Raw genomic sequence first — 112,687 nt, 5'->3', positions numbered from 1 at the left:
TTTTAAAGCAAATGGATCTCTCATAAAACTTTTATCAGAACTTAAGAATCTAGCCATATGGCCTGCACTTTTATAAGTAATAGTGGACAAGTTACGCTAAAATTAATTTTTTTTAAATATTAAGACATTAATTTTGCTACCGTCTGAAAAGAAGATTTCTGAAACTACGGAAATTCCGTAGCAGTTGGAGGGTATGTACTCCTATCTTATTGCTTAATTATCGTTTTTATTTAACATGTAATACGCTAGCGTACTCGCTCTAACCCCTTTTCCATACCTTATTGTTTTTAATTATTCGATGGAAGTGTAGATAGCCCTACAGGCTGAACAACAACACTGAAACACATTGTGTAACACGTTCACGCCCGGGTGACCCACTGGTGGGTCACGCTAGATAGTCTCATTGGGCGGAGCACCCGAGTAAAAACTGGTAACAAATAAATTTCCTTTTTTAGTTTTTTTCCGGGAATAATAAAATTCCATAACTACCAATTGTTTTTAATGGATGCCATTTTTATATCGACATGCTTCTTCGCCGTGATAAATTTCCTTACAGTGAATTGTTATTGTTCAGAATAGATTAACTCCTCCCGAATATAATCTAATATTGAAATAGTTCTTCTACCAGTATTTTCTCTTTTTCCGGCGTGAACGTGTTAAATCGGTAAATCGGATTGGATGTGTTAGATTTAAATTGAAAGAAAATAAGTCTGTAAAATTAGCAATACCCAAACATCAGTTACCGCTTTTTATTTTTTACTATGCTGATTCTGGTGACGTACGAAAATATTTATGATTCGCCCATCCAGAAAGGTTAAGAGACTCTACCAAGAAATTGCAATATTCTGTCGTTCTCTACTAAGAATTACTACTTAACTAAAATAAAATTACTCAAAACAATCTTTTGGTTTCAAAGTCAGATTGGTTTAAAATTGTTTTGAAGAGGAGAAAGAAAGATTACGATTTCTTAAAAAGGGTTTATGTTTAGAAGCAAAATTCAAACTTGTGGTTTTCAACTTATCTCCCCTATATTAAAATATTTTTTCCCTAAAAAAATTAAAATAGCTATAATAATTACTGTTTCAGCTAAAAGTTCCCTACATGCAAGAAGATATTGATATTGGAAAGATGTCTCGTCAGTTGTGGTAAGAATTCCACTAAGTTTTTTTTTCGAATCAAAAATTTTTGGACAATTTCTAAGCTATTCTGTAATCGCACCCAACATATTTTCCATTTATTCCAAATAAGAGTCCTGATCTCTCAGACTTTTTTATAACCAGCACTAACACTCCACTCGGATGTTATACCGTTACCCAGATGTCAAGCGACAATGTTCTGGTGATCGCTACTCTCGGTAAGTTCTAAAATATCTACCCATCATTTGCAAGAAAAAAAATGAGACCTTTTCACTAAAATTGTCCTACAAAATGAAAATTTTTATCCAATTCGCAGCACTAACGACATAAAGACTGCTATTGGCTCTTTAACAAAAGACATTTAAAATGCTCACTCAGAGACCCCTTAAATAACCATTAATAAAAGCAAAATTATGGCCTTACCTCAAGATCTCAGAGAAGAAATCGGATATAAAAATTACATCAGGAAAAGATGGCACAGAAATAGATATCCAACAGACAAACAAGAGCTTAATAGATTCAAGAAGCAAATTAGAAGAAAATGCCAACGGCATAGAGAGAATAAATGGAATGGCAAAGCAGAAGGACTCTTAACAGAAGACCAACCGATTTGGAAGATTACCAGGGCACTAAAATCTACTAAGACCACCTGTAACCCCATCATCCATAACAATCAATTTCAACTAGTTTAAAACTCTAAAAACGATAAAGAAGATGAGAACATAAATAAGATTTAGGATAATTATTTCAACAAAAGTGGCGCTGATGCTATAGATGGGGTCGATCAGACCGATATCATCATTATTATTAATAAATTAATAAATAGAAAAGCGCCAGGAGAAGACAATGCAAACAATGCCTTGATGAAAATTTACCCATAAATCAAATAAATATTCTATGTATCATTTTTAATGCCTTTATTAACTATAATATATATCTCGATGGTTGGGATAGTTGGAAAAATGCGACTATAATCTTTTTCCTGAAGCCAAGAAAAAAAAGAAAGTCGCTGCGAATTTTAGACCTATAAACTTACTGCCAACTTTCGGGAAGATCTTTGAACGAATCATACTGCGGAGACTTCAACCTCATATTAATTTCCTACCAAAGCAGAAATATGGATTTAGTAAGGACTTATCAACCACAAAACAACTTATCCGACTTGTAGACATCGTCAGTGATGGCATCTATAAAAACGAAACCATACCACCCCTTATGCTAGACGTGTTCAAAGCCTTTGACCACGTCTGGCATGTGACACTACTGACCAAATTAATAATCCTAAATCTAGGTTCCCACAGGTTTCAGACTGTTCAGAATTTTACTTACCTTGGTTCAATAGTTACTGCCGACAATAACATAGACAATGAGATTCGGAGTCGTCTAATTTGCTCAAATAAAGCTTTTTATGGTTTAAAACGTTTTTTCAAATCCTCTCTTTTATCAAAAAATACAAAACTTTTACTCTATAAAACATTAGTTAGGCCAATACTTACCTATGGCTCTGAGACCTGGAACCTAACTCAAGCTGGTGAAAATAAAATTGCCATTTTTGAGAGAAAAGTTTTGAGGGCCATCCTTGGTGGGATAAAAATAAATAATTCCTGGAGAAGACGATATAATACTGAACTGTATAAAATCTACAGAGAGCCAGATATTGCGAAATTTATTAAAATAAATCGAATGAACTGGGCAGCTCACATTTTCAGAAGGAATGATGACTCAAATTTAAAGAAAATTCTATTACTCAAACCCCTAACGAACAGGAAAAGAGGTAGACCCAGGCTGAGATGGCTGGATTTAGTTGAGACTGATTTCCTCACTCTAAAGGAGAAAAACTGGCAAACAAGTGTCAAAAGGAGAGAGAAGTGGATTCGAATTCAAAGGAAGGCACAGACCCACCCTGGGCTGTCTAGCCAGATATGATGATGATGAAATCTACCCCCAGCTATTTTTCGAATCATTGACTCGTACCTAAAGGAAAGGACTTTCCAAATCAGATTCAATAGTAAATTGTCGAAAGGAAAACCCTTAAACGCCGGCGTCCTTAGGCCTTTATTATATCTCATATATACTAGCGATTTCCCAATCGCTGCAAATAATCCTAATTATATTATTGCCTTTTATACCAACGATACGGCGATTGCTTTCAGATCTATAAATCCGAATCCGGCGAAAAAGTTAAAAGAACATATTCCAGCAATTGTATTATATTGTTAATAGGAGTGTAGAAGAAATATTTAATGTTACACTGAGTGCCAACTCGTCAGAAGATATTTCTGTTAATCCAAAAAAGAAAAAAAGGTGTATATACAAAAGTAACGCCTAGATTTTATTATAAGTTTTACTCTGAGGAAGAAACAGTTTGCACATATTAATGATTATCTTAAAGGTCAATGCGCGAATATGAATAAAATTTCTAACTTAAAATTTTATCGAAATCAACATGATAAAAATTGTTAAATCTTAAAATAATTTTAAAAACAATTAAGATAATTATAGCAGTTTTAAGTTTTCGTGACTTCCGACTAAAAGGATATTATAAAATGAAGAAGTTTTGACAAGTTCTATACCGTGTTCTATCAGGGCCGCCTCGAAAGGCTCGAAAGGCTCAGGGCTCGCTTCTATACAGTGCAAGTTCTATACCGTGAAACAGAAGATATCCGTGTCTCTTCCCGCGTTGCCTTTCATAAATTCAGAAGGAAAATAAGTTATTTAAGGTGGCCATGGTAACTCATGATTATTATTTTGAAAAACCGCAATTTAAAATAGAATAACTTAAGTATCATGTAAGTGGTTTTAAAATATATACTCGAAATCGGTGCTTTTACAAACTATAAAAAAATTTCTTCTTAATACTAATATTTCCTTTATGGGCGCAGGATCATTGCACGTTAGGAGTTATTAGGAATCGTTAGGAGTTTGTGGAAGGAATCAACCACAAATGGAGGAAGATGGAAAGCAATGCTAAGCTCTGATTGAGAGTAAAGAGGAATATTCAGGGATGCATTTTTTATGCACTAGTCATTTTCTTAACACTAGGTTCACGGGACACGTCATTTTGACGGATTTCGACTTTCGTAAGGAAAATTATAAAACCCGTTTGAATTTTTATTTTATCTCTTGTAATGACTTTTAACCATTGATCGAAGTAATTAAATGGTATTTACCTCAAAAGCGTTGAAATATTGAAATTCTCTACGTGGTATACCTATTTCTACCGATATACGTCAATTTGACGTGATCATAATTTAGACAAAAGTTTAAGTAAACTAGCAATTATCACATCAATAATAAATAGGAATGTTCCGACAATACTTCGATTCGTTATCTCAAATAAAACAAGCGATAAACAACTGTTGCTGATAAACAATAATAGAAAGAACAAACGCAGAATGTCAATTGATGTCAGATTTTGAAGGTTTCAGTTGCTTAGTTCGAGTATTGAAACATAAAATACTAGAATATTTCATAAATATATATCTCATATCTTCATTTTTTTCTTATAGTATACACTACACATACATTGGTCTGATCTGATTTATATTGTCAGAACCTTCCATTATCATTTTTCCCGGTGGTATTAAAACGGAATTAAAACTTCAATTTTAAGCAAACAAATACGTTGTATTTAAAAAAAATTAAGTTGTCAACCATGACTGGATCGTGTAATTTTGGCAAGGTACCTGCCCGCGCAAGCGGGCACTAGACCTCTGATCTGTGTTATGCCCTAGGGCGACTGAGACTAATGGCATTGGAAGTAATGAGGACGAGGGAAATTTGGAGGAGTACGAGGCAGTAACGGCTCGAGATGTCTGCATATGCAGTTCAAATCATGATAACATATAAAATCAACTATGATTGATTGATTGATTGATATGAGTGGAATCTCGGTGTTAAGTGCGAAGCGCTTCTAACCGATTCATCTATACTGTTTGGCATTTAGTCCAGAGGTCATATACAGTTCATAGTTCTAAGTTAGGATCAGATAATAAGTCTATGATGAGGTGAGGCATGAGTTGATTCAGTAGTACATCAGTTGTATGGGGAATTCCCCTGGATTAAAGTTGTGAGAAGATGCAGTACGTCTTGGTCCTTCAGCAAGTCTTTAAGTTCACTGATGAGGCTAACAAGTCTGTGGGCTGTAGAAGTAGTCGTGTCCTTGGTCGTTTTTCTCTTTCGACTGGGACGGGCCTCGCACCCAGTGAAATTTGAGGTGTGGTTTTGCATGCAGTTGCAGCATTTAGCTGGGGAGTCTCGGCTCTTTCTGCACTGGAATTAGTAGTGCCCTTCGGCACATTTCATGCATCTTGGGCTGGAGGAGCAGGAACGTTGGGTGTGGCCGAAACTCTGACATCGAAAACACTGCAGCGGCCGCCGGCCGCCGTGGTATTTCTCTATGCTGATCGGGATCTGCTTGATGCTCTCAATATGGTAGATCATCTCGTGATTGGCTAGCATTGGCATAACGATGAGGTACAGGGGGAGGGGCCTAAAGGCTTCACCCACTTTCTTCTTAAGGGGGGTCAGGACCCTTTAACGCCTTAAACGATACAATGAAATACCATATTTTCGACACACTGTAACTATCTTTGAATTTATCCTAAAGCTATGAAATTTTTTTTATCATTTACTAGCACTATTATCAATATAATTAAATAGCTAAATTCAAAAAAAATCATTCATAAAAAAAATACAGACTTTTTTTAATATAGTGAAATTTTTTTATTTTCGAAAAAGTGAGTTTCATTGCGCGCAAAGCGTACGAGTCAAATATCATCAAAATAATGTCAAACTAATTTTAAATTAAAGTTATAATTACCCTAAACCTGTGTTACCTAATATTATTTTGATATACATATATTTTAATTTTCTAAAAATTAAAAAAGTTTAAGTTTTTCAAATTTCTATATTTTTGGCACATTACACAATTATTTAAAAAAATTTTAAGAGAGTAATGGTTTTTATAGTAGGTACCAGTTGTAGCAAACCATATCATAAAACTTTTCCTAAAGTTTCGTACAATTCTATCAATTAGTTCTTTGTACGCAGTGCGCACAAGTTCAACATATCACATTTTGAGAAAAATGACTTTAAAGTTAAAAATTTGTTTTTTTCGAATACCACTCAATATATTTTTCTAAAAATGCCTAAATAAATAAAATAAATCATTTTACAATACCTACATACAACTTAAACAGTAATACATTAACTAAATTTGACTTATAAACAAAATAAAGTAACATTTCACAACGACTTGTCACATAACGAGCATCGAGTCAAATAGTAATCAACTTTTCAAACATTAGAAATGATTGATACAAAAACCAAACCAACCTAAATGATAGATTTTTGAGATTTATAAAAATCTAAAAGATGATGTTTTAAAATAAATTTTCAAAAGCAAACAAAAGATTTTCAAATTAGTAACTTTTAAAAAATTGTTTATAAAAATGACCACAAAGTTAAAATTTTGATTATTATAACAATATCCATTTTTATGTTTATCTAGAAATCCTAAGTAACCTCAAAGACATAGATATAAAGGAATAAATTTCTTACATTTTATTATTTTATAATAAAATCAATATAAAAAAAAACATTTAAAAATTAAAAGCCACCAGAAATATACATATCCCCCCCTTCACTTTTTTTCATTCTCTCATTTTCACAAATCTTTTTTTGTCGTTTCACTCTACGAGCTACAATAGACTGTTCACTAGCTCGCTTTTCAGCTTTTGTTACGCGGAGTTTATCTTGAGCATGAAAGTTTTGCTTTGCTTTTTTGTTGATTTGTAGCTCCAACAGTTTCATAATAGACATCAAAGACTTTTTTCCATCGTTAAAAACACAAACACCCATACATGCAGCTATTTCGGCAACATTTTTGCCAGCACTAGCAAATTTAGGGCAAAACTTCCATATGAGTGAGTTCAACGACTCATTTGGGTTTTGGGTCTTACCCCCCAAACATCTTTTCAAAAGAGACGGATGAGACAGATCCTTAAATATTGGCTTTATTGCCTCCATAACAACTTTAGCAACCAGCATTGGGTGCTTATACTCATGCACTTTGTTGTTATGCACAGCTTTATTATAGCTGCACCAACTATTTTCGCCTTTCGGACAAAACCAGTGCATCGGCTCTTTATCCGTGCTGCAAGTATGAGCCCATATGGCCCAAATCGCTGTTCGCATGTTGACTGAGTTATTGCTGTTTTGGCGAATTGCATTGCCATAATAACTTGTAATTCTATTTATTGTTACGTCTGTCAGTCTTCCCCGACCACCTATCGTCTTACCATCTGAAAGCCTTTTTTTGCCATATGAAGTTTTGAGTTTTCGCAAACGAGTGCCCATTCTCTTCTGTATGTGTCCCACACACTCCACTTTGGTTATCGAAACATCTTTTCCATATGGCTTTGCCTCACAAATAGCCTGGAAAGTTTTACAATCACCATCGCCAATGTATGTTTCATACTTGACGTCATATTTTTCTTCAGATCTTTGGAAAATCCTCTTCATGCCGTCAACCTCCATTTTTCCAGAAGAGCCGGCATGATTTTTCTGGCACACTGTTTTATGAGAAGATAGCCACTTATGATATCTCAAGCCAAACTTTGGACCCTTGTACGAAGCACAACCTTTGCAGAATGTCGACATTACTTCTATGTCAACAGCTTTTCCTGTCTCGCCGCCTACCAGGGTACATACGCCTATTAAAGACGTATGACCTCTGGTTTTCCAGGTGCCGTCTCCACTGACGGTTAGACTGTTTGGATTATCTGATAGACACTTTTCCTCGTTAACTGCCTGTTCCATGGATGACAAAGCAACTTCTTTTGATACTTCCAATATTTTAGAATTAATTTTATCATAAGATTTCTGAGTTATGGGCTTGGGCAAGCACATCACAGAACAAAATGTCTGCAGACTTGAAAGTCCACCACCAATGCACCGCATTGCAAAAACAGATCTTCTGTTTACTTCTGGAATGTTCTTATTCACTCCTATCAGTTTGCAGCTTTTAAAAACATCCCTTTTCTGACATGCTTGACATGTTATTTCAAAAGAAGACAACAATCCACACTGGGATTTCTCAGTCATTTTCAAGGAAGCATGACAAATTCCACAAGCAGCTACATTATTGAAAAAACTTATCAAGGAAGCAACATCAATAAGGCGATAACCATCAAAAGTCTCTTTAGTTTCAGTTTCGATATCCTTGAAACTGGAACATGACATCGAAAGCTTTTTCTTAGAAGCACTTTTAAAATCCTCTTTTTCAATAAAAACATTGCAACTGCCCACATTTACACTTTGCCGAAATTGATTTCCACGAAATCTTCTCTTTTTTGGTCTCTGACCAGATCTACGAGGATTATTCATGATTATTTATAATAAATAAATCAAACCGAAACTAGATTTTTGACTAAAATGAAAGCTAATAGACGAATGTACAAATATTAATCTAAGATTAAAAAACGCATGCAATTCGAATATAAACAAATAAAATCTGCAAAGGGTTGGAGCAGAGTTGAGTTGTAGACACTTTAAATCTCAGATTATTATTAGAAACTATAAGATAAGCCCGAAATGAAGCAATTCGCGACCACGCCCACTAAAGCAATTGTTGGTGAGTGACTTGTCTTCTAACCCTTATAACTTTTGAACCAATTGAAAGATTTCGAAATGTAAGATATGAAAATGCGCAGAATAATGCAAGGAATAAAAAAAATGATTCTTGAAAAATCGATTTTTTGAGAGTTTTAAGGGTCCTGACCCCCCTTAAACTGGACTATTTTCAGGATTTCAATGTTCCGCTTCCCTAATTCTAGGGATATTTCATCGGTACTAAAATCATCAGGAAGGCCACGGATGAGGACTTTAGCATTTTTAACTGGCTGAGCTTTTTCTACTGAAGTGGAAGGCTCTGTGGCTTTGTTGGTAGTCTCCTCCGTAGGTTCTGATGCAGTAATAGGGGTGGGCTCCGGCATGAAAAGAGATTCCGGAGGAGTGCAGCTTTTCTGGGTCTTGGATGGGTCAACATTTTCTGTAGCTGCGGCAGACTTTTTCTTCCTCTTCTTTCTCTTTTTAGCTGGTGGCTCTTTGTTTCTATTTTGGATCTCAGGTTCAGAGGCTGATGTCTCTTCGTCTATATCCATATTCAAATCTTTACTGGAAGGAGTTGTGATATTATTCGGAACACTGTGCTCGGAAACGGGCTCAGTCTCTATTTCATTAGTAACACTACTTTCTGGGATGGTCACAGGGATTTCCGCTGTCTCAGTGATAGTTGTCTTCATTGTAGTTGAGGCAGTTGGCTTCTTTTGACTCGACTCAACAGTTTGAATTGCGGACACCGCTGCGTTAAAGAGTTCGTTGTAATATCTACTTGGTGTTGAGGTAGAAATCTCTCCAATGGAATCTCGCAGCTTACGAAGTTCCACGATATCAGTAGTTTGTTCTAGAAGAAACTTTGAGTAAAGTGCGTAGTTCATAGATCTGGCCGGTAAAAACCTTTTGACGATCGAAGATGTCTCATATAAGTCTGATGCTGGCATGCGGCCGGAAGGGAAAACAATCAACTATGATAGTAACGCATATTATTATATATGCTTAATTTTTGTAAGAATAGTGGTGATCAACGCATATTATTATATATGCTTAATTTTTGTAAGAATAGTGATGATCAATATCATTTAAAAATTTAATTTATAAAAGAAAAAATAGTATATATTTACTACCACTTTAAATATGAAAATAAAATCTCCCGCAAAATCCGGGAGAGTTGGCAGGTATGCAGATTGTCGGTCGTATTGTTAATGCTATGCTAATTTAATTAATACCTGGACTGGAATAGTAACAGTAATGTCAGTTTAAATCCGACATTATTGTTTGTAATCATTCTTTATCTGCTAAAAAAGTACCGCCTACTTTTCTCTTATTCAGGATTACAAGCATTTTTCCAACGTTTTTATACATAATAATAATTATATACGGGTCATTCTCACGAAAACTGTCATTTTTCAGTTCATAAAATCCCCAAAAAGTAAAGTGAATAAAAAGCTCTGAAACTTTTTATATTAATAGAAATATGCAATGGCATTATAAAGAAAGTATATATCCTATAAATTATACTTAATATTTAAATAAATTAATTAATTTCACTATTTAAAAAGTGAGGGAATGACACTAATAGTGAGGGAATGATATTTTATTTTAATGCATGTTTTTCTATACTGTAGTAAAGAGGAATAATGCTATAAGTAACTTTTAAAAGAATCTCTTTTTCATTTACAACTCTTTTTGGGTAATTAAAATTGTTTTCAATGTTTGCATACATTGAACAAAACAATTTAAAGACAAATTCTTGAGTTCTGACTGCTTATGTGCACCAAGAAGGTGACGCTTAAGTGAGGATAGGTTTTAACATTGATATATACTGATATTCATTAATATATAGTGATATTAATTGATATACTGATTCAGTTACATTGACATTCACATTGCTTTGATATTTTTTCCTGCTGACTGTACAGTAAAAAGCAGTATTCGTTAATGTGTTCATCATACGTCTATGAAATAAATTTAAAATAATCGAAATAATTTTCGTCTTTTAAGAGATTTAAAACTACTGAAAAAAAAAAGACTTTAACTGCTCCTAAAATTATCAGAACATTTGACCATGCAACTCACCGATTTATCGTTAATCCTATGACAGTACGTACTACATAGATGGCTGATCGCGGTTTTCTTTATTCCAAAACTGCAATAGGAAGGTGCGGTGCCCACCATCGCCTAAATTGAAAATCGCAGAGTAAACATTTCCTTTCATGCCGCGCTGCCCATCCGAGAGTGATTACTCTAAAGATATGTTTGGAATAAGTTTATAATTAATAATAAGGAATAAATTAGAAATATTATAAATATAGATAAGCAAATACAAGTGGTAGAAAGAAATTATTTGAAACAAGTTATTTTTTTGTTAGATATTAATGGCCATTATACACTGGTTATCATAAATTAAGGAAAAATCACAAAAATAGCGATAACTCTTTCAAAAGTAAGCCAAACCGTGCAAAATTTGCATATGTTGTCCACTAAGAGTAGCTGAGTAAAATTGCAATATGCAAATTAGTGGCGCTGCACTCGGCTTACGTCATCTGCCTGGAGCATAAAAGTCCAAGTTTGAGAGAAAGCACACAAATTTTACTGTGATTGCGACATTGAAAATCTGAGATAGCCAATTCGTAATAATGACCTCTAGGCATCATTTGCCTGAAGAACTACGATGGAGAGCCATCGGGAGACTAGAGGCAGGGCAGAGTCAATCAGAAGTGGCCAGATGGCTAAATGTGAGTCCATCTGTGGTTCATAGACTTTGGAGGCAATTTCAAACCACAGATTCGGCATCTAGGAGGTTCAGTCAAGGACGGCCAACTGTTACGACCAGTGCCGATGACCGATATTTGACATTAAGTGCACGCAGGAATAGAACCGCTACTCCGACACATCTTAGATCCTCTCTTGCTGCAGCCACCGGAAGGTTGGTGTCAACGTCAACTGTGCGCAGAAGGCTCCACGAAGGTGGTCTGTATGCGAGACGACCAGCCATTTGCGTGCCGCTCACATCACGCCATAGGAGAGACCGTTTGCAGTGGGCCCGACAACATGTCCACTGGACGTCAGATCAATGGAGGCCTGTTCTCTTTACGGATGAGTCCAGGTTTAGTCTAGAAAGTGACAGTAGACGTTATTTGATATGGAGAGAACCTGGGACCCGTTATCATCCATCAAACATCCGTGAAAGAGATGCATACGGAAGAGGCAGTGTCTGTGTTTGGGGAGGCATATCCTTAGGAGGGCGCACATACCTCCATGTCTTTCCAAGGGGAACCGTGAATGCTCAGGTTTATCGAGACAACATCCTTGATGCTTATGTGCGCCCATATGCCGGGGCAATTGGTGATTGCTTCCTGTTACAGGACGATAATGCAAGACCACACAGAGCTCGCATTGTTGATGATTATCTTCAACAGGAAACAATTACTCGCATGGAGTGGCCAGCTCGATCCCCGGACTTGAATCCTATCGAGCACGTTTGGGATGCTCTAGGGAGGCGTGTATCTGCCATCAATCCGCCCCCTCAGACCCTTGCCACGCTTGCAACTGCTTTACAAGAGCAATGGCTCTCACTTCCTATTGAACTGATAGACCGCATAATTGAAAGCATCACACATCGCTGTTTGTGCTGTATTGCTTCTAGAGGCAATCATATTCCATATTAAAGGTACTTTTTCTATTGCAAACCGATACTTCCAATTTGTTTATTTTATACATGTGCTAATTTCTATACTACTATTAATGTCTGATAATTTCTTTTTATGTTGTTTAATACCTTACTATGTGTTGTATATTGTGGGTAAGTTTCATAAAATTCCATGCGTAATTTCTTGAGTTATCGCGATTTTTGTGAATTTTCCTTAATTTATGATAACCAGTGTAGTTTCGCAAATAGCTCTATTTCCAGTGGCTATTATAAGTGCAAACATTGCTATTTTCTGATACTGGGAACTTGAAAAATTAATTAACTTCTTTGTTTTGCTGAGGAGGAAATCTTTTAATCTATAATATTTTAGTAGGGGCATAAAATATTGGAACAGCAAATTGGATTGAAAATGAAATTACTGAGAGAAACGTTACTTAACTAGTTTTGGACTAATAATTTTCAGATATAGTACGGCTTTCAGGAGAACAGCTCCAGACACCTGTCTCGCGTCGTGGCAGGAACTATGGTTACGAGGGTAAGTCACTTCTAATAGGGGTGCGGAGTGAAAGTGATTAGTTATGTAATGATCTTAGCTTGGTACAAGTGGGCGAATCTTTACTCCCCTTCCCTAGTATTAGTGGCAGTCCTAGAGAACTCGTCTTTCTTTTATTCTTTCGTTTTCTGACAGAGCAGCTTAGTTATTAAACGATTTTTTTTCGTGATTATTTTAATCGCGAATTATTTAATCGTTGTTAGTTTCATGCTTGTTTTAGGTATTGTTGTTTTCTTTTAATCGTTGTTAATTTTATCTTGTTTGCTTTAATTTTTCTTAGTTTCTTAACAAAATTAAATATTTTTTAGAAAGACCAAAACTCGCTGCCCCACTCACTTTTTTATACTCGCTGCCTGTCGACGCTCAGGTAAATATAAACTCGCTCAATAAACAGAAAGTAGCGGACTGTAAATTCACAATATTTATTTATTATTATTTGGAAGAGAGCTTTTTTGTAGCTCGTTACAGCTCTCCTTCCACACACACTCTCTTTCTCTCAATGTTACAAATTATTCTAGGTGGCGCTACAAATCCGTGCGGATACATACCGCCGGGCGTTGCATTGTTTTAACAATCAACAATATTAATACAACTATTAACAATATTACTACTATTACACAAATATTACTATACTAAACAATTGCTATTACACGATAAATTTCACATTTTACATGATTATGAAAAGTAATATAAAGTTTTTTTTAAAAAATATTCATTCAATTGGCAATAAACAAATCTTGGAAATGGGCCTTTTAAAGATCCCTTTGTTCGTTTTAATACTACAAACACGAACTCTGCCATCCTTTCCCGGAAAGACCTCCACAATTCTACCAATTGGAAAATTACATATAGCTAAATTATCTTCCTTTATCAAAACCATATCTCCAAATTTAATGTTTTGCTTATCAATGTACCACTTCGACCTTTGTTGCAAAGTTGACAAATAATCTTTGTGCCACTTTTTCCATATTAATTGCACGAATTTAGTGGTTTTGTGCCATAAACTCAACCTATTATCAGATACATTGGTTACATCTGGTTCAACAATTGATGTGAACGGTCTTCCGATCAGGAAATGGCCTGGAGTGAGAACGCTCAAATCATTGGCATCTGAAGATAACGGGGTAAGCGGTCTCGAGTTTAAAACGGACTCAATTTGAGTAGTTACAGTCAAAAAATCTTCATAAGTTAATTTCTTATCACCCACTACTCTCTTCAGATGATATTTGAAGGATCTCACTCCAGCTTCCCAGAGCCCTCCAAAATTCGGACTCCTAGGTGGCAAAAATTTCCATTTGATATTTTCATGACTCATATAATTACATAAACTCTTATCAGGATTATTAACTAAGCTAAATAATCGTTGTAACTCATTATTACTCCCAACGAAATTGGTCGCATTATCTGAGTACAGAATACTGCATTTTCCTCTACGCGAAAAAAATCTCTTTAATGTAGCTATAAAAGCTTGAGAGCTCAACTCTGTCACAAGCTCCAAATGAATCGCTTTTGTGACGAAACATACAAAAATCGCGACATAAATTTTTTGAAAAGTACCTTTCCGTTGGTTCTTGTATTTAATTGTAAATGGACCGCAAAAGTCTACACCTGAAATGGCAAATGGAAAGTTTTGACTCACACGACTTTTGGGTAGATCACCCATAAGTTGATCACAAGTTATTGGTTTAGCTTTAAAGCACGACAAACACTCACGAACTACTTTTCTACAAATAGATCTGCCATTGATTGGCCAAAATCTTTGTCTTATAATAAACAATAATGTTTGAGGTCCAACATGTAAATTCTTAATATGATTACTAATAATTATCAACTTTGTTAATTTATGTTTTTCTGGTAACAATAATGGGAATTTTTTATCAAAGCACAAATTACTATTGGACAAACGTCCACCTACTCTTAAGAGACCTTCTTCATCAATGAAAGGACATAAATTTCTTACCTTACTCTGCTTTGAAACTTCACCTGTAATTTCTAAATCTCTAATTTCCTTGCTGATCTCCCGTTTCTGCACTAAACTTACCAATTTCAGTTCAGCTCTTTTAAGTTCATCTGGAGACAAAGACCCAGTTGATGTGTCATAAGTGCTCCGACAATTATCGATGAACCTATATACAAAACTTAATACACGAATGAGTTTACTATAATTATTACTAACTTCCAGAAAATTATCAAGAAAATTACTATTATCACTAATAAAACAATTGAAGTCACTAGATGGTTTAAATTCATTAGAAAATTCATCTTCAATAACTCTGGATGGAATGTCTCTATTTGGATATTCACTGTTACACAAGAAATTTGGTCCTTCAAACCACAATCTACATTGTGAAAGTTTATCAGGATCGAGACCTCTGGAGATAATGTCTGCAGGGTTCTCAGTTGATGGTACATATCTCCAACTGTCAATGTTAGTTAAGTCTTGAATCTGGGATACACGATTGGCAACGAAAGTTTTAAGTAGAAATGACTCCTTACGTATCCAAGAAAGCACAATCATGCTATCACTCCATAAGTATATGTTGGATATAGGCAAATCAAGAGCTTTTATCACTTTTTTCACTAATTTGGCTAGAAGCAGTGAGGCACAAAGTTCTAGTCTTGGGATGGTTACTCTTTTCAAAGGTGATACACGACTTTTGCTAGCAATCAATTTGATAGTCGTTGCTTGACCATTTTTAACACACTTACAGTAAACAACAGCACCATAAGCAACCTCTGACGCGTCGGCGAATCCATGAATTTCAATCATGTCAGCTCCCTCTGTAAGTATACATCTATCAAATTCCATGTTGTTAACACTCTTTAAAGCTTCGACAAACTTCTTCCACTCTTGGATTTGTTTCTCAGGTAGTTCTTCATGCCAGTCCAGTTTTAAAGACCATAGCTGTTGCAAAAATATCTTTGCTTTTGACACTACTGGTCCAAGCAATCCAAGGGGGTCGAAAAGGCGTGCAATTGTGGATAAGACACAGCGCTTCGTGACTTTCGAGTCTTTTCTTTGTGATGCTCTACAGGTAACTTTAAAATAAAGACTATCTTTCATCGGACTCCAGGAAACTCCTAGCACTTGAGTTCCATCACAGTTAGTAAAATTATATATTTCTTCACCATCAGAAACTAACGCTGCGCAGTTGCTATGCCATTTGTGGAGTTGCATGCCAGCATTTCCTAAAATACCAATTAATTGATTTTTAAGTTCTCTTGCAGTTGCTAAATTATCAGAGCCGGTCAACACATCATCGATGTAGAAATCATTTTCAATGACTGGAGCAGCAAGAGGATACTTTTCTCCTTCATCAATAGCTATTTGCTTTAATGTACGAGTTGCTAGAAATGGTGCACACACCGTGCCGTAAGTGACGGTATTCAACTCGTAGGTTTTGACAGGTCCTTTCTCTTTTTCTTTCCAAAGAATACGCTGCAATTTTCTTTGGCTTTGATGAATTAAGATCATTCGGTACATTTTCTTTATGTCTGCTGTGAAGGCATAGACATATTTACGGAACCTTGTCATGATGGAAAATAAATCACTCTGAACTATGCCTCCATTTAATTGCAAAGAATTTAAGGAATTACCAGCTGAGGTAGGAAAACTCGCATTAAAAACAACTCTTAAGACGGTTGATTGCCTACCAGGGCGGTAAACTCCTAAATGGGGAATGTAGTAAGTGGCTTCTTCCTCCTCATCATCCGAAATTTCTGACATGTGTCCCATCTCTAAATATTCATGAAGGAAATCTTTATATAAAGATAAATAATTTGGCTCCTTAATTAAACGTTTCCACATCAGATTTAATTTCTTCAACGCAAACTCTTTAGATTTTCCCAAATGCTTAGGATCCTCTTTTAAAGGCATCTTTACTATGTACCGTCCCTCAGAATTTCTAGCACAGTTGTTTTTAAAATGTTCTTAAAATGTTTTTTCTTTACTCTCAATTATTTCAGTTTCGATATTTTCTATCTCCCAAAAACTTCTAACAGTTTGTTCTAAATCAAGAGTTTCTTTAACTAACCCACAATGGATTTTATTATCCTCCATATTTGATATGCTTCCACTAACTAAATAACCAAACACAGAATTTTGTAAGATTAAATTCGAGTTAGGAGGGTAAATTTGCCCAGGTTTTATTAGCTCAAAAAAGGATTCCGCACCGATTAATAAATCAACTCTCTGCGGAATGTGAAAATACGCATCAGCTAAGTTAATGTTTTCTAACCCTTCTATACACTTGTTTACTTTCTTTGAGGGTGTGAGATCCGTAATTCTAGGAACAACTAATAAATTTAGATCTGCGTTAAAAGTTCGGGATTTATTTATTAAAGTAGCACAAACTTGAGACCTAACAGAAATAGCTGAATCATTCAACCCAGACACTAATATTTATTCTTTCTCAATTGTAGGCGATCTGCACATTCTTTACTTATGAAATTAGACATAGATCCCGAATCTAATAAAACACGAACTTCACTCTCATTTCCAAAAGAATCACATAAATAACAAATTGCAGTACTCAAAAGAACTGTTTTGTTTTTATTCCAGACATAACTACTCGTGGCCGAAAAGATATTGGCGCCTGTGTTTTGCTCTTCGCATGCTGCTGGTGTAAATTCAGAAGCAAGTGGAGAGAGGGGGGGATTTCCTCTATCAATTTGTTTTTTATTTGATTCTGAATTCATAATGTTCTCCTCTCTTATTTTTGATTTCACTGAATAATTATGTTCTCGATTAAAATGTAATGAAATATGATGCCTTTTACCACATTTAGCACAAGAATATTTTGATTTGCAAGACATCACTTTATGTTTACCAAGACAATTAAAACAAAATTCATTATCTTTAACAAATTGTATTTTCTCATACACAGATAATTACTTATAAGTAGAACACATATAAAGGGGGTGATTTTCATTACATAAAATGCACTTCGAACTCTTAAAATCAGACAAAAAGGTTTTAGAAATATTTCTTTCATTATGACTTTTATTATAAGAGCTCTTAGTTAAAGATTTTCCACGAGATGTCACAAATAAATCTATTTCCTTTCCTAGTTTAATTGGTTCAAACCAGGTGTCCGATTGTTTTACACTTATATAAGTAGCGGTTTCCCTGTCCAATGTTTGGAAGAGTTTATCAGAAATTATTAGCTGATTTAATGTTTTGAAATCTGTCACATTTCTTAATTTTAAATAGTACTCCCAACTAGTTGTTAAACGTGACGCAAACTGAACGTGGGTTTCATTTAAATGTCGCGTGGTTGTTTTGAAATTGTCCAGACAAGATTGAGCCGTTGGCTGAAATTCTCTAAGTACTATTTCTTTCACTTTTTCATAATTATTAAGATCATCATCACTTATATATGTGATAATATTAGACGATCTTTCTCCAAGCAGATTAAGAAGGATCTCAGATTTATATTTATCTGGCACACACTTAACTATAAATGCTCGTTCTAACGATGTAAAGAAGAATCCCCAATTTTCGGGTTTACTCGGCACTTTAATGGTCAATGTTCTAATGCTCTTAATCAAAGAATCTAGGGAGTTATTAGATTCAATTAGCTCTATATTATTCTCTTTTGGCTCAGAACGAATGCGTGCAATTTCTAATTCAGTTTTTGTTCTCTCGAGCTCCTTTGGCTCAGCACGAATACGTGCAATTTCTAGTTCAGTTTTTGCTCTCTCGAGCTTTATATTCTCTAACTTTAATTGTTTCGATTCTTCAGACTTGCGCTCTTCTACTATTAAACTTACTAGATCACTAACAGTTTCAGAGTCAGTTTTATATTTTTCACAACTTTTAATTATATCAATTAAGTTTACCACAGTCATATCATCACTAATCTCTAGATCTAGTTCGCAGGCAATAAGCCTTAAATCATCTTTTTTACAATTCTTAAACATTGTAAATTAAAGTATTTTATAAAAAATCAAAACAATCCTACTTTGAATGGGAAGGCACGAATCCACAGTTTTCTCGAAACACTGTCCACAATGGTGTTATCTCTTGGAACTCAAAACGAAACTCTTTTCGTTAATTGTATTAATTTTGCTGATTATTTCTCCTGGTGAGCGGACCACTCATGTCGACGCTCAGGTAAATATAAACTCGCTCAATAAACAGAAAGTAGCGGACTGTAAATTCACAATATTTATTTATTATTATTTGGAAGAGAGCTTTTTTGTAGCTCGTTACAGCTCTCCTTCCACACACACTCTCTTTCTCTCAATGTTACAAATTATACTAGGTGGCGCTACAAATCCGTGCGGATACACTGCCCCACAAAATCACGATTTAAAAATTTTTGCTCCCAATCTAGATTGAGAGTAAAAATATTTTTATTAGACCTCACTATTATTCTATACGTTATTTTATTTAATGGATTACTTTTCATTTTGTGATCGAAAATCCAAAAAAGCTAATTTAGCATAAAACAGGAGTTTTTTTTTTTTTTTTTTTGAATACTCCTTTAAAAAACAATTTTACTACTCGTGTATAAAATAAATTTAATAATGGAATGAGTTGATGATAATTCGCGTAACACAAATTTCTGAGAAAAATATCGAAATCGTTGTTTGACACTTTTTGTTGAGAAACAATTTTTTTAAAATTGTCTTTTGCAAAAATAAAAAAAGGAAAATTCTGTGAAGTTAATAAATAAAGGAGGGAATACTTACGTCTGAAACGCCTACTTTCCTCTTATAATCTGAAGGGAACGCATTCCTTACAGATTTGAAAGCTTAAATACACTCATGAAACAATGCACAATTGCAAACCCATACCTGCCAACTTTTGATCCCTTCCATTATGAATTTTCCCAGTGGTAGTAAAATGGAATTAAAATTTCCATTGTAAGCAACAAAATACGTTATATTTGAAAAAGCTTCAGCTGACAACCGTAATAGTACACATATTAACCTATATGCTAAATTTTTTTAAGAATAGTGGTGATCAAAATCATTTAAAAAAATAAGTTTATATTTACTATCACTTTAAATATAAAAATAAAATTTTACGCCAAATGCGTAAAAGTTGGCAGGTGTGCAAACCTCCTCCTAGTTCTCAGTTGTGTATAGAATTACCTACAATATTGCATTTTGAATGTTACTTTAAGTGTGGCAAATCTCTCATTTGGTGAGTTGAACTTCTGAATTCCTATTGTAAATCGAATAGTTTGAAGCCGCAGCAAAATATACAGAGTGCAAAATAAAAAACCTGAATAACTTTTGATCTAATGATCAGATCTTCACGCTCTAGAACACAATCTCAATAATTCAAGGGGGAGACTTCAAATAAGCTTTTTACTAAGTGCAGACGATATTTTAAGCTATGAAATCAGACACAAAAGTGTACTTTCTCAGAATAAATATACCTTATTTTTCGACGGATTCGAATTTCAAATCCTCGAGACACAAGGGATACGACGATCTGTAATTTGTAAGGTGCCTGCCCGCGTCAGCGGACACCAGACCTCTTAATCTATATTATGCCCTAGGGCGACTGGTACTAATGGCATAGGGAAAGAAGATAAATGGAGGAGTTCAAGGCTGTTGGCGGCTCGAAATATCTGCATGGGCAGCTCAAGTCATGAATTTGTACATTAACCGGTTAACCCCCAGCGTCATATATTTAGGACAGTTTCTTTTTTCAAAGACATTCATTGTGGTGGGAAACTTTTTTCAGCATTTTCATTTATCTGGGTGAATTAAAAGATTCTCAGATACCACAATGATTTAGTTATTTCTGACTAGATATAGAATTAAAAGCAGCAATTACTTTTTGATCTATCAAAGACTTTTTGAATGCCCTAACAGTGGAAAGACCAATTAATTTCAATAATATATTTTACCACTTTTTCCATAAAACCACTTTTTGTATGATTTCAATATATAATTGCGGTATAAAACGGGTTAAAATTAAAGGATATGAGTAGTTGAAGTAACAGTAATAATGAATTAAAATATGCACAGATAAGTTATGTACAAGTCTAAAAATTGAAAAGAATTATATACATTATTTACAAGTATTTACAATTTGTAAGTCTCTGTTAATACGACGACCCGGCCGTCCCGGTAATCCATCGCTCGTGCTGGGTTACTCATTGTTCTAATGTTAATAGACCTACAGCTTGCCCAGATGGGACCCTACAGGGTTGCTCCTTCCCCGAGTTAGCTGTAGGCCTAGTGTCATAACTATGTGTGTTTGTGTGGGGAGGGGCTTATCTGTTGAATCTTCGTGAAAGTATTCCATCTGATAGCAGGAAGTTTATAATAGGATTGTGGTTCCTACTATCTTGAATTAGTTGTTTGCTCATAATTTGCTTATAATCTGAAGGTATTCGTGTTTTTAGCATTATGGAAAAAGCTAGCGCTCATTTGGTTAATATATTCATTTGCGGTGTCACTATTCAGGTCTTTGCGTATATATTTATTTGGTATGTGCCAAGGGGCACCAGTAATTCTTCGTAAGAATTTGTTCTGTAGCGTCTCCAATTTCTTAATCTGACTGTTTGTTACACAGTTCCATGCGGGACATGCATATGTGTAAATTGGCCTTATGCAACTTAAATAAAGATGCCTTTTTATCTGTAATGGTAGTTTAGAATTTGAGTTTAGTAATGGTCTCATGTTGGCGAAAGCAGCTTGTGATTTAGTAATAATTTTGCTTAAGGGGTAGTTCCAATTTAATCTGTGGTTTAGGGTAAGCCCCAGGTAATCTGCTTTATTCACGACTGGAATGTTATCAGAGAAAAGGCAAACTTTGTTGGTAACTTTTCTACATCTTTTTTTCCTTCTAATTATCATAAGTTTTGACTTATCTGTGTTGATAGCGATTTTATTCTTTGAGCACCAATTTTCTATATCAGGCATTTGTTCATTAAGTTTTTGGGCAGCGTGATTTGGGTTTATTGATCGAATAGCTATTGCTGTATCATCGGCGTAGAAAGCCACTATATAGTTATGATCGTTAGCTATGGGAAAGTCGCTTGTGTACACTAAATATAAAACCGGCCCGAGGATGCTTTCTTGCGGGACTCCAGCATCTATCGCCTTCTTAACAGATAACTTATTGTTTAATCTAATTTGTAAGGTTCTATTCTTTAGGTAGGAATCGATGATATTAATAAAAGCATTGGGAATATTTTGGTTGATTAGTTTGATTAAAAGTGCCTTATGCCAGACGCGGTCAAACACAAGGGATAACCTCAATCTGTAAATTGGGCTCTCACAGTTTTGTCAGAAAAGTGATATGAAGTTTGGGTCCCTTCATAATATTTTTCAAGCGAATTGTAAAATTTTTGCACGCAATTATAAAATTCGTTTATCCAAAGATAATTCCATGCTTTTAATAAATATCTATTATTTTTTATTACTTCATTTAATAATGGTCAGAAAAATTTCGAAATGCGATGTATACAAATTTTTACATTATTTTAAAAAAACACAATTTCAAATGGAAAAATACAAAAATTGATCTAAGTCAAACGAATGGTTCAAGAGAAATCGAATTTTAAAAATACGACTTTTTGAAATTTAAAATACTTTTCAATTAAATTAAATAGTAAAAAATTATAAATATTTACTTAAAGTAAAGCTTGGAATTATCTAACAGGTAACAACTTCTATAACTGTATGCTAAAACTTTTTACTTAGTTTAAAATGCTCTCGAGACATGAAAAAATACTCGAAAAATAAAATTAACATTAAGGAGTCCAAACTTCCGCTCTCTAGGCCATACTATGGGGGCCAAATTTCTCAGATTGCGACTACCCCCATGTTTTAGGAGTTAGAAATATGAATACGTTAAAAAAATGGTATGTTTATTCAGAAAAGGTATATTTTTTTGTCTGTATCGTAACTTAAAATATCGTCCGCACTAATTAATTGCCATATTTGAAGTCATCTTCACGAACCATTAAGATTGAGTTCTATGAGGTGAAAATCTGATCATTAAACCAAAAGTTATTTATTTGGGTCCGTGAACCATAAATAATAAAAAAATTTAAAAAAATTTTGTGTACTGAATGCAGTAAAACTAGTAATATTAGTGCACTTATCCATTCCGGAGGGTAATAAAAAAACTATTATCACTGTACATATATCAGGCACCTATATTTATACTTAAGGTTCTAATAACCACAATACTAGTAATACCAGTTAAATACCACAGATAGTTAGGCATCACTGACGTCAATAATGTTTTGATGATTTTTTTTAAATATACCGGATAAATATTATGTTTCTCTTATATTAATAATTTTATTAAAAATGCCTTAAGGTTCCATAAATATTAATAATTAAAAGAAAAATCAATGTGATCAACAGAAAAAAAAATTATGTGTCATGCCAGATTGTATTTGACTCTAACTGAACAGCTCTGGATTTACTTATTCGAAGCAACTTGAATCAAGATTTTTAATAATTGAAAGTGAAATAACAATTCAAAGTATGACCTTAGTAGTGATAAAAATCTTAAAAGTTTCTTTGGGGTAAGATTACAACAATTAGATAGTTTTGAATTTCGTTTCAACAATTTTCTAGCAACAATCGTAATTTAAGTTACTGTTTGTTTTTTTAATAATATATTGCTTCAATTACTCAACAATTGAAAACACCAATAATATTATTTGAAAAACTTTGTCATTCTTATTTTTGAGCTTGTGACTTAAAAGATAACGTTTGAGCTTAAATTTATAGAGTGATTATAAATTTGGAAGAAAAAAAAAATTTTGAGTTTCATTAGAAACTGGTTGCTGATGTTGGGGTTTTTTGAACGTAAGCATTAAAAAGTATTAAAATACTTACATTTTCAATAATATTTCATAAATCAGCTAATTGTGCTAGCAAATTAAAAATGATTTCAAAAATGTCTAAAAATGATATATGTGATCAATATAACATTTGAATTCTATGCTATTTTAACATACTTTTAAAATCTATATTTGTTAATATTTAATATGTGAAAGCTTATGTATATTTACGAATACGAGGGTCATTTTTAAAGAACCGATTCCGCTTCTTTTCCGCGCACCCAGTCAAATGACATCAGTTCAAGATCGGCAACTCTTTCAAGATATGGATAAATGGTGAAGGCTTTTTAAGGAAGGAAAATAACAAATATTCATGATGAAAAACGATCTGGGCGACCTTCTGTCATAAATGATACTGGATCATTCGTCATACAGCCCTGACTTAATACATCAGACTTTCGTCTGTTTTCAATACTCACAGAATGACTTGGACGAATGCTCTTGGAAAATAATGACAGACAGAAAAAAATTTTATTAGTAAGAGGTTCTTGGTCAAAGGATACGAGAACGTTACTTTGTAAAGGTTACGTCCTGACATCGTATTTATCAGAGTCACTATGATGTGACGGAGGTGACCGTCAGAAGCTTGCTGATAAAATTAACAGTGTTTATGTACTTTTCGATTGAGTATTTCTATTATTCGAATTATTCCAATCTTTGTTGATGTCTTCCTGTATTTTCAACTCTTCAATCAAAATGAAATATTTTTTTTTTAATATGAACAAAAAAGTGATCCATTAAATATATAAAACTGTTATAACCCCGCCCATAAATAAATACCTAAATGAGTGTCAAATGCATATTTTTTATCCTCTTTGTTACAGCAGAAAATCGTAGAAGAGTGAAATTCTATATCTATAACAAGGCATTCATAACTGCAAATATTGCCACTGACAATTGGCAGTCTTCGTATTGGATGTAGTACTAAACATGAACTGTTCTCTAATTAGTCTACATATCGAGCAAAGTTTGTTTTCTATTTCATTATTATTCATATGATATATATATCAAACAAGTGACACCCAGGAATGACCCGCACCGTCTGCGGTCAGATATGTGATGAAATTAGCAGGGAGACCTGCCGCCTGTCAGTTCTTCGTTAGCAAATTGCATTTTAATAAACGGCATGCTCTCCGCGCTACGTTAGCAGCGCCGAAAGCTTAGTAAATTTTAATATTGCTACACGTCTGTCTCTGTAAAATCGAAATTTTAGAAAAAAATAATAAAATTTTAAAAAGTTAAATACTGGTAGATATAAAAAAATTCATGTTAAATTTTCATCGATTTTTTTTTATAAAATAAAATATCAATGCAAGAAAAACACAGTGAATCGCTTTGACGGCTTAGAACTTATGGTAATGGCCAAAATTTTAATAAATTTACGATATTTTGTACGATATTTTGTTTTAATAAATTTACGATATCATTTTGGTTGCAATTGCCTAAATAAAGGTAATTTTACGAAATGTTTATTATTTCATAAGATTTTAACAATTTTAACCTTGTCGACAGTATTTAATTGGAAATTAAATTTTATTAACTTTGATCGCCGTTTAACCTAAGATCATAATTGCCAGGTGTCCGCACTGAAGAGTAAAGCATGGAACAGAAAGTAGGCGTTACTATCTAATGCATGTTATCCTAGCGTGCTGTAGATCAGAGTTGGCCAAAATTGTAATCGATTACATTTTTTGATTACAGTAATAAATTACTTGTAATCATGATTACAATTTTCAGAAATCTTGATTACAGCTGTAATCATGATTACATAGTCGATTACAGTAATCAATTACTTGTAATCGCGATTACAATTTTCGAAAAATTTTGATTACAGCTGTAATCATGATTACAATATTGATTTCGGTAATCAATTACTTGAAATCTTGATTACAGCTGTAATGAAAATTTTGATTACAACTGTAATTATGATTCCAAGTAATTGCGATTACAAGTAATCACAGCAAAAACGATTACGGGTAATTATGATTACAAGTAATCAAAGTATATGATTACATGTAATCATGATGACATGTAATTTGATTACATGTAATTATGATTACATGAAATCTAAATACACGATTACAAGACTATTGTATTCTTATAAATGATTATATTTCACAGTAGTATAATGTATTTTATAGTGATACATTTTGCACGTATTTACATGTATTGCATTTTGTACGTATTTGTATACGTACAAATGAATGTAACTAAAATGTATGTACATATGATTTTATCTAGTGCATATGTACAGACATTTTAGTTTCATACACATTGTAAGTATAAAATACATGTACGTATGTATATAGCAAATAATTACGTATGTATGTGCAAATAATGTAGACATGTACGTTGCATAAAATGCATATATACACAATGAATATATGCATTTTATGCAAATATTTGTGCATATAAAATGTATATTTATGTTTATGTACTCATGTATATGCAAGTACTTGGTGTTCGTACAAGCATACATACATTGCCTGTACAATGCATGTCCCATGCATGCATGTGCAATTTATTTATGAATAGTATAATATCTGTATACATGTACAATATAGGTATATATGTAGTATGTACAATATATGTAGTATGATGAACAATATATGTAGTATGATGAACAATATATGTATGTATGCATGTACATGATATGCATGTCCATTGTATGGATGTACATATACACAATATGTTAATGTTCAATGCATCCAACTATGCATAGTATATTTGTGTACGATTGTACTTACATTGGGCGTATTTATATTTTACATATATTCATACATACATTCGACATGCATAACGTATTTACAAACACGCATTTGAGATGCATATATTGTACAGATGTATATACATATAGTGTACAGATGTATATTCACATAATGTACATATGATGAAATGAACATATAATGTTCATATAATGGGCATATGTGTGTACATATACTGTACATATGTGCATAAATATATTGGACATAATTCTTTCGTACAAATTTTACATGTGTACATGCATGCTATCCCAATCTATGCATATAGTGCAATGTATATATGTCCAATGAATGTATCCACACATGTACAATGTACGTATGCTCCATGTATGCATATCCATATGTACTATATATGCATGTACAATGCAGCAATGTATATGCATACATTGTACATAGGTACATACATTACACCTATACATATGTACATTACATTTATGTCTAAATATGTGTACAATGCAATAAATAAAATGCATATAAGTTAACTTGCAATGATCCAAGCAAGTTAAATGACAAAATTAAACGATATTTAAATTTAGTTTTCTGCTTTAATTGTTCTATATCATTTTAAAATTCTTTGAATAAAAAATTATTTTCTGGTATTTTCATGAAATGTTTGACAGTACTGATTTATTTTCTTTATAACATAATGCATGGCTGATAGAAATTTTTTAAATGGCAAAAAAACCGGTAAATTTTATGTGTGGAAATAATTCTTAGAAATTTAAAATAAGATTATCGTTTGCTTTCTAAAGAATATGTGGTCGAGTTTTATATGCCTCAAAATAAATTTTAAAACAAACTTTAATAACTTTACTTATATAAATTTTTTTAATGTATGCACAATTTATGTGTATATTGTAATTACATACATTTAAATGTACGCATGTATTTATACGTTACATGCAATTATGTACATGTATACGTTGTATGTACAAACGTACATTGTGCGTATAACCATTTTTTTGAACATACATACATTATATGCGCATAAGTATTAGCAAAGTATGTAGTTATACAAGTACTTACGTACGTTGTACATAAGTACATACTTTGCGTGAACAGATATCGATGTACATATAAATGTACATACGTACATGTATGCATTTTATTTAAGCAACTATGTGCATATATTGTACCTTTAAACAACATTCTTACATATTGTAAGTAAATACGTTCAATTTTATATGCATACGTACATTGTATATACGTGCTATTATCGTAAATTTATACAATGTATGTACTTAAGTACATAAAAGCATGCAAACGTGCAAACATTATTTTCATATACGTTCATACATATATTGTCTATGTATAAAAAGATACAAAACACTGCATTTTCGTACAAACTAACATACATGCGTACATGTATCATAAATGCATAATTATATGTACTAAGCATATACGTATTGCATTAAGTATATTACAATATAATTATGTCTATTGTACGTACAAACAACGTTTGTGCATACATTGTATATATAGGAATCGCAAATTGTACGTTCATGCGTGCGTATATTCTATGTACGTAAAAATATGCAAACTCATACATACTTACATAATGAATTTGCATATATAGTATATAATCGCAATACCTTCTAATCGTATAGTTTGATTACATGTAATTACAATGACATGTATTCAAATTACATGTAGTTGTGACTGGTATTTAATTAAAGAATCTAAATTAAAAGGTTATCATTATATTTAATTTATTATTTATTCATTATACCAAAAATATAAGGAGGAGGAGAACCACACTTACCCATAGCTGCTCTTATATGCGTGTCTCGCCTCGCAAGGAGTCTGACTTTTGTGTATTCTGCTTCTTTCCTCTTTTTATGGAGTTTATTTATATATTTTATTTCAAGGGGTTAAACGTGATCTAGTGGTCTTATCATGAATCCGAAGGTCGACAAATCAAACATAATCTTGTAACAAATTTCTAGAAAGTTAAAAGTTCAACTGACCCTTGTAATTCGATTGCGAGATGAGACCTCGAGATCTTAATCAACTGTTTAATTAACAAAAGATAAACAAGTTTGACTGCGAGAATTGTCACGGGTGACATAATCATGATTACATGTAATCATATATTTTGATTACTTGTAATCATAATTACCCGTAATCGTTTTTGTTGTGATTACTTGTAACCGTAATTACTTGGAATCATGATTACAGCTGTAATCAAAATTTTTTGATAGTTGTAATCACGATTACAAGTAATTGATTACTGTAATCGACTATGCAATCATGATTACAGCTGTAATCAAACTTTGTAATCATGATTACAAATAATCGATTACATTTTCGCTCTACTCTGATGTGATCAAAAATTTTGATTACTTGTAATCGCTATTACTTGTAATCGTGATTTCAAGCAATTGATTACATAGCTGTAATTATCTGTAATCAATTACAGTTGTAATTGATTACTGTAATCGACGGCCAACTCTGCAGTAGATTAACTCTCAAGGAAATGACAGCAAGTGTATATATAAGCACACGTAAACATCCTCATAAATATATTCTAATAAATACTGCTTCCTAAAATAATTATATTATTTTAGAGCATGGGTCATCTATAATTACACTTCATCTTACTTTATATAATGTTGACTTCTTGCATGTCTTGCAGATTGATTTTAATTCATATGAAACTGTCCTTCGATAAGTAGAATAATTTTCTAATAGATAGTGAGTCCCCAAAAGCGATTATATATTTTATTTTAAGATCACTTGAATGTTTCTTCACACGAATGTCACGTGAACCCCTCCCCCGGGAAAAACTTTTCTTGTTGAGGGGAAAAAGACTATTCTCCCTCCTCAGTTATTAACTGCTTCAATTTAATAGCAATAATAAAAAGAGCTATAAGTAGAAAAATAAATTTGTTTTATTGAAAATTTTTACAGATTTTTTATAATTTTTATTGATTGTGATGCCTCGAATTCTATAATGCATTTTACTTTAACACCATTTGAATGTTTCTCAAGTTATTCACACGACCTCCCCCCCCTGAAAGAAACATTATTGTTGTTTACAACAGAGGGGGGGGGGAAGATTGCAATTATATTTTAGTTAGTAAAAGATTTAATAAAAAAAGTTATTTGTAGAAAATAAAATTTGCTTTATTGAAAATTTTTAATAAATATTTATGTAATGTGGGATTTATAAAGAGAGAAAGCAATCAAGATAATGTTAATTATTGAATTACGTCTTTGACTTTTAGCATTTGAAAGGGACATGAAATATGATTTTGTAATTATGTGGTTCTTAAAAAGACAGATTTCTTATCCACTGATAAATTACTTAGTTTTCCATACCTCACTCTTTTTTAGGAAAACGATGAAGTTGAAGGAATGTAATATTTTTTAAACAGTATTAACATTTTAGAATAAAGTTTAACTGGTGCTTAATTTCCTTAATTAGCGATATTTTTAAATCTAAGGTCATACGTTTTTATCATAATTTAGTTTTAAGGGACAAATTACAAAATTTTAGGTTTTAAGAAGGACATTTAAAATTACCAACTTCTTTTAAGTATTATTGCTCAGTAACTGTAGTTGTGTTTGTCCACCGACCTAATATCTACCTTGCTTTAGGAATAAAATGTACATTTATTTTTCTAATGGTATTGCGAGCATAAATATACAATGGAATTCATTAGAGTTAAATTTGAGACAATTTTAATATTAAACAAATCTTAAGGTATCCGACTAGGTCTAGAACGTCAATTTTGACAAAAATTTAAAATTTTTTTTATTCACTAGTTTTTTTCTCCACACACTTCTGTTTCTGAAACTATTTTATTTGTGAAGATTAGCTAACTGGAAATGAAGTTATTTTAGAATATTAGCAACATATACCACAAAAACTTGAAATGTAAACTTTAAACACGTTTATTGAAAAATCTATTTTTGAGTAAATTTAGCGTTCGTAAAACAATATATCTTAAAAACTTACAAAGTAATCAAGTTGAAATTTTTCACAGTTATTAATTAATGTTTTGTGAAGGCAATGACCCACTGATAAATGTGTAAATAGCATGATTGTTATTTTAGAGGATTTTTTCTTAATTGCTACCCCAAAAATGTAAAGAATTTTTGTGTTGTAACATTCAAAAGCTTATAACTTTCTAAATTTTTAAAATTTTTCTTAGTTTTTGGGTCATTGCCTTCTCCTATGTCATAAAATGATACACGTAGAAGGAAAACTAATTATATTAAATTCATTTTGTGTTAGAGTGTTTTGCGTTATTCCATTTTTTTGCCGATTTTTTACCAAAAATGTACCATTTTAAATATTTTTTATGCTTGCATCGTTGTTTTATTACTTTAGTAGCAAGTTTTTAGCTATGATGTTTTAAAAAATGTACAAATATTACATAACAAAAAATTTAAAAAAATTCCTCCGCACCTAGTCGGATACCTCACTCAATTTTGTATCGATTTAAATTTCAATTTAATAAGATTAGATGTATGCAAATTAAAGTATATTATTTTCATACATAATGCAAAGCTTAGTAACAGTGAAAGATAATTTATGCAATTTAACAGAGAACTACACAAATTGATAGGAAACTTTGTTTTCCTATAAAACATTTTTTTTACCAGATTCAGTTATCAAACATTTAAAAAAATGGGAAAGTTAAAATTTTTCAAACCTTTTATGTGTCTAATTTTTAAACCTATTTTTTTGTAAAAGAGTCTACAAATGTTTATTTCAGGTTGATGAATATAAAACACCGCGTAAAACTCACCTATTTATCATCAACTGTAGCACTAAGAACCCAGCAATTTTATGATTATATTTACATAATTCTTTATTATAAAAAATAAAATTAATTTTAAGTTAATATTAGACACAGTCCAAAAAGGCTTTGCGAATTAATGTTACGGAACTGCCTACTGCTAAAATTGTAAGCATCTATTAATTTTTTTCTTTTTTTAAGACTAAAGTTTTTTAAATAACTAGTTTCTCCGCCCTTTGCTCTTTCCGCTTGCCAACAACCATAATTGATTTTCATTCATCGTTGTTTATTTCTACCTAGATGTGAATAGTTTCAGCAGAACAGTTTGGTTTCAAAACGAAAATTTAATGTTGCTTTATTTAAGAACATTTTGTTTATCCTGATTCAGTAGACGATTTTCAGGTTTAAAAAAAAAAAAAAAAAAAAAAAAAAAAAAACTGTACTTGAAAATAAAAATTAACCTAAGCAACATTTATGAAACATTCTGGAATGTTTATGTTTAAATGGAATATTACGTTTAAATCATTTGCTTAACCCGTGTTATCCCGCAATTATATATTGAAATCATACAAAAAGTGGTTTAATGGAAAAAGTGGTAAAATATATTATTGAAATAATTGGTCTTTCCACTGTCAGGGCATTCAAAAAGTCTTTGATAGATCAAAAAGTATTTGCTCCTTATAATTCTAGATTTAATCAGAAATAACTAAATCATTGTGGTATCTGAGAATCTTTTAATTCACCCAGATAAATGAAAATGCTGAAAAAAGTTTCCCACCACAATGAATGTCTTTGAAAAAAGGAACTGTCCTAAATATATGACGCTGGGCGTTAACCGGTTAACCAAGTTAGGTGTGAAGAATGAAGTCATGTAAACCGGTTAACGCCCAGCTTCATATATTTATGACAGTTCCTTTTTTCAAAGACATCCATTGTGGTGGGAAACTTTTTTCATTTAAAGTTACCGACTGAAAATGGAAAAATAAAAGTGAGAAACAAAACCTCAAATACCACAGAAGCTTAGAGAGATAAAAATGGAAAACAGAAAGTAGAAATTATCGTGGCCGAGAGGTAAATCAGGTAAAAATGCATTTTCATTCGTTATGGGTAATTCGAAAGTTGGGGCGGGACTAATATCGTTATCCAGGGAATCAGCATTCAAATGAATAAAACAAGATTCCAGGGGGTCAAGATGTGTTGATGTAATTGGGGATAAATTGATTTAGCCTTGTCAAAGATGAATTTATGTTCGAAATTCCTACAATGTGAATCAACGAAATATTTCTTGAATTTTTGATAACGGAAATACTGCATATGCTGGTTCTTTCTATCTTGTTCTTGCATCTATCATGTTTCTTAAGTCTCAATTTTAAAGCATATTTAGTTTGCCCGATGCAGTCATGGTTTTACTGACAAGGAATTTTGTAAAATCACCCAGCGGTAAGCTAATAGGATCTTAAAGAGACTTAACCCTTTTGAAGGCCGTGGTAAGTATACTTACCACCACGTTTTACCACTTTTAATTTATTTTTCAATAACTTCAGCTTTCTTGAAGTGAGTTTGAATAAAATTAGTAACCATTTGACACTTTTGAAAAATGTAGAAAGTTATAAAATACATAATTCCTTTTGAAGTTTGTAGCATTTAAGGAATTTATTTTATAAATAAAGAAAAATAAAAGTCAGTAAGTTCCTAATAGGTCATGTTAAATATATTTACCACCAAAAAATGGCATTTTTATAAACTAAATGAGTTTTTTTTTAACATCAATTACTGTTAATTCAAAATGTTTTTAATTCAACTTGTAAATATTTCATGATGTATGGGTTAGGGGCCGCCACGCGGCCCAGGCACCCAATTTTAGTTAAATCAAGAAAGAAGATCAATTACTGTTCTTAAAACAATTTCAATTCCAAAAATACTTTAATTTACCTTTACTAGAAATAAAGGGTCCGTTAAAGGGTTAAATTTGATTTTGTTAACATGGTTGGAAAATGACTTGAAAACCAATGCGGCTCTTTTGATTAATATTTTGTTCCTAATTTAATTAATTTTCTGGAACAAGTTCAATAGCAAATCTAGTTTTAACATCATTAAGGTAGGTTTCTGGTTTAAAGGTCAGATTTAATTCTTTATTTTTAATATTTTCTATTTTTGAGAATAGATTAAGTTATATAATGGCATCGCGTTTTATTTCGTTAATTTTCAACTACATTTTACATTTTTCCTAGCCAGAAATAATTATAAATTTACATGCAAAATTGACAGCGATGGTAGTAGCGCACGCCGAACATTGATCTTCTTACTGTATAGTCTGAAACAGACGTAAACAAAAATTAACGATTACGTATAATTGTAGCTAAAGTTAAAGCAAAAAAATTTGAATAAATTTCTTCTTTTTAAGAATTGGCAGCTTTTTGAATGAAAAAAAAACGAAGGTAAATTATAGTTACATCGATTTCCTTCAAATTTTCAAAGAGACATCAAAATCAATCGACTAGTTTTTTTGTGTTTTTTTTTGCAATCTAAGGGTCCAACCAAAAAGACATGATCTTTGCAAAATCGCATTTGAGTTCTTAAACCTTTTTCTTTGCTTTTTAATACTTTTCATCAAGCGGTGATACCTCGACCATAAAGCAAGTCTTTCTCAAACAACACGCTTTCGTTGGCTTGAACTGTTTCCTCCAGGGTTGCAGATGTGTCCTCTTTGATTAAGGTGGACGCTTTGTGCTACGATTCTACTAGGTGGTTTGCGTTGCATTTTTCCCAAAACCAGAATGTTTTATTGCCAATTCGAATACCCATGGCATCCATCATGCTGGCAATTCCCATGAAACAGTCGTTGAAGAACATCTAATAATTGTGTTTTGAAGAAAGTACCCAAATAAAAGAATAGAGCGATTCGTTATTGTTTTGGTTTTTCCGCCATCACATGCTTGCAGTTAATTGTAATTAGTCAAATGTTGGATTACAGGCCTGATAGTCTCCTTCGCCTTTCGTGAGCTCTCGACGACATGAAGCGGCAGATCCGATGATCGCGATTTTAAACTATATCAAACAGTTTCCGGGCAAAACGGTTTCAACCACATCTTCTGGATAAAATAAGGTATTAAAATATGGAATAAAATATTATCGGTTGAGCCCGAAAGTCCCCTTAAAACAATCAATGCAGTTAAAATAATATACCTACGTGCTTCTTTCAGTGTAGAGAAAAGTAACGGCAATTTTTACTGAAAACTTTGTTTTGGATAGCGAATAGCGTATCATATGTATGAGTAAATTTTTATGTCATGTCCTTGGAAACGTATTAAGAACTATGCATTGTAAATTGTTAAATGCTCTGTAAGGAATAATAGTAATTGAAAATACCAAGAACTTGATGAATTGCCATTTGAAGAGTCTTTAAAACGCAAACGAAATGCACCATTTACTTTATCATATACACCATTTAAAGTGCTACCCGCTTACCCTGGAAACCACTCCGCGAGTCCCTAATCCCGATCTTCCGTCACTGGCAGAGAGCATTCGAACAGCTCTTTATCTAAATCTCTGATCGTATCTTTACTATCTCTGATCGTATCTTTAACTAAAAATTTTGATTCTAAAAACCGGCTTCTTCCACCAACCGAATATCTACATTGCACTAAGAATAAATAGCATTTTTATCTTTCAGTTTTTAATGGTGCTGCGTGTTTAAATGTACAATGAAATTCATAATAGTTGACTTCAATTCAATCATAATACTTCAATTTTCTGCAAACGGAAAATCCTCGGTAACTCACATATCAATCGCTCTTCAGTGCAGCATTAAGAGCTGGCCATTAAATAAAATCCACCTATTTACGCTTTTAGCTCCATTTACTATTCTGTTTTCATATTTTGTAATCTGGCAATATTTTTATGATACAATTTTAAATCATTCTTGAAATTTTCTCGTACATGTATGTATTTAAGTTACTTTGAATTCGCTACTGGGATTATACGTATGAACAAGAAAAATTTCCTTATATTTTGAGTGTCACTTCTTAGACATGATATTCATCTGTTTAACTGAAAATGGAAAAAAAAAACACCCCATGTATAGGAGCAAAAGAAAAGGAATGCCTTATTTATAGATAATATTCATTTGAATGTTTTTGCAGATGTCAGCATAGAGAAGAAGCCAAGTACTGTGCACCAAAATGCAACGAAATGACAGACAAGATGATAAGGAATTATTCTACACTATGTGAAACTTACAAATGCTCGCATTTATTTTACAACGTTTCTGCTATTGCTATCTTCAAAGTTTGGATATTTTTCGAGAAATCTTTCGTCACCCTAATTACGTACTGTCTGTTCATCTTGTGCTTATTGAAGAGCCGCTAATCAGTGTTTTGCGTATCCGATAACCCACAATTCAAATCGCTAGAAATCAATTTGGAAATGTTTCGCTCTCACGATCATACTGTAGTACGCCAGCTGTAATGTCTAACTAATGATGGAACTTCTACATTTTAAAAATGTAGTGACTTGCACTCCTGCGAAAGAATAATCTTCGCTGTGCAACCATCCATTTGCATGCCACTCTCGTCTCGCCATCGAAGAGAACGTTTGAGGTGGTCGCATCAACATGTCCACTGGAAGACTGACCAATGGAAAGTTATTCTCTTCACATATTAGTCTAGGTTTAGTCTCCCAAGTGAAAGTAGGCAGAGCTTAATTTGGTGAGAACCTGGAGCTCAGTATTGTCCGTAAATATTCGTTAAACTGATGCATACCTGGGAGACTGCGTCTCTGTGTGGGGTGTTATTTCTTTGGCTTCGCTCAAATATCTGTATGCCTTTCCACGTGGAACCGTGAATACTCAGGTGTATGATGACTTCCTTGATGCCTATGTGCGCCCTAATGCTGGTGCAATGAGTGATGATTTGTTGGACAATAACTCAACACCGCACAGGGAATTGATCATGGATGATTATCGTCATCAGCAGACAATTCAGCTCATGAAGTGGCCAGCTGGATCCCCGGACTTGAATCTAATCGAGCATGTTTAGGATGCTTTAGGAAGACGTGTAGCTGATCTCAAACCTCCTCATCAGACGCTTGTCACGCTTGCAACTGCTTTGAAAGAACAATGCCTTGCATTTTCAACGAAACTGGTAGATCACGTAGCAAAAAGCATTACATATCGCTGCATGTGCTCTATTGTGGCTAGAGGTGATCATATTTCCTACTGAAGGTACATTTTCTAATCCAAACTAACACATCTGATTTATTCATTTCATACATATGCTAATTAGCGTAATACTATAATTTTCTGGTTATTTTATGGTCTATCTGTGTTATTTTACATATTGTTATGTGAACTATAATGTGTGCCAGTTTCCTTAAATTCTATGCGTAACTTTTTATGTTATGGTCATTTTGCGATTTTAGTTTAATTCATGATTACCAGTGTATTATATTAAATTCTTTTTTTTTTCAAACGCTCATTTCAAGTTATCTTTATTTTCTTGAACTCGTATTTAGAGCTAAGTTTGAATTAAAAAAATTCAATAAATGATGTGAAATTATTATGTTTATTTGGTATTTTTACGGCACCTAAGAAATGTGTTATAGTGAGTTTATATGGAAAAAAGTATATATAAGAGTTATCATTAAGGCCCGGATTTTGATGACATTTGCATTTTTTGCATTTTTGGACATTATTTGTCTTTTAGAGCATTTTTTTAGATTTATAGGGCATTTTTCTTTAAATTTTGGGGCGTATTTTGCATTTTAATGCATATTTTAAAGTTTTCTGTTAATTTTTTCCAATTTTTATTATTTTTTATCAATTTTCATTATTACACTGGCTTTCAAACAATGAAGAAAATCTATAGGATATTAACAGGTGAAGCAAAATCTTTTCAAATTGAAGAAGAATTGTCAGTAAGTGAGACCGTCTTTTTCAAGTACACACCTATAACATCAGTAGACGTTGAAAGAAGATTCTGCAGGAATGAAAATTTACTTTCAGACAAGAGACGCTCGTTTACATTTCAAATTATCAAAAAACATTTAATAATCCAATGCAATTTAGATATTTAGTAATATTATGTTACTAATATTTTGGTGTTATATCCATCAAAGTTTCTATACAAAAGAAAAATATTTTGGTGTCAATATATTTTCCTTTTTTTGTTATTTTAGGATATAAAACATATTTTCCAAACGTAGTGAACGTAGAACAAGTATTGCATTGCTTTATATTTTTTAAATGACTCATAATAATTTTAAAGAGCAAAACATTTTTTTAATTCAATATTTTTACTTTATTTAAGGCATTTTTTGCGCAATTTTTGCATTTTTACGGGCATTTTTTGCCCTTTTTAAGGGCATTTTTTGCACTTTTTAAGGGCATTAGTTGAGATTTTTTAGGTCATCAAAATCCGGGCTCTAGTTATCATGAATAAAAAAAATAAATGGAAAATAATTCGTTTGCAATTTCATGAGTGAAATATAATAAAACTAAATTTAACTATCCATCTGTGTAAACCAAAGGATTTATCGTCTCGCTCTGAATACCAAGATAAAGAAATAAGTGTACTACATTTACCCATCGTATTTGGACACTTTTTTTTCCCACTATAAAAGTAATAGTTTGATTTACTCTTTATGTCTTTAATTATAAAATATTGAAAGCGTCACAATATCATGATCAGATGCGTCACAATACGGCTTTCATAATAGTAAGTCTTTCTGATTTCAGTTTTGAACGTTATAAGTTGACAGAATAATGGATTATAGATTAGCTTTCGCATTTTGTTTCTTAATACTCCAGTTTCAAAGTAAGTAGAAAGTTTTTAACCTGATAAGCGCAGTATTTAGCTGTACAAATCCCCCCTGCTGGATGCGGATTCAAAATCAAGCAATGGTGTGCATACAATATTCACGTTGAATGAAGTTCAAATGATCTTTTTTAAAAATCTAAAAAAAAAAATTATCTTCCAAGAATTTTTTTAAAAAATATATAAATGTATAAAGGAAGATTTTAATTTTATCGAAGTTGTGAATAGTTATGAACAGTTTATAGTTGTAAGAGGTAATTTTATTCTAGAAGAAAACAGGCAATACATGCAATGGTTTGCTTACCATTTATTTTCCGTTTCCTTTCATCGCTGGCTCAGATGCAAAGAAAAGAAAGCTTTTGAATCGAATGCTTCGGATTCTTTAATGCAATTCGTCAATGTGTTGGTCAGCTTCGAAGAGCAAAAGTACGCAGTTTCGATGCAATTGTGTACGTAACACAAGTAACGGCATACGTATGTAGTTGATTTCGGGCCGTGAGTCCACGTCGCCATATAAAATACTTAAGACTTCTATTGGTAATATAAAAAATATACCATCATTCAGTACTAGTTTCGTATTTTTCGTAATTTTGAAAGAAAATTATATATTTTTCGGACGACGAGTAAACACGTCATACGCAATGCAATAGGGACTATGTTCGACGTGTATATTCGTCACAAGCACAACGATAGAGACTTTCTGACTAACGCTACTGTTGATGTTTGTTGTTCAAAAAGTTGTAGTTGCTAAGCTTTTAAGAGCAATTAGTTTTACATTGCTATAGAGATGGCAACTTACCCTGGACAGCGGATAAATATTTTAAAGTGGTAGTCTTTTAATGATTGGTTCCTGATTTAGTAAATTTTATTGATTGGGTTTTTACTCACCACTATTCTTCTAAATATTTTAGACTTAAGTAATTTTTTGTTATAGCTAGGTCGTGTTAAACCAATGCCTCCTATAACTGAAGGCCTCCACACGGTTTTTTAAAGGTAGTCACTTTCCGAACGAGTCACTTAATACAAAATCTAGTTAAAATATGAAAGTGGTAGCAAATATATGACTAAAAATTTGTTTTATTTATGAATATTATTGGTTTGCCTTATTCACTTGTCAACCACTACAGATTCAATTCTCAAATATGTATGATAAATTTCTCTCGATTACTTTTATAAAAGGTTTTGGGTTCATGCGCACAACTGGTTCACTTTTTAAATAGTCTGCGCGGACTACTTATAAAAGACCGTGTGGAGGCTTTTTGATGTTGGAGGTGATGGTTAAACGACTTAAGAAGTTCGCAAAATTTAATGACTATCTGCAAAGTTTCATTCAATTTGCAGAGATGCCAACTTGCTCCGGACAGCAAATATATATTTTAAAGTGGTAATTTATCAATTGTGATTCTTGGTTTAATAAATTCAATTTAGTAGATTTTTATCCAACGCTATTTCTAAATAATTCGTAGGCTTATATAATTCACAACTTTATAGCATTTAAGTCAGGCTGTACCTTTTAAAAAGCATGCAAAAATAGTCAACTGTTTGCAAAATTTATTTCGTAGTTATTTACCGTTTCTTTAATTATTTTGGTCAGTCCGGAGCAGTTGGCATCTCCGAATTTGTAGTTTCTCGACATTTTTAAAAATATTTTGTCGAATTGCTGTTTGCTAGCAGCCTGCCAACTTCTACAATTTTTGCAAAATATTTTATAAAGTGGTAGATATTTTTGCCAATATTTTTAAAGCTTCTTTACGAAGAACTAGAACAGAAGTGGCGTTGCATATTAACTTTTAAATTATTTGTGTGTAGTGGTATGGAAAATAAGTTTAAAGGAATAAAAAACAATACATTAAAGCATAAATATAGCTACCACTAGAACATTTATTTACAAAAAGCGTTGAAAGTTGGCAGCCCTGCTATTGGTGAATTATTGTTGCCAGAGTAACAACACTGTTCCGTAAAGAGCAAATAGTAAACTCAATGCTGGGTACAAATTTGAAAACCTTGGCTACAAATTTGAAAAATATTTTCTGAAATATAATCCGTACTCTGAATAATTTCCGTAATTGTTGGATAATATGAGGTAAAAAAAATAGTTTGCTTTTTTTTTTTTAGATATTATTTCAACTTTAAAAGTCCCAAAAAAGAACTTAATTTTCGTGAAATTTTTTTTAATGAATTTTAGACATGATTTCGGCGAATGGAATTATCAGTGCAAGTTTTTTGAAAGCTCATTTTATTTATGTTGATTAATAACGATCAATTTAGTGTTTTGGGTTTCCGTTACATGTTTAATTTTTTGTTTTATCAAAAGTGTCAGAATTAATATTTACATAATAACGCTGGGAATTGAATATGAATTGAATAACATCATATGGTTTCGATGTAATTCAATTCAGTTTAACAATACACGGGGAAAAATATCTATATATATATTTCTCTTACACGGCGATAAAAAAAAGCCTCATTACAACTCCCCGAATGGCAACGCTAGAAAATCGACCAATCATTGCGGCTAAGAATGTCACATGGTGAGGTGGCTCAACATATAGCGCTTTTAAAAACGGAAACTGAAATAACCAGAGTGTAAAATATTATGTGCTTATGCGCATCGTATTTTTTGTTAAATAATTTATTTATTATATATCAGTTTATAGATGGTAACGAGAAGAGTTTTGTGGTTGCTATGGTGACTATTTAGAATGCAAATTGTTATTTTTTTTTTGTTTTTTTTTTTGAGTGAGTGTGATATTTCTTTTTTGGAACTGCGATGCTGTAATTTCATTGTTTAGTTAATAAATCTTCCTTTTGTATTAAACGTGATAGTAGTTTCCTAAATTATTTGATTCGAAGTCCTTTGAGTTTTATTTGAGGTCAGTTTATTTTGTATCTTTTGACAAGAGAGAGCATTCTCACCAAATGTGATTTCTTCCGAAATTCAATGTTTTGTTTATACAGGTTTTTCCATTGCAATTCCCTTATTTCAACTTTTAATAGACTTAATTATAGCCAAAATTTTAACCTTTTTAAAGAGATATCAGTTTTAGAAATTTTATCTTAAGATTTTATACTATAGCACATTACTAATAGGTTTAACGAATTACATGTCATTTATTTGAATTCAAATTTATTTTACTGACTTAGTATTTACTAAAAAGATGTAAATTTAAAAAAAAAAGTCGTTATATGGATTTGAATGATTGTTTTGAATTCTTAGAATTTTGTGAATTTGCAATGTATCTAAGTTAGTAGCAAGCGAAGCGAGCTTGGTTTGCGAAGCAAACCATATAAGATTGCGTAGCAATTTTCGGGGGTTGGCGAGCGTCAGCGAGCAGGGGGCGCAGTCCACTAGTGTTGTATATTTAGATAGCAATATCATTTAGGAAAATGGATGAAAGTCGAAAATTATATTTTTTATACATTTTCGACTTTCTACCATAACTACCTTAGAACTTCTGTATTATTACAGAGATGCCAACTTGCTCCGGAAAGCAAATATATATTTTAAAGTGGTAGTTTATCAATTGTTATTCTCGGTTTAATAAATTCAATTTAGTAGATTTTTATCCACCACTATTTCGTAATAATTCGTAGGCTTATAAAATTCACCATTTTATTGTACATATGTCATGCTGTACCTCTTAAAAAGCAAGAAAAAATAGCCAAATATTTGCAAAATTTTCTTTGTAGTTATTTACCGTTTTTTAAATTGTCCGGAGCAGTTGGCATCTCTGTTATTAGTTCTGTTGCTTTAACCCTTTCGCACCGACTGTCACAAATACGTGACAGCATAAATCCGTATCAATCAGGGTAAAAAGATAAAACTGGTAACCAAAGTAGTTCTTTAACAGTTTATTTGTAGGCGGAGTTATAATTTTTTGATTTATTTAATGCACCATTACTTTGTTCAAAATAAAACTATTTAGTTATATTTTGAATTAACATTGATTATATATATGATTAAACTAACAATAATTAAAGTAAAAGCAAAGTAAGTATGTAAAATTAGAAACGACTACATTTGAGTTACCGTTTTTTATTTAAATACAACTTGATTCTGATTTTGTGCGAATGCTTTTCTGAATCACCCGTCCCCAAGGGGTTAAGCTTAGTCTCATTTGATTAAATATAAAAATAATAAATATAAAACAATATAGATAAATCAATCAAATGCTATAATTAAACAATTGTACTATTTTCACAAACTGCTTGTAATTTCTAATTTACTAGTACTATCTATTTTGTTATTTATTGGTATTGGCTTATTGATATATTGATTATACAGGCAGGGGTGAAAGCGAGACGGAAAAGAGGAAAGGCTGGTAGTAAAACCATTTCAGTTATAGCTAGTTTTGGGGAGGAATTTACTTATTCTTTTTTTAAATTTTTCAACAATATCTACTTTATCTTGGAAAAGAAGCAGTTTTATATATATGCCAGAATTATAAAAGAAATCTTGATAGTTACAGATATTTCATTTTTTTCGAAAAAAATGATGGAATGAAATGTTTTACGTACCAGGCTTTTCTCTTTTCCGTCTTGATATATAAGGGCTTTCACCCATGTATACAGGCATGCCCGTAGCCAGGGGATGACCATCGGGACAAATCCCCCCCCCCCCGAAATTCTGGGATTCAAACTTTTTAGTCTTTCTTTGAGCCTCTCAGTAAAAGGAAAAACAAAATCTGTCGAATCAAACCTTTTATTAACCAACTTCAATAAGCATATTTCGAGATATTCCGGTTTGTCTTGAAAAAGTAATCGAAAAATTTTCTTCAAATCCCCGTCGCATGTCTTTGTAAACTTTGTTTACAAATTGTTTATAATTATTATGTAATATAAATTGGAAAATAATTATTATGTAATATTTTTTAATTACTAGTTTAACTTTTGCAAACAACAGAATAAACAGTATTTGTTACAATGTTTTTTCCCTACTTTGCATGTCTGAAACCGTCCTTGCTTCTTACCATAACCCCCCCCCCCACGAAAAAATATCCTGGCTGCGGCCTTGTATACAGGTACTGGTTTCAACGCAAAATTATACATAGTAAATTCCTCTATCCCTATTTGAACTTTATAACGTACACAGCAAAATTTAAAATCTTGTTGACTTTTTCAATAAAGAGCAACGAATCTTTTATAAGGAAATCGGTTCCCAGTCAATTTCATTGAAATTTTGTTATGTTGTAGTCGAAATTCTTCTGATGAAAGGTCTTCGTAGGCCCAATGGCAAAAAAATGAGAGATTTTGAGATATCGCTCAGTTAGTGAAGCAATGACGTAACTGATAATTAGAGTAATTATCAGTTACGTTTCACCAAATGAGCGATATGTAGTGTAAAAATTCCGTGTCACATTTTTTTGTCGCATTTCTGTACTTTGCCGCCAGATGAAAGGTCAATTTTCAAAATTCCATTTCTCAAATCTGTTCTATTAATTTTTAACATCGGGTCTATGAGAACCTTTGATTCGAAGAATTTCAACTACAAAATTTCAGCCGAACCGTGTAGGCACCAATTCCATTCTAAAATGTGCGAGGTAAACTATGAACCATTTGGTTTTGTAACCGTCATGACAATTTTTCAGTAATAGTACGTTTTTATTTATTAGGTGTTGAAAACCATGCTGACCCCGGTAAGTTTAAATTTCTTTCTTTCTAATGAGATTTTAAAAAGAAGAGTTCTAAATTTTGACAATAATTTACATTGTACCTTGAAATCTCTGTAAAATGTTCACTTCAAACAAAATTATCTCTATCAATAATCAGTAAACAAAAATTATTCAAGGTAGTACTTTTTATTTTCAAATTTAGTGGATAAAAATTGTAAAAAATAAGGGAAAACAATCCCACGGACAATGCGACGGATTTAAGGTTATGTCAAGGTACGTCTCTTGTGAATATCAATTGATTGTTAGGTTTTCTCTTTTGAAATTACATTATGACGCATTCACATACATTATTAATGCAAATGCATTTTCCATGGCGAGACGATGAGGCAGCAACAAGCACTTCCACTGGTTCAAGAGGTCCACGAGGGAAAAATGCACACTATTACCGTTATTACAGAGCACGGAAGGGAGCGGAGCAGGAAAAAGAGTCGTTGAATAGAACTAGTGATCCTTCTATGACTGCTGATTCTTCTACAATTAACGTCGCAGGTTACGAAATTTAACTTCTTCCGCGCGGTGGAACTCCACACACTATTTTTTTAAATGTTATTGTATTATTTTGGAGAATAATAATGTTTTTTTTTATTCGAGGGATAAATTGAAATAAAGAAATTATCTGTCTCTGTGTTTTTGAAAAATTGACAACATCCAAAATGAGATCACAAATAAATGAATGCATCGTTAAAACAGTAGGAAATGTAAAACCATTCTAAGTATACGAACGCCCTACAGCATAATCAGTGCGTCACGTGAATATTTTTTCATTGATTGACCCAAACCAATATGAGCCAAGAATTTTTAGAAATTATCATCCTTAGAAAACGAACATTAAAATATTTGTGTAATGTTATCTTTTTTCAGACGAGTCCAAAGAGGCAGCCAAGAAAGGTATGTTCCGAAATTATTAACTGTGGCAAACAGGCATCAAAATACAGTTGTTTACTACTGTTTCTTTTTCTTTAGGAGTTTTAAGAAATTATCTCATATAGCAAACCGATATCAAAATATTTGTATGACAGAGTTTTTCATAATGTATAAGAAATCAACCTAAGCTAGATTCGCTTAATTAATCTTTTCAAAGGTAGATCATTATCAAAATATTTTTATCATAAATTTATTTCTTCATTAGTTGCAACAAAACAATTTAATCCAGATATGTTAAGCTATTGTCTTCAGCGGCAAACCATGAGCAAAATATTTGCATCCTATAGTTTTTCATAATGTAGAAGAAACAAATCTAAGCCAGATTCGCTTAACTAATATCTTCAGAGGCAGATTATTATAAAAATATTTGCATCATAAATTTCTTCATTAGTTTCTAGAAAACAATTTAATCCAGATATGTTAAGCTATTATCTTCAGAGACAAACCATGAGCAAAGTACTTGTATCCTATAGTTTTTCATATAACAAATAAGAAACAAATCTAAGCCAGGTTCGCTTAACTAATATTTTCAGAGCCAGATTATTATAAAAATATTTGTGTCATAAATTTCTTCATTAGTTGTAAGAAAAAAATCTAAGACAGATTTGTTAAGCTATTGTCTTCAGCGGCAAACCATGAGCAAAATATTTGTATCCTGTAGTTTTTCATATAACAAATAAGAAACAAATCTAAGCCAGATTCGCTTAACTAATATCTTCAGAGGCTGATTATTATAAAAATATTTGTATCATAAATTTCTTCATTAGTTTCTAGAAAACAATTTAATCCAGATATGTTAAGCTATTATCTTCAGAGACAAACCATTAGCAAAATATTTGTATCCCGTAGTTTTTCATATGGTATAAGAAACAAATCTAAGCCAGATACGCTTAACTAATATCTTCAGAGGCAGATTATTATAAAAATATTTGTATCATAAAGTTTGTTGGTGTCAGAAATTGGTCTTACCCATATTTGTTAATCTAATATTTTCAGCTGCAAATCATTATCGAAATGTTCATGTTTCAGAGTTTTTCATTAAGTGTTAGAAATTAGTCAAATCCAGATATATAAAATAATCTTCATCTATATGATTCAAGTATAATTTTTGTACATCACGAGATAAAAAATCTTTATAGAAAAAAAGGCTTTTTATTGTACAAGAAATATTACACACTCAATTCAATTTTAAAAAAAATAATTCTAATTTATTTTAGGCCTTTTATCGGTAAGCCCTGATTATTTATATTTTCTGTTAAACTGAGTTTATTTAAATTTCGCAAATGAAATGTTTTATTTTTTATTAATTAATTTTCAACTTTAAAAATTTTTCAGTTGAAAAAAGCCAATTGTGCTGGCAAAATGCCTAACTATTTTAAATTCATTCTGGACATTTTAATTAAAAAATGCTGTAGTTGTAGTCAATATTGACTTAAGTAAATAACTAAATTTTAAATATTTATATGTTCAAAATTATTACACACATCATAGTACTAAGAAACAATTCTAAGTAACAAAAAATATAAATTTTTTCCCCACGTAGGACATGGGTTATAGAATTGAAAACAAGACAAATACTCAAAAGTAAGAGACCACTTTAAATTTTCGAGAGAGCTCTTTAAATTTTCGATCATTGGTGGCCAGCAGGTGGGGCTATAACACAGTAAAAAAAGATAATAGATTATTTCATTTCTTTACAACTTGCAAGCTCTGTATGAACTCCTGGTCGGTCATCAACATGCAAATGCTTTCATGTAAGCATCATTTACAGTTTTATCCCTTATCGCCATCTGTTGGCAAATGTTTTAACTATTTTTGGGAACGAAATCGCTGCTCCATGACGGTTTCGAACAGAGGATCCGAAGCTGGGAAGCTCAGAATGCTGCCAATTTAATTGCAACCTCCGTTCTGTATTACGGAGTGTGACGCAGCAATAACATGGTTTAGCACTACGGCTAGAGTTGTTGGTAGTGGTAGAACATAATCTTCATAATATATATTCAAAAATAAAGTCACGTGGCGTGGATGTAAAAATATATGCTTTTCTTTTGGTGTACTCAATCACACAATACTATTTCTGAAAAAAGAGTAAGTATCTGAAAGTTACGTGATTTTCCTTCTTTTCACTCCCCCCCCCCTTCGTCTTCATGGTTTTGGTTAATCTTGCTTTTTTTCCTACGGCAGTACGTCTCAGTAAGGAGTGGGAATATAGCATCACCTCCTGCATCAAAAAGCCTCCACACGGTCTTTTATAAGTAGTCCGCGCAGACTGTTTAAAAAGTGAACCAGTTGTGCGCATGAGCCCAAAACCTTTTATTAAAGTAATTAACAGAAATTCATCATATATATTTGAGAATTGAATCTGTAGTGGTCGAGAAGTGAATAAGGCAAACCAATAATAGTCATAAATAAAAAACATTTTTAGTCATATATTTGCTACCACTTTCTTATTTTTACTAGATTTTATATTAAGTGACTCGTTCGGAAAGTGGATATCCTTCACAGTGGTCTGATCGGACTACTTCTAAAAAACCGTGTAGAGGCTTTCAGTTATAGGAGGTGTTGATTATAGGCGTCTTTGTAAATAGATCTTGTGACTCAAGGTAGCGCGATTTCTCTATTTTCCAAAACCTTCCGTTCCGTTTCCACGGTATCAGCAAATCTAGCTATTTACTGACCGCAGTGGGTTTCAATAAGAAGTGGAAATATACTAACATTCGGAAAAAGCAAGATTTGCAAAAAACCATAGTAATAGAGAGGGGAAAAACGTAGAGAGTGGGAAAATCGCTTAACATTGAGACGCCTATTCCATGTACGAAAGAGTATATACGAAAACGAAGAGTATAAAAAAAACTTCGAACTTGCTACTTTTCAATACTGTGCAGATTGCTTAGTTACAGTTTGCATTTCGTGAAATATTATCAATTAAATTAGGTCATTCTTTTTTAATAAGCTTGCACAACTTATTTTATGTTTCCATGAAGTTTAAAAAGTGATTTTAAACACCGCAACTATTGGTAAAAAGCACACAATACCAATGTTTTAAAACAAAGTACTTAAAATAAACTCTACAGCTGCATAAATTAATTCTGGAACATTTATTTTCAGAAACTTTTAGGTCCTATCCTCGGAGCTGTAAGTGTAACCGAAAATATTCCTACTTTTTTCATTTATTACTCTTTCTGGAGGATACAGTAATTTTTTTTAATAATAACTGGAGCTAAGTGTCATTTAGTGCAAACGTAAAATTATAATATATCTCTTAAATATAAATAGTGGTAGATTTAGTGAGTACATTTTTCAGAGAAATATTTAAATAAATATTTTTGCAACCAGTTTGCACACTTTACGAATAATCAGCAGCCTTGGCGTACGACCTGAAAATAAAATGCTTTATTTTATTTGTCTGGTGCGTATGAACTCTGTTAAAGTAACTCTGTAAGAACTCTACTGTTTAAAATTTGATTAAAAAAATTTATATTATTAATTAGATAATTTCCATTTTTTACAGCTAGGTGGTTTAGTTACAACATTACTTCACGTAAGGGCTTTTATTAATTGCTTGTATTTGTCAATTTTTAATATGTCGTCTGTGAGCTGTAAATTTTTAACATGGATAGACAAAGTTCAGAAAAAATAGTTTCAATTAGTTAAAATTTATTATTCGACTTAAAATTTATTTTTAAACGCACATTTCAAAGCCATGACGATATTTTTAATCGAGAACTTTGAACCGTGTTCAAAATAAAGAATTAACAGACTATAATGAAATTGAAAATTTCATTTATATTAGATGAAAATTTGGTCATCATGAAACTTGTTTAAAACCCGTTTGAATCGAAATATATTGGATATGTATATCCAAACAATTATAATTTAACACCATTTACCAAAAAATCCGATTTTTTTTTACTTGATAATACGTCTGTCTCAGGAACTATTCAAATGATTATTGTTTCACATGGTTAAAAATCGGAGAAAGAATAATTTTTGCTGAAGTCGTAATCGTAACTATGTGGATACTCTTCTCCATTGGCCATCGAGATTGTTGTTGCATTCAATCCTTCACAATATAGCTTCAGTTATATCAAATCCATGACTCCAAATGCTCCAGAAAAGTGACGCACCGAAATCGGTTGAAAAAGAATGTCCGCTAAGGAAAAGTCAAGATAATTTAGGATGTGTTCGGGGGACGTTGGAGAGACTTTGAGGCCATATTTTAAAGTTGATCATTTTAAATAATGGTTGAAAACCAATATATAACCTAGAAGGAAAAGAGCAAAAACTGGAACGAAAGACATTTCATTTTTGCAATTTTTTCGAGAAACATTACATTTCTGTTACTATCGACATTTTTTTACAATTATAGCATACATATAAAACTGCTTCTTTTTTGAGGAAAAAATATGTTGTTGAATATTTTAAAGCAAAGAATAGATTTTCACCTTTCGAAAATAAATAAAAACTGAAATAGTTTTACAACCAACTTTTCCGTCTCTCTGTCCCCCATGTTTTAAATGGTCGCTTATGAATCACGAAACTACCGTTTGATCCAATCTATCTCCTTTAAACTCTAGAGCACCACCAGGGCTTTTTCTGCCAAACCAGTGGTGAACAGGAGGTTTTAACTATAGTTGCATAGTAGAAGGAGAAAATCTTTTGATAGGCAATGAGGTAGTAATCTCCTTTAAACTCTAGAGCTCCAGCAGGGCTTTTTTTGCCAAACCAGTGGTAAACAGGAGGTTTTAACTATAGTTGCATAGTAGAAGGAGAAAATCTCTAGATAGACATTGACGTAATCATCTCCTTTAAACTCCAAAGCGCACCAGGGATTTTTCTGCCAAACCAGTGGTGAATAGAGGGGTTAACTATAGTTGCATAGTAGAAGGATAGTAGTAGTAGAAGGATAGTAGTAGATCTTTTGATAGGCAATGAGGTAGTCATCTCCTTTAAACTCTAAAACACCACCAGTGCTTTTTCTACCAAACCAGAGGTAAACAGGAGGGGCTAACTATAGTTGCTTAGAAGAAGGGGAAAATCTCTTGATAGGCAATGAGGTTGTCATCTCCTTTAAACTGTATAGCACCACCTGGACCAGTGGTGAACAAGGGGATGGGGGGATAGTGATAGTTACATAGAAGGAGTAAATCTCTTGATAGCAATGAGGTCATCAGATGTTGCTACCTCAGTGGTGATTTTTATGCCAGGCTATCTGCGACTTCATTAACAGGGACACCAACATAAGATTTGATCCATTATAAGTGAACATCTAGAATTTTGGTGAGTTGTTTCAATGTAATGAGTCAGTGCCCACACAGTATTTTTTAAGTAGTCTGCGCAGACTATTTGAAAAGTGAACCAGTTGTGCACATGAATCCAAACTCTATTTAAAAATAACTGAAAGAAATTTACCATATTTATTTGAGAATTGAATCTGTAGTGGTAGACTAGGGAATAGGACAAACCAATTATATTCATAAACTAAACATATTTTTCGACATATATTTGCTGACACTTTCTTATTTTTACTAGATTATCGATTATATGGATCTTTCGTAATTTAGTTTGCCTTCAAAGTGGTCTGATCGGACTACCTATAAGAAACCGTGTGGGGGCTTTCAGTTGTAGGAGGCGTTGTTCCTGCCTCTGTAAGTATTGTAAAGAGCTGCGACTGTCACTGAGGATACAGATGTCGCTAGAAGCATTAATTCAAGAATCGATTTTAATCATTCGCGAATGGTTATTAGTTCGTTTCTGAATACCGAACAATTATGAGAGTTGCGTCTTGAAACAAAAAATAAAATGACTTTCGATAAAAATGCCACTTTTAGTATGATTAAAATCATTCTTACTGCCATCGGTTTAAATTTGACTGAAACGCTTGGGATGAAATTTATGACCTCTAGAGCTTACTTTCTCCAGGTTTATTTATTATCGAAATTCATTTATAAATCAGTGGCAAAATTTTTTTTGTTAGTCCCCAAAAAACATTATGACAAAAATATTATGATCATTTGAATCTAGACAACCATTATGATAATTGAATTTAGATTTAGAGGATCTAGACTAATCTAGATTCTTTTAAATTGCTATATTCAGTCAAATGCCTTAACTTATTGAAATTCTGTTCAGCATTTTATCATGGCGGAACATTTCCCTCCCAATTCAAAACGGTGGATTTCAAAGTCAGTAAGGTAGATAGATTGGACAGTAATGTTATTTCTCTTTAATCCATTTTTACCTAGCTTCAAAAAGAATATAATAAGTAATAAAATCTAAGTGAAAAAATATGTTACCAGTTTATAACACAAGCTGACCAGCGTCCTTAAAAGCTTTTAAAAAATGGTTGGAAAAAAATTTGTTCTAAACGGATCTTTGAAACCGCATTGCTTTATCTTTCTAATTTAATATTCTGGAAGCAAAAATCCCAGGACGTGATTTTCTAACTGAAGTCATTTTTAACCATATTTGGAAAGGTTAAAAGTTGAGTTTTCGTCTTTTCTTTTAGACATTTTAATACTAGCATTTCAGTTTTCCGAGAACGCTGGTCAGACTATTAATGCCTGGAAGAATTTCTTGTTACTCACCCATTCAAGCATTTAAAAACTCCTGTATGCTTTGACTTTAGATCAAAGTATGAGAATTTACATTATCCGAGCTGCCAACTACTACGATTTTTGCGTGAAATTTTTTCTAGTGGTAGAAAATAGAAAACTAAAACATTCAGAATTATTGTTGATTTTGTCAACATTATAAAATTCTCAACACAAGAGAGCTCGCAAAAAGGTGTTTAAAAATTAAGCTTCAAATCTTTCACATGCAGCGGTGTAGAAAATATTCCATATAAAGAAACTAATATTAATCCTTTCGCTTCATTTGACATGTGGACTTATGATGCATGCTTTTCAAATAAATAGGTGGTAGTCAATATATTTATTTGTCAGCCTATTACTGAAAGAATAAGAAGAAATCTTCCGACAATGAGTAAAAAGTCGGCAGTCCGGTGTAATCAAAAATTTTTGGTGGACAAAAATCTCTTGTGTTGCCAAAAAAATATGTTTTCTATGTTATATATATATATATATATATATATATATATATATATATATATATATATATATATATATATATATATATATATATATATATATATATATATATATATATATATATATATATATATGATGCCAACTTCTCCGTGTTTTGCGAAATATTTAATAGTGTTCTAGACAAACGTTGTACCTCTCCGAGACGTGTGAGTCATATATGCACTCTCAGGGTGTCGATAATTTGGGAAAAAAAGAGAAAACTGGTACCCAAGCTATTTTTATCGCAGTTTATTTGTGGGAGGGGTAATGATAGTTTGCATTATTTAATTCATCACTACTTAGTTCGTATTAAAAAATGTATAGTTACACTTTTAACATACATGGATTGGATGTGTTAGATTTAAAGAGAAAGCAAAAATAAGTCAGTCAAATTAGCTATGCCCAAATTTAAGCAACCCGCTTTTTATTTTTTGCTATCCTGATTCTGATTCCGTACGAGTACATTTATGACTCTCCCGATCCGAAAAGGTTAAGTACTCAGAATTTTTCGGTAATACTTTAAATTATTTTAATAGCTCCTTTCCGTTATAACTTAATGAAAGTGGCATTTAATAAAAACTTTCAAATCATCAACATGTAGAGGCCGAAAAAAATAAGTTTAAATCCAATTTACTTTTTGTTAACTCGTTCACGCAGGGAAAAGTGAAAATATTGGTAGAACTATTTCAATATTAGATAATATTCGGGAGGAGTTAATCTATTCTTAACAATTCACTGTAAGGAAATTAATCACGGCGAAGAAGCAATTCATTATAAAAATTGCATTCGTTAAAAACAATTGGTAGTTATGGATTTTTATTATTCCTGGAAAAAAACTAAAAAATGAAATTTATTGTTACCAGTTCTTACTCCGATGCGCTGCCAAGATGAAACAATCTAGCGTGACCCACCGGTGGGTCACCCCGGCGTGAATGTGTTAATCTTTATACAGTCTTTCGTTGACGAGAATCTCAAACTAAGGTCGTTCTTAGTGGTTCTGTAAATTGCCACGATTTATTTTTTTTAATCATTCTTATTTCACACAATTTCGAATGGATTCTCTTATTATTTGCTGACCTCTTCGATCTCACCACAGCGTGACTTCTAATTCATGATGAATGGGACTCGGAACAAAACGCGACTCTTCCATCACCTCCTACATCAAGAAACCTCCATACGGTTTTTTATAAGTAATCCGCGCAGACTGTTTAAAAAGTGAACAAGTTGTGCGCATGAGCCCAAAACCTTTTATAAAAGTAATTGAGAGAAATTTATCTTATATATTTGAGAATTGAATCTGTAGTGGTTGACAAGTGAATAAGGCAAACCAGTAATATTCATAAATAAAATAAATTTTTAGTCATATATTTATTACCACTTTCTTATTTTAACTATATTCTATATTAAATGACTCGATCAGTAAGTGGATATCCTTCACAGTGGTCTGATCGGACTACCTATGAAAAACCGTGTGGAGGCTCTTCTCGGCCAGATCACCTCTTACATCAAAAATCCTCCACACGGTCTTTTATAAGTAGTCCGCGCAGACTATTTGAAAAGTGAACCAGTTGTGCGCATGAACCCAAAGCCTTTTTTAAAAGTAATTGAGAGAAATTTATCTTATATATTTGAGAATTGAATCTGTAGTGGTTGACAAGTGAATAAGGCAAAGCAATAATATTCATAAATAAAACACATTTTTAGTCATATATTTGGTACCACTTTCTTATTTTAACTAGATTTTGTATTAAGTGACTCGTTCGGAAAATGGATATCCTTCACAGTGGTTTGATTGGACTGCCTATAAAAACGTTTTCATTAATAGGAGGCGTTGGCCAGATCCATCAGATGAAGCTTAAGCTTAGATCGTTCGAGAAATTATATTCTAAAAGATGTTTAGGTCAAAATTCGTTGAATTTGGAATAAAGTTTACGGTTTGTGACCCAGGGATTATGAGATTTCGTCAACTTTTGTTAAATAATGTTTATTATGAGAATGAATTTGCCTCTTAAATTTTTTTGTTATTCTATGTTTCATTTAAAGGATATTGGCAGTGGGGTAAGTAAAATGCTTCAGATTCCTAATTTACAGTATGAATTGCACTATCATACCCTCCATCATTTGAGGTTTGAGCGAAATATAATTATCAGTGGTTAAAAACAAAGCCCAAAAATTTTAAAGCTAACAGAACTTTCATAAAATCATTAAAAAGACTCAAGAGCTGGATCATTCTTCTATCTGATCCTTAATACATTTGATTGAATTAAGCAAAGGTAAACGAAAATTTATTTTTCTAATTTAAAATATTTTTACTAAGCTTTTGAATTGAAAAAATATTTTCTGAAACTACGGAAATGCCATTGTAGCTGGAGGGTATGCATAGTGTATAATTTATTTTCCGTGTTTTATATGAAGTCTTTTCCCACATTGAATTCTCTTCTACATACTTTTTCATAATAAAAATAGAACTTCACTATTTACAATTTTCACACTTGGTACCCTAAATGTAAATTATTTTGATTTTAAGCTTACAAACTAGATGGTATTGTTTGCGTCTTTTTTTAATGAGGATGCTCTTTTGAGACAGGTCTAAATATAAGGTTGGAGATTTACGTTTTTTGAAATTTTCAAGGGTTACATATCTGCTAAAAGCTATATTAAACCATATCTTTATGTATATTGTCACTTTAGCATCCAAATAGAGTCTCGGTGCCGCCATCTAGTGTGGCAGAAACTAGATGTCTAAATTAACATGGCCAACGGTATCTCACCCATTGTGGTGGTCCTAAAAGAGTGGATACCACTTCTGAAGAACTCACTAGGGCTGCTCATCGGGAAGACTGATAGTGCAGCCCATAGGAAATTTTAAAAAAAGAATTTTTTATTGTAACGCAGTACAGTTTTAGTACAATCTACTCGGGCTCATTGTGGACTTTTATAATTTGAGAAAACGAAAAAAAAAATATTGGGGTGCTGTTACTTGATCAAGATTTTCAGGTCAAAATAAATGCCAAAAAATTTGTTTTTTCACTAACTTTGATAAATCATAACACTGAAAAGCAATAATGTTCAAATGTTAATGTATTCTAAACTAGGCAGCAGCATTTTAACCCTTTGCACTCGAAGTCCTTTCAACTGTTAAAAATATGGACGCAACCACTAACATTTTGAAAGAATTTTTGTAATCTTCCGAGGATCACTGAATGAAGTGGTAACCACACATTAAGATGAAAAAAATTTCACAATTACAGTGGTGGGTAATTTATAGGTGACAGTGGTGAGTGACAGTCACCTCTCGAGTAGAAAGGGTTAATAATGTAGCAAAACGAAAGATAGGAAGAGCGTAGATTTCCTTAGGTAGGCCATCTTAAATATATTCACGTTTAACCTTTAAAAATAGACTTTGAATTTTGACATTCCCTTCTGGGTAGGGATATACGAGAAGCTTGCACAATATTCGTTTTCCATAATTTACTTCGATATCAAAAAAATTGAAGAACTATGAAAATACAACTATCGCATATTATCTGAATAAAGGCTGTATAACTGTCAAAATAGTGCCTCTAAAATGAAATTTCGCATAGAGTTATCAATGCAATTATAATTTCACAACAGCAGAATAAACGTTCATCTAAAACCAGAACGTTTGGCAGCAATGTATTTGAAGGAACTGCAGTTCCACTGGTTAATGAGGGCCGCAAAGCACTCCCCTAAAATATTTCATTGACTTTATGAAATAACTAGCCGCCTAAGGCGGCCAGCTGTCCTCCACGCTAAAGGTTTTCGCAAATAAAGTTTTTTAAAACATATCAGGAAATTTGAAGATTAGTGGACAATTAAAATGTTCCTGTCCTGCAATTTTGTCTTAAATTCCTATTTTATATATTATATAGCAACAACGCTTAAGAAAAAAAAACTAAAATGCTAAATACATGAAAAGAACACGAAAACGAATCAATTTTTTATGGTTTCAATTTCTATTTCTATATAATTTTTTATGGTATCAATTTCTATTTCTATATCGCTACAAAAATTATCGTCTTCGCTTAAGAAAAAAAATAGAGCGTGGAAAGAAGAAGAAAAACTTATTATAACAATTATGAACAGCAACAAATATATCAAAGCGAAGCGCTCTATATCGAATATGTTGCCACATTTTTGATACAAAAGTTAAACTTTTCTCCACTTTGATAAATGTAAACTAATGCGAACCTTACTATTAAATTATTAATTCCTTCGTATATTATTGGTTTAAGTTGTCGAAAATTAATATTTCAATTGTAAGGTTCGCATTAGCATACATTTATAAGAATGCAGAAAAGTATATGCATTTTTTAATAGTTTTTTTAATATGGCTCTTTGAAGACGTGTGGCGTAACTACCACTACAAAAGTTTAACATCATTCACTAGTATATAAAGCATGCTAACTTGATTCTATCACGAGGTACCTTTTGATAGATGACGGTTGGCACGATCGAAAACCTTCCCTTACAACTGGTGACCCGGACGTGATTTGCTCACGTAAGTAACTCCCACTTCACACTCTCTTGACAGGTAACGCCTACTTCGATGGATAGTCCACATTGTACGGTTGACTTGCTATTTGTGAATGCATCATTCACCTCCTGCGCTGTTGCTTCTCAGTCTCGTCTCGAACATTCACACATCGCCTACACTCTCAACGCCTGCATACTCTCGACTGCTAATGGCAACACAGGAGCGACTTCGATTGTGATGTTAATACACCTCTCACATTCAGCACTAAAAAAATCCGGAGACTCTCTCCCGGTCTTTCACAAGTACATCAACTAGTGAGATCTGTTCATCGAATCTTATCCCTGATAAAATTCTGGTGGGGGAGTACTGTGGCGTAACTACCACTACAAAAGTTTAACATCATTCACTAGTATATAAAGCATGCTAACTTGATTCTATCACGAGGTACCTTTTGATAGATGACGGTTGGCACGATCGAAAACCTTCCCTTACAGACGAAAAAGCATAGATTTTCTTACAAAATGACTGATAACTAAAAAACTAATCCAAATTTTTGAAAAAGAAAAAAAAATACTTCTTCATTATGTCAAAACACAATTATGTGCCGAGTTTCGTGCCTGGGCGAGGCTTCTGGGGCGATATATTGTGATTACAGACAAACACACAGCCGCGTTTATTATTATGTATAGATAAGACAATGGCAATATTGTAACAGTTTTCTCGGAGAGGAAGCTATACAACTTATTCATAGTAGATAATGGGAAGACGCGATAAACTCATTTGTTGCTAGCTCTGAAATAATTAAAACATAAAAAATTTCGAAGGGGATAAAGCGTCAGCATATTTAACGGGATTGCCCTCTCTCAATTGACGATATGAAGTTATAACTCATAACTGAAGATAAACTTTTTAACAGTTTTACTTATTTATCGTTGTTTTGCGGGCAATTTATTAGCTATTATTATTATTATTGTTATCATTATTATTTTACAGGTTAAAGGTCTTCTTGGAGTAAGTACTATCATTTTGTATTTTTTTTTATTTAGTGAAATCGAAAAAATACTGTTACAAATATTTTAATTGAGAATTCGTGTAACGCAACTTAAGGAAAAATGAAGTGACAATGAGAACATATATATGAGGAGATTAAGGAAAAGCGAATCGAGAGTTTGAACACCAGATACCAATCTTTCTTATAAATCAAAATGTTCTGTATAATCATCTTTTTTGTAGAATATGTTGGTATTCGTGATGGAATGGGATTATATTATTCCATAACGGATGGAAGACAATGAATGGGAGGAACATTTTTTTCATAAGAACAAAATAAATAAAGTTCGCAACTAAAGTATATCAGATGACAACTAAGCTATTCATGGACACCTTTGAATCAATTACTAGCTAATTTTTTGTAGGGACATCGGGGTTTCGAGAAATAAATTCTACGCAGAGTGTGAATATATTTCTCTGTGAACTGTTGTCACAGAGTGTCCACTCTGTGGAAACATTTCGCAGAGACAGGAACAAGCGTAAACAGACATAGACACGGCTGCGAAAGGGCAACAACGCTTGATCAAGACCCTTATTTGAGACTTCTTAGCAAACAGGATAGGTCCACGTCAGTGACACAACTGTCTCGGAACCTGTACATTGTAACAGGGACATCTATTTCAAGGATAACAGCCACCCATAGACTTAAAGCAGATACCCTGTGCCTTGCGCCCCGCTCTTTTGAGAGTGAACCTCAAAAAGGAGCGCCTAGCAGGATGCCAAAAACACTTGTGATGGATAAAGGATGATTGGGAACGGGTACTCTTCAGTATTGAGTCAAAATTCAGTATAGACAGTGACTTAAGATGTGTTCTCATTTGAAGAGAACACGATGGTTGATTTTTGCGTTCTGACAATATCAAAAAGGACCATTATGGTCAAGGTGGTATGATGGTCTGAGCAGGCAACATTGCAGATTGGCATACCGACCTTCACGAGTTAAATAGAGGTACTCTGACATATATCATACATATCAGCAATACAGGACCTTGCACACAATGTGGGACTCCTTCGAGAAGTTACATGGTAAAAATGCTTCTTCTTTATGAAAGATAACATCCGTCCACGCATGGCTCAGTCATCACCGCCTTCAGCAGAAAGCCTCCACTTGGTTTTTTATAAGCAGTCTGCGCAGACAATTTGAAAAGAGAACCTGGTATGTGCATGAACCTGAAAATTATTTTAGAAAGTGACTGCATACCTGCCAACTTTTAATCCCTTCCATTATCATTTTTCCCAGTGGTATTAAAATGGAATTAAATCTTCAATTTTAAGCAAACAAATACGTTGCATTTGAAAAAACTTAAGTTGACAACCATGATAGTACCGCATATTAATATATGTGCTTAATTTTTGAAAGAATAGTGGTGATCAAAATCATTTAAAAATTAAGTTTATAAGAGAAAAAATAGTATATATTTACTACCACTTTAAATATGAAAATAAAATCTTCCGGAAGAGTTGGCAGGTATGTGACTGAGAGAATTTTCTCATATATATTTGAGAATTAAATCCGTAGTGGTAGACAAGTAAATAAGACAAACCAATCCTAGTCATATATAATAAAAAAAAATTTAGACATATATTTGCTACCACTTTCTTATTTTTACTAGATTATCTATGAAAGGCCTCTTTCATAAACTGGTTTACCTTCGTAGTGGTCTGATCGGACTACCTATAAAAAATCACGTTAAGGCGTTAGCTCAGTTGGTTGATGAATACCTTCAATTGGATGAGATTCGACGATTGGAATGACCATCGATGTCCACTGACCAGAAAGAGATAGAACACGTATGGTGCGTCTATGTCTTTTTCTGACTGTCGAGGTGTCAGTCAGCTGTTGACCTGGAAAAGTGACCACTTTCCTTATTTAGGATACATGTTGTGCCAATTTTAGTTCCCTATTAGATGAGTCTGAGTCTTACATCGGATATTTTTATTTGAAATTTGGTTTAATTATATATATATATATATATATATATATATATATATATATATATATATATATATATATATATATATATATATATATATATATATATACAGTCGAACTCGTTTATAACGAGCTCGGATTTAACGAGGAAACGGATTTGCCGAGGGAAACGAGAATTTTTGGTTGGATCAATGTTAAGTCTATGGAACAGAAGTCGCTTTTAACGAGCAAGACCCGGTTTTAGCGAGCAATATTTTTCTGTTTTGCAATCTTTTTTCTCATCTTTCTAGTCTTTCTGTCTTATCTTTTTTAAAAATGATGAAGAGATGCGAGGGAAGGGGGTTAGTTGTCATTAAATTAAGAAAAGTAGTTAATTAAATTAATTAATGTAATTAAAGTAAGTAAGTATTAATTAAATTTTAAGTAAACTCAATCATTTGACCTCCCAACCCCCCCCCTCTTCTGGTTGCACGCCTGTCTTGAGAACCCGTTTATTACGAGCTCTCGGATTTAACGAGTACATGTTACGGTCCCTTTGTGCTCGTTATAAACGAGTTCGACTGTATGTATATATATATATATATATATATATATATATATATATATATATATATATATATATATATATGTATATATATATATCAGTCCATTTATTTATATTTACTATAATTTTCTATTGTTTATTTTTTTAAATTCTAAATGCTGTTTGTTATACGGTTATTTATTGATTTTTTCTTTTACAGAAAGTTGTTTAGAGATCGAGCGTCTATTTTTCAAGTGTAGGGTAGTTGAAGCCACAACTTATAACGATGACGAAATTTTCTTTTAAAAATTTGTAGCTCGTACAGACAGAAAGTAGTCTTAGAAATGTCTGAATACGTAAATAAAACCAATTTAAAAAGAAAGTGTTGAGCAAATATCTTTTTTTCACTGTTTGATGTTCTCTTCTCCTAAGATCGTATGTTATTTTGAAAGTATCTATTTCTTTTGCACGATAATTCCTCTCGGACAGTGGTCAGCATACTGTGGCTCGCAAGCCAACCATTTAATTTTTATGATTTATAAGTTGTTTTTATTTTGATTAAGCGAAAGATAGCGATATGTCGAGTTTTCTGATAACTTATCCAGAAAAATAAAATTGTCCTAAAATGAAGATATTAATTATTTTAAAATCTCTAAACATTTTAGCAAAAAAGATCTGAGACTTTCTAGAAATTATAACTGTTACTATGAAAGAGAAATTTATTTTAGTTTAAACATACTTTAAAATGAATGTGTTACAATATTTCAAACATTTAGACGCTATATGACCCTCAATACCTTGAAAAGTTTACAATTTGAACTCCGATGTCAAATCTGAGTAGACATTGAAAATCATAACTCTAATACACGAAAATTTAATAATTCGTAGCCAAATTGTACGAATTTCTAAAATTTTCTAAAAGTATTGTGCAATGTTATTTAAATGGTTTAGTGTTTATATTAGGTTAAAAAAACATATTTGGGTACATGCAGTGCTGTTACTAGACTAGAGTAGACTAGACTAGATAGGCGGTGAAACGGAGTACCTGCCAGCGAATCGGGCATCTCACTCCTTCTTCTGATCAATTAGCCCTTGGGTGACTGTGTCTATAGGTACAAAGATGATAGATTAGAATCTTGCTAAGTAGTGATTGTCTTGTGGCGGTCTCTCTCCTACTATTCCTAGTTGGATCCAGGGAGAAAATATTGTAGACGTTTGACAAGTCCTCATTCTGTAGCAATTCCTGCATTTCTTTTAAAATATGCAGTAATCTGGTGGCTTGGTTCCTTCGTTGTTTCTTCCTAGGCGTTCCTTGCAACCAGTGTAGAATGCTGGGTCGATAGTGTATCTTTGGGTTTCGTACAAGTAAAGTCCTCCCGCACACTTCACTGAACCCACACTTCACTTCTGCTGAACAAGATCTTTACTTATGTCCAAGCTTTTGACAACGATAACATTGGATCTGCCATCTGCCTCCACTGAAGTGTTAGATTTTAAATGGAATATCCATGATCTGGGAGGAGTCGTTGATTTCTCGAAGAGAGTCGTTGTCTGATAGGAAAATCAGGAAAAGGACGAGGTGCCTAAGCTCCTGGTCGGATCTCTTCCATAGCTGTACGACTTTGCGGTGGGAAACCGCTATCCGTTAGAAATTTCTCCAAGGCAAATTTTAGGAAGTCTCTGTCTAATCCTCGAATGAGAATTTTTTTACTCTTACTAGTGGGTTGTAGGGTATAATCTCACGAGTCTTTTGTAGCAGTAGCCTCATATGGGTGCGGCCGCTTGCTCTATCAGTTCTAGTGTTGAAGCTTCCGTCGGCGGTGCCGGTAGAGAGCCTTTTTCTCTGGGCGGGTTGTTTCGCCGTCTGTCTCAGAGTTTTATTCTAGTTTCGCCATGTTGACACTGTTCTTTTTCCTCTTTTCTTCCTTTTCTGTTCTTTCTCATTCGATGTATGTTGTTGGATAGCAAGCTCAGGGGTGGTGATAGCGCCTGTTGTATCTGTGACTGGTGTAGTATCAACCGATGCTGCTGCCGGAACTTGTGCTGGCTCAGTTAGAATGCCTGGCATTGGTGTCTCTTCAGGCTTTTCTGTCTCAATTTCTGAATCAGCTGACGGTACAGTCAGTGAGTTCTTTAAGACTATCGGTGCATTTTCTATGTAGGTCATTCTATACTTGTTTATTACATTGCCTGGCTCAATATATCCATTTCACCTTGGAAGAATTTTGCATTTGGTTGGTACCTCCTAATCATTCCATCAAAGTCGGAAATCTTTAATGACTTCCTTCATCATTTTTTCCTTAAGTGCCGAGTGATCAATAGTCGATTCACGGCAGGTCCGGAAAACCTTCCCTCCGTGGCCAAACCTGAGAGTAATCATAATAGCTAGAGCTCGGGTAAAGAAACTTTCTCTACGGAGTTTGGAATAATGGTCTGGTGGTCGCAGTGCTGTCATGCGTTCGTTCGTTGTTGTAGAACTGGGCATCTGAGGCCTAAATGGCCCTTTCCCCATTCATCTTGAACTATCCCATGACGGGAACATACATTGGAAAGATGTGTTGTAGGCTCGGAATAGAACCTGAAATGAGATAAAAATGAAGAAAGGAATCATGTGAGGTGTAGCAGGCATGATGGTGGGGCTTCATATCTACATCTTTTGGATTGGGAGCAGGGAGATGAGTAGAGCGACTATTTTCTCGTCATTCAACAGTTCCTGGAGTTCTTTGAGAATGTTCAGGAATCTAGCTAGATTGCTGGGGACATCTTGAGGTTTCCTCGTGTAGGTGAGCTGGTGTCTTTTTGGTCTAGCACCACAACCCGTAAAGCAGGACGGGTGATCGCCTTGGCAGTTTATGCACCTGGCAGGAAGGGAGAGAGGCTTCGTAGCTTCGTACATTGCTAAGTGAAATGCGCTCCTGCGCATTTCATGCATGCTGGCTCATTTGAACACGATTTTTGAGTGTGTCCAAACTTCTGACATTTGTAGCATTGTATGACATTACGCCCTCCATGAAATTTCTCTATTTGGACAGGATGAGATCGAAGAAACTTTGAGTAAATAAAGTCCCGATGTTCTGGGGAATCTTACAGTATCACTAGAAAAAGGGGGAGGAGCTTGTATCCGTCACCACTCCTCTTTCTCAGTTGCTCAATTTTGATGGATTGTCGACCATTTTCGTCAATATCTCTTCAAAGATCATCGGTACGGTGGTCTATATTTAGTCCCCGCACGAGAAACTTAAGTTTTCTCGTGAGGAAAGTGGGTTTGGCCGGTGGAGATCAAGTTGTTGAAGGTTCCTGGGTATTGCTGGTGCTATGGCTTTTCTTCCTTCTCTTTTTCAATCTTTTGGGAGAAGAAACAGGGATATCAGGCTCCTTTTCTATGCACTTGTCCGCCGTGAGCTCGATTTGAGTATTTTCCAGTTGTGGCTCACAGGAAGGAACTGTTACTGCAGACTCCGTAGACGTTACTGTTTGTACTAGCTTTACAGTTTCTATGGACATGGTTGTTTCCACGGGTTCCACTGGACAAAGTTCTTTCCTTTTCTTCCTTAACCCTTTCGCGTCGACTGTCACAAATACGTGACAGCAAAAAACCGTATCAATCAGGGTAAGAAGATAAAACTGGTAATCAAAGTATTTCTTTAGCAGTTTATTTGTAGGCGGAGTTATAATTTTTTGATTTATTTAATTCACCATTACTTTGTTCAAAATAAAACTATTTAGTTATACTTTGAATTAACATTGATTATATATATGATTAAACTAACAATAATTAAAATAAAAGCAAAGTAAGTCTGTCAAATTAGTAACGACTACATTTAAGTTACCGTTTTTTATTTAATTGCAACTTGATTCTGATTTTGTACGAATGCTTTTCTGAATCACCCGTCCCCAAGGGGTTAAGGCGATAAGTTTATATTCATCCATATATGGTGGTTTGCAATTTTCTTGCTGCCATTTGAGTTTCTTTTCTGATTGTTCGATCATAATATCAATTATATCATTTTCAGAAAATGGATAACAGAAATTGTCGAAAAACTAAAGGCGTTCCTTTTCAGTCTTAAGTAGGCTGAATTTATCGTTGAGGTCTACAGATCGCTGCACGGGCCTTTCAGTCCGCCACTTCCCTCCACGTGCACATCGCTGGAAAGACATATTCGCAGAGCTCGGTCACAACGTCTCGAATGACTGTGAGCTCGGTGACAGTGTTGTCAAACAACTACAAATTGCCTTTATTATTTCATTTTTTTTTAATTTAAAGTGGTAGTGAATCTTATAAATTCAGAGATGCCAACTTGCTCCGCTTTATAAAAAAAAGTATTTTCTGGTGGTATCGACATTGAAGTTATTTTTGGTTTAGTATTTTCATTTTAAATAATTTTTACACCACTACATATCAAAAATTCTATGTATAATATCAAATGCAACTTTGTTATACTATACTCGTGGTTACTCTTTTAAAAAGTAGGCGTATTTATCCTTATTCTACCAGTTTTACTATTTAATTAGATACCAATTTATTAAAACTTCTGCAGAAAGCGGAGCAGTTGGCATCTCTGTAAATTTCTTATAGACATTTCGGATTTATAAAATTAATTAAATATTATTTTGACTACCACTAAAGCCAAATAAATCAATCTTATAAGTATGAGCAAGTTAAAGCAACTAAAAGGAATGCGAGCAGTAGCAACTATAAAAAATGTATCTTCAGATGCATATCGATTAGTCTTTTGACCCTGCCAGCACTTGGGAAATGCGGAAACAGTAAATGTTGGAAGATGAAGGAGATGATGTTGGGGAAAGAATGTCTGAAGTATTCGGAGTGCGAAAGATTAAAGGTCTAATCCATCATCACCAACATTAGAAAGCCTCCACACGGTATGTTATAAGTAGTCTGCGCAGACTATATGAAAAGTGAAAGAGTTGTGAATGAAAGTGAAGAGTTGCGCATGAACCCAAATTCTATTTTAAAAGTAGACTTAGACAGAGAGGAGATTCGAATTTTTAAAAGTAATTTTTTAAATTTTTAAAAGTAATTGAGAGAAATTTATCATATATATTTGAGAATTGAATTTAGAATGGTTGACAAGTGAATAAGACAAACCAATCATATTCATAAATTTAAAACAAATTCTAGACACATATTTGCTACCATCACTTTCTTATTCTTACTAGATTATCTATTAAATGACTCTTTCGATCAGTTGTTTCTGAATCAAGTTCATTTTCGAGATTCAGAGATGTGAGTCGAACCGGTTTAGGATAGGCCGACAACTGATGCTGGTCTTGCTCTACTGATGTCTTCTTCTTCCTTGCGATGTCGGTCATGAAGAATTGATGCTGATTATCCTGAAAGTTTCAAGGTGAGTGATGCTGATTTTGATCTCGTCAGGTTTCTGAGACGAGAGAGACAATACTGATAACTGACCATTTTGATGTCTGGATTTTGATCCCGCCATTTTGTTTTTTCAAATCATGCCGTATCATAAAACAGCTCGTGGTGGAAAGGTCTCATTCTCTGGTCGTAATTCCCCGTCGCATTGCGTAGAGTCCACGTCATTAGAAAAAATCATTGCTACCTGTGGGATTTCAAAAAGATATTTTCCATCAGTTAAACTTGAACATATTGATGATCTTGTAGAGTTTTACTCTCAGTTTGATACAGAGGAGCTGATTCGTTTAGATAAATTACTTAGCAAACTGCTCAATCAGATAAGATCAAGTTACCCTGGAGACTATGAATACTCATACTTCCTAAAACTGACAAATGCAGCTTATCACGTCAGATGGAAGCAGAAAAAATTTCAAGCAGAAGAAAACAAGGTGATGAATGAAAACTCCATTAAAGTCGAATCAATAATGACTGAAACTAATCCAAGCACTGCAGACCAAACCATGGAAAATAAAGATGAAAACTTGAATACAACACCGAATACAGAAACTGACACGGACATCAATATTAACAATAATACAGAACCACCAGCAAAGAAAAGAAAAAAGAAGAAGAAGCAAAATGCAGTCAAAACAATTGAAGATAATTCTACACTGATGTCTACAAACAGCTGTCCTTCTTCTAGCCAACATAACTCAACAGATGACGTCACTATCTTGCCGACAACAAAACCTAAGGAGGTTACCGACAAAGTACAGGATCCGCCCAGCAAACCAGAAATAACACCGCAATCCAGATTTATTAAGGTTTTGGTCCGGGGCCTGCCTGTGGACTTTGATAAAGATGCCATCAATACAGAATTACAGAAAAACAATATTGAAACCTTTAAAATAGTGCAGTTTAAGAAGAGAATGGGAGAGGCCTATCGGCACCTTCCACTTTTTCTCATAATCCTAACATCAACGGTGAATCACCATAGAGTATTCAAAGTCAACAACATACAGCAGATCCCGATCAAAATCGAACGATTTCGAGGAGGTCGAAGACCTACACAATGTTACAACTGTCAAAATTATGGACATACGCAAAACCACTGCAATGCACCTGCAAGGTGTGTAAAATGCGCTGAAAACCACAGGTCTCATGAATGCAACAAAGACAGAACAACACCTCCAAAATGTTGTAATTGCTACAAAAACCACACAGCCAACTATACTGGGTGCGAGACCCGCCCCAGCAGAAGGAGCCCTCGAGCAACATCAAATTCGATGCCTAAACTTGCTCACCGATTAGTGTCATTAATCGAAGAATTACAGGAATTGCTCAAAAATGAAGAAGTGCTCCGTCTTCTAAGGGAGATCATCGGGGAATCATCTCAAACGCAGTGAGTTCTATTCTTATTTTCAAAACTCTCAAGTTAAATTCACTGAACTTTTCACAGTAGACTTTTACTTATGTTACATTAAATTACATCAAATTTTATTTTCTGATAATATAGCCAATTTATGCATATATATTTATCAACTTATGCACGTTAAATTCCTTTGCAAATTCTATTGTATTTAATGAACAATATTTCGTTTATATTTATATATGTCAACAGATGTCAATTTAGATTCCATATTCAAATGTTATATTTACTATACTAATTTATGTCAACCTATGTATATATATTTCAAATTATGTTTATATTTATATATGTCAATATGTGTCAATTTAGATTCTATAGTCAAATGTTATATCTACTATGTTTATCTGTGTCAACCTATGTATATATATTTCAAATTATGCTTAGATTTATATGCTTATATTTATATGTGTAAATTTAGTTTCGATATTCAAATGTTTATTTACCCAAGCAAAGTGCTTGTAATTTTGTATTAGCAACCACATCGACTGCTAAATTCAAAATGTTATCACTTTAAACTTGTGTAAATTTCTAGATGTATGGGATAGGGGCCGCTGCGCGGCCCAGGTGCCCAATTTTTTATAAATAAAGTAAAGTAAAGATCAGTTGTTTCTGTTCGGACTATTTATAACATACTTGCCAACTTTCACTCTTTCTGAGAATGAATTTTCCAAGTGGTAGTAAAACAATTAGCGAAACACAATCCTACTCAAAAATATATTTATATTTTGACTAGGTTAATATTCGGTGTCGTTTAGATCAGTATGCTTTTATATATTTGTTGTAATTATTTAAACGTAGTGGTGGTCAAACTCATTTATAATTATTATAATTCAAAAATTTTAATGACATGACATGAGCTTCGGTACCACTTTAAATACAAAATTAAAATCTTCCTTAAAAACCAGAAGAGTTGGTAGATATTTTCTTCAAGAAACCGTGTGGCTTATCTTCGAATTCATTTCTCTTAAGTTCATGACTGTAATGCAGATTGTTTGAACTGTTTCTGTTGTTGAACCCTAGATAACTAATGAAATATCCATATAAATAAAACAGAATGTTCATATGTGTGTATGCATGTATATACCGTATAGAAATCCGCAATCCCAGGCCTAAGAGCGAGACGGAAAAGAGAAAAAACTGGTAGTAGAACTTTTTCAATAATAGATAATTTTTTAGGGGAGTAAATCTGTTCTTAACAATAAACAATTCATTTCTATTTATTTTTTCTTCCTAGCATTGCAGGTTGGTCGGGGTGCCTGAGGCCGAAGTGGCCCTTTACCCCTTCCTCGTGGAGTGGAGGATCCTTGAATCCTAAAAATGAAAGTAGAGAATTAATTATGAACACATTGCTCGAGTAATATCATGAAATGATACATTTTTAACATATATATAAGTAAATAAATACTTGAGAAAAATAATACTAAAAATATACTTGCTGTAAGAAGTTTGTCATATTTAATTTCTCACGTACTATTCAATTTTATCAAAGCTTTGTCATTTTTTTTACAAATCAAGTAAATTTTTTCTTAGGAAGAAGCAAATTCAATACATAAATTGTATCCGTTAAAAAAATTTGTAGTTACGGATATTTTATTATTCTTGATAAAAAGCTAAAAAGGAAATTTATTTGTTGCCAGTTCTTTCGACTTCATTATATGGATTTTCAGCCTTGCGTAATCCTCAAAAATCTCTCTCCGGACACTGTACGTTACATAGAATTTGATAGTTGTTTCATAATATGTGTGAGTCCGGCCAGGTGGCAGAGTGGTTAGCGTGCCTTGCCTGACTGCGAAGCCAATGGCTGCGGGTTCGAGTTCCGCTCTGGGCATGGGTGTTTCTCTCTCTCTGTGCAGGGGTGAAAGCGTGGACTATACGGTTAACGGTTTTGCAAACCTAGGTACGTGTCCACGTCTGGAAGAAAAGAAAAAAAAAAGAAAAGGGGTGAAAGCGAGACGGAAACGAGGAAAGGCTGGTAGTAAAACCTTTCCAGTTATAGCTAGTTCTGGGGAGGAGTTTACTTATTCTTTTTTTTAAATTTTTCAACAATATCTACTTTATCTTGGAAAAGAAGCAGTTTTATATATATGCCAGAATTATAATAGAAATCTCGATAGTTACAGATATTTCATTTTTTTCGAAAAAATGCTGGAATGAAATGTTTTACTTACCAGGTTTTTCTCTTTTCCGTCTTGCTATATAAGGGCTTTCACCCATGTCTCTGTGTTGTCTTCTGATGTGTGAATGTATGAATGTGGCCCACTCTATGTACGCGTATTTGTGGCAGTGTGGCGTGGGTAATGTTGCTCGCCTCCGTGACTTTGGTTCACAGGTGCCCATTGGGTAACGATAAATGAGCAACACTTCCGGCACCTTCTAAGGCGTAGAACGAAAGTTCAGTGCCTTATTAAAAAAAATTGTGTGAGTTACTAATTGTGTGAGTTTATGGCACGAATTTATGAATCACACTAAAGAATAAATTGATTTTTGTTTCCTGTTGCATGCTGATGTTTTTATTACTGATCTTGGATATTTTCATTTAGCTGATTAAAAATCTGTAATCGGTTTCCCTTTCGAAGTTACAATTTTTTCGATGAAATTTTTATTCTATTTTTTGCAGAAATGTACAGTGTGCAAAAAATAAAAAACGAACTTTTGATCTAATAATTAACTGGATAACTTTTGATCTAATGATCGGATCTTCACGTTATAAGATTCAATTTAATTAGTTCGAAGGGGTGACCTCAAATATGCTTAATAATTAGTGCAGACGATATCTTACGTTAGGAAATCAGACACGAAAACGCACTTCCTCTAATGAAACGTTCCTTCTTTTCGACGGATTTAGAATTTTAACCCCCAAAATTTATTGAGTTGCCTCAAACTGGAAAATATGGTCCCCATAGTTTGGTCATGAGAGCGGTTCCATGTTTGAGAGGATTGAAAATTTTTCTCGCGCAATTATAAAATTAATTTATCGAAAGATACATAATTCCATTCAAAAAATTACTTTTCTTAAATATTTAACATTTGTTATTATTTTATTTAATATTAATCAAAAAATTTTGAAATGTAAAATAAAAATTTTTTTCTTTTTTCTTTTTACATACCAAAATACAAAATTTGAGTGAAGTTGGTCGAATAGTCCCTCGTAAATCGAATTTTAAAAAAGTTGAATATTTGAAAATTGATATATTTTAGGAACAAAGATTAAGAATAAAAAATAATTAATAAATATTTCCTAAAAATGTTTTTTCATTTAACTATCTTTGAATAAACGAATTTCATAATTTTGTGCTACATTTTTTCATTCGCTTAAAAGATTCTCAAATTATGGCGAAATAGGCAAAAAGTGAAAATAACACTAAGAGGTCCAAACCTTGGACCGCTTCCCTGACCGAACTATTGGGACCATATTTCTCAGATTGCTGAAACCCCTTATAAGTTGGGAATCCGTTTTTGTCGAAAAAAGATATATTTATTCAGACAAAATAGAATTTCGTAACTTAAAATATCGCCTGCCCTAACTAATTAGTATATTAAGTATATTTGAAGTCACTTCCTTGAAACATTAAAATTGAGTCTTTGAACTTGAAGATCTGATCATTAGATCAGATCTTCAAGTTCAAAGAAGTTATTCAAGGAAGTATGTTTATTCATTTTGCGAACTGCACATGTTTAAAAACATTATATATTGCTCAAAACAATTAAAGATTATTGTAAGTCTTGATTAAAATAACGGTATAAGCAAATTTTTTGTTGTTGCATGAAATAGAAGAGAGTACCAAATGCAAACTTTTCTTATTTTCAAACTTCGCAGTATGCAAATTTTTAGTTTGACGTTGAAGACAACACTTTAGAGGCAGCAAATTTGAGTTTGCTTACAAATTAATGTATGAAAACATGAAGAAAATATGATAGACATTCAGTAAGAGCGTTGTTAAGATGAGTGCCGTGTCTCAACAAAGTCATTTAACCGAATCAGAAGCTTGGAGAGTTGCTGGTTAGTTAGAGGGGGTCAAGCAATATGCCATTCTTCTTCAACAACACCTTCGCTCGGCTACCGACACCACAGTTTCGACACCAACTGTCCGAAACCACCTTCACGCTGTTAGTCTGTATGCTCGCAGTCTAATGGTGCGTGTCACGTTAACATCAAGGTACCGTCGTACCCGCAGGGAGTGGGCAACAGAGCACGTGAACTTGAGGAGAAATGAATGGCGCAATGTTCTTTTCTATGACGAATACCGTTATTCTGTTCATCCTGATAATTGGCTTATTTTCATGTGGAGACACTAGAAACAATCCTTCATTCGTGCACGAAAGTGCAAGAATCGGCGGTGGGGGAGTGATGGTCGATGCTGGCCTCTCTATGGGATACTGTGAGACCTATGGTAGTCCCTTACGCTGCAGCAATTGGAGATGATTTAATTTTAATGGACTACGATTGCCAACCACATCATGCTAACTTGGTGAATGATTTCATTTTGGAGGGAGGAGGGAATCATACGAATGATTTGGCCAGCGTGCTCTTATCTCGCGAATCAAATCGAGCATGGTTTGGACATTCTAGGGAGATGAATTGCTGGACGCCTACCACCCCTACAAACTCTTCAAGAACTGGATCGAGTGCTTATGGAGGAGAGGGACAGAGTGCCTCAGCCCCTCATTAATAACTTTATTGACTCGATACCTCAAAGGTGTTCATCGTTGCTGTTCGTCTGAGGAAACCATAGCCCATACTAAAAAAGATTTTTTTAAGAAAAAACCTTATTTTATTTCTTTTCTCTCATATGCACAAATTGTGTTTTTTTCCCTTTTGTACCCAAATGCTCAATAAAACGCATTTTTTTCTTTCAAACATATGTCATTTTTATCTTATATGGCCTACAACGTTTGTCGATAATGTATCAATCATTCATACAATTCTCCAGGTGCAAGATCTACCCGCAATCTCCATATCCTTTTATTACTTTGAGCAGTTTATATAACATTGAGACGCATATATGAAGTGCCAAAATTTTTGGGGAGTTACGGCACAGCAATATAGGACCCCACTCTCGGAAACGTCATCACACGCCTCTAGGGCAGAGCTGAAAGCATATATATATATCGAGATGGGGTGCGAAAGACCATTTCATTCTAGCATATTTTCCGAGAACAATTATATTTCTGTCACAACTAAATTTTTATTTACAATTATACCATATATATGTAACAGCTTTTTTTAATAGTAGATATTGTGAAATAGTTTAGAGATAAAAGAATAGATTTACTCCTACCGAAAACTAGCTGTATTTGAATGATTTTACTTCCAGCTTTGTTTCGCTTTCACCCCTGCACTAGGGGTGTTTGCATATTATGAAGGATTTCTTCGCAGGCTTCTAAAGAGGTCATAAGAAGGAAGCACCCCTAGCTGCAAGGAATGAAATTTCCTTACACACAGTTACTTTTTTATTCTAAATCTATATCTCCTTAACTCGTATATCAAAATTGTTATCCATGTGCTAGGACGAAACTTGTTCTTTTTTAAAATTTTCAATAAATCGAATTTTTTTTTAATATTGATTTTTTCAAGCAGTTTGCATCTCAGTTTTAATTATGATACCAATTTCAATTTCTCACTGCAAAAACATCATAAAAAAATCGTAAATTGTTCACTTTTACATTCATTAAATTTAACGTTCTTTGAACGAAACAAATTTTTATGTTGCCCTTTTTATAAACATTACTTATTATACTTGAATATTTTCAAACCAGTTGAAGCTTACTTTTTTTTGCAAACTAACTTCAAAATATTTATGCATCGTAAAAATTAAAAAAAAAAATTCAATTGTCCACCCTTATTTTAACGATGCATATGCATAATGTGCATTTAAGAAATATGTTCTTTTATAACAAACTTTCCATGAATAGTTGCTTGTTTATCGGCTTTTACAAAGCAATTGACTGTCACTTTTTAATAGGAAATAGATTTACAATTTAATCCTCGTGGAAAAAATATATAAAAATTTGAAAATCATACTCTTACAGGTCTGCTAACTACTAAGCTTTTTGAAAAATATTTAACAGATAATAAAGAGCTGGACAAACAGGCATAAGATATGAACTTTAAAATTATTTATATGTAGTTGCGTGGAATATAAGTTTAGATTAATAAAAAATAACCCATTAAAACATTAACACAAAAGCTATCACTATAGTAAATTTTTACAAAAAGTTGGCAGCTCTACTCTTAACAAAGCGTATTTTGGACAAAACATATTTTTTTAAAAACAAAATTTTTAATATTTTTTAATAAATATGAACGAAAAATCTTAAAACCCTGATTTTGAGTCGTGATGCCTCAGGATATAGAGCGTTCGCATTCCAATGAAACGAGCCGGGCTCGAATCCCAGCCATGGCTGGTCGATAGGAATTTCACTCGGCTAGTACCAACCACAGTGTTGACGTAAAATATCCTCTGTGGTAGACGGATCATGGGTTAGAGTCCCCTTGACGTCAGGCTCAGAGTAGGAGGTTTCGTGGCTATTCAACGATGGTTATAAAATAAAATAAGAGCCCTGAGTTCGACTACAAGACTTTATTTACGAAATTCCTGGTTGGATCACAAACTTACACGAAGCCATAAATGCTGATCAAAGCAATTTATAAAAGCTCAAGAATTAGTGTAAAATTCACATAAAGAATACAACTCTTGAAACCCCTCATAGGAAAACACTAAAATATGCCACTTTATTTAGAGAAACTACTATATGTACAAACCATAAGACCGATTGCTATTTATGGTTCACCAGCATGGTGTTCTGCACCAGATCACTTACTAAATAAACATGACATTTTACAGAATAAAATATTACTATCAACTGCAAATGTTCCATACTACGTTAGGAATGAAACTTTTAAAGATGGACATAAATCTTTTAAAACTCTCCCAATATCTATACTCAATGAGTGTTAATTTATCAGACGAGCAGAAAAATATGACTAAGAAAAGTTTAATGATATCTTTAGCAAATAATTTTTAGCAGAAGATATTTCTCACAAACAACTCGCGGAAGGATTATAACCAACTACTACGAAATTTCCGTAGTTCCGTAAATTTCCAGAAAAATTCAAAAGAAACAAACCGAAGTCAACGAAGATATCGGTGTTTACTTACTGTTGTAGTTTTAATTTTCGCCTATTTTAAAAATCCCACCCTACTGACATGATTAAATCGTGACAAATAGGGCTTCTTTAATTATGCTTGGAACAAAAAGGTGGCGGACCATATGACATTATCGTTTTCCGTAATACTTTAACACGTTGAATGCAATGGGGGTCATCGGTGACCGGTACTGAGTTTGTTTGTAGCACCACGTGGGTCACCGGCAACCGACGAAGCCAAGATTATTAGAAGCACATGATTCGCGAAAATTTTTAATTTTTTTAAATCTTATTATCGTTACTAAAAAGGTTTGAAGAAATTAATGCCCTATAGAACACACGAAAATAGTTTTATTTATATACACAGAGATGCCAACTTGCTCCGGACAACGAATAAATATTTTCAAGTGGAAGTTTATTAATTGTGATTCTTGGTTTAATAAATTCAGTATAGTAGATTTTTATCCACCATTATATCTAAACAATTCGTAGGCTTATATAATTCACCACTTTTTCTGATAAGTGATGTTTTTTTACGTGATGATTGCATTGACCTTTCGTTAGTAGCATCTAGGACCTGCCCGATCAAAACAGTAATGTCGGCCATTTGCGTTTGAAACCGATTGCATACCTGCCAACTTTTGATCCATTCCATTATCATTTTTCCCAGTGGTATTAAAATAGAATTAAAACTTCAATTATAAGCAAATAAATACGTTGTATTTGAGAAAACTTAAGTTGACGACCATGACAGTAACGCATATTAATATATGTGCCTAATTTTTGTAAGAATAGTGGTGATGAATATCATTTAAAAATTAAGATTATAAAAGAAAAAATAGTATATAATTACTACCACTTTAAGTATGAAAATAAAATCTTCCGCAAAATCCGGAAGAGTTGGCAGGTATGCGATTGGTTGATGTATGTTTTGCAAGTAGGGGTCTGGCTTAACTAAGCTCTACTGTCGACCGAAAGGTTCCTTCGGGTTTAATTAGTAGCAGAGACTGGTGATGCCAATTATCTAATCGAGATAAGTATTCTTAAAAACAACGAGATGTCGTCTTCAATTTTGTCTGCTTAAGCAAAATATATCTTCGCAATCTTTTAACAGCAGAGATGCCAACTTACTCCGGACAGCAAATATATGTTTTCAAGTGGTAGTTTATCAATTGTGATTCTTGATTTAATAAATTCACTTTGATAGATTTTTACCCACCACTATTTCTAAATAATTCGTAGGCTTATAAAATTTACCACTTTACAGATCTTATGTCATGCTATACCTTTTAAAAAGCAAGCAAAAATAGTCAAATATTAGCAAAATTTACTTTGAAGTTACTTACCGTTTTTTTTCATTATTTCGGCATGTCCGGAGCAGTTGCATACCCTCCAACTGCTACGGAATTTCCGTAGTTTCAGAAATCTTCTTTTCAGACGGTAGCAAAATTAATGTCTTAATATTTAAAAAAAATTAATTTTAGCGTAACCTGTCCACTATTACTTATAAAAGTGCAGGCCATATGGCTAGATTAAGTTCTGATAAAAGTTTTATGAGAGATCCATTTGCTTTAAAAATTTCTACTTTGGTTCACTACCACTAGAAAGAATTATTTTCAAAATCCTCATAAGTTGGAGGGTATGCAGTTGGCATCTCTGTAACAGCACAGAGGTTAAAAGAGCAAAGCGAAGAGCAAAAACGACCAGCATAGATCCTCTACCATATCCCCAACTCTTCTTTTGCAATCAACTTCAATAGAAAACTTGTAGAAATATACTGGAAAAATTTATATTTTTAATCTATTTTAATGATTTTTATTTATAACCAGTTATTCCAGTTCTTAGTCGCTTGTGGCCTCCCTGACAATGCAATACAAAACTTAGTAGCACTTTTATGTAATTTTTACAGCACTTGTATGCCAACTTAAATATTGGTAAGTTTCAAGTTACAGAATTATTTTTGATTTCGCTTTAGTTTTAACGTAATTAATCCATTCTTCGATGCTTGAATTCGATGCTTGAATAATTAGGTGATGAATTAAGTAGTATAAGTTGTAGAAAATAATTTAATTACGCTTATTCCTCGAAAGTGTCACCACTCGAAAACTGACTTATATACCTTTTTACCTTTTCATAGTTTTTTATTTGACGATGCCTTATAATCAACATGATTTGTTATGTGAAAAATTAAAGATAAATAAAAGATAAAAGAAGAATGTCATGGCCATGAATTAGAATGCAATTAGTTATAACAAGCATACGAATTTATGAACGTTGTTTATTTATTTATTTTTTGCAATCCTAAGTATGAGTGTGGAAAAAAAGTCTCGTCAACCTAGGTTTTTGACATCGTTCATTGTTTACAGATGAATAAAATGAGAGTAAGCTGCAAAAAAAAAGGTTGCATTTCACACCATACCTTGAATTTTTAAGATGTAGAGGAGGAAAAATGACTTAAAATGAAAAATATCAAACTAAAAAATTACTTAAATGTCGTTGCTTAGAAAATGTGCTAGAAAATATTTTTTTTCTGTTCAGATGCGTTCTTTTTTTCGGTAGCAAGCAATGGTTATACAAGTAATGGAAGAAAATTTAAAGTTTCTGAAACGTTAAGATTAACGGAACAGTAAATTCGTGGATTGATTTTCGACAAGACAGGTAGATAATTTTTATTATTATTTATATATTTTTTGAATTTCATATTTTTTATATGTATAAACTGTACAAAATTGTTTAAATTTTCACAAAATTAAAAAAAAGTAATTAAATGGTCTTAAAAATTGTAAAAATGTTGTGATAACACTTCATAGGTACTTTTTATAGATTTTGAAAATAATTTAAAATTTTAAACAATGGTCTAAGGTACCCAGGTTAAACCTTTATGACTGACTGAATGTTATTTCATGGTGACTAAGGCTCCTATACTACCAGAGCTGACCTATCAAGCAATATTGGAGCAAACAAGTTCTCAAGTTAATGTTATTTTAGTATTCGTTATGTTATTACAGAGATGCCAACTGCTGCGGACACGCCAAAATAATTTAAAAAACGGTAAATATCTACAAAGTAAATTTTGCAAATAGTTGACAATATTTGCTTGCTTTTAAGAATGTAAAGCATGTAATAAGTTCCATACCCTCCAACTGCTGCGGAATTTCCGTAGTTTCAGAAATCTTCTTTTCAAACGGTAGCAAAATTAATGTCTTAATATTTAAAAAAAAATTATTTTAGCGTAACTTGTCCACTATTACTTATAAAAGTGCAGGCCATATGGCTAGATTCTTAAGTTCTGATAAAAGTTTTATGAGAGATCTATTTGCTTCAAAAATTTCTACTTTGGTTCGCTACCACTAGAAAGAATTATTTTCAAAATCCTCATAAGTTGGAGGGTATGTAAGTTCTATAAAGTGGTGAATTATATAAGCCTACGCATTGTTTAGAAATAGTGGTGGATTAGAATCTACTAAATCAAACTTATGAAACCAAGAATTACAATTAATAAACTACCACTTGAAAATATTTATTCGCTGTGCTTATGATAGCTCTTTGCTCCAACAATAAATGATAAGTCGGCCTGTCTAATTCAGGGGCTCTAATGGTGACAATTTTAAAGAGTGGACGTAATTATCCTTTTACTAACATGTTTACTCTTTAATTCGCTACAAATTTGTTAAAACTTTTGCTGAATGGGGAGAAGTTGGCAACTCTGGTTATGAAAAACCCTTTTTGCCAATTACTATAGTACTTATAAAAAATTTGAAATATTTTATTAAATGCAACGTTATTGCATTGATCTCGTGTTTATTCTTATAAAGGGTAACCTCAATTACCCTTATTCTACAAGTTTTACTCTTTATTTCGTCTAATCTGATCGTAAAATATTTTGACCATGTACTTATATGTTCCAGAAAATTTGAAAGATCACAATTTTACATCTATACTTATATATTCATTATTTTTAGTACAACTATAAAGAATTTGAAATTTAAAACTTAAATTGATTGATAGTAATTAATTGAGTGTTTAATTTACATACAATGGGCATATATCGAATTCATTTCTAAATAAACACTTAACATTTTTACGTGAGGGTGGGTGTAAGAGCTAATATTTTATATATTAAACTATTTATAAACTAAAATTTTTAGATTTCTAGTTCATTTTGAACGGTACATAGTTTAACTGTAACATATAAGTTTTCGAATCTTTTAGAAGTAGTGGTGACTGAAAACCCCATAAATCGAATTTATTAAACCAAGAATCAAACATTAAAAGAGTGCCACTCGAAAATATTTATCCACTGTCCGGAGATATATATCCACTGTCATCTCAGTGTTAAATATAAATTAAAATATAAATTGATTGATTGGTAGAGTAACGATTTTCAACAAAGTAACGATTTGATTAAAAGTAAATTTTAAGAAAATATAAAAAAAGTTCTTTTTTTAAATTTTTTTTTAACAAACTTATGCTCAATTCGTTCCAGTGCACTTTAGCCAGGATGGCGACACTTATTTAACAAACTTTATAAACAACTAGAAATGCAAAACTATTTGCCTTTAAAAGTTTAATAAACCTTATTCTTTATACAACAAGAATCTAGTATATGTCGTTTCACTTAGAATCTAATAAGTTGCTTTACTAAATTTTTCAATCAAAATTCTCTGTTTCGAAAAAGTTTTGACCCGCAAAATGGGCATTGACAACGCCTCCCTAATATAAATTAAAGCCTCCACACTCTTTCTTATAGGTAGTCTGATCAGGCCACTATGAAAGCAAATCAAATTACGAAAGAGTCATTTAATATAAAATTCGATATAAGTAAGAAAGTGGTTGAAAATATATATCTAAAACAATTCTTTAATGTATGAATATTATTAGTTTGACTTATTTACTAGTCAACCACCACAGATTCAATTCTCAAACATATATCACAAATTTCTTTCAATTGCTTTTAGAATCTGGGTTCATGCGCATAACTGGTTCACTTTATAAATAATCGGCGCAAGACTACCTATGAAAAACCGAGTGGAGGCTCTCTGATGTAGGCAGTGAGCTAAAAAATGCTGAGAACCTATGGTCTAGAGCAGGGGTCTCCAAACTACGGCCCGAGGGCCACTTCCGGCCCGCGGGGAGCTAGCATACTTGAAAACTCCTTTTAGAGAACATATTTTTTATAGCAAATTAAATTTAGTTTACTGAAGTGTTCTAATTTTATGTTGAATAATTATTAATATGACATCTACATTGATATGGTCATGGGCTAACTACTCATAACATTGTTGTAGGCTTATTGTTTTTGTGATAAGTTGGATAAAGAAACACAGAATTGTAATGAGTAAAGACATGTATAATATGCAGAAAATTTAACTTCAGTATATAATAACTAACAAATTATTGAAATGAATCCAACTAACATTTTATACATTTTAAATAAAAACATAACTTATAACAAGCATAATGACATATGAAATACTAATGAGATTTATGTAATTGAGATTTTCCACTGACAATAGTTTGTAGTTGTGGACTAATTTTACTTGTACCAATTATTAAAAGAGATTTAAGATGCTCATCAGTTAATTTAGATCTGTAAACATTTTTTGTGTACTTCATTTTGGAGAAGGTCTTCTCACACAAATAAGTAGTACCAAAAACAGAAAACAGACCACGAACAAATTTATGCAAATTATCAAATTGTGTCAGTGGAAGACTCTTATAAAATTCCAACAAAGATGAGTTTTGATATTTGTTCTTAATTATATCACTGCACTGTAGATCAATCATTTCCATTTGAAGTTCCGGGGCTAGGGTTTCAATGTCAGTATCAAAAGGATTCTGAAAATTCTTAATTTGATTCGCAATGGCATCAAAGTCCGAGAAACGAGTATCAAAATTTATTTTCAAAGCACTCAAAGTTTCGATTGCAAAATCGATAGGAAACTCAGTCTCAGTGGTGTGGCTGAATATTTCACATGTTTTAAAATGTGAAAAACATTTACTTCGTAGTTGTGATTGAAACAGTATCAATTTCTTCCGGAATGATTTGATATTAGTGTATAAATCAGGAAAATGCTGGTTTTCTCCTTGCAATCCCAAGTTCAGTTCGTTCACATGTTTTGTCAAATAAACATAGAATGCTAACTTCCACTGCCATGCGTTGTTTTGTAATTCAGTAAGAGGGCGATGCTTTTCATTCAAAAAAATTTCGATCACCGCTCGAAGTTCAAAAAAGCGCTGAAGGACTTTCCCACAATTAAGCCAACGTACGGCAGTATGATAAGGTAAGTCATTTTCTCCAATCTCTGCAATAAATTGTCGGAATTGTCGGAGATTCAGCCCAAAAGATCTGATAAAATTAACAGTTGATATGATTGGTTTCAGAGCTTCAGACATATCCAAACATTTTCCGCACAAAGACTGTTGATGAATGATACAATGTAAGACAAATGGTTTTGAACCACCGTAATTTTCTACAGCCTTTGTTTCATAATGACGTTTAATGTTATATTCTTTGAGAACGGCTATGTTTTCATTGCAAATCAAACATAGCGCCTTGTTACTGGACTCAATTACGAAATACTGAATGTTCCACTGATCTTTGAATTTTCTGCATTCACTATCAATTTTTCGCTTCTTTTCCATACTACTAAATCACACACAAAAGCAACAATTCAAATCAAAATACTGTTACAAAGATGTCTTAAACTTAAACACGTTTTAAGGAGGTACGCGTTTTAACGCACTATTTTATTTCACAACAGTGTCATAAGAACTGACTTGTGGTTGCGCCACTAGCCTTCTTATATATTCCAATTACTGCCATCTAGAAGTGAGTGGAACTTTCTCGAACCAACGAGATTATTCTGTACGTGCTATTAGCGCCATCTGTTAGCGATAGAAGGTACTACCTATTTCCGCTTGTGTCCACCAGATGTCGTGTCACGTCACTCCTCATGGCTCGTACTCTACGACTAATCTAGAAATTACAGATAATGACAGGAAAATTAATAATATGCAGTGTTGCCGTTTTGCTGACTTTAGTCCGATTTGCAGCCTTTTTTAAACGTTGTGTACTTTTTCGGACTTTTTTTTTCATCATTGGACTATTTCACTTTTTACCACCGGCAACAATGATAATATGGTTTTGGCCCTCGGAACTTACTGGAGTAATCAGTATGGCCCTAAGGCTGGAAAGTTTGGAGACCCCTGGTCTAGAGCAGTGGTTTCCAACTGGCTGCCCGGGGGTCGCATCCGGCCAGCGAAGCTTTTTTTTGTGCCCCGCGAACTGAAATATATTACTTGTCATTTTTTTGCGGACAATTTTCGTAGAAAATCTGTATATGTTTAAAATACTTTTCTCGTTAATAAAAGTCTAATTTCTTCGTTTCTGTGAAATTTAACATACCAACGGTGCAAAAAAATTTATTTCTCAGGTTTTGCATTCAAGAAAATTTTTATTCAAATACAAAAATAATCCTGTATGTTGCTCTTTTTCATTTAATTTTTTTGTATTTTGTGAATATAATTTAGCATGTGCGAATCAGATATTTTCTTCAAGAAATTCTCCGATTTAACTTTTTAGAACCACTCATTTTGGACGAAAATATTTACACATACATTTGTAAATCTTAAATTTAAAATGTAAATATCTATTCTCTGGTGGTTGCAGCAGACAAACCTCAATTTTCTCATTGAACATTTTGTGTGCTACTATGTAAGTTTTAATACCAACCTTTTTGGAGTTTTATATCTTAACAATTAGATATCTGTTGCACATTAATTGTTTAATACATAGGTGCACATTAAATTTATTGTAGCTCGAAATTTTTTAATATGCAATTAAATATTTTTAAAAATCTACTTATTTTAATTTGTAATTCAATACTTTTGTTTTGCACAACTTTCAAAAAATCTGACAGCAATATTTAATGCTCCTTCAAACATGAAAGAGTCCTATATAAAATTTTGATAAAATTGCGGCCATACATTTGATTTGTGTTTTTGATTGTGGCCTCCGGCCTCATGTAAGTTGGAAACCCCCGATCTAGATCAAGGAAACACTTGCTGCTGTGAGGCATCAGACGCAATTCGTGTTGATGCTCGGACACAGGGGCATTTGGTGTCCATTAATGGACCTAGGAAGATTTGTACCACTGAAATTTAGCGGTGTTTTCTTAACTATATAAACGTTAAACGTAGTTAAATATATAATACCAAGAAACAGAAGCGGTAAAATATTATTTGATTAAAAACTTAACTTCAAAAACTTATCAATAGCCAATACTATTCGACATATATCTAGTTCTCAAAAAGAGGTGCCCATTTTCAAAATTTGCCATACTTGAATGAGAAGAAACGAGAGTGATTTTAAAGATTAAACGCTAAGTTACCTACGAAAAACGGAAGAATAAAGGTGAGAAACAAAACAAGAAAATTTACAATGGCCCAGAGAGGCAAATCAAGATAAAATGCATTTTCACGCTCCATGGAGAGGAGCTGAGGAACTAATATTAACAAGGGAATCGTCATAGATATGAATTAAACAAGACACTTGCTTTATTCATATGAATTCATTCACCATTCACTTTTGTTTATTCTCATTCACATTTGGCACGCCTATTTTTGATCTCTTGAAACTTGTCGACTGTTATTTTCTGTTGATATATTTTTGGAGGAAGTTTTTAATCGGGTTAAATGTGTCTCAAGAATTGTTACACTACAAACTATAAAAAAAAGACAGCGACAACAGTCCTTTTGCTACATGTAGACCACTGATCAGAGCTACAGTTATTCACAAATGGAAGTCTAAATTAAAAGTGATAAATAATTTATCATGGATTTTTAAAGAATACCGACAACGGCCTTAGAAAGGGTTAAACACACATTTTTACTTATGTTTATTTTTTTTTTCAAAGCCGGTTATTGAGCGATAATGTTTTTTTTTTCAAGCACGCATTTCGAGATATACAGCATTTATCGAGAGTTTAAACCGAATGGATATATATGAGAGGCATCATGAATAAAACAAAAACCGATCAAACTTATTTGATGCAATTTAAGAAATATAATAAAACTATGTTTAACTTTCCTTCTGTGTAAACTAAACGATTTAATGTGTCACAGTGAATAGCAAGATCAGGAAATAAATATTGATTTTCTCTTAGTAACTGTTCTAAGCCACCAATTCAGGGTAATTTTTTTGCTAGACATAAAAGTAATAGTTTCATAAACTCTTCAGTGTTTTCATTATTAAAAAAATGCAGGCGTCAAAAGCAAATTTAGATACGTCATAATATGGTAGCTTTTCCTTAATGCTAGCTTTTTCTGTTTTGACTGGAATTCGACTGGAAAATGGACTATAGATTAGCTTTCGCGTTTTGTTTTTTAATACTTGAGTTTCGAAGTAAGTAGAAAATATTTAAATTGTATTATTAAACTATTTTTTTCTGTGTTGCAAATATCGATTACTATTTTGGATGTTATCAATTCTTTCAAAACTCTTTTTTTCTTCCCTTTTTTTTTTTTTTTAAAAAAAAAGATTTGTGAAGGGCACAGTAAAACACGATTTTTTTTTTTTAATATTAATCTTTCGCTCTGCATTATAAATGTTGGTTGCTCTCGTGGATGTTTACTAATTGTTTCGTTAATCATTTATTTTTACTGATTCGAAAAGGACATAGCAAGACACATAAAAGGAAAATTTTACCCATTCGGAATATGGATGTTTTTCACGTGCGCACACTTTTTGTTTAGATCAATTTAAGCACCATAATCTCGACTAAAGAGATATAAGAGATTGAAAAAAATTAGTCAAACATGAGCATTAATAAAAGACATCACAACAAGTTCAAATAAAAAAGTACATAATTTGTCAATTGGGTCACTTTAAGAAGAAGATCACGGATATCCAAACATGTGAACTGTGACGTTCGCTCAAGCCGATCAGATAATATGATATAATGCCGATAAGCAATATGATGTGTAAAATTTGACCTCAGTTTCTCCACATAAGTTGGAATGATAATCAACGTAAAATTAATTAAATACAGCACATCGAGTTTATTGAAATAAAATTCTTCTTCGTTTACGTCCTTTGCTTAGCTTAGACTTAATATTTGCTTCTGTATTTTCTTGTAACCATGATATATTTTTGTTTTGAGTATGAATGCATAGTTAGTTTGTTTATGTTCGGCATGGCTTCGTGTCTGTCTATGTCAGTGGTTCCCAACCTTTTGTGGACCATCGCCCCCCTCTTGGGATTGGCTAACACATATCGCCCCTTTCTCTTTTTGATCAAAAAACCATTCATTGTTGCTTGTGAGCAACCAAACACTGAAAATATGCTAAGTAAGTTATTTGATTTTAATTTAAATTGTAATGCAAATAAGGAGGCACATTTATCCTGTCATCTTTATTAATTACAAAAAAATCTGCATCTTTCTTTTTTCAAAAAAAAAAAAAAAAATGACATTTAAAACGGAATAATCAAAACAAAAGTAAATTTTTTTAAATTCATATTTTAATGTAATCAAGAAAAAGTTAAAACGTTAACAACTAAAATTTGAGAAAAAAAAATGAAGAGTGAGAAAGTACATTTTTACCACTTCATTGACTGCCATGTGCTTGATGTATTTCAAGTTAAAACTTGAATGTCTGGTTTTATGCTCGTCAGATTTAAACGCGGGTCTCCTTTGAAGCAAATGTCCAACCTATCCCTTTGATTTGTAAGCAGCTGGAAACAGAACTAAATCCTCTCTCCACTAAATATGTTGACGGGAACGAGATGAGAAGCGGCTCAGTTTGTTTCCACAATTGTGGATAAGCGTCCATAAGCTTTACCCAAGCTAACTCGTAACCGTATTTTTTAAAGACGACCTTAGCCTCAGTTATACAGGGTGTCTATAAAAGAACTCCGGGGTTTTGAGGCAAAATATTTTAATGAAATAAAAAACATACATACATGTTTTATACATGACTGAAAAGCTTACATTTTCAAGTTTTTTTTAACACTTAGTAAAGTTCTATATGAGCCCCGTTAGTGGCACGGCAGACGTCTAAACGGTATTCTACCTCTTCCCATGTCCTGGCGAGCATGTCTGGGGGGACGGTTGCCACACAATTGACTATTCGTTCCCTGAGATGTTGAACATCACGAATTTTCTCTGCATACACAAGATTCTTGATATGCCCCCAGAAGAAAAAATCCAACGGAGTCAGATCAGGGCTCCTTGGAGGCCATGGAATAGGCCCCTCCCTTCCGATCCACCTGTTGCCGAGCCGAACGTCCAATGCCTCAAGCACACGTAAACTGAAGTGTGGCGGGGCCCCATCTTGTTGAAATAACACATTGAGCCTTTTGTTGCGGAGTCGCCATCATTTCAAATTTCGCGACGTCATTTCAAGGTCAATGCCCTGCAGCGCCGCCAACAGTAGATACAAACATTCCCAATTGGTATGAGTAAAACTTTTTGAGCTACTCTTTTCAGAGAAATCGACTAAATTTTGCTATCTTTTATAGTTAGTGAGATATGAATTTTTAAAACCCCGGAGTTCTTTTATAGACACCCTGTATTTCAAATCTAAAAACCCAGTTTACAAAGCGGAAGCGAGCTTATCCACAACTTCAAAAGAGAAAGGATCGAAAATCCAATCCGAAATTTCTAATTTCATCTAATCTTTAAATCTTGATTCCATAACTGATCAAGGTGATCAATAGAAAATAAGATTTTATTTTCGAGAATCTCGATATCTGCCATTGAACACTTTTTAGGAGTTGGAAATTGCATTAGCTCTTTGCAACCAATATTTGACTTGTAGATATCAAACTTGGAGATGAATGAAGCCTTGATAATGTTAATTTTGTTTCCTTGAAGTTTTATGTTGATTTCCTTCATTTTTTCAAAACTATCAGTGAGGTACGCAGTTTCCAACTTGCGTTGCTTAAAACTCTCTCTTAAAGCAGGATCAGTGATGTCGAGAAACTCAGTAACCAAATCCAGCAATTCGAAGAAACGGCTCAGTTTCCTTTTGAAAGCCATCTCGCAGCTGTATGTAGGAGCAGGAATTCGAAATCTTCATCATTTTCACGGCAAAGTTCTCGGAACAAACGGCTATTACGAGAATTAACTTTTATTTTATTGATGCCAGAAATAACCAATTTTTCGCGGCCAAAAGTTGACGATGAATGACGTAATGAATGGTGAGATAACGTCCGGTACTTCTTTTTTAAGGTGACCCAGAAACCCAGTATGACAACCAGGCATGGTTCGAGCACCATCTGTTGCACAAGCACTTACATTTGTAAGGGAAATTTCTTTTTCCTCAAAATAGTCTTTGACCTATTTAAAAATCGACGATCCTTTTGCATCTGTGTTCAAAGTTCTTGTAAACAGCATTTCCTCGTTAATCTCCTTAATCTCATTTATGAATCTCACGTAAGCTAAAACAGCTTTGTTATCTATCACAGTTGATTCATCAATCTGCAACGCAAATTTACCTTCTTTCAAAAATCTGATGAGTTTTGATTCAACGTCGGCGGCCATCTCATCAATACGCCTGGAAAGAGTATTATTGCTCAGAGGAACAGAGTGACTTTTCAGATTTCCGCCTGCGATGCCAAAACGTATGACGAAAACGATCCTGCACTTGAATTTTTAACTATCATAATTCTTTGTCTGCACCAGAACCATAAGTGTCATATATATTTTCAATTTCTATCTCAAATAGCTTTTGTTATTAATATTATTAGCAATTTTTATCTTTTGAATACTCGTCGCCCCCTGATCGCCCCCCTAAGGATTATCGCCCCCTTGAGAAGCTATATCGCCCCCAGGTTGGGAACCACTGGTCTATGTGATAAGTAAAAAATATATAGTGAAAGAATTGCAATACTTGTGAAAGAATGTTTGTGAAAGCATATAAAGTGTGACACATAAGAGAATTGATACTTGATGGGCTTGATTTACTGAAAGTAAAATGTGAAAAACCGTTGCCAACTTGAAAAAAATGCCACATTTCAATAACCAATCAGGATCGTGGTACCCACACTACGTCACTTGCAGGTATTCCTTTTCTTGCAGTTGATTGTTTTCTAGACAGAGTTTTTTTTTTTTTATTTTCATCAGCGAGCATTTTTAAAGTTGTTTTTTTATTACATAATAATAATTTTAAATTACTTTTATGTTCTTTTTATGATTATCTTATTCAAATATACTGTCTCGGCGGCGCTGTTAATATAAATATGAATGCTGAAGAAAGACAAGAAATTTGGGAAGCCTTAAAAGCTGGAGTTGAAAACTAATACAGCCTATTGGACGAATGAAGGACAAATATCAATTGATGCAGTTTCTTCAACCATGAAGTGAAATGTTTAGCGTTTAGAAAAGTCTATCCAAAGAAGAAAAAAACATTTGACAAATGGGTAACCAGTAATCGCAATTATACGATCACAATGTTCTCTCTTTTGTGATCAATTGTAATTTCTTATAATTGTAATTTCTCTATTTTGAATTCAAATGCAGATCCCTGTTTTTATGTTTAATACTTGTTTGTGAAATAAGAGTGAATCAGTAGAGCCTTAGAGTGAATCAATTACAGAAATTTTTTTAAATAGCACATTAACTTTTACCTTTGTATTACAAATATAAGTCTTTATTTATTTACCTATATTAGATATAACTTTTCGGTATAAAGAGACAGCTACTAATAAAATTACTGAATTATAAAAATAGCAGCTTTCTAAAATCAAATTTCTCAGAACGAAATCATTGCTATATCAAAACATGCTAAAATCTTCCTTTAATAAAATTATTATCGCCGTATTGTGATATAAAATGTTTTACAAGACATTTTTTTTGTTAAAAAATAAGGATAAACAACACATTCTGGTCTGAATATTTAGGATTTTAAATTTTTTGACGTTTTAAAAGATGTGCAGCATATAAAGAACAAAAAAATCTTAGTTGCAAGTGTGTACTACACTTTCTTGGGAAAACTGAAGGTTTAGAGTTTAAAAGAATTTGAAACAGGGAACAGGAAGTGCAAAGGAACTCAAAGGAAAACTGTTTGTGAATAAATAACTGTTATAGTTACGTATAAAAAAAACTTATAAATTTTGCCTCTTAAGTTTATTCGGTAACACAAAATTTAGTGGCAAACCAATGATCGAATTATTTGCATTTGCATTTTTTTCATTAGGTGTCACAAATCTATCTGTGCCAAGCATATGCTTAGAAGTCATTACCGACAAACCAATGTTAAAATATTTGTGTGGAAAATTTCTGTCTTCCTTATTAGCAGTTGAAAACCAAAATGAACCAGGTATGTTCTAAAATTATTTTCAATTTCAAATTTGTACATAAAATGTTTGTTTGATTGAGTTATGTTTCTGATTAGGTGCCCCAAGCCATTCTGATCCAGGTATGTTCAAACATTATCTTCAATAGTAAGCCACTATTTTTTCCCTCACGTTTTATGCAGCAGAGAACATTTTCAATTACAATTCACTAAATTATTAAGCAAAATATTTGTGTGATCGAGTTATGTTTTTGATTAGGTGCCCCAAGCCATTCTGAGCCAGGTATGTTCAAACATTATCTTCAATAGTAAACCACTATTTTTTCCCTCACGTTTTATGCAGCAGAGAACATTTTCAATTACAATTCACTAAATTATTAAGCAAAATATTTGTGTGATCGAGTTATGTTTTTGATTAGGTGCCCCAAGCCATTCTGAGCCAGGTATGTTCAAACATTATCTTAGTAGTAAACCACTATTTTTTCCCCTCTGGTTTTATGCAGCAGATATTATTTTCAATGACATTTTACTAAATTATTAAACAAAATACTTGTGTGATTTTATCAGACAAGACAAGGATCAGAGTTAATAAAGTTTCAATCCTTTTGTCATGAATGTTGTAAACTGAACCATCTGACTTCTGGCCCATTGGTCATCTACACTGACGGTAGCAAGTTCGAAGACGGTAGAACAAGGAGTGGTGTTTTTGTCAACAGCAATGATAGTGAAGTCAGGATCAGTATCCGAAACCCTGACTATTGCTCAGTCTTTATATCTGATATCATAGCTATTGGAACTGCCCTTAATTATGCCCAGACAACTGATAATAATTGCATTTTGATATTGACCGATTGTAGGAGTGCTATTCAGTATTTCAAGAACTGGCCGGAAATATTTGATATTCCTGGCCAGGAGATTATGAGGCTTCTATCTGATCCCATCGCATGTCGGGGTACAGGGCAATGAGACAGCCGATGTGCTCGCAAAGAATGGCTTTTTTTTTCTTTCCTCCAAGCCCTGGGCATGTACCTAGGTTATAAAAAAAAACCCTTAACCATATAGCCCAGGACTTGGCCATTAATCCAGCTCCAGTGGCGTAGCGAGGGGGGAGCAAGGAGGGCATCATGCCCCGGGCGCTACTCACAGAGGGGCGCCAAATGGTCAGCAAAACAAAAAAAATTGTTGGATAATTTTTTATTTTAATTATAATTTATTTCTGGAAAATATATTTTAAATTTAGTGCCAGTGAAATATAATAAATGTTAATTCGTAAATAAAAAGGAACACTATCAAACTGTAATAATGTATTCATAATAGAAATGATGCGTCTTTTCTAATGTCAGGGCTGACTCAACCTGTGTCTGTCAGCACTTCCTTATGGCATCTACGCTGTGTGGTTACATATATTATCTCCAAATATTTGCAGTGTACAAGGTACAAACATCAGTGTACAAAGTGTTTGTATGTTTGTACAGTGTACAAAGTACAAACATTCTTTCTTTCAGAACACTATTTATTTTTATTTCTATAAACGCAAAGTAGCTTACGATCAACTTTATCATTAAAGTATGATCTCATTTAATGATGTTATTGATAAATTTGCTTCATCAAAAGCGGAAAATTTATACATAGTAATTAGTTTTATTAATGTATTATAATCATATTATTAAATATATGTATTTCCTTAGAGATAATAAATATTTACTTTCTTATTGTTTTAAAACTGCGTATTTTTAAAATATTTCTTTATAAATGTGTAAAATAAATAATAGGTATCTTTTGAAGTAATTCTAGATGATCATATACATTTCAAAATCTAGTCTTGTTTTCTCAACTAGATTTTTTGTTTCAAATTTAATGCCTAGCTTGAGCCTATGACTTTATTTATTTTACTTTATTTATTTATTACTTTGCGAGTATATTTTACTTATAATATTAGATGGTTTTCGAATGGGGGGGGGGGCGCTAAAAAGGTATTGTGCCCCGGGCGCGAGTTAAGCTCTCTACGGCACTGTCCAGCTCCACTCCAGCCTATATAACATGATATTTAAAAAAAAGAATTTTTTTTTTACTGAAAGTGTGGAATTTAAGACGATATAAGACAAAAAATATATATATATATACATGTGAAAGGGGAAATTATTAAAAAGAAATGAATAAAATAAATTAATAAGAAAGAAAGAGAAAAAAAATATAGCGTTAAAAAAAAAACTAATAGAGATGAAAGTGTTACTAGATATAGAGAAATCTTAATAAGTAAATATATATATATGTCTTTTTAGTAGGGATGTTTATAGACTTGATTGGATTGACGTAACTCTTTTAGTTCGTGCAAGTAAGTTGGGCAGGAAAGTGAGGAGGCTCTGTGATTACAGTCCAGATTTAAATTGGAGTCTTGGTTGGATGAGTGACAGTTTATGCAGAATTCTTCTTTTTCTGTGCAATTTTCGATACTATGACCCTTGTATCCGCACTTCTCACAACAACAGTATGACTCAGTACATGTGTTTTGGTGATGACCTATTGTCTGGCATTTTCTGCACCTTAATAAAACCAGTCTTTTTTTAATTGTGCAACATTGTAGACCAGCGTAGAAATAATTAAGATTCAAAAGCTTGATGGAGAGTTTTCTGTTGACTCTTATGATGATGTGTCTCTTAGAATTATCTCTTTTATGTGGGATTTCTTTGATCAGTTTGATGATGTCATAGGCAGGGTCGAAATTGCCATTGATTTTTATCAAGTCAATAATCTCAGTTTCTGTGAATGTGACATGTGTGTTAAGAAGAATTAAAGAAAACAACTTTACATCTTTGTCGTGATATTGGATGCCTGTCTTTTGTAAGGTTGAGAGGACCGTTTCCTTATGTTGATTGTTATGAAACGTTAGTTCTAGCATCTTGCTGTTTCTATAGACTTTTTTCACGGGCAGTTTAGATTCTTCCTGAATCAGTCTTTCCACAATATCAGTAGTGGAGCAGTCTTCTTGTGGTTTTACTATTACTGGTTTTGGTGGTATTGTTACTCGTGGAACATCAACATTGATAGAGGTAGTATTTTCTAATTTTTCGAGTCTTGCGTTGATGGTCTTTAGATTCTCTTCAATTTGATTTAGTGGGTTTGAGGAGTGAACATTTAATGAAAAGTCATCAAGTTTTATTCGTATGTAGTCAATTTTCTTGTCCAAAGATGTTTGGAAGTTTCTAGAGTTTATCAAGTCATGAGTTTCTTGTTCCGAAGTTATCTTCCTTATTTGTTGAATTGCGTTGATACAAGCTGATCGTGGTTCTTGCGGAAGGAATATTTTCTTATGATTGCTGTAGTTGATGTTTTTCTCTATTATTTGTAGAAGGCGTTCTATATCCGTTTTAGTCTGTGACATGATGGAGGTATTTTTGTTAGTAGAAGTTGGAGTATCACTGAGGATGCAGTCGTTGGTAACCGGAGAAGTATGTTCATAGACAGAAGTGAGATCAACGATTACTGAAGGTGATGTATTAGTATCAGGACATTGTGTGGTTTTATTATCTTTTCGATGAGAATTTTTTGATCTGGAAGGAGTTTCAGTGAGTGAGATATTATAGTCAACTCTTTGAAAGTTTTGTGTAGCTGTGCGTTGGGATCTTGTTGATCTTGCAGGATTTTGAAAATTGTCTGTAACTTGTGAATTAGCCATGAAAGAAGGTGGTCAATATGTAAGCAGAAAGGGTAAATAGAGGGCTTTAAAAACGTTAGTTAATGTAAAAATACAAATTTAAAAGAGTGGCAATGGTGAGTCAAAGCCTGGCCTCTGTGAAAGCCCAGAGTAGAAGTTAATTGAGAACCGATGCTCCATTGATAAGGTATGTCACCGCCAGAGAAAAGAGGCGTGGGAGGATAAATACGTATTAGATGTGCTGAAAACCTGATAGAATGCAGGAAACAATGAAGGCGGCGCTAGGCAGAGTGAGGAAACTTAATTGGTTGAAGCAGAATGATCAGTCATTAATGGATGCACTGGCTATGGCATACAATTACTAAAAGTTGCCTAAGGAAAATTTAACTGGAAACAAATAAGATAATTTAAGACAGTTAACTATATATCAAATTTAGTGCTTTTTTTTTTTTTTTTCTTTCCTCCAAGCCCTGAGCATGTACCTAGGTTATGAAAACCCTTAACCATATAGCCCAGGACTTGGCCGCTGGTCCAGCTCCACTCCAGCCTAAATAACATACAATTTAAAAAATTTAAAAATTAAAAAAAAAATAGATTTTACTGAAAGTGTGGAATTTAGGATGAAATAAGACCAAAAAAAAAATATTATACATGTAAAATGGGAAGTTATTAAAATTTTAATAGATAGTCATTATCCGCTAAGAAGTTCATAACTGTTATTAATCTTTTGTTTAAGGTATTGTTTGTAATAAAAGTTTTCTGCCAAATTTCTAAATTAGTTGGGCTAGGTTGACGACTGTGCCAGGAGACAGTGTAGGAGCAACTAGTGAGATAATGTTCAGGCGAACCTTGTTGGCCGCAGGTGCAAAGATCAGTATCTGTTATATGCAGGTAATTAAAGAATGTTGGGAATGGTCCATGACCCGTCAAGAACCAGATGACTTGTTTTGGAGGAATTGTTTTAAAAAAAGTAACATTGTTAATAATTTTGAATAGACGTCTGCCTCTGTCTGAATTATTCCATTGAAATTGCCATTTTGTTAGAAGAGAATCTTTAATACGTCGTTTAAGATATGAAACTGGAAGTGGGTATACATAATTTTTTGGTTGTCTCGTAGATTGTTTAGCTAAATCATCTGCTTTTTCGTTACCTACTCTATTGCTGTGTGCTTTAATCCAGGAAATTTGAATTGATGTGTGTTGTAGTTCTTGTTGAATATCAAAAGAAATTCTATTATTTGTGTCAAAATCAAGTATTGATGATATTGATGATTTTGAGTCTGACCAGATTACATAAATATCGTTATTATTGAAGTTTTTAGTGCTCTTAATGTATTTAATACATTCAAAGATTGCCAACTGTTCTGCTTGAAAGACCGAATTTTCCCTGTCTAATGTGTAGCTTTGTGAATGTGTAATATTGAGGAAAGCGAAAGCTGTGCCTGTGTTTGTCTTCGAGCCATCTGTAAAATAGTTTGTTTTTCTGTTAAAATCAAAATTATTCTGTTCTACTAAAGTTATTTTGTTAATTAAGTGAAAAGAAGGATGGCGATGTGGTATTTTTAGCTTTTTCTCATAGTCTAGTGTATTATACCTTATATTATTAAAATTGGCATCTTTTTGGAGGTGAGTTACGGTTGTTGAACAAGATATTGACATAATCTGTTCTGCGAGAGGAGGAATATTTGTTAGTACTTGAAGTGCTGCCGTTGGGGTAGAATAATATGCTCTACTCATGTTTAAAAGAAATTTTCTTTGAATAGATTGTAAAGAGCGATAAATACGTGGAGAGATATTCGTAGCCCATAGGCTGCAACCATGAGCTAATGCGGGAATTATTACTGTATTGTATATTAATTTTCTCGCTTTTTGGTTGATACCCCATGATTTTTGGTTGATTTTTTGAAGCGAATTTAATAATGTTTTAGATTTTTGTTTTAAAAGATTAATGTGAGAACCCCAGTTTAATTTTTTGTCAATTACTACTCCTAGATATTTAAAATGATTAGAATGTTTAATTTTAATATTGTTGATTTTAAATATTGCACTGCGATCTGTGTTATAAAAGTGGATGTAAACTGTTTTTTCTATAGAAAGATTTAGAGCATTTTGAATTAGCCATGTGTGAATTTCATTAAGGGAATTATTTGTAATCTCTTCCAAATTTCTCCTTGAGTTGGCAAAAGTCAGTATAATCAGATCGTCTGCAAAAGCTTGGATCATATAATTTTCAGAATGTATGTTAAGCAAACTATTGATAGTAAGATTCCATGCTGTAGGACCAATACATGACCCCTGGGGACAACCTTTTGAAATGTTTTTAGTTACGTAACCTTGATCTGTTGAAACAATTGCTTGTCTATTTGTGTTTATACTTTCTATGAAAAGGCAAAGATTAGAGGGAATATGATGTTTTGACAACTCATGATTAATTATACTATATTGAATGTTGTCAAAAGCACTTTTAATATCTAAAGATATAGCTGCAACGTGTTTGTAATTATTTTTTAGGTGTGTTAAATTATCTTTAAAATTATCCAAAGCTAAATGGACTGACTTGCCGAATCTGAAACCGTATTGAAAATCTGAAAGGGCGTTTACATTTTCCAAATGAAAATTTAGTCTTTTAATAATAAGTTTTTCCAGAAATTTACCCAAGCAAGGTAGAAGGGTGATTGGGCGATAAGATGTTAAATGCTTTGGATCTTTGCCCTTTTTTAGAAAAAGTAAAACCTGACCTTTCTTAAAATGATCTGGAAAATAATTTAGAGCAAGACATTTGTTGAAAAATTTAAGTATTAAAGTACTGAAAAATGAGAATAAAATTTTAACTACAATGTAATCTATTCCATCGATGCCGGGTGCTTTTTTGCTGTTAAGAGACTTAATTAGGCGTTGTAACTCATTGTGTGTGAATGGGGGATCCGGTGTGTTATTACTGTAAATTAATGGACGTGTAGGAATAATATTATCGTCAGGATAAAGATTTTTGAGAATGCTGTTTGCTTCGTCAAGTTGAGAATTGTTGTTGTATATATTTGTGAGTATTGTTGGATATGAATTTGTTCTAAATGTAGATTTATAATGGGCACCGTAAATATTCTTAGTGTTTTCGCAAAGAATCTGCCAACTTTTATATTTAGCTTGTATAATATGTTTTTTATACTCTGCTCTTTTTTTCTTATAAATTGTTTTATATTTATTAATAATCTCTGTATCATTTGATCGTTGAAAGCGTCTTTTAATTGCTTGAAGTTCTTTTTTGTAAATTGTTAACTGTGTTGTCCACCAAGTGGCATTTGTTGGACGATGAAAAAGTTTAGTTTTGTAAGTTTGTTGACAACTTATAAAAATTTTATTAATTAAGTTATTCGTAAAACTGTTTAGGTCTGAATGATTTTGTATTGTATTTAAATCATCTATTAGGTCTAGGTTAAAAGTTGAAAAAACTTTTCTGAACTTATTGTGATTTCCGTATTTCGTTTTGAATCGCGTGAATGAGGAAAAAGAGAATGTGTTATTTACTTGGATTAATATGTACTTATGGTCAGAATTACTGTTTATATCCATTACATTCCATGTTGTGGATGTTAAAACATCTAGATTATTTGTTAAAGTAAGATCAGGAAATGATGAAGTTAAGGAGGTTACAAATGTCGGTGTCGCGGGCTGGGTATTAAGAATTTTCAAATCATTAGATGTTATGAAATCCAGTAAAGCATCGCCCCTGGCATCACTGTTGTTATATCCCCAGAAGTCATGATGAGCATTAAAATCCCCACATATTAGAGTAGGTGAATTATAAAAATTTTTGTTGCTGTAATAGATTAAATCCTTCATTAAATTTATTTCGTTATTACTTGGAGAGTTATAAAAAGAGATTAATATTAATGGAGAATTATTTGATGAATTTATCGAAATCGAAACTGGATTTTGTAGGATATCTAACTGTAGAGGAGTTATTGTTTTATTTGGTATGAATATACCACTTTTACCATCTGCCGACACGAAAAGTTTCCAAAAGCTTGGGTATCCTATTATTGTTCCTTTAGGAGAATATGGTTCTTGAAAACAAACTATATCGATCCCGTGCTCAACAACCGTTTTTTGCAATAAAAAGATAGCTGCTTTGCACCTTTGAAGATTAATTTGTAGAATGTTAAGTCCGTCAAGATTTGTTGATATAGTATACTGTTTTATATCATTGTTAAATTGATTAAGCATTACTAAATGAAATTAAGTTGAAATGCTTAGAAACTAAAGTTTAAACAAGAATGAAAGTTGCCTTAAAAATTTAAAAATAAATAAAATGAGGAAAAGTAAGAAATGGAAAGAAAAAAAATATGGAATGTAAAAAGAAATGAATAAAATAAGTTAATAAAAAAAAAAAAAAAAAAAAAAAAAAAAAAAAAAAATAGCGCTGAAAAAAAAAACTAATAGAGTTAAAAGTATCACTAGATATAGAGAAATGTTAACAAGCAAATATATATGTCTTTTTAGTAGGGATTTGTGTAGACTTGATTGGATTGACGTAGCTCTTTAAGTTCGTGCAGGTAAGTTGGGCAGGAAGGTGAGGAGGCTCTGTGATTACAGTCGAGATTTAAATTGGAGTCTTTGTTGGATGAGTGACAGTTTATACAGTATTCTTCTTTTTCCGTGCAATGTTCAATACTATGACCTTGGTATCCGCACTTCTCACAATAACAGTGTGACTCAATACATGTATTTTGGTGATGGCCTATTGTCTGGCATTTTCTGCATCTTAATAAGACCAGTCTTTTTTTAATTGTGCAACGTTGTAGTCCAGCATAGAAATAATTAAGATTCAAAAGCTTGATGGATAGTTTTCTGTTGACTCTTATAATAATATGTCTCTTAGAATTATCTCTTTTATGTGGGATTTCTTTGGTCAGTTTGATGATATCGTAGGCAGGATCGAAATTGCCATTGATTTTTATCAAGTCAATAATCTCAGTTTCTGTGAATGTGGTAGGTGTGTTGAGAAGAATTAGAGAGAACAACTTTACGTCTTTGTCGTGATATTGGATGCCTGTCTTTTGTAAGGTTGAGAGGACCGTTTCTTTATGCTGATTGTTATGAAACTTTAGTTCTAGCATCTTGCTGTTTCTGTAGACTTTTTTCACGGGCAGTTTAGGTTCTTCCTGAATCAGCCTTTCCACGATATCAGTTGTGGAGCAGTCTTTTTGTGGTCTTACTATTATTGGTTTTGGTGGTATTATTACTCGTGGAACATCAACATTGATAGAGGTGGTATTTTCTAATTTTTCGAGTCTTGCGTTGATGGTCCTTAGATTCTCTTCAATTTGATTTAGTGGGTTTGAGGAGTGAACATTTAATGAAAAGTCAGCAAGTTTTATTCGTATGTCGTCAATTTTCTTGTCTAAGGATGTTTGGAAGTTTCTAGAGTTTATCAAGTCATGAGTTTCTTGTTCCGAAGTTATCTTCCTTATTTGTTGAATTGCGTTGATACAAGCAGATCGTGGTTCCTGCGGAAGGAATATTTTCTTATGATAGCTGTAGTTGACGTTTTTCTCTATTATTTGCAGAAGGCGCTCGATATCCTTTTTAGTCTGTGACATGATGGAGGTATTTTTGTTGGTAGAAGTTGGAGTATCACTGATGATGTAGTCGTTGGTTACCGGAGAAGTATGTTCATAGACAGAAGTGAGATCAACGATTACTGAAGGTGATGTATTAGTATCAGGACATTGTATGATTTTATTATCTTTTCGATGAGAATTTTTTGGTCTGGAAGGAGTTTCTGTGAGTGAGATATTGTAGTCAATTCTTTGAAAGGTTTGTGTAACTCTGCGTTGGGATCTTGTTGATCTTGCAGGATTTTAACAATTGTCTGTAACTTGTGAATTAGCCATGAAAGAAGGTAGTCAATATATAAGCAGAGATTTTTGTCAGTCAATGCGTAGAGTCAATACGTCAGAGGAAAATGACGTTTCGAGAAACTAAAGTATTAGTTACCAATTTTTTAATTTTTTATTTTAAATGGCGAGGGTGAGTCCCAACCAGTTACCCAGAAAAAATTATTCCAAGAAAGATGTAAAAATTTTTATTTAAAAATTTGATTTGATGTGATGCTCCATTGATGCTAGTGTGCGCCGATGCCAGTGATTCAAAGATTAGTGAAACAGTCGAAAATTATGATAACACTGCATTAAGTGCATAAAAACAAGTTATGAGGAAATCGTGGGGTATTTACGCTTAATGGCAGCGCTAGGCTGAATGAAAACATGAGCGAAAACAATAAAGTATTGCTTATGTGAATTAAGATATATTGTTTAGGCTAAAAAACCTATCAGCCTAGTTTAAGAAATCTACCATCGTGTCATTAAATTGTAAATTTATGATTGTCCAAGAGAATTACAGCAATGAAACTGTAAACGCAATAAATAAAGAAAAACGTTATAGCGGCGCTAGGCAGAGACAAAAATATTAAGATCATTACATTATCAATGTTAATTAATATGATAATTGCAAGAACTAAAGCATTAATAGAAATACACTAAACAAAAAACTAATATAGTCGAAGACGAAGCTAGACAGTGCTAGACAATCCTAGTTAATTGATACAAACTATGATAACTAATATTGAGCCACTGGCAACAGCACACAAAACATGAGAATAAATGAAAACCAAAATATGTATCGGTTAAAATAAAATAAAAGAAAGATCAATAACTATACTGAAGATAGATAAGAAGAAGAAATAAAGAGGAATTACAATGGGCCATGGAGTGTTACAGCTATGTAAATAATTACTTTAAGGTGATAGGTCATCGCTGTGCTAATGAAACATAATCAAACTTAATGATATAAATTAAAGTGGTGAGAGTAAATATGGCAATTTATTAATTAGTACCGGTCTTGAATAGTTGGCCTGAAGCTGTCTATCATTGAGTTGATTCTATATATCAATCATTTGATTGGGAAAAAGAATACTAATTGACCATAAGTTATGTAAAAAAATACATGAAAGACTTAGGTCGTAATTAAAGTACACACAATACGTAATTTAAGAAAAAAAAACAAAAAAAAACATGTGATTAAACTACTATTAGAAAATATGAATAGCCCTAACATATGTAAAATGATAATAAAAATGCATTGGAATAATGTATGTACAATAAGAAAGGAAAAAATATTAAAGAATTGTAAACTCTGACTTTAATATTAACTGAATACAACATGGAATTGGAAAAGATATAGAGCAGCATAAGGTCTAATTTATAGAAATTTAATAAAAGAACGTGGATGGCACGTGATTAAACGCAGTTAACTGTATCTGAAATCATGAAGTTTGTTTACAAATTGCTATGGAGAATAGAACACCGTTAACATTGAAAAGTGAAGTCTCTATAAAAATCTATGAAAAATCAAGGGATGGGAGAAAATTAAAAAACAGGATTTCGGGCAATAAAGGACATTTAGGGGAACAACAAATATAAAAAATAGATTGAAGCGAGAACAATAAGACATTAATTACAATGACCAAAGTCAGAGTTTACAAATGGTAAAATTTAACACAGCGATAGCCTATTCACATTTACGACACTTTTAAAATGATATTGAAATAAAGAGTACCAAATTTAGTGCTAAATAGATAAGATGCAACAGTAGATAACAACTGGTACTAGGCCGGGAAAAGTCATATCAATAAATGTACTAATAGAGAGAGGATAGGCCATCGCTATGTTAACAAACAATTTCTAAGTGCTTAAAAATGGTGAGAGTGAACAAACCGAAGTATTAATAAGTACTACTGTTGATGAGTTGACCTGGGTATTCCATTGGTTGTTAGTATCCAAAATCTTCCGGTAGGCTGATGCAAAATATTGCTAGATGGCCTTAAGCTATAAATGAGTATGTAAATCTAACTTGAGCATTGTTATTTGAGAAAAAAAATATTGTAAAAATGCAAAGAAAAATCAAAATAAAGCACTCGGAGACAATATTAACAATAATATAATGATACATAATTAAAAAAAAACAACGCTTAGAGATAAATAAAATGGCCCTAATCTATGTAAAAAGAAATATAAATGAACTAAGACAGCAAATGTATGATAGAATCAATATAATAAAGGTTCGTAAACAATGACTCTGGTATTAACTTAAAAACAGCATGGAATAGGAAAAGCTATTAAACTGAATAATGTCGATTATAAATTTAATTGATTAAAGAATTATGGATTTGGCGTGATTTAAAGCACTTAACTGTGTTTGCGATCATAGATATTGTTTGCATTTTGTTATGGGGAATAGAACACCATTAGCCTGGGAAAGTGATGTCTCTTTGAAATTTAATATAAAGTCAAAGGATGGGTGAAAAATTAAAAACAGGGTGACGGACAATTGAAAACATTTGAGGGACTAACATATAAAAAAATTAGATAGAAATAAAAACGTTAAGATAAAAATTTGAGTGTCCAAAGTCAGAGTTCACAAAATACTAATTTTAACATAGCGATAGCCTATACCTGGGAGCGTCAAAAAATTTAAAGATACTGATAATTAGAGTACCAGACCACCGGAAAATAAAAAGTTAATATATTTAAATAGAGAATCGCATGAAGGATTGAAATGAAATGCTTTAAATTTGAAAAAGAGTCGATAAGTTAATGAAAATTTAAGCCAAAGATAGCAATGATTACCACTTGCAGTGGATGACATGTTAAAATGGCGATCTGACACTCTAAGCCTAAATCAATGGAACATCGGGAATCTAAAACTTGAAAACGGAAAAAGAGGCCTCCCAGAGGCCGGAAAAGACTCACCAGGGATGACTTGGGGTGTTACGTGCTGTTTTTATTAAGAATTGGGTAGAACAGATAGATATTTAACGCTTTTATTAGCGATTTTTTGGAGCTCCGAATGAAGATGTTGCTTGTGTGGGAACTAGATCCCAACTCTCCGCCAAGAATGGCTGTGATCTTTCTATGGACTGTTTGAACCGTCTTACTCCCACTGAAATCCACTTACTGGGAAAACGTCGTTTGCTTCCAGTGGGCGCCGTACTACATCCCATCAGTGGTATGCTGGCAACAGCCCTGGCCGATCATTAACATGCTGCGGACCTCGGCCTTTCCAATCGGCCATGGCCAGATTTCGTAGTGGCCATCTTAAGTGTTCAAGGTATTAAAATGGGTAGAAGACTTTCCAACCTCTTTCCTACTCCAACCTGCTAGTCCTGATAACCTTCTTTTTTGCCTTGGTGCTTGTTTTAAGCAGCTGCTGGTTGATTGGGACTTTCTGCAGATATATGGGGAACTGACGCGACGGGGCCTACTGGACCTGGTCTAGGCTTTCCTTCTCCAGGGGGATATGTAACAACAACATGAATGTTGTAGCAACCCTATAAGGCAGTGGTAGGTATGACTTATTATTCATATAAGTCTTTATACCTAATTCACGTTTACGATATTTCCGCAGCAAATTAAATAAACATGTAATATGTGTATCAGTTTAACAGATGAGTCAAAATTGCTCAACTGTAAGAAGAAAATTTATGGAAACTCAGCATTATTTTAGGAAAATATACCACATTCTATTAATATATCGTTTCTCATTTCGGACTCAATGATATCCTTTTTATCCATGCAAGATTTGCATCGAATAAACATAGCTTCAGACGATAATTTTTTTTTTCATTTATTAGTACCACTAAAATTTAAAAAAGAATTTTATTAAAAAAACCTCATTACCTGCAGATCTGCAGAAGGTAATAATTCAACTGATCCGAAGCGTTTACAGAGATGCCAACTGCTCCGGACGCGACAAAATATTTTTAAAAAAAACGGTAAATAACTATAAAGTAAACTTTGCAAATATTTGACTACTTTTGTATGCTTTTTAAAAATTATAGCATGGCATACGTACTATAAAGTGGTGAATTATATAAGCCGAAGAATTATTGAGAAATAGTGGTGGATAAAAGTCTACTAAATTGAATTTAGTAAACCAAGAATCACAATTAATAAACTACCAATTTAAAATATATATTTGCTGTCCGGAGCAAGTTGGCATCTCTGCGTTTATAGAAATACCAACTGTTTCGGACGAGCCATAATAATTTAAAAAATGACGAACAACTACTAACTTATATTTGCAAATATTGGATTAAATTCGCTTACTTTTTAAACAGTGTGGCATGTTTTAACGGTTACAAGAGTTGCGAATTTTATAATCTCTTGAATTATTTAGAAATAGTGGTGGATAAAAACCTAACAAATTTAATTTATTAAATTAAGAATCATACATTAATAAACTACCACTTGAAAATATTTAATTTCTGTCCGAAGCAAGTTGGCATCTGTGCGTTTATTTACTTGTCAACCACCACAAATTCAGTTCTCAAATATATATCATGAATTTCTCCCTATAGCTTTTAAAGTCGAATTTGGGTTCATGCGCACAACTGGTTCACTTTTTAAAAGAACTGAAATAACATTTTGGCTGCATCTGCCACCGCTTGCTGACCTTTCACATAGGTCGCGAAAAGCAGCTGGCTGACAGCGTATAACATAATATAGAACTGTAAAATTTACACTCTTTTATGGAATTACAGGAAATTTATTCAAAATTTACTTAATTATTGTGATTCTTGGTTTAATAAATTCAATTTTGTATATTTTTATCCACCACTATTTTTAAACAATTTGTAGGCTTATAAAATTCACCTTTTTTTTGTCAGATATGTCATGAGAAAGTTTCTAAAAAAATAGCAAAATCCGTCTAATGTTTGCAAATTTAGTTTGTATTTATTTACTGTGGCCAGATGGGTAAGTTATGTAAAATTAGCGTGGCGCTCAACGTGTTAATCTGGTTAAATTCCACGCTACGAACTATGAAAAAACATAACGACAACAGTAGTTTTGCTATTTATAGACCACTGATCAGAGCTACAGTTTTTTACAAATGGGACCCTAAATTAAAAGTGATAAATAATTTACCATGAACATTAAAACTTGTGGTAAGAATTCTGACCACGGCCTTAGAATGGGTTAAACACACTTGTTTACTTATGTTTATTTTTTTAATGCCGATTATTGAACGATAGCGGTTTTTTTTCAAACACGCATTTCAAGATATACAGCATTAATAGAGAGCTTAAACCAAATGAATGTAGAAGAGTGGCATCATGAATAAAACAAAATTGATCAAACTTATTTGTTGCAATTTAATGGAAAAATATAATAAAACTAAGTTTAACCTTCCTTCTGTGTAAACTAAACGATTTAATGTTTCGCTGTGAATAGCAAACTCAGGAAACAAATAAACATTTACCCTTAGTAACTGTTGCAATTCACCAGTTCAGGATAATTTAATTTTGCTTGACATAAAATTAATAGTTTCATATACTCTTCAGTGTTTTTATTATAAAAACTGAAGGCGTCAAAAGCATGTTTAGATACGTCATAATATGGTACCATTACCTTCCTTAACTGCAGCTTTCTCTGTTTTGAAAGTTTATTATAAATTCGACTGGAAAATGGACTACAGATTAGCCTTCGCGTTTTGTTTTTTAATACTTCAGTTTCGAAGTAAGTTGAATTATTTAAATGGTATTATTACACAAATTTTTTTTTCTGCATTGCAAATGTGGATTACTGTTTTGGATGTTACTAATTTTTTCGCCAATATTTCGTGAGATTTGTGAAGAGCACAGTAAAACACTTAAGAAGAAATTTTTTAATAATAACCTTTCGTTTTTAAAATTTTTAATATTAATCTAATATTCATCATTATAAATGTAGGTTGCCCTCTTGGATGTTTACTAATTGTTTCGTTAATCATTTATTTTTAGTGATTCGAAATGGACGAAGTGAAGCACATAAGAAGGAAATTTTAGCCATTCGGAAGCTGTTTTAAACTTGCTTTTAGCATTTTTTAAACTTGCGTTCTAAGCTATATCCATTTTTTTTTTTGAAAACGATTTTAATATTTTCACTTCTTCCATTTCAACAAACATCTTTAAAAATCTTTCATACGTATAAAGAAAAAGATTTTAAATTTTGCCTTCAAGTTTATTCAGTTATACAAAATTTAGAGGAAACCCAATGATCGAATTATTTGTATTTGCATTTTTTTCATCAGGTGTAGCAAACCTATCTGTGCCAAGCATATGCTTGGACGTCAGTAACCAATATTAAAATATTTGTATGAAAAATTTCTATCTTCTTTATTAGCAGTAACGAGCGAAAATGAGGTAGTTATGTTAAAAAATTATTTTCAATTTCAAACTTGTATATAAAATGTTTGTGTGATCGATATATGCTGTTGATTAGGTGTCCCAGGTCATTCTGAGCCAGGTATGTTCAAGCATTATCTTGTGGTAAACCACTATTTTTTTCCTCAGGTGTTTCATGCAGCAGTGATTATTTTCAGTGACATTTTATTAAATTAGTATAAAAAATGTTTGTGTGATCGAGTTATTTTCTTTTAATTAGCTGTCCCAAGCCATTCTGAGCCAGGTATGCTTAAATATTATTGTCAAATATATGTTAAATATTATGCTTAAATATTATAGTCAATTAATATCAAAATATTTGTGTGATAGAGTAATTTTTTTTTATTTAGGTGTCTCAAGCCAATCTGAGCCAGGTATGTTAAATCATTAACACTGAAAAACCAGAATTAAAATACTTCTGAAGGAGATTTTTCTTATTTATTTCATTTTTCTTAGGTATCATAAAACAATATGATATGGGTAAGTCCAGAAATTAGTTTCGGTTTTGAATTAGTAACCAAAATATTTCAGTAACTGAGTAATTTTTTCCAATTAGGTGACCCAAGCAAAACTAACGAAATAGGTATGTTCAAACATTATCATTAGAGGCAAACCAGAATATATATATATATATATATATATATATATACATATATATATATATATATATATATATATATATATATATATATATATATATATATATATATATATATATATATATATATATATATATATATATATATATATATATATATATATATATATATATGTATATATATATATATATTCTTTTTTTCTTTTTTTAAGCATTCATTGCAGAAGAATCTGAGTCAGGTATGTTCAGAAATTATCTTTAGTTACAAATAAGTATCAGATTATTTGGGTCATAGAATTATTTATTTGTTTATTTCAGATGTCACAAATCACTCTGATTTAGGTGTGCGTAGATCTGTATAAAAAATATTTGTGTGATTAAGCTATATTTTGTATTGGGTGTCATAAACCATTATGAGCTTACAAATGTGTTCAGAAATCATCTTTAGAATATGCTTAGAAATAATTAGAAAAATCGATATTCAAGTATTTGTGTGAGAAATTTATTTCTGTGCTAATATCAAAACTCAATATCAGTCAGGTATGCTCAGCAATTTTCTTCAACCACAAACCAGCAACAAAATGTTTGAAAGAAAGGCGTTACAAATAAACGCCTCGTACAACTGAAAGCCTCCACGCCGTTTTTTACAGGTAGTCCGATCTGAGCACTATGAAGACATGCCAGTTTAGGAAAGAGCCATTTAGTGGAAAATTTAGTAAAAATAAAACCATGGTAGCAAATATATCTCTAAAATTTCGTTCAATTTATGAATATGTTTGGTTTGTCTTATTCACTTGTCAACCACTACAGATTCAATTCTCTAATATATATGATAAACTTCTCTCATTTACTTTTAAAAAAAAGGGGCCTCCCTGGCCGAGCGGTATCGTCGGTCCAAACGCTCTGTTAAGCGTGGAGGTAGCGGGTTCGAATCCCGCCGTAACCTTGGATGTATTCTTCGTGATGTCTCTCTCTGAATTGTTCTATCTGTATTTTCTACTTGACAATGACTTATAAGCCTATATTGAGCACACAAGTCAGCAAATGTATGTAATTTCAATAAAAACCAATAATACTTTCAAAAAAGGATTAGGTTTCATGCGCACAACTGGTTCACTTTTTAAATAGTCTGCGCAGACTTCTTTTAAAAACCCGTATGGAGACTTTCTGATGTAGGAGGTGATGAACAAACTCGTGTTTAGCAATTGTTCGTTTACTGTAAAAAAGTTAGTAGTTGGTTCACAATATGAACTGATAAAATATGATAAATAAAGCAAATTAGAGGGGATGGAGCACTCAGCGCCCAATGTGGTGACCTGGGTTTGATTCCCAGAGATGGTAGGTCAATACGAAGACCGCATCTGTCTCGCGCCGATCACAGTGATGACGTAAAATATCTTCAGTGGTAGACGGATCATGGTTTAGAGTTTCCTTGTAGTTAGGCTAATCATAGGAGGTGTTCATAGTTTTCCTTTCCATGTAACGCAAATATTGGTTAGTTCTATAAAAAAGTCCTCCATGAAGGCAGATTTCTCCCAATATTTGATCCGGTCGTTCTTTTGTCTTTTGGGTTGAATTCGAAATTAGAAGGCTGCGGAGTTGAGCATTGGTAGTCATAGATTCAAAATTTGGTTGGCTGCCCAGCGACGATAGTAAACTAAAGTAGATTTACCGTTTAATAAAGTTAATTGATAAAAATTGGTTTTCAGAGTTATGAAAAGTTGCACATCTATAAACCGTCACTACAGAGCTTTCGGAAATTAGACTTTTATTGTATAATTAAAAATAAGAGGTCTTTTTACAATATTAACTGATAAATATTATAAACAGAACAAATTTGTCTTATTATAAAGTTAATTAGCAAAAATAGATTTCCAGTTTATAGGTTTCTAGTTAATGGAACAGTTTCTTTCTTTCTTTTTTTTTCTTTCATTTTTTTTTCATTATGCATCCTTATCACGCATTGACAAATTTTTCTTTTTCAGTAAAATTAAAAATAAGAGGTCGCTTTACAATATTAACTGATAAATTTTATAAACGGAACAAATTTGTCGTATTATAAAGTTAATTAGCAAAAATAGATTTCCAGTTTATAGGTTTCTAGTTAATGGAACAGTTTCTTTCTTTCTTTTTTTTCTGTCATTTTTTTTTTATTATGCATCCTTATCACGTCTTGACAAATTTTTCTTTTTCAGTAAAATTAAAAATAAGAGGTCGCTTTACAATATTAACTGATAAAAAGTATTGTAAACATATCGTACAAAAGAGTTAATTAACAAAAAGGAGTTTTAATTTTGTAACTTTTTTTTTTCAGTCGGCATACCAATCCTATATTCGAAAATTATTACTCTACTGTATAACAAAAATTACAATGTCGTTTCCTAATGTCAAAAGATAAAAATATTATTAATAAAAAAGCATTCATACAATAAAATTATTTAGTTAAAAACGGATTTTAGTTCAGTGGTAATGCTGGGTTTTCATTTGAAGTCACTGCCATGAGCTCAGAAATTAATCTTTTACTGCAAAATTAAAAATCAGAGGACGTTTTACAAAATTAACTGATGAAAAGTAATTTAATTTACACAAATTACTCTTAAATATACATTTTTAACAAAAGATAACTTTTGTTGTTGTAACAGAGTTATTTTTCCTTAAGGTATCGAAGTTGAAGAGGGTATGTATAGATATTATCTTTTTCCTTTAAAAGTCAGAGAAAGAGACTGTTAGTTTCAGAGCATTGACACACAATTCCATACACAAACACTTATAGATGGTCAGAGATGACAATTTGCACAGCATTGGTAAATTAATATTTTCTAGTAGTAAAATTTTTTAATCTACTTTTAGTTTAGTATTTTTTAGTTTAAGTAATTTCACACCCACTAAATATATCAAAAAGTCCAAAGTACCATATAAAATGATACTTAGTTGTAGTTATTTTGTAGTGACACTTTAAAAAAAAAGTTAAACCTTATTCAAACAGTATTAAATTCGAAACCGATTTATTAGCACTTTTACAGATAACTTAGCATTTGGCTTCCCTGAATGTTAACAAACTATAATATAGGGGAGAGTCGGTTAGCCCCGCCCACCTAAGGAGTTTTGCTTATATTTCTGTATAATATTGAGTAATAATCAATATTTTTGTATGTTTCTCTTGTTTTACCATCTAGTTAAATAATGCAAAAAGAATAAACCAAAAAAAGAATAGTTTAACTTAAAAAAATAGAAATTTAAAAAAACATGTTTTTTAGCTCCTTTCAAGATGTGTCGGGTAGCCCCGCACAGTTACAAAAATTGGATTTTTTGGCTATTTTTTCAGGTGTAAATGAGAATGACCAATGTATCGACAATAGATAAACCTCATTTATCATTTTTATCACAAAATTATTTTATTTATTACATATTTATATACTTTTAGTGAATTCTATCATTTAATAACAACAAATGTCATGCTTTTTATCATTATTAATGTATATTAATATATTATAATATTAATATATATTTATATTAAATATTTAACGAAAATAATTTTATTTAAGTAACAATAATTAATAACAATAGTTGTTTTTCAATATAAACTTATTTGGTTGATCTCTTCTTATAAACTTAATATAAAATACTTTTTATAAAATTACAAATTCACTTTGTATTTTAATTGCATTCAAATGCTTCTGTAGATTGATTCGTTCACAAATAAGTAAGCAAATAGCTTATCATAATATTTATGATATCTTGATATTAAATTTAATTAGGATATATCAATTACATTTTAAAAATATTTAATTTGCATTTTTAAATACATAAATTTTTGCATTTTTAAATAGATAAATTTATGTTTCATATAATATTAAAACATATTGGTAATTGATATATCCAAATTAAATTTAATATCAAGAAATCATAAATATTATGATAAGCTATTTGCTTACTTATTTATTTTCACTCATTTGTTAACGAATCAATCTACAGAAGCATTTGAATGCAATCAAAATACAAAGTGAATTTGTAATTTTATAAGAAGTATTTTATATTATGTTTATAAGAAGAGATCAACCAAATAAGTTTATATTGAAAAACAACTATTGTTATTAATTATTGTTACTTAAATTAAATTATTTTCATTAAATATTTAATATAAATATATATTAATATTATAATATATTTATATACATTAATAATGATAAAAGGTATGACATTTGTTGTTATTAAATGATAGAATTCACTAAAAGTATATAAATATGTAATAAATAAGATAATTTTGTGATAAAAATGATAAATAAGGTTTATCTATTGTCAATACATTGGTCATTCTCATTTACACCTGAAAAAATAGCCAAAAAACACAATTTTTGTAACTGAGCGGGGCTACCCGAAATCCAATTTTTTTGTAAATTTGTAATTACTAGAACAATTTTTTTACATACAAACTTCTTTCTTTGTGCAAATTAAACTTAAGACTACATACTTTAATGCTGTATGTATAAAAAAAAATATTTTTTTAGTTTTAAAATGAAGTTTAATCGAAACATTCAATCAATTTTTCTTAATTTCATGACTTCTGTATTCAACATATTTTCAAAACTATTGCTTACCATGTTACCAGCTGCATAAATACTTGAAACTTTGAAAATAATCTTTTTTTAATATAACAATTAATGTCCGATGCCCCATTGACTTGAAAAAATATTCTATACACATGAAATTGACTGTGGGCGGGGGTACCCGCTGGGCGGTGCTACCCGACTCTCCCCTATATATTTTAATGTAATGGTAGTCGAAATCATTTTAAATCGCATTTATTTACACAAAAAATAAGAAGTAACGACAGGCCAGTGAACTCTCTTAACTTTTTTAGAATTTTTTTTTTTTTTTAGTTGAAAGTAAGTTCATAGGTGAAAGCGAGACGGAAAATGTGGTAGTGAAGCAATTTAAATTTTTACTTGTTTTAGGGAGGAGTTAATCTATTTTCCTTTTTAAACTTCTTTAATAATACCGATTTTATCTCCGAAACGAAGCAGTTTAATTTATATGCTATAATTGTAAAAAAATCTCAGTAGATACAAGTTTCTGGAAAAAAATACTAAAATTAATTGCCGTTCCTACCAGTTTTTGCTTTTTTCCGTCTTGGTACAAATACGCATTCAACCCTTGCTATGTTATTATTCTATCTTGTATAAAGTTGATTTAAATTTCACACCACTGCTTGTATATAATTCGAGAAGTTATATTACCCCTTTCATGGGCCGTTTATTTCTACAGAAAGTATATTAAAGTATTTTTGGAATTGAAACAAGAATGTTAATTGATATAAGAAACAAAGATCATGTGTAACGTCTAAGAAAATAATTTAAATTTTAATTCCATTTTTTTAGTGGTAGGTATATTTGTCACGACCTATTAGGAACATATTGCCTTTTATTTTTCGTTATTTATAATATAAATTTTATAAATTCAACAAACTTCGAAAGGAATTGGGTATAATATAAAAAAAAACACAACTACTTCCACTTAGTAGGAATAACATTTACCATCACGCAATGCTAAATTCTATGCCACTATCCACATAAATCAATTATTAATCAAAAATCGAATATCAATTACTTTTCTTTATAATGCAATAAAATCTGGCGAGCAGCTATTGAAACGATCAAACACTTCGTCTGTTTATTTGTGGCTTGAAGTTAGGCTCGCAGAAAATGCCGTTCATGGGCTAAATTTAGTAGGAATAACACAACCTGTGACGTAGGTTATAGTATACCCAATTATGTATTTTATAAGTTTTCCTAAACTTTTAAATGGTTACCAATTCTGTTCAAACGCATTTCAAGAAAGCTGAAGTTATTAACGAATGAAAACCTAAATTAAAAGTGGTAGAAAAATTCTTAATGGACATTAAAAATTATTGGTAAGTATTGGTATTGGTACCACGGCCTTAGAAAGGGTTAAATGCGATTTCACTCTCAACCTCTTGTGGTGAGGCCTTTAACACGTTCACGCCGGGGTGACCCAACGGTGGGTCATGCTAGATTGTCTCATCTTGGCAGCGCACCGGAGTAAAAACTGGTAACAATAAATTTCATTTTTTACTTTTTTTCCGGGAGCAGTAAAAATCTATAACAACCAATTGTTTTTAACGGATGCAAATTTTATATGGAATTGCTTCTTCGCCGTGATAAATTTCCTTACTGAGAATCGTTATTGTTGAGAATAGATTAATTCCTCCCGATTATTATCTAATATTGAAATAGTTCGTCTACCAGTATTTTCACTTTTCCCGGCGTGAACGTGTTAAAGTGTCTGCGAAATTATCATAAATTCCGTAAGTTTTAGATTTCAATTGTGTACCACTCTATAAAATATTTTGCAAAAAGCGTAGTTAACTGCTGTCTGGAATAACTGTTAAAACTTTGCTACAATAAATTTAAAAATTAAATCTTAAGGAAAATTAACATGAAATTTTTTTAGATAACAGAATTTTATTAATACCATTATAAAATGGATTTATTTTCGTTTGGTCTATGCATAATTTTAAAAGTTTACTATACATTTCAGGTTTTCTAGAGGTAAGGACTGATAATTTAAATTTTCAGTTGAATCCAGCTTATTGTTCTTTTGAAATGAAAATTTATAATATTTTTGAGTTTGTATGGTTAAAATAGAGTAAATAATAACAATTTATTTAAAAACCAGAACAGACCATGGAAATCTTCCGTTTTGCGTTTACGAGACGAAGTATGTGCAGGCTCTATATTCTAGGAAGTATTATTACTAAGATTATTTTGATTTTCCCTGCAAGTATTATTAAATTGCTTAAATCTTTATGCATTTAATGATAAAAAAATTTAAATATCAAACTAAAAATATCAAAATCAATAAAATGGACAAGTTGTAATATTTTTTTAGTGTTGTCACTGACTTTTTCTATTTATGGATTTAACATTGATTATTTTGCAATTTATTCAATAATATTCACGATATTGAAAAAGCTGAAAAACAATAATCTAGAAAGGAATAATCCTATAATAGATAAATAAATCAATTGAAAGTTGAACAATGCAGTAAGTTCGAGGTGTTTTTTAGAGAGAAAAAATTGGAAAATAGAAAATTGGCCATTTGTGTTTAGCTTTACATGATCTATCGATCATACAAAAATTAAGCAAAAATAAATAAAAACAATTATATTAGTCCAGATACTTTTATACCTGATACTTTATAAAATAATACTGCGCACATACTTTATAAGCTGTAAAATATTTGAATCAAAATTATGTCACAAATAATACCACTTATAACCAAAATATAATGTAAATAAAGTGTTTAAAAACAAAACAATTAATAGTCCATACATGAAAATTTACTTTATAAATAAATAATTTCTGATTTTTACATATGTATTAGAAATCTTTTGAACAAAAAAGCAAATAGCTTTGTCAAACGCTTAAATAGGTATGTCCTATACTAACCTTGTGTAGACTAGAACTTCCAGGTTAGGACATGATTGTTAGATGTGTAAATAGGTATAAACAAAAACTTATACTTTCTAGGCATAAAATCCTTACAATTATAAAAATAAGAAATCCCTATTTGGCAAAAGTGTTATATATATATATATATATATATATATATATATATATATATATATATATATATATATATATATATATATATATATATATATATATATATATATATATATATATACAGGTATAGGACAAAATAATAGGAATAACAGTGAAAAAATTAATATATTTTTCTAATAAGGAGCTGGGCCATCTTTGGCCTGAATGACAGCTTGCATACCCTCCAACTTATGAGGATTTTGAAAATAATTCTTTCTAGTGGTAACGAACCAAAGTAGAAAGTTTTAAAGCAAATGGATCTCTCATAAAACTTTTATCAGAACTTAAGAACCTAGCCATATGGCCTGCACTTTTATAAGTAATAGTGGACAAGTTATGCTAAAATTAATTTTTTTTTAAATATTAAGACATTAATTTTGCTACCGTCTGAAAAGAAGATTTCTGAAACTACGGAAATTCCGTAGCAGTTGGAGGGTATGACAGCTTGCATTCGACGTGGGATTGACAAATAAAGGTCATGAACAGAGTTCATAGG

General features: G+C 32.4%; 2 protein-coding genes and 1 long non-coding RNA gene across 10 annotated transcripts; 2 read left to right on the top strand and 1 right to left on the bottom strand.

The window, feature by feature from the left end:
* Positions 1–13,673: 13,673 nt before the first annotated feature.
* On the bottom strand, positions 13,674–16,838 carry LOC147808667 (uncharacterized). Its single transcript, XM_087162664.1, has one exon. The coding sequence runs from the start codon at positions 16,836–16,838 to the stop codon at positions 13,674–13,676; it is 3,165 nt and encodes a 1,054-aa protein (XP_087018790.1).
* Positions 16,839–37,952: 21,114 nt separating this feature from the next.
* Positions 37,953–60,182, top strand: LOC122272243 (uncharacterized). 3 transcript variants are annotated; one of them, XR_006226873.3, is made up of 9 exons: positions 37,976–38,112; positions 43,725–43,748; positions 44,646–44,672; positions 45,926–45,936; positions 47,817–47,843; positions 48,220–48,249; positions 53,840–53,854; positions 57,288–57,305; positions 60,021–60,182. It is a non-coding gene; the product is annotated as an uncharacterized LOC122272243 (long non-coding RNA). The 3 variants fall into 3 exon arrangements; XR_011637646.2 differs by lacking the exon at positions 45,926–45,936 and having other exon boundaries at positions 37,953–38,013; XR_011637644.2 differs by lacking the exon at positions 45,926–45,936.
* Positions 60,183–82,907: 22,725 nt separating this feature from the next.
* Positions 82,908–107,448, top strand: LOC122272244 (uncharacterized). Of its 6 annotated transcripts, XM_087163508.1 has the most exons (11): positions 82,913–83,159; positions 87,953–88,075; positions 88,151–88,174; positions 88,311–88,334; positions 88,471–88,494; positions 104,189–104,212; positions 104,319–104,342; positions 104,425–104,448; positions 104,525–104,551; positions 104,779–104,805; positions 107,226–107,322. In XM_087163508.1, exons 1-11 carry the CDS (start codon positions 83,108–83,110, stop codon positions 107,294–107,296), a joined length of 444 nt encoding a protein of 147 aa, XP_087019634.1. In that variant the 5' UTR covers positions 82,913–83,107; the 3' UTR covers positions 107,297–107,322. The 6 variants fall into 6 exon arrangements, with proteins under 6 accessions (XP_087019639.1, XP_087019637.1, XP_087019636.1 ...); XM_087163511.1 differs by lacking the exon at positions 104,189–104,212 and having other exon boundaries at positions 82,909–83,159; positions 107,226–107,342; XM_087163510.1 differs by lacking the exon at positions 88,311–88,334 and having other exon boundaries at positions 82,911–83,159; positions 107,226–107,328.
* The last annotated feature ends 5,239 nt before the right edge of the window (positions 107,449–112,687 follow it).

This window comes from Parasteatoda tepidariorum, chromosome 5 (genome assembly GCF_982258835.1).
Source record: "Parasteatoda tepidariorum strain Cologne lab strain chromosome 5, Ptep-v5.0, whole genome shotgun sequence".
NCBI classification, from domain to species: domain Eukaryota; kingdom Metazoa; phylum Arthropoda; class Arachnida; order Araneae; family Theridiidae; genus Parasteatoda; species Parasteatoda tepidariorum.
The sequence above is the reverse complement of the archived record's forward strand: the minus strand, read 5'-3'. Positions and strand labels throughout refer to the sequence as shown.

Excerpts from the sequence above, each read along its gene's own strand:
- LOC147808667 (XM_087162664.1), bottom strand. The coding sequence starts at position 16,838 with ATGCCTTTAAAAGAGGATCCTAAGCATTTGGGAAAATCTAAAGAGTTT.
- LOC122272244 (XM_087163508.1), top strand. The coding sequence starts at position 83,108 with ATGGACTATAGATTAGCTTTCGCGTTTTGTTTTTTAATACTTGAGTTT. Across the intron at positions 104,552-104,778 it reads AAGCAAAACTAACGAAATAG|CATTCATTGCAGAAGAATCT; the intron begins GTATGTTCAAAC and ends TCTTTTTTTAAG. Across the intron at positions 104,806-107,225 it reads TGCAGAAGAATCTGAGTCAG|GTATCGAAGTTGAAGAGGGT; the intron begins GTATGTTCAGAA and ends TTTTTCCTTAAG.